Source organism: Nicotiana tabacum, chromosome 7 (genome assembly GCF_000715075.1).
Source record: "Nicotiana tabacum cultivar K326 chromosome 7, ASM71507v2, whole genome shotgun sequence".
NCBI classification, from domain to species: Eukaryota; Viridiplantae; Streptophyta; class Magnoliopsida; order Solanales; family Solanaceae; genus Nicotiana; species Nicotiana tabacum.
Window position 1 is genome coordinate 141794476 of NC_134086.1, and position 144179 is coordinate 141938654.

The 144179-nt window shown below is 38.7% G+C and overlaps 4 protein-coding genes and 1 long non-coding RNA gene across 9 annotated transcripts in view; 2 read left to right on the forward strand and 3 right to left on the reverse strand.

Moving 5' to 3' along the window:
* Window positions 1–8991, forward strand: part of LOC107804752 (uncharacterized) — a 12267-nt gene extending 3276 nt beyond the window's left edge. Inside the window, exons 1-2 of one of the 2 annotated variants that reach the window (XR_001652298.2) lie at window positions 1–6764; window positions 8358–8991. The exon at window positions 1–6764 is cut by the window's left edge and continues 3276 nt beyond it. This is a non-coding gene — a long non-coding RNA (uncharacterized LOC107804752). The remainder of the gene's footprint in view (window positions 6765–8357) is intronic. The other variant, XR_012693578.1, reaches the window with a different exon arrangement.
* Window positions 8992–47882: 38891 nt separating this feature from the next.
* LOC142162338 (uncharacterized) lies at window positions 47883–49590 on the reverse strand. Its single transcript, XM_075218681.1, has 2 exons — window positions 49395–49590; window positions 47883–48262 (listed from the first exon to the last, which is right to left on the reverse strand). The coding sequence occupies exons 1-2, from the start codon at window positions 49588–49590 to the stop codon at window positions 47883–47885; spliced, it is 576 nt and encodes a 191-aa protein (XP_075074782.1).
* Window positions 49591–61875: 12285 nt separating this feature from the next.
* LOC107804751 (SUN domain-containing protein 1-like) lies at window positions 61876–65320 on the reverse strand. Its single transcript, XM_016628681.2, has 2 exons — window positions 64122–65320; window positions 61876–62515 (listed from the first exon to the last, which is right to left on the reverse strand). Exons 1-2 carry the CDS (start codon window positions 65202–65204, stop codon window positions 62219–62221), a joined length of 1380 nt encoding a protein of 459 aa, XP_016484167.1. The 5' UTR covers window positions 65205–65320; the 3' UTR covers window positions 61876–62218.
* Window positions 65321–74761: 9441 nt separating this feature from the next.
* LOC107807895 (uncharacterized) lies at window positions 74762–78633 on the forward strand. Its single transcript, XM_016632348.2, has 4 exons — window positions 74762–75104; window positions 75457–75545; window positions 76923–77036; window positions 78268–78633. The coding sequence occupies exons 1-4, from the start codon at window positions 74906–74908 to the stop codon at window positions 78475–78477; spliced, it is 612 nt and encodes a 203-aa protein (XP_016487834.1). The 5' UTR covers window positions 74762–74905; the 3' UTR covers window positions 78478–78633.
* Window positions 78634–79189: 556 nt separating this feature from the next.
* LOC107807893 (protein argonaute 4A-like) lies at window positions 79190–87772 on the reverse strand. Of its 4 annotated transcripts, XM_016632345.2 has the most exons (25): window positions 87693–87772; window positions 86597–86644; window positions 85967–86024; window positions 84336–84504; window positions 84004–84212; window positions 83686–83907; window positions 83473–83609; window positions 83294–83391; window positions 83120–83217; window positions 82840–83011; window positions 82647–82763; window positions 82463–82570; window positions 82247–82309; window positions 82048–82161; window positions 81789–81957; window positions 81555–81667; window positions 81322–81459; window positions 81078–81208; window positions 80902–80967; window positions 80430–80493; window positions 80234–80345; window positions 80065–80138; window positions 79875–79969; window positions 79756–79787; window positions 79190–79600 (listed from the first exon to the last, which is right to left on the reverse strand). In XM_016632345.2, the coding sequence occupies exons 4-25, from the start codon at window positions 84489–84491 to the stop codon at window positions 79425–79427; spliced, it is 2664 nt and encodes an 887-aa protein (XP_016487831.1). In that variant the 5' UTR covers window positions 84492–84504; window positions 85967–86024; window positions 86597–86644; window positions 87693–87772; the 3' UTR covers window positions 79190–79424. The 4 variants fall into 4 exon arrangements, with proteins under 4 accessions (XP_016487831.1, XP_075073877.1, XP_075073876.1 ...); XM_075217776.1 differs by lacking the exon at window positions 85967–86024 and having other exon boundaries at window positions 87693–87761; XM_075217775.1 differs by lacking the exon at window positions 86597–86644 and having other exon boundaries at window positions 87693–87731.
* Window positions 87773–144179: the final 56407 nt, after the last annotated feature.

A 144179-nucleotide genomic window follows, 5' to 3' on the forward strand; every position in this document is an offset into this window, starting at 1 on the left:
TAACATGTTTTGTTTTGAATTGCAAAGAAAGTTGAAGTGGTCGGTTTGTGGTAAGCTGGAAACACAAGATCCAAGGAAAAATGATAACTGATACCGAAGCTGTTACAAGTGCTCAAAGGACTCAGGGTCAGAGGGTTCAACAAGAGTCTGCTATGGTTGAGAAAAATAGAATACTGAAACAGCAAATGACCGAAATGTGTCAAGTATGGGCCAGTGGTCAAGGACAACCTCGTCATGAGTCACAATTTGCTACACAACAAGAGCAGTACCACTCTCCTGAGTACCACTCGTACTCGTTTGATCTTCCTGCAAACATTGAGAAGCCTGCCCGAAAAATGGTACAGGAAGAAATGACCCAAAGAGTGAAAAGCTTAGAACAATGGTTGAAAAACATGCAAGGGTTGGCAGGTCAAAAGAGTGTTGCCTTCAAGATCTATGCATGTTCCCCGATGTCCACTTGCCGCCTGGTTTCAAGACTCCCAAATTTGAAAAGTATGATGGACATGGAGATCCCATAGCCCACCTGAAAAGGTATTGCAATCAAGTGAGAGGTGTGGGAAGAAATGAAGAATTGTTGATGGCTTATTTTGGGTAAAGCCTTACGGGAGTAACCTCCGAATGGTTTATGGATCGAGACACGTCTCGCTGGTATGTCTGGGATGACATGGCATAGGCCTTTGTCAACGGTTCCAATACAACATCGACATTGACCCAGACCGCATTTCCCTTTCAAACCTGAAGAAGAAACCAAGTGAAAGTTTCAGGGAATATGCCATTAAATGGAGAGAGCAAGCAGCTCGAGTTAAGCCACCCATGGATGACCACGAGCTAATAACTATCTTCCTTCAAGCGCAAGAGCCAGATTATTTTCAAAACATGATGTCCGCAGTTGGCAAATCCTTCTCGGAAGCAATCAAAATGGGAGAAATGGTAGAGAATGGTTTTAAGACAGGCAAAATTATAAGTCAAGCAGTTTTTAAAGCCACAACTCAGGCTATCCGGGTTGAATCTGATAATTTTAGCGACACAAATGAGAAGGTTGAAGAAATCATGATGACATCAAGGTCGAGAAGAGGTCCCAGGAGAACATCTCGAAGGTATGAGCAGCCTCCTCAAGTTTTCCATGACTCCCCTGAGCAGTATTATCCACCTCAGAACCCTCAATACTCTGTCGCTCCACCTCCGTATGTTGTCCAGCCACCAAAACACCCTAGAAGGCGAGCACGAGCACCACGAATTCTCCAACAGCCTCCACAAAATTTTCAAGTGCCCTATAACCTACATCCAAGCTAGAGGTATAAAGGGGAACAAAGGTTGAAAGATAATTTTACACCAATAGGAGAGTCCTATGCAATCTTATTTGAGAATTTAAAGTATTATGACATGATTGCACTTATTCCTCCAAATCATGTGGACCCACGTGCGAGAAGCTTTGACCCTTCTAAAAGGTGTGAATACCATTCCAATGCCCAGGGGCACAATGTTGAAAGCTGTCGGGATTTGAAAAGAGAAATAGAAAGGATGATCCAGGAAAACTTGATTGTGATCCAAGATAGTGACACCCAAAATAGCGTGCAGAATCCTTTACCTGCACATGATGATGCACACTTTGTGGGGATGATGCGTGGTGACAGGGATCATGAGAATCCTCTCGGGAATTTGCTAACTGAAGTTAATGATTTTGAAATTGGAGAAGGCTCTGCTGATTCTGATAAGCAAATTTGTGGCTAAATGTCAAGCTTAGCAATTGAAAAGTCATTTCCTCCTCACTAGGAAGGAATCTTGGTAGTTTGTTTTGATGTTTTTTCTATTATCTGGGTTATTTTAGGGTTGTGATCCAGATTTTATTTGTTTTATGTAGTCAAACACTTCTATCCCTCCATTCGGTTTGTGTGAGTCTTGTCTTTCTGTTCTGTTGCTATTTTCATTTGACGGGTTATTTAGGGTTGTAACTCGGATTTTAGGTTGTTTGTCTTGTTGTTTACTCAATGAAATACAGTTTTTCCTTTTGCGTCATTCCATACTTAGTTCTTTTTCCGCTAGTTTTAATGACATGACATGCATGCGAAATTTTTGGCCAGATCTTAGAAAATTGATTTAAGTTTGAATTGGACAACTAAAAAAAGATACTTTTGAGGATGAATAAAGAGTTGAGATACTTTGTAATTGAGGTCGAGTAAAATTTACCTTCAAATCATTGTGGAGGTCAGGCTTGAGGATGTTTAGTCAACTGAAGTTTGTAGGAAAGTAAGGGATAGAAAGTGTGACACACCAAGAAGACAAACATGTTCATCAATGCTGTGATTGCAAAAAGATACTATGTTTGGCGTTCTCGAGTTTCGGAGGCCCTTTTTCTGCTATCCAAACACTTTATATCCTTCACTACCCCTTTTGAGCCTGTGTTATTTTTCTTTGACTACCCTCTTTTGGAATCAAGTTTAGAGTAAAAAAAAAGCTGGGGCAAACAAAAAGAAAAAAAAGCAAAAAGAATGATGAAATTATAGTTAGGTCAGATGTTTGAACTACGTTAGACCTGATTCCTTTAAAATAAGGATACGTAGGCAGCCTCACGGTTCGGTCCAACCAAATAAGAATTTAGAAAAAAAAAGAAAAAAAATAGGAAAATCCAAAAATCCCCAACATCTGAAACTGGGGCAAAAATTTTATTTCATTTTTGAAAGAGTCAATTCCAAGAGTTGTAAGTCTACAACCCCTCATTTTGAGTTTATTTTGAGCCTTCATGCCGACCTTTCTTTCCAACCCTATCCAAAACCCTTCCAAATAAAGAACTCCTAATATGCCTTCAAGAATGCCAAGAGACGCGTGCAATGAGCAACAGTTGTCACACGACGTAGAACATCGTCGAGTTGCTCACAAAAAGAGGGAAAGAAAAATAAAAAATAAAAATGAGAGAGTCTTATTAGTGAAAACCCTCACGGGCACATTAAGACGATGGTAAGTAGAGATGAATAAATGAGAGGCTTGTTGGTGAAAACCCCCCGGGGCACCACTAGTCGAAAGTGAGTCATGAAGCTGATGCAAAGAATTGGCACGAACAAGCCCGACTTCAAAGCTCATAAGAATGGCAAAAGGGAAGATTGTATTAGTTTGATAGATCAGGCCGTTGAGTCCAAAATACATGTCATGACCATTAAGGCTAGTTATTGGGAAAAAAGAAGAAAACTCTTCCTTATGTCCTTCCGACAACGGGCATTTCTTGTTAATATTATTTCTTTATAGCATTTTGTCCTTCCCTCTGATTCAGTCCTTGTCAAAACAAGCAAGAAAAGATTTCAAATTCTGCTACCAGCTTTCAATTGCACAAAGTAAATTTGGCCAGTACACTCAGTTGTTACTATCAACGTGCCTTGAGGATTCATGCAAAGTCTCCCTCAAAAGACTCTTGTCAGCCTCTTTGGCGTAAGCAAAGATAACTTGTGATTCTCTCTGATAGACAAATTGCTCAAAAGCAAGAAGTCATTCAAGATATCAGAAAAGGTCATCTAAGAAAAGATCTCCAGTTGGGATAATGCTGATTGAGCCAGAAATACAATGGTACCGGGTGTGAAACAATTAGGGTTGATGCAGAGCAAAAGTCTCTTGAAGCCGACTCAAGCTGATTGAGCAGAATCCAAGCTACCCAAGACTCAAGGCCACAAACCGACCACCATTTTCAAAACTGAAATTTTTTTCTTTGTATGAAACAGGAACAAAGAGGTGCAAGGAAAGTGATTCAAAAAGAGAAAAAAAAATGAAAAAAAAAGAAGAAAAAGAAAAGACGAGAAGAGCCGACAAAAGGGAAGTTTCTCAAATCTTTGCCTTTATTTGTCTTGCTATTATGCATAAAATCTTGCCATTGATCTTCACATTTTTCCTCCTAGGATAAAAAGTCCTAGTTTGATGGATTTTCCTCCCAATATAAATCTTAGTCTGATGAATCTTTCTCCTAAGATAGAAAACCTAGTTTGATGAATTTTCTCCTAGGATATAAATCTTAGTCTGATGAATCTTTCTCCTAAGATAACAAAAAGGGAACTTAGTCTGATGAATTTTTCTCCTAAGATAGAAACTTAGTCTGATGAATTTTCTTCTAGGATATAAATCTTAGTCTGATGAATCTTTTTCCTAAGATAACAAAAGGGAACCAAATCTGATGAACTTTCTCCTAGGATATAAATCTTAGTCTGATGAATCTTTCTCCTAAGATAACAAAAAGGGAACTTAGTCTGATGAATTTTCCTCCTAAGATAGAAAACCTAGTCTGATGAATTTTCTCATAGGATATAAATCTTAGTCTGATGAATCTTTCTCCTAAGATAACAAAAGGGAACCTAGTCTGATGAACTTTCTCCTAGGATATAAATCTTAGTCTGATGAATCTTTCTCCTAAGATTAAAAAAAGAAACCTAGTCTGATGAATCTTTATCCTAAGATACCAAAAAAAGAAGTAGAAAAGAGACCTAGTCTGATGAACTTTCTCCTAGGATCAAAATCTTAGTCTGATAAATCTTTCTCCTAAGATAGAAAACCTAGTCCAATGAATTTTCTCCTAGGATAATAATTTTAAAGAAAAGGGAAGTCTGAATTTGAAAGAAGAGGGGTCAATTTTTAGTTATCAATGTCTAGTTTTCTTGAAATCAGGGGCCCCGCCTGGAGAATAGGGTCAGTCTTTACTTTAGTCAAGCTTAGTTTATAGTTTTTCTAGTATATTCTTTAGTTTACTCTTATCATTGCACCAATAGTACAAGTGGTTTACAATTTTGCTAACAACTCACAAATCTTCCTGGTGCAAACTGGGGCAGAAAAAATTTCTTTTGTTTTGTCTGTTTTGTTGTAATCAGGCGCCCACTTGGAGAACAAGGGAAGATAACTCAAGTTTCAAGGAAAAAGCAGTTTCGAAAGAAGACAACTCAAGTTTCAAGGGAAAGCAGTTTCGAAGGAAGGAAACTCGAGTTTCAAGGGAAAGCAGTTTCAAAGGAAGACAGTTCAAGTTTTAGGAAAAAATGGTTCAAGGTGCAAGGGAAAACAGTGTCAAGTAACAAGAGAAGACAGTTCAAGTTCAACAATCAGGCGCCCACCTGGAAAAAAAGAGGGAATTCAATTCAGAATACAATTCGAGTCAGCAACAAAAGAAGCTCGCGTCAAGAATGTGAGTCAGCAGTCCTAGATGATCAACAGAAATTAGTCACAATCCAGAATAAAAAAAAACAAAAAGAAAGACAAGAAGTGAATCCAAATGCAGAAGTTAATGAAAGATGTGAGTTGCTCAAGACATGGCTGAGGTCACAAGCTCTGCATGTCCCGTCTTGATTTGAAAAGCTGAAGAAGATTGAACCAACACCTGTAGCTAACAAGCATCAAGATTCAGATTAGGGTCCGCATGAAGTACCAACCAAGACTCAAGATCAAGCTTCAGAAGACTCATAGATAGGAATCTTGTAACTCATAGCTGATAGGCTTAGTTAATCTTTTTCATTTTTGATTTTGATGTAATAACGAGACTGCGGACCGGATCCTCGACGGAACGGAACCTCGACCGGCTGTCCACCTCGGCATACTCCATCATCGCACTCACTTCAGAACCACACGTGTCCTGATTCCTTTATAGCCAAGGATATGTAGGCAGCTCAGATACCAAAGCTCGGTCACATTCCCCTCTCTCTTAGTTTTAGTCTCTCCAAATAAGGGTCGGGTCAAAAACTTGTCTAGTTGTTCTTTGTTTGAAAATACTTCGTCTTTCCAATCAAAGAGGGGCAGCTGTAGACATGTGAATTTTGACCCTCTCCAAGATTTTTCATATTTTAGCACGTAAATATTTAATTTAGGCCCGATATATCTATTTCAACTCATTTTTACTCTTTTACTTTATTTATTACAAGAAAATGAAAATTACAAAAAATATTTTATTTTATGTACCTTTCATAAAGTAAAAAAAAAATACAAAAATATGTAATAGTTCCATGTTTTAATATAGTTTAGTTTAATTAATTAGAATTTATTTTTTCCCTATATGAGTTGCTCCTCTAAAATCAAAGAAAATAGTTTTTTTTTTCAATTATTTGCCATTTTTGTAGGATTTTATTAATTGTTTGCATTTTGTGCACGTTTAATTTTTATTTTTATATTGAAAAATACCAAAAATAGTTTATTTTAATGGTCAGTCTTATTTTAATAGTTATTTTATTTAAGTAGGACTAATTAATAAGTGAGGTCGTATTTTAGTCCCGTTCGCGAATAAAGAATAAAACTTGGGCTCGAGCAACCCATTTTTAGGCCTAAATTTTGGGCCTAGCCCATAATTCCCAAGCCCATAATCCCTAGGCTCATACCCTTAACCTAACTCCTACCCCTATATAATAGTATCTAACACCTAAAATAAAAGAAAAAAAATTAGATCCGCCGCAGCTCAAACGGCCCCCTTCCTCTCGCTGATTTTCCAATCTGGAACCAGCAGCCTTCACCTCCTTCTTCAACAGCCGAATCTTAAAACCTCCTTAACCCTTTAACCTTCATAAACATCAGCTAAATACTAGCCTAAAATCTAGCCAAAAAGTAGTCAAAATTCAGCGTACATCCATAAAACCTGCCGCAAAAAACATCAGCTCACATGTAAAGCATTCGAGGTTCCGGTGCCGATGCACTTTCATTCGATTTCTGGTGGGATTTTCTCTGTTGGAGTCCATTCGGCTTTGATCTCAGCTGTTGTAATTTCACTGAAATGCTTGCTAATAAAATTTGCTTGAAGAAGTTCGGCTTCTGAAAAGGTCCGGTACTAAATTCCTTGTTCATCATTCAATCTCTGGATTTTATTTTGGTGGCCTTTGATTGTAATATCTATTAATCTTGGTGTTTGTTCTTTACTCTTAAACGAGAATGCCTTTGCTTGGTTTAAAATAGTTACGAGTTCGTTATCGGTGATCTTGTGCAATGTTGGTGCTTTGTGCAATTCTTAGCTATGTGTTCACTGGCTTGACTATTTGATGTTGTACAGATCTGTGAAGTATTATGATTTTTACTGTTGAATCCCATTAATGGAATAGGATGGAACACGTACTGGGATTACAAGCAAAATAATTTGAGCTAATAAGTAGTAGGTGCACTGCATTTGAGGAAACAATTTAATAATGTTAATTCCTTAAGTTTGCAAAAATGTTTGACTACTTTGTTGAACCAGACGCGTAACAATTTAGTTTTGTATAGAGTTTCTTTTGTTTCTAGCTATTCTTTGCATATATTTTGGAACTGTTACCTTAATCACTGGTTGTCCCATTTATTCATTTTGTGTGATTAATTCATGAGTTCAAATTGATATTTGTTAAACAGTGGGATGCGTAGCGGCTGGAATTAATCGGATGCAAAGAAAGTGCATTTGGGTTGTAGTTTTCTTTTAAATATTTATTAGCCCATTAGCCTAACAAAAAGATCATACCATGTTTCCACAATAGTTTCCTATCCTTAATCCATGGTCCTCACTTAATTAATTCTTTAACTCTTTAGAATCGAGGTGTGCCATTAGCTGAATTCTTCATGGCCCTCGCAAACTTGAAAAGGCGTAGTTATTTTAGGTGTGTTAGTTAAATTAATTTCCTCAAACTCGGGTGTGCATTTCATGTGACCCAACTCCAAATCTTAACAACGTTAAATAAAATGTGTCTCAGACCACGAGTGCATTTCATGTGGCGTGGTCCAAAGACGTGTTTTAAATAACGTTGAATCTTCTTTAAAATTAATTAAAAGCGGTTAATAATTTAAAATCATACCATAGGTTATAATTGCACCATAGGCCAAAACATGTATTAAAGTAAGTTAATAGACCAATTATAATAGTTTAAGCGACCGTGATAGAACCACGGAATCTGAGGGTGCCTAACACCTTCCCTCGGGTTATTAGAATTCCTTATTCAGAATTTCTGGTTCGCAGACTTCAAAAGGAAAGTCGAAATTTCCTCGATTTGGGATTTAAAATAAACCGGTGACTTGGGACACCAAATAAACTATCCCAAGTGGCGACTCTGATTAAATAAATAATCTCATTTCGAATAATGTCACTTTAATTGGAAGAACTCCCTTATACCTTTCGGGTGGTAAAAGGAGGTGTGACAAGTGTTTATATGTTGTTTTATAGTTAATAAGTTATTTCTTTATCAATATTATGTTTTGAAATTTTTTTCTACTTCTACTCCAGATTTACAAAAGTTTTCCATCAAGGTTCTAAGTCTAACATGTAGCTCATCCAGGTGTGAAAGGAATTGGAGCGTGTTTGAGCATGTAATAACTACTAAGAAAGATTTAGTATATTGAGATAATTAAATTATATCTCGATTGTCCTAATCTTACTAATTACTTATTATTTGCAGATTCATACAAAAAAGAGGAACAAACTAACCTTGAAGCGTCTCAATGATCTAGTCTTTATTAAGTACAATTGAACATTGAGGCGTTGTTACAACGCTCACAATGTAATTGATCCAATTAGTTTGAAAAACATTTATGATGCTAATGAATGGCTAACTGGAGTTCCGGAAGATCATGCAGATGAAGAAGTATTTGAGGATACTTCTGATTTCACTTGGGGTGATGTTGCGGAGGCGCGTGAAATTGGGGAGAGGTTTATGGTTTGAGGGGGAGTACCTCAACTTCAAGTTCACAAAGGAAGGAAAAACAGGCAGCTACTTTGTCCCTAGTTGATGAAGAAGATGATGAGCAACATAATAATAATAATAGTGGAATACAAGAATTTGACAATCTTGTAGAAGAATAGGATACTCATTTGTGCTTTAAGTGATGCTACTCTTTAGTTTTTTAATTGAAGTATTGAACATTTGCTTACAATTACATGTATTGTCTATGTAGTAGTTATTTTAATTTTTTTAAAATTCCATTTCACTTAAAAAAAGCGAGCGTTTTGCTTCTCGCTTCTCGTGAAATGGGGTTGTCGCTTTTTCTCGCTTCACGCCCTTCACAACACTGCAAAAAACATATTGTCAGATATGTGTATTCTTTTTCATTCACTTAAATTTTTTTCCACTGAATTTTATTTTAGTTAAGGTTTTAATGAGACACATTATCTATTGGATAGATATTCAAGGGGGAGTGTTATAAATAGTATTTTATTAACGGCGACTGCCTATCTTTTGGAGAGATTTTAGAGGTTTTTTATTTTTTGTCTAAGTCACTTTTTCCCTATAAATAAAGGGGTTCTATTCCATTATAATTTATCTCAAATCAATAAGAATTCTCTCCCTAATGTGATACATCTTCTTTCTTTATTGTTTTATTACAATTCAATCTTTTTACAACTTTTATTTGAAAAGCATCCAAGTCACCAACAAATTTTGAATTACAATATTTTACATAAAAGTATTTCCACCAAAAAGAGAAAAACATGTCCAACTTAAACTAGAATTCAAACAATTTCTCTCATTGGCTGATTTATACAATAATGTAACTTTGGACCAGCCATACGAATGCATACATTTATGACCAAAACTATACGGGTCCGGAGTTAACCCGGACAACTCCCAAATTCCCTCTCTTCTCAAAAACCCCCCATTTAAATTGCCCTAATTAAGCCCCCGGAATTAACTAACTCTCCATTCTTCTCCGGCAGTTCACCGGTATAGAAATCCTCGGCCAACTCCCGATGGTTTAATTTCAGTTCCCAGGAGAACCTATTTTCGAGTGGAAAGGTAACACAGCATCGCCGAGAGGTAGATTTATTTCCTATCTCAAGGCAAGGAAGATGATCAAAGGGCTGTATTTCTCACTTGGTTCGGGTTCAGGATGTGAAAGTAGAGTCACCAACCATTCAGTCCATCCCTGTGGTGAATGAGTTTCCCGATGTTTTCCCCGATGAGCTTCTGTGTCTTCCACTAGAACGAGAAATAGAGTTTGTCATTGACCTACTACTACCAGATATTCATCCAATATCTATCCCCCCTATAGAATAGCCTCCGCAAAGCTGAAAGAGTTAAAGGAACAACTAAGGGACTTGTTTGAAAAAGGTTTTATCAGACCTAGTATGTCACCATAGGGAACACCTGTGTTATTTGTAAGAAAGAAAGATTGTTCCTTACGAATGTGTATTGATTATAGGTAACTGAATAAGGTGATGATCAAGAATAAGTAACTGCTCCCGAGAATTGATGATCTATTCGATCAGTTACAAGGTGCCAAGTGTTTTTCAAAGATAGACTTGAGGTCTAGGTACCATCAGGTAAGGGTTAAGGATGAAGATATTCCAAAGACTGCATTCAGGACTAGATATGGACACTATAAGTTTCGGGTTTTGTCATTCGGTCTGACCAATGCCCCAGCATTATTCATGGATTTAATGAACCATGTGTGCAGGCTTTTTTTTTTATCTATTCGTAATTGTATTTATTGACAATATATTGGTATATTCTCGTTCAGAGGCTGAGCATGCATATCATTTGCGTACTTTGCTCGGAATTCTACAAGAAGGGAAATTGTATGCAAAATTTTCTAAATATCAACTCTGGTTGAACTCTGTAGCTTTTGGGCATATTATTTCGGGTAAGGACATTCGAATGGATACATAAAAGACTGAGGCAGTGAAGACTTTTCCTAGACCCATAACACCGATGAAGGTTCATAGTTTTTTCTTTTTTTTGGCAGGTTATTACAAGAAACTTGTAACGGAATTTTCTTCTCTTCTAAGCACCTTTGACCAAAGTGGTATGTGGTGTCTTGCTTGACGTTCCATAATAATATAAGGAAATCTATGGTGCAAGCAGGTTGAAGAAAGGTTGCGAATAAGTATAAATAGATATGTGTAGGTCGCAAGCTAAAGTATGGTAGAACTATAAGGTTCTAGGAAGACAAGAGGAAGGATAAGAAAAGATGAGTGAAAATGTGGCGAGAATGGATAAGTCCTTGGGGTTAAGTGATCGTAGCCTACTCCGCACTACTAAAAAGTAGGAAGAGAGGGTCGCAATAGCTTTTACCCGATTTGTGGGCCGGGATCAATTTCCACTGGGAGCTAGGAATGGAGTCGAGTATCTATTTAGAGTGGAATTATGTATTTGTTCCAAATATCACTTCCAATCATTTTTTATTTTTCTTTAACAAACTACTATTATCAACTACTAATTATAAATGCAACTAGATTATGCTAAACGAGAATTGCTAAAAGTTGTATCTAATGGATAAAAAGGCACAAGGGTAGTGACTTTCACCTAGGTGGCTAATTGATAGGTAATTGCTTCTAAGGCACGATTGACAGGATTGGAGAAATATGCTATAACTGCTGCACGATTTTATCCACTCTCACACCTCTCGGTAGAAAGAGTGATTTTGCCCAATTGACTTTCTCAAAACCAAATGGGTAGGCAAATTTGCTCAAGCAACTAGGGTTCAAGTCGGGTAATTACTCTCTCGAGGTTTAACCCTTTAATTGGGACTATCAATTCTCTTGAGTCCATCCCAATTCCTTGTTGGGTCAATTTTGGAGACTTAGACTCTCTTTCTCATAGCACAAACCAGTGTTTGGAACCACCAATTCATAAATTAAACCATAAAATTAACCCAAATAACAAACACCCATAGTCAATCTAGCCCTAAATCAAAATACTCATCAATTACCCACACTAGGGTTGAGCCACAACCATAGCTAATGGGTTTAGCTACTCATACTTGAAGAGAAGAATAGAGAAATAGATGAAGATAAAGGCAGATTAATTAAACACTAAAGTAAATACAAAGATTCTATCGTTAAAACTAAGTTTAAATGCCCAAATGGCTACAGATGATCTTCTCACGAGCGCAGCTCAGTTCAGAAAATAACTGATAATATCTGATACCCTAAAAATGGAAAAAGGTTCTATTTATACTAAGCTGAAAAAATTGGACAAAAATGCCCCTGCGAGGTCAGTGCGGACCACACAAAATGGTGTGCGGCCGCACTAGGCTCTTGACTCTGCAATTCCAACTCTCTGAACCCAGGCTCCGCGGACCGCGCAGAATGGGTCGCGGTCGCGAAGGCTTCCAATGCGGTCCGCGCAGAATGGACTGCGGACCGCACAAGCTTGAACCCTGGCACTTAACATCTCTCTGAACATTGCTTTTGCGGACCGCATGAAATGGTGGTGCGGTCGTGGTGTCTTCAGTGCGGGCCGCACAATATGTACTGCGGCCACACTGCTTTGATGCCTTCAACTCCAGGTCTCTAAATCTCCCTAGTGCGGACCGCACAAAGTGTACTGCAGTCGCACTAGGCCTATTTGTCTTGAGTTTGTCTTGTCTTTGGTACTTGTGCAAGTTTCACTCCTTTTGAGCTGATCTTTGACATCTTGTCACTTTTTTGATCGAACCTGTAATCAAGCACAACTTATGAGCCTTTTGGGACTATTTTGTATGAATTTATAATCAAAGCGCAAGCAAGAAGGAGCATAAAATGCATCAAAATCCCTAGTTATCAACTCCCCCAAACTTAAGCTTTTGCTTGTCCTCAAGCAAACAAAATAAGACCCACCCCTAAAGGAAAATCCAAGAAATTTTCAACTGTCCTAAAGCAACCTCAACTAGCATCAATTGGGACTAACAATTGCCCTCAATACAAATGAATCATTAACAACATTTAACCTTTGAAAAACCATGGATCAAGTGCGACACAAGAGCATCAAGAGTTGACTCAACACATCAAAGAACTCTCTCAATTACTTTGGTCATTGTGGAACCCAAACTCACACATCCTCAACTCTCCCTAAGCAAACCTCACCTTTTTAGAATATTGGCATACAAACCAAGGTTAATGGAAATTCACTCATCTCTCTCAAGAAAAAGTCACAAGTCTGGCTCTAAGTACCATATGCTTGCCCCTTATGTGAGTATCCACTAATGTAAACTTCATTCAACTCAAGATCATATAGGGCTTTTATGGAGTCATTGTGAAGTCTTTTGGTTCAGGGCAGGGAATGTTTTGATCTAAGTGGGTTCCATTTTCCCTTAAGCACTTCTTTTGATTCATTCGACATACATTCTCTTGACTCTTTGAGTCATCTCACCTCTTTCTAATGGGATAGAGGGACACGTTGTCACTCTTTCTTATGCAATTCAAACCGTTTCTCCTTTTTCAACTTTCCACACCTTTCATTCTTTTGCTTTTCTTGAATCCCTTTTTATTCTTTTTCACATTGAGCATTTTTTTTGTCTTTTGTTTTTCTTTCTTTTTCATTGCCTTTCCTTTTCTTCATTTTTGTGCCTTTTACCACTTTGTTGCCACCCTCGTCTCTCCCCTCAAACTTATACTTTTGCCATGTTCTCAAGGAAAGATATGGTGCCAAGAGAGGGTACCTTTTAGAACGGGTATAGGCTTGTCTCATGGTTCTTGAAAGAAAAAGGTCTAAGGCTCAAAAGGGCTAACTAGGGATCATATCATTGGTAGGATATGGAATTTTCAAGCTATTATTTGGATCAAGGAGGGCCTATGATCACATCTCAAGTCAAAATTCACTTAGGATTTCGCCTCAACAAACATTCGGGGCAAGTTCTAGACCAATGGCTTGGGACTTGGATTTGCAATTCAATTACTCACCACACAAGCTAAAGGATCGCTAAAGACATAAAGTCGGGGGTCCACAACGACCTTAGATACGATTTGAGCACATAATGGTCCCAAAAAACCACTTGATGATTATCGGTCAATACAAGAGTCTCAAGGTCACGACTTTCACCATCCTAACACAACATTTTGTCTTTGACCATGGGATCAAAGGCAAATGTGCTAGGCCCAAGTGAAGCTTTGTTTGAGGTATCCTTAACTATAAAATTCTAAAAACAAAAACAAAAACGGACTCAAACCCTTAAGAAGGTTATCACGCCATCCATCATTGGGAAGAGCCATCCGGTTCACACAACACTCCACCTTTGGAAATAACCGTGGCATTAAGAAAACTAAAGGCTTATTGAAAACATCCAAAACAAAACAAAAGCTACGAACATAAATAAGAAGCTAAAAACGGAAAAAATTTGCGAAAATAGAATGAATATATACAATATGGGATTTGAATATACAACGGGGATGAATATATACAATGATGTAACTTTATATACAGGCCCAAATAAAGATGAAAAATGCGATAAAAGTAACTAAATATCAAATTATATACAGACCAAATGTGAAAATCAAGAAAGCATAAAATGAATCAATATATATAGTCATCGAAAAATGTAGGACGCACCCCCTCAAATAAAAGCCGGCATTGTCCCCAATGCCAACTAGTCCAAATAAGCATAAAAAATAATAGAAAAAGGATATGAAGACTCCCTAAGCCTTGTCGGTCTGCGTAGGATCATGGATGGTCCCTAGGTCCTCTGTGTGCTCGGGAACATCAGACTGGTTCCCGGTGTCCTGCTGCTCAGCTATTGGGACCTGGGCCTGGACCTGGATAGGCTCTGGTTCTGGTACACCCTGTGGCTGACTGGAGGAAGTCTCTACTGGGTTCGCCAACTGGATGATAGCATCATTGGCTCTAGCTGCTAGAATTGGAGGTCATTGTGACTGCTCTGGCAGTGGCTCGGCTGCTAGAACTGGGTCCTCAAACAATAGGTCTAAAGGCAGTTGGTCTGCCTTCAACTTGTCAACATCCGCCCGCAGCTCCTTCACGGACTCCTTGGAGGCCCGTGTCTTTCGCAGCTTCTTATGCTCCTTAGCAAGCTCCTTGAGAGCTTTGCTAAGCAAATCAACTGCCTTTGTGAATGCATCCTGGGTAGTAAGTATTTTCTTTTGGTTCTCAAGAATCTCTTTCAAAGCATCCTCAATGGATTGTGGGACCTGTGCTAGCTGAGGTGCCGACTGAGCTGCAATAGTGGTAGTCAAGGTGGACAACTTGGATGAAGCAGTATACATCCAGTTGTTGATACTCTGAAGAGTCTGACTCTATCGGTGGGCAGTGATAGGATGGGCCCGAGAATATGGGATCTTCGGGCCTGCTAATGTGGAAGGGCCAGGAGGAATGGCTGAAGATGTGGAAGGTCCGGGAGGCATCTCAGCAGAAGTAGAGGCAGGCTCAGCGTGGGCCTCTACCGCAACTGGCTCTTCAAACTGGCCAGTTGAGACATAAGCAGGGGCTTTGTAGTTCTTATCCTTAGGGTTGTCATTCCCCTTCACGTTATACCAAGAGAAGGGGGCTGTCGCCTTGACCTTGATGTCGTATGGCCTCTTGTCCACCTGCAAGTCTCGGAAGTACATAGTAAGGGTGTTGGGAAAGGGATAGTTCCGGTCGCTCTTGGCACCCACTATAGAAATGATCCGGGACATCACATTCCCCACATTGATGGGGTACCCCACCATAGTGGAAGCAACCAAAATAGCCCGGTGGAGAGGAAGTGTCTGGTCATGGGTACTTGGGTTTAACCGGCTGCACACAAATGTCTCCCATCCCCTCGCCTCAAAGTTTAGGGTCCTCCGTAGTATTTTGACCTCAACAGTCAACAACTCCGGAATAGTACCTGGGATTGCCAAGTACTGAGCTAACCATAGACGGACCTCCTCGCCTATCTCCAACTTTGCCATATAAAGAGACTCATCTTCCTCATTAAAACCCAGGTATTCGTTGAGCGACTTCTCGTCAAACAACACCTTGAGGTTCCGAGCCTTGGTCACTTTGGAACCCTTTACGATGTGGGCTACATTACAATAGAACTCTTTGACCAAGTGTTTATTGGTATCCACGCAGTCATCTAAGAAGTGCTCCCAACCCACTCTCGTTCTGAACTGTCTATGCACGTCAGGGTTATGGGGTAAAAGATCTCTGTCAATGAAACTTCGCTCCGGTATCAATTTTCTCACCGGCCACCACTCCTTAAATTTATGGTACGCCACCTGGCTCACGAACCTATCCTCCCAAACTTCAGGTTTTCTAGTTCGGGCAATGCCCCCAACTTGAGGCTCACCACCCTCAACTGCCTCCTCAACCCCTTGCACTTCCTCTTCACCTCCGTATGCACCCTCCCCAGATAATGAAGCTATGGGGGAGGTGGAGAATTCACCACTGCCGGCTGCTGAGCCCTCAGATGACTCAGTAGAAACATGCTCTGGTGCTTGGGCAGTGGGTGATGGTGGAGGAGTGTCATCTGTCAATCTGAAACTTAAGTGGAAATGTGTTGGTACTAAGTCTGAAGAAATATCTTGGGAAGGAACATACTCATTCCCCGACTAATCACAGGCTTTATCAGCTGCTTTAATTGCCTTTCTCATCTTCTTTATGTTTTGACGAGCCTGGGGAGTGAGTTTAACCAATCTTTGCTTCCCTTCTCGGGAGGAATCATCTCTGCCGGGTTGTTTGGAGCCTTTTTCTCTTTGTTTAACCATTATCTGCAAACACAATCATCTTACATTGTTAGTATCAATAGAAGCAGTGAGCAACATTTATGCAAAAAGGATTGCAGACAGAATTGAAAAGTTGCAGCCAGGTTGCAGAAACAGCCTAGTGCGGACCGTATAAAATGGAGTGTGGCCGCACAGGGACCACCGCGGACCGCACAATAATGACCGCGGTCCGCACAGGTATGAGGTTCAGTCTACCCATCCTCTAAATCTTACCAGTGCAGCCCGCACAAAATGGTACCGCAGCCGCATTGGGCCAGTGCAGACCGTACAAAATATAGTGCGGCCGCACTGGGCAAGGGTCTCCTTGACATAAGATCATCAGTGCGGTCCGCACAAAGTGGTACTGCGGACCGCCATAGGGCACTGCGGACTACATAAAAACAATTGCGGTCCGCACAAAGTGGTACTGCGGACCGCACTAGAGCACCGCAGACCGCATAAAAATGACTGCGGTCCGCACAACATGCCCAGAAGTGGCACAGAGTTAGGGTTTATCATAATTGCCTTAAAGTCCAATTTTCCACTAAATTATTGTCCCTAAACGATTTACCCAGTCCATAAAACTACTAAGTCCACAGAAATCAACCTTTAACTAATCTAATCCTAGAGTTGAACTAATTATAGGAGGAAGAAGAAGAAGTATAAGCTACGAAAAGAAAATGAAAATAGAACAAAATTACAAAATTAAACATGGAAGAAATGAGTGTAATGTTACCAGATTATGAGGTGGAGTGAAGTTAATCAATGCTAAGCAAGTTTTCACGATCAATTTCAGGGAGTGAACAGTAATAATATACTCTGAGATTCAATTATGTGAAAAGAGTAAAAAAGGGGTCCCCAGGGTCTATTTATAGAAAAGCCCCTAGGGCCCAGCCTCACCTACCAGTGCGGACCGCACAAAATGGACCGCGGTCCGCACTAGACTGTTATGATCAAGCTTGGCCCAGTATCCCATTGCGGTCCGCACAAAACAGACCGCAGCCTCAGTGGTCCACCGCGGACCGCACAAAGTGTAGTGCGGCCGCAGTGGCAAACTTCAGAGAGGTATCATTTTGGCATTCACCAGTACGGATCGCACAAGTGTAGTGTGGCCACACTGGCAACTTCAGAGACTGAACATTTTCTTCACTATGTCTTGCACTGCATCAACATAATCCTTGCAATATTTCACAACCAGTTAGACCAAAAACCAATCCTAAACTACAAAGAAAATCAAATAAAACAAGAAGAAAAACACTTGGGTTGCCTCCCAGGAAGTGTCTGATTTAACGTCGCCGCACGATGCATGTTACCACCATATCATTTGAGATGAAGGAGCGCCACCACGTGGCTATCATCAAACTTTCCAAGATAATGATTTACCCGGTGCCCATTAACTCTAAAGACTTCACCATTTTTGTTTTTCAAATCAAGAGCACCAAAAGGGGTCACAAACACAACTTCAAACGGTCCACTCTATTTGGATTTGAGCTTTCCCAGAAACAGACGTAACCGGGAGTTGAACAAGAGAACCAAATCACCTACGTTGAACTCCTTTCCGTGAACATATTTTTCATGAAGGTACTTCATCTTGTCCTTATACAAGGACAAACTGGAGTAGGCATGGAATCTGAATTCATCGAGTTCATTGAGTTATTCAACACGAAGATTAGCTGCAACATCCCATTAAAGATTCAACTTCCTCAAAGCCTACATGGCTTTGTGCTCTAACTCAACCGGAAGATGGCATGCTTTCCCAAACACCAATCGATATGGAGACATCCCAATCGGAGTTTTGTAAGTCGTCCAATAAGCCCATTGAGCGTCATCTAACTTCTTCGACCAATCGGTCCTATTTGCATTAACCGCCTTTGACAAGATACTTTTGATTTCTCTGTTGGATACTTCCACTTGACCACTAGCTTGAGGATGATAAGGGGTCGAAACCTTATGATTGACACCTTACTTGGAAAGTAATGTGTCGAAAGCTTTATTGCAAAAATGAGACCCCGCATCACTAATAATCGCACGAGGAGTGCCAAACCTTGTGAAAATGCTCTTTTTAAGAAATTCAACAACACTCCGGGCTTCATTGTTAGGAAAAGCCACGGCTTCAACCCATTTTGAGACATTGTCAACCGCCACAAGAATGTAAGTATTCCCACAAGAGCTAACAAATGGACCCATGAAATTGATGCCCCAAACATCAAAGATATCCACAACAAGAATGGTATTGAGAGGTATCTCATCCCTTTTTGAAATTCCACCCGCTCTTTGGCAATCGTCACACCTCTTCACAAAATCACCCGCGTCTTTGAACAAGGTGGGCCAATAGAATCCACAACTAAGAACTTTTGAGGTGGTCCTCACCCCACCATGATGGACACCATAGGGTGAAGAATGGCAAGCCTCTAAGATACTCAATTGTTCTTCCTTCGGGACACATCTACGAATCACACCATCCGTGCAAATCTTAAACAAGTATGGCTCATCCCAATAGAAATCCAAACTATCTCGCTTGAGCTTCTTCCTTTGGTTAGAAGAGAGCTCACACGGGATTACTCCAGTCACAAGGTAGTTGGCAACATCGGCAAACCATGGCATATCATTCATTGACACCGCAAAGAGTTGCTCGTCGGGAAATGAATCATTGATCTCAAGGCCATCACAAGGCCTCCCCTCCTCCTCCAAACGGGATAAGTGGTCTGCCACTTGGTTCTCACTACCTTTTCGGTCCACAATTTCTAGATCAAATTCTTGAAGTAGTAACACACATCTCACCAATCTTGCCTTGGACTCTTTCTTTATCATCAAATACCTAAGGGCAGCATGATCGGTATGCACTATAACCTTGGCCCCCATAAGATATGGCCAAAATTTTTCCATTGCAAACACGATAGCCAACAACTCTTTCTCAGTGACTGTATAGTTCCTTTGAGCCTCATTCATGGTCTTGCTTGCGTAGTACACCGGATGAAACATCTTATTAACCCTTTGACCCAGAACAACCCCAACCACAACGTCACTTGCGTCACATATGAGCTCGAAAGTCAAGCTCCAATTAAGTGTGGTAATTGTCACACCTCCTTTTTCCGCACCCGCGAGGGTGCAAGAGAGTTTTTACAATTAAAGGACAATCGAGACGGGATTGGTTTATTTATTTCAGAGTCGCCACTTGGGAGATTTAGGGTGTCCCAAGTCACCAATTTTAATCCCGAATCGAGGAAAAGAATGACTCCATATTACAGTCTGCGTACCAGAAATCCGGATAAGGAATTCTGTTAACCCGGGAGAAGGTGTTAGGCATTCCCGAGTTCCGTGGTTCTAGCACGGTCGCTCAACTGTTATATTCGGCTTGATTGTCTGATTTTATACAAATATGAACTTATGTGCAAATTTTATCTTTTAACCGCTTTATTATTATTGTTTTTAAAAGAAATATGAACATCGCTTAAAACACGTCTTTGGACTGCGTTACATGAAATGCACCCACAATCCGGAACACGTTTTATTTGATGTTTTGGGATTTGGATTCGGGTCACATGAAATGCACACCCAGGCTTAAGAAAGTAAAATATTAAACACGCGCCTAAAGAGACTATCGCGTTATTATTTTGGGGAAGACCGTGAAATTCGCTAAACGGTCCTTCCGAATTCTAATTAAACCATACATTTTGTGAGGGCCCCGCAATCTATACGTTTTATTTGGCGAGGCTCGTCTCATTTTTATTTTTACAGGATAAACCTACAATGACTATATTTTCTATTAAGTTCGTCTCTAAACTAAAAGAAAATCTCTTAATTATTTACATGCTGAAAAACGTAACTTATTAGTTATTAGTTTACGGCTAATGCGAATGGAAAATTGCGATCGAGTTTGTACAAAGAAAAACTGCTTTCATTTTATATTCTGTTATTCAATAATACTAGAACATGAGATTGACCATAATATCAAAACAGATTAATTATTCTCCGTAATTTAAACTAACATTATTAGATGAAGAAAGTATACATATGCAACCTCATTATTCATTAATCATTCAACTACATCTTTATACGAAGAAAGAAAAATTATATTCAACCACAAATCTAAACAGGAGGAATTCAACAGGAACAAAGCCTGATTAATATTTCATTTTTTGCTTCAAGCCGAGATTGTACAAATGTGTACCTGGAAACAGCAGTACAAGAACAAAAGAAGGAGAAGTCAGCAGCAGTAATAACACAGCAACAGCAGATTCAGCAACATCGCAAACCAGTACAGTAGGAATAGCAGAAAACCCAGGAGACTATAAACGACTCCAAGTATAGTGAAGAAGTAAAAGGCAGGAAGGTTCTGACTATTTCAGATCTTAAGCGAGGCAATGAAGCAGTAACTATTTTTTTTCAACTTCAAAACTCTCCAAAATGAATTCTGCCCCTGTATATTCAGTGTATACAGAATGTATATCGGGTGTATACTTCTCACTCCGCCCCTCTTTTTTCTTCTCTCTATCTAGTTTTTCCTCTCTTTTTTTCCACCCTTATTCCTAAATTTTCTCTTCTATTTATAGCAAAATTTTCGAAATTTTCAGATTTGTTTTTTATTATTTTATTATTTTTTTAATTAAAAGAAATCCCACTTACAAATTGCTTTTATTTTTTTAGAAAAAGAAATCTCACCTTTATTTACTTTTATTTTTAAAATTCCAACTTTAATTACTTTATCTTATTTAAAATCTCACTTTTTATTTTTTTTTTAAAAGAGAATCTCACTTTATTTAACTTTTCTTTAAAAAATCTTTTCTTTTTCTTTTAAAAATGCTACTTTCAATTACTTTAAATTTTTTAAATTTTCAGATATCTTTATATTTATTTTTTAATTCCAACCTTCTTTTACTTTTAAATTTTTTAAAACTTTTTACTTTTTTTTTTAAATTTTCTACATTCTTTTACTTTTTTTATTTTTTTATTTTTTATTTTTTTAAAATCATTTCCGAAATTACTATATATATACTATATATATATATTTTTTAAAATAAAAATAATAAATAAAATAAAATATTTTCGGATTTTTTTTATATATATAAAAAAACAAAAAATAAAACTATTAATAGTGATAATTCACTTTTTATTTTTTTTTTTATTTTTTTGTTTTGTTTTGTGTTGGACAAAAATGAAGAAGGGGTGTTGGGTTAATGGACTGGGTCGACCCAGTTCGAAATGGACTGGGTCGTAGGGTAGATTGGGCCATTTTTTGGGCCTATAGCTTGAAATTGAAGAAGAGGCCCAATTCCGACTTTCTTTATATTTTCGCTCTCTTTTCTTCTTTTATTTTTCTAAAACTAAATTATAAAAATACTTAAACTATTATTAAGAACTAAATTAAGTTAAAAAGGCGCAAATTAACTCCCAATAACAATTAACGCACAATTAAGTATTAATTAAGCATAAAATTGTATATTTGGACATTAAATGCTAAAAATGCAAACGATGCCTATTTTTGTAATTTTTAATTTTTGTAAAACAATTTTAATTACTAACAATTGTAGAATTAAATCCTACATGCAAAATGCGATATATTTTTGTATTTTTTATTAATTTAGCGAATAAACACGCACAGACAAATACAAATAATTCTTCAAAATATCACAAAATTGCACACCAAAGAAAAATCATTTTATTTTTGAATTTTTTGGGAGTAATTCTCATATAGGGCAAAAATCACGTGCTTACAGCTGCCCCTCTTTGCCCGGAGACACGAAGGGTTTTCGTGCAAAGATAAAGCGAGCGATTTTTTCCCATCCGAGTACTCCGTTGAAGCATTTTTTGAAAAAGATTTGACCGAACCTTTGCTTCAAAGGTTTCCTACATATCCTGGGCTAAACAGGAATCAGGTCAATGTAGTTCGAGAAATTTTGGTAGCTGGGACTACCGTTGGACTGCAATGTTACTGTTGTTGCATGCTATTACTACTGCTTACCGATCTCCTTGTTACACCGTGCTTAAAAAAAACAAGAAGCTAGGCTAGAGTACAATTTGTTTTTGTTGCCTTGCTTCCTTGTCTGCTTGCATTTCTTTCGGTGCTTTACTTCTTTTGACACATGTACTTGAGTTTGTACTGTGACCTCTTGTTGCAACCTTCTGTTTCCCGGTGCCGGGGAATTTTATTGTTTCCTGCTGGGGATTCCTATTGTAACCCTCTGTTTTATTGTCCTCTGACTTGATTTTGAAATGTATGCCTCTGTTATCTGGGCGGGCTCCCAATTTTAATACTTGAAAATTAAAGACTTGAAATGTATGCCTCTGTTATCTGGGCGGGCTCCCAAGTTCAATGCTTGAAAATTAAAGACTGAAATGTATGCCTCTGTTCTATGGGCGGGCTCCCAACTTCAACAACAACTTTAAAAATGAATGTCATTCCTCTCTTCAACCAATACATCGCCATTCTGTTCTTCAGAGGGGGCTCCTGATTTCAACAACTTTAAAAAATAAAATCCTATTCGAGGGCGGATGAACCCGAAATATCCTATTCGAGGGCGAATGAACCCGAAATATCCTATTCGAGGGCGGATGAACCCAAAATATCCTATTCGAGGGCGGATGAACCCAAAATATCCTATTCGAGGGCGAATGAACCCAAAATATCCTATTCGAGGGCGGATGAACCCAAAATATCCTATTCGAGGGCGGATGAACCCAAAATATCCTATTCGAGGGCGGATGAACCCAAAATATCCTATTCGAGGGCGGATGAACCCAAAATATCCTATTCGAGGGCGGATGAACCCAAAATATCCTATTCGAGGGTGGATGAACCCAAAATATCCTATTCGAGGGCGGATGAACCCAAATATCCTCTTCGAGGGCGGATGAACCCAAAATATCCTGTTCGAGGGCGGATGAACCCAAAATATCCTGTTCGAGGGCGGATGAACCCAAATATCCTATTCGAGGGCGGATGAACCCAAATATCCTATTCGAGGGCGGGTGAACCCAAATATCCTATTCGAGGGCGGATGAACCCAAATATCCTATTCGAGGGCGGATGAACCCAAATATCCTATTCGAGGGCGGATGAACCCAAAATATCCTATTCGAGGGCGGATGAACCCAAATATCCTATTCGAGGGCGGATGAACCCAAAATATCCTATTCGAGGGCGGATGAACCCAAAATATCCTATTCGAGGGCGGATGAACCCAAAATATCCTATTCGAGGGCGGATGAACCCAAAATATCCTATTCGAGGGCGGATGAACCCAGAATATCCTATTCGAGGGCGGATGAACCCAAAATATCCTATTCGAGGGCGGATGAACCCAAAATATCCTATTCGAGGGCGGATGAACCCAAAATATCCTATTCGAGGGCGGATGAACCCAAAATATCCTATTCGAGGGAGGATGAACCCAAAATATCCTATTCGAGGGCGGATGAACCCAGAATATCCTATTCGAGGGCGGATGAACCCAAAATATCCTATTCGAGGGCGGATGAACCCAAAATATCCTATTCGAGGGCGGATGAACCCAAAATATCCTATTCGAGGGCGGATGAACCCAAAATATCCTATTCGAGGGCGGATGAACCCAGAATATCCTATTCGAGGGCGGATGAACCCAGAATATCCTATTCGAGGGCGGATGATCCCAAAATATCCTATTCGAGGGCGGATGATCCCATTTTCAACATCTTGGAATTGTCTTACCTCCGACTGTTTTTCTCCAAATCTTGTTGTCTTGCTATCTCTTAAAACTTGAATTGATTTCCTTGTTCTTCTGAGAAAATTTTCGACCATGGCAGAAAATCTTCTGCCCCAGTTTTGATGCTTTTCCTTGTTCTCCAGGTGGACGCCTGACTTCTGATATTTCAACTGTTCTTCCTTGTTCTCCACGTGGACGCCTGACTGCTAATTCAATTCTTCATCCTTGTTCTCCAGATGATTGCTATTTCTTTTCTTCATCCTTGTTCTCCAGGTGGACGCCTGATTGTTGTTTCTTTCATTGCTCTTCCTTGTTCTCCAGGTGGACGCCTGATTTCTGATATTTCATTGCTCTTCCTTGTTCTCCAGGTGGATGCCTGATTACTAATACTTCAACTACTCATCCTTGTTCTCCAGGTGGATGCCTGATTACTGTTTCTTTCATTGCTCTTCCTTGTTCTCCAGGTGGACGCCTGATTTCTGATATTTCATTGCTCTTCCTTGTTCTCCAGGTGGATGCCTGATTACTAATACTTCAACTACTCATCCTTGTTCTCCAGGTGGATGCCTGATTGCTGGGGATAATACCACTGGGGGAGTCTCCTTTCTTTCCTTCCTTCAAATTCAATTTTTTTTCTTTTTTATTTTTTTTTCTTTCTTAACACTGCTGGGGATAAAAGTGTTATCTTCTTGGGATAACGTTGTTGAGGATAACGCTGCTGGGGAATTTTATCCCTTCAAATCGATGCTTCATTCTTCTGGAAGTTGCTGGGGAGGATAATGGCTCTTTGCTTTTCTGAGCACAAATGTCATCTCTTTGTTTTGTCTGCTGGGGATCAACTTCCTCCATTGGAAGCTTATTATGTTGGGGGAAACCCTGGTTCAAAGACCACTTCCTTGGTGCTATCTTTATTCTTCCCCAAATGGGTACCTGATTTCAAGAAAATTAACTGAAAAGAAAATTTTCTGCCCCAGTTTGCATTTTCCCTTATGGTCTTCACTGCCATTCCATTTACCTGTTTCAAACCAAACAAAATTTGTTAGTTTAAAAACCCGTTGGTTGGTTATGATACTCCTACTGGGATGGTTTTTTCCCTTTCTCCCTTCCCCACTCTATGTTGTCCGACCCTCTTGGAACTTGGTCGAAAATCTGTTGGGGATGCTCCTACATCTCGATGATCTGTCGGGGGCCCTCTTGGAATTAGGTCCACAATTTTCTCAACTGTTGTTTTCCTGTTTTTCTCCAACTTCCCCTGGAAATTTGGTCCTATTGGGATCTAGGCCCCTTTCATCATTTGGTCTTGCGACCAACTTCTTTTCTCTTTATCGCCTTATCTTTGGCGTGTCCTATTCGCATTTTGCTTTGCATCATTTTGGCAACTGGTAGTAAGCTCTGAAAATCCTTTTAAAAAACAAACTGCTGGGAAGGTAAGTCTTTTAAACCAAGAAATGAAAAAGTGATGATTTCAAAAAATAGAAAAAAGAAGAAGTCTTTCTGAACAAATGCTAGGGAAAAGGAAAGAAAAGAACTTATCTGAATGATATAACCGATTCCAACGATCATGTCGCGCATTCCGGATTAATCAACCCAGTCTATTTGTATCAATCAACCTTCCAGACGGCCTCATGTTGCTGGGGATAAACAGGCACTCAACTCTTTGCGGATTCTTCCCGCCAATCTTGTTTTGTCGCCTCATAGTGCCCTTCGAGGGGTTTTCACTAATAAGACTCTCTCATTTCTCTCAACTCCTGTCGCCTTATGGTGCCTGTGAAGGTTTTCACCGATAAGACTCTCTCATTTTATTTTATTTTTCAGCTGGGAATTGGAGTGTTGCCGATATGACTCTCTCTGTTGGGGATTCTTTCGGCTATCAATTCAGTTCCAGCTTATGATCTTCTTCTTTGCTGGGGATCAGAGTGTTATTCCCGACTTCCATTTGCATTGACTTAGCACTTCTCAGATACTGATCGGGAGGTCTTTTTTGGACATCAATAGGGATTTTTGTGTATGGCTGAAAGGAGAAGGGGGTATCAAAAGTTCAAAAATAATTTTTAGGGGTAAAATAGTACAACTCTTGGAATCAAACTTTCTTGCCAAAATTACAAGCGCCAACTTCTGCCCCAGTTTTTCTTGCTTGGGGATTTTTATTTTGTCACAATATGTTACCTTATGCACACTATGTTACACTATGACCGAGCCGTGAGGCGCCTACGTATCCTTCTTTGAGGAATCAGGTCAAACGTAGTTCCCATTCCTTTGTTTTTTTTTGACTTTTCTTTGTTCTTATTATCATTACTTTTTTTTCGTTTTCATTACTGATTCCAAAAGAGGGGTATGAAAGAGTAAATAAGGCTCAAAAGGGGAAGCAAAGGTCAAAGTGTTTGGATAGAAGAAAGAATTGCCTCCGTCATTTCATTCTCTGATAAATGCTAAGTACAAACAAACAACAATTATAATTACAAGAAATCATAATATATCTTAACTGCGTCAGAATTGATAGCCATGTCGACGCATTTCCCTTCGATATCTGTTGATCATAAAGCGTCATCGGGCTTGCTCTGTTTAGATTGCGATAATCAACACACACCTCGGATTTTCCGTCGTTTTCTTCTTCTTTTTTTTTCATTGGCACCACATTAGCCCACCAATCAGGATATCGAGCGGCCCGAATAACCTTAGTATTCAGCTGTTTGGTCACTTCTTCCTTAATCTTCCCACTCACGTTGGTTTTGAACTTCCTCAATTTTGCTGGACGGGGGTAATGCCGGGTCAGTGGGCAATTTTTGAACCACTAGATTGGTGCTTAAGCCTGGCATGTCGTCGTATGACCATGCAAAATGTTTTGAATTCAGTAAGTGCTTTGATTAGTTCTTCCCTGATGTTTGGTTCCATGTGGATGCTTATCTTAGCTTCCCTGATGTCATCTGCATCCCCTAGATTGACGGCTTCCGTGTCATTTGAGTTGGGCTCTTTTTTTCAAATTGGCTCAACTCTCTGTTAATTTCTTCGAAGGCTTCATCCTTATCGTATTCCGACTTATCATCACAATCTTGTACTATAAGTTCGAAATCAGATTGATTTTTTTAGACTAGGTTGAAGATCCGTCGTGCATGCCATGTCATTAGAACCAGTAGAGAGAGAACTGTTCAGAAGAGAAAAATAAGAAGAAAAATTAAAACAAAATAAGGAATGAGGAAAAAAAACTTTCACTTTATTAAAATATGGGATAGCAAGGTTTCACACTTTGGCGAGCACAAGAAAGATCTGGATTATAACCCTGGAATAATCCAGACAACAAAAAAGAAAATCAGAGCCCACTACCAAGACTCCCTTCGTATAGGAAGAGGAGTAGCCATTCAATTGTTGATTTTTGCTTTCAACCCTACAAACTGCACATCTGCCTTGTTGGACCCTTTTCCCAACACCATAACTGGCTTGTCATCCACCTTTTCCAACTATACCACCGCTTTCCCACTAGTTAACATTTCTTTTGAACCGACACGGATCATCATCACTGTTTGTGAGGGTTTCTTTAGCTTCCCTCCTTCGTGCATTAGCTCAATCATGTGGGTTTCAAGGTGTGCCGGCAACGGGTTCTGATTAATGTTGGGTGCCTCTGGTGTCTGAACCTCAATCTTGTTGGTGTCAATAAGATTTTGTACTGCATGTTTCAACTTCCAACATTTCTCGGTATCATGACCGAGAGCCCCCGAACAATACTCACAGCTTACCGAGTGGTCCATATTTTTGGGAAAGGGATTTGGCAATCTGCGCTCAACAGGACTCAACAAGCCTAACTGCCTTAATTTGTGGAACACGGCAGTATAGGTTTCCCCTAACTCAGTGAATGTTCTTTGTATTTTTTCATTTCTGAAAGCCTGATTTCCCCGGAAACCTACCCCTGGAGGGTTCTTGTAGGCTCTTGGTGGTGAATAGGTGTTTTGCAGTGGTGTATGTGTGTTCTGGGGAGCCGGTGCGCGCCATTGCGAGCGAACCGGAGGCTGAGTATATGTTTGGGCTTGGTTAATGGAAGAATGGGGCTCTGTAAGGTGGTAGTAGTGTTGGGATGAATTGTGGTGGTAAGTTGATTGGCGAGGTCGTTGTTGATTATAGTAAGGCGGTGAACCTCTGGGTCCCGACCAAATTCCTGAACCAACTACCGCTGCTTCCTCTCTCTTCTTTCTTCCGATTTCTCCTACCCTGCCTTGAATAGCTTGAGTAGCTGCCTTAATTGCTGAATAGCTCATAATTTTATTTGTCTTGAGGCCTTCTTCCACCATACCTCCCATCTTCACTACCTCGTTGAATGATTTCCCTACCGCTGAAACCAAATGGGCATAGTAAGTTGGTTCCAAGGCTTGGAGGAAGTAGTCTACCATTTCACTCTCCTTCATAGGAGGATCCACTCTTGCTGCCTGTTCTCTCCACCGAAAACCATACTCTCTGAAACTTTCATTATGTTTCTTCTCAAATTTTGTCAAAGATAATCTATCTGGGATGATTTCCAGATTGTATTGGAAATGGTATGCGAATGCCTGTGCCAGGTCATCCCAGGTGTACCATCTCCCATGGTCCTGGCGTGTATACCACTCCAAAGCTGATCCGCTTAGACTTTGACTGAAGTAAGCCATCAATAATTCATCCTTTCCCCCAGCTCCTCGCATCTTGCTACAGAAACCCCTTAAGTGGGCTACTGGGTCGCCGTGCCCATTGTATAGGTCAAATTTAGGCATCTTGAAACCAACTGGTAATTGTACATTTGGGAACAAGCACAAATCCTTGTAAGCTACACTGACTTGCCCACCTAATCCCTGCATGTCTCGGAATGATTGTTCTAGACTTTTGACCTTCCTGAACATTTCTTCTTGTTCAGCATTTTTGGCTGGCTTGTCAATTTCGGTTGGGATATCAAAACGAGGAGCAGTTGAATGGATTTCGGAGGCTTTGAGGGTGGGCTCCGGGGGTAATATTGGTTGTCCTGGGCCTGGAATGTAGGCTCACTAGGAGATTTGTGGAATGTAGCCGGGGGAGGTGCTACGAAAACAGGAGTCACATGTGGAGGAAAGTATGAAACTGGTTTTGGAGGTGGAGACTGCGGTGTTTGAGAGGTGGTTCCTCGGTAGTGTTGGTAAATGGGGAAATTTGGGGATAATTCAGTGGTAATATTATCCTGAGTTTGGGTCATTGATGGAGCAGGGTTAGTTGGGTAAGATAGGGGTAACTGCCCTGTAGACCAAGCCTGGTACATTTCAGCCATTTGCTGTTTGAGTTTAAACATCTCTTCTTTCATTTTCCCGACATCCATCTCCTCTAGCTCAATACCTGTGTCAACATCTGGGATAGACATACTTTCGGGTATTCGTCCTTTTGATCTCGTGTGATAATGATAATATGCCAGTATACTCTTTAGAGAAACTAACTGCTTGAATTCTGGAAATGAACAAACTTGTTAGTTTTGAGAATTTAACACATATATAATTACACGTTGAGATGCAATGCTCCTAGACAAATATCCCCTTTCTATTATGCATTTGCTCGACTGCTTGTGTCGTCCCAGTTTTCTTGAAAATTTTATTCACTTATATTTTATTTTATTTTATTATATATATTTTATTGTGGTGGTCGAATCTTATAGAGATTGCCTACGTATCATGCCCCCGCATGAATCAGACCTTGCGTAGTTCGGACCAATAAAAGATAAGCAATACTAATCATTTTTTTTCAATTTTCAAATTGGGTTTCAAAGGTTTAAAAATGACCTACAAACTAGAAAATCAAACGACCCACATATTATAATCAAAAGTTTTACAAACTCCAAAACAAACGGCCAGCTTCCTTTCTCCGTTTGACAAATGCAACCAAACGGTTATTTTTGCAAATGTGGCCCCGTCCAAATTCTGAGGCCGGAGAGGATTATTTTATGACACTTTACACACTTGTCCGTTCTTTTACGAAAATAGCCTTTCGACAACTGAAAGATACTCTGAGGCTATTTCGGCAAGAACGGTTTAAGACGCGGCCGAAGCTGGCTCGGCTTATTATGACAAAATTCAAACGGTATTCACCTGACCGCCGACTATTTATTTTTATTTTTTTTTAAAATTACAATAAAAACCTGGTGTTGCAAACACGGCCTTTCAGCGCCTCGGGGACGAAGATTTTTAAGGCTGTGTGGGTCAACTAGACCAAAATCCTAAACATGACCCAAAAGGTGGTTGTTTATGCAAAGTCGGCCTTCTGGCGTCCCATTAGGAAACATTCGGCTATGTCTTGATAAAACAACGTCACCCGACTTCTTTATGACTCTTAAAATTTGACATATTTTTTTTTGGCTATTTTGTTTTAGCAAAAAGTGGAGGCTGGACACTGCCCGACTTATTTATGAAAAAAAATTAAAATTTTAACATGTTTTTTATTTATTTATTGGTTTTTGGCTATTTTAGCAAAAATGGGGGTTGGACCCGATGAGGGTTGCCTACGTATCTCACATCCGATGAGAATCAAACCCGCGTAGTTCGGGCTAATTAACCGAACTATTTTAAAACAGGATTTTTTTTCTTTTTCAGCAACAAATAACAAAACCACTTTCAAAGCACGACTCTTTTCATTTTCATTTTGAATTTTTCAGAAAAAAATAAATAAAACTATTTTAAAAGTAAGACTCTTTTTCATTGTCATTTTCAGGGGAAGACAAACTATTTTCCTTTTTATATATTTTTTTATATATATTTTTTTTTTAAAAAAAATAAGACAGAACAACGACTTTTTTTCTTTGCTTTTAGTAAAACAAACTAATAAAACATTTTTTTTCATTTTCTCGAAATTTCGGTAGAGGTTTGACAATATTTAGGCATTGAGTTTTTTTTTTCAAAAATAAACAATCAATTCCCTAACCGCTATTTCTTTTTTCATTTCAAAATATTGTTCTTGATATTCAAAAGACAGTCAACACACAAGTCCGAATCAAATAAATGCGCAAGTAGGAGCAAGTAAGATGCATCAGGATGGTCATTTTCATTTTTGGTACACCTGTCCTAGACAGACCCAACCCCTATGTTGAGCCTCCAAAGTCAAATGCACGTGATGAAAACAAACGTTCCTACTAGGGATCCGGCATGTAGCTGAGTTATTCTAAGTGAAAAACCTGAGGCATATGTTCTAACCCTGGCTTACCCAAGTGGACAGCTTGAGCCGAAATGGGGGCAACGTACCGGGAGCACGAAAGTCTGCCCGGCCTAGTTACTTGTCCCAACTTCGTCTTATTTGGTATGACTTCTAACAGAAAGGTGGGCCACGCGCACGTGTACACCATAAATTTAGAAGACTCAGAAAGAAGAAGGGTTTCGTAGCAGTTTTATATACACAATTCAGATAATATTAAAGCGGTAAAAGCATCATTTAGCACATTAAGCATATATCATGTAAAAATCAGATAATAAATAAAGCCAACCATAACAGTTATTTTAAGCTCGAATTCTTGAACCCTGAACCAGTGGTTCTGGGTAAATTCCCCAGTGGAGTCGCCAGAGCTGTCACACCTCCTTTTTCCGCACCCGCGAGGGTGCAAGAGAGTTTTTCCAATTAAAGGACAATCGAGACGGGATTGGTTTATTTATTTCAGAGTCGCCACTTGGGAGATTTAGGGTGTCCCAAGTCACCAATTTTAATCCCGAATCGAGGAAAAGAATGACTCCATATTACAGTCTGCGTACCAGAAATCCGGATAAGGAATTCTGTTAACCCGGGAGAAGGTGTTAGGCATTCCCGAGTTCCGTGGTTCTAGCACGGTCGCTCAACTGTTATATTCGGCTTGATTGTCTGATTTTATACAAATATGAACTTATGTGCAAATTTTATCTTTTAACCGCTTTATTATTATTGTTTTTAAAAGAAATATGAACATCGCTTAAAACACGTCTTTGGACTGCGTTACATGAAATGCACCCACAATCCGGAACACGTTTTATTTGATGTTTTGGGATTTGGATTCGGGTCACATGAAATGCACACCCAGGCTTAAGAAAGTAAAATATTAAACACGCGCCTAAAGAGACTATCGCGTTATTATTTTGGGGAAGACCGTGAAATTCGCTAAACGGTCCTTCCGAATTCTAATTAAACCATACATTTTGTGAGGGCCCCGCAATCTATACGTTTTATTTGGCGAGGCTCGTCTCATTTTTATTTTTACAGGATAAACCTACAATGACTATATTTTCTATTAAGTTCGTCTCTAAACTAAAAGAAAATCTCTTAATTATTTACATGCTGAAAAACGTAACTTATTAGTTATTAGTTTACGGCTAATGCGAATGGAAAATTGCGATCGAGTTTGTACAAAGAAAAACTGCTTTCATTTTATATTCTGTTATTCAATAATACTAGAACATGAGATTGACCATAATATCAAAACAGATTAATTATTCTCCGTAATTTAAACTAACATTATTAGATGAAGAAAGTATACATATGCAACCTCATTATTCATTAATCATTCAACTACATCTTTATACGAAGAAAGAAAAATTATATTCAACCACAAATCTAAACAGGAGGAATTCAACAGGAACAAAGCCTGATTAATATTTCATTTTTTGCTTCAAGCCGAGATTGTACAAATGTGTACCTGGAAACAGCAGTACAAGAACAAAAGAAGGAGAAGTCAGCAGCAGTAATAACACAGCAACAGCAGATTCAGCAACATCGCAAACCAGTACAGTAGGAATAGCAGAAAACCCAGGAGACTATAAACGACTCCAAGTATAGTGAAGAAGTAAAAGGCAGGAAGGTTCTGACTATTTCAGATCTTAAGCGAGGCAATGAAGCAGTAACTATTTTTTTTCAACTTCAAAACTCTCCAAAATGAATTCTGCCCTTGTATATTCAGTGTATACAGAATGTATATCGGGTGTATACTTCTCACTCCGCCCCCTCTTTTTTTCTTCTCTCTATCTAGTTTTTCCTCTCTTTTTTTCCACCCTTCTTCCTAAATTTTCTCTTCTATTTATAGCAAAATTTTCGAAATTTTCAGATTTGTTTTTTATTATTTTATTATTTTTTTAATTAAAAGAAATCCCACTTACAAATTGCTTTTATTTTTTTAGAAAAAGAAATCTCACCTTTATTTACTTTTATTTTTAAAATTCCAACTTTAATTACTTTATCTTATTTAAAATCTCACTTTTTATTTTTTTTTTAAAAGAGAATCTCACTTTATTTAACTTTTCTTTAAAAAATCTTTTCTTTTTCTTTTAAAAATGCTACTTTCAATTACTTTAAATTTTTTAAATTTTCAGATATCTTTATATTTATTTTTTAATTCCAACCTTCTTTTACTTTTAAATTTTTTAAAACTTTTTACTTTTTTTTTAAATTTTCTACATTCTTTTACTTTTTTTTATTTTTTTATTTTTTATTTTTTTAAAATCTTTTAATAAAACAAACTAAAATAAATATATATATATTTTTTAAAATAAAAATAATAAATAAAATAAAATATTTTCGGATTTTTTTATATATATAAAAAAACAAAAAATAAAACTATTAATAGTGATAATTCACTTTTTATTTTTTATTTTTTTTTTGGTTTTGTTTTGTGTTGGACAAAAATGAAGAAGGGGTGTTGGGTTAATGGACTGGGTCGACCCAGTTCGAAATGGACTGGGTCGTAGGGTAGATTGGGCCATTTTTTGGGCCTATAGCTTGAAATTGAAGAAGAGGCCCAATTCCGACTTTCTTTATATTTTCGCTCTCTTTTCTTCTTTTATTTTTCTAAAACTAAATTATAAAAATACTTAAACTATTATTAAGAACTAAATTAAGTTAAAAAGGCGCAAATTAACTCCCAATAACAATTAACGCACAATTAAGTATTAATTAAGCATAAAATTGTATATTTGGACATTAAATGCTAAAAATGCAAACGATGCCTATTTTTGTAATTTTTAATTTTTGTAAAACAATTTTAATTACTAACAATTGTAGAATTAAATCCTACATGCAAAATGCGATATATTTTTGTATTTTTTATTAATTTAGCGAATAAACACGCACAGACAAATACAAATAATTCTTCAAAATATCACAAAATTGCACACCAAAGAAAAATCATTTTATTTTTGAATTTTTTGGGAGTAATTCTCATATAGGGCAAAAATCACGTGCTTACAGTAATGATTGGGTTAGTGGTCAACTTAAGGTTGAGAAGTTCGAATGCTTGCATACATCCCTCATTGAACATAAACTTTGCATACTTTTCTAGCAACTTGCACAAGGGGTTTACCACTTTTGAAAAATCTTTTATAAACCTCCGATAAAAACCCGCATGCCCAAGAAAACTCCTCACCCCTTTGACGGAAATGGGGGGAGGAAGCCTTGAAATCACCTCTATCTTGGGTTTGTCAACTTCAATTCCATGCTTTGAAATTTTGTGACCCAACACTATACCCTCTTCAACCATGAAATGGCATTTTTCCCAATTGAGTACGAGGTTTGTGTCTTCACATCGGGCCAATACTCTATCCAAATTTCTCAAACATTCTTCAAAGAAATCATCAACTATACTGAAATTATCCATGAAGACCTCCAATATATCTTCCACCATGTCGGTGAATATAGCCATGATCTATCAGAAATGGGGTAGACAACCCTGGCATCCAACCATTTGATCACTTCTTTCTTCACCACTTCTTGCATAACCTCGTTCAATCTTCTTTGATGCTCCAAGGAAAGCTTTGCATCAGCCTCTAAGATAATTTTGTGCATACAAAATGCGGGGCTTATTCCCCGAGTATCAGCTAGAATCTATCCAATTGCCCTTTTTCGCTTTTGAAGTACCGCCAAAGTGGCCTCAACCTGCATGTTAGTAAGGCAAGAAGGAAGAATAAGTGGTAAAGTAGAGTTTGAACCCAAGAATTCATACCTAAGGTGTGGAGGAAATGGTTTCAACTCTAACACCGGTGGCTCCTCAATTGATGTCTTTGTTGGTGGAGTTTTCTGGTTTTCAAGATCCAAATACAATTTTCTAGGCTCATAAGAATAAGAGCCCATCCCATGTAAGGAATTCACGCACTCCACTTTACTTGCATCCTCATTGACATCAAGATTTAATAGCACGGCCTCATGAGGATCCTCCACGTTGATCATAGCACTGGTATCATTCACAATCACAACTGTGACAAGGTCTACAAATGAGCACATCTCGGTGCTATTAGGTTGCTTCATAGACTTGCAAACATGGAAAATGACCTTTTCATCTCCCACTCGAAAAGTGATCTCACCCGTTTCAACATTAACCAATGCCTTCCCCGTTGCAAGGAAAGGTCTGCCCAAGATAATAGGAACCTCATAGTCCACTTCAGAATCCAAAATGATAAAGTCGGCCGGCAAAATGAATTTGTCCACCCGGACAAGCACATCATCAATAATGCCCAAAGGTTGCTTCATCGATCGATCCTCCATTTGAAGTCTCATTGAGGTTGTCCTAGGTTGCCCAATACCTAAACGTTTTGAAAACCGAGTAGGGCATTAAATTGATACTAGCTCCTAAGTCATATAGAGCCTTGGCAAAATCCGCACTTCCAATGGTGCAAGGAATGGTGAAAGCACCGAGATCTTCAAGCTTCGGGACCATTGAATGCACTATATCACTAACTTGGTAAGTCATTCTTATAGTTTCATAATCCATAGAACGCTTCTTTGTAATCAAGTCTTTCATGAATTTTGCATAACCCGGCATTTGTTCAAGTGCCTCTACCAAAGGCACATTAATAGATACGCTCTTCATCATGTAAATGAACTTTTTAAACTGATTATCAGTCTTCTACTTCGCGAGCCTTTGAGGATAAGATGGAGGTGGCCTTGGCAAAAGAGCCTTGGCTTTTAGCATAACAGGCTCTGGCATGTCAATTATGTGTTCCCTAGACGGGTTCATATCATTTTGGGTTTCCACCTCGACTTCTTGAATATCAATCCTTACTTCATTGTTCACATTTTCATCAACCACATCTTCAACTACCAAATGGACTTCGTCATCTTGCAACTCAACATCATCATCCACGACTTGTTTTTGCTTAGAGACATTCACATCACCGCCTTTCCCACTTCTTGTTGTGACATCCATAACATGATTGTTCCCACCCTTTGGGTTTACTACCGTATCACTTGGTAGAGAACCCTTCAGGTAAATATTCAATGACTGAGAGATTTGGCCTAATTGCACCTCCAAGTTTCGGATAGAGGTATTGCTGGAGAAGCTAACTGTGCATCAGAATCCACATTCCTCTTCATCATCTGCTCGAACATCATTTCAATTATACCCATATCATTACCAGAAGAACTAGGACCTTGAGAAGGGAAAGGGGGTGGATTGTTCGGTTGTTGGTACATTGGGGGCCTTTGAAAGCCTTGCCCCCAGTTGCCTTGGTTTCCATTGTTGTTCCACCTGCCTTGATTATTGTTGTTGCTCCAATTGTTGTTATTTCCATTCCAATGGCCTTGGTTGTTGTTTTGATTACCGCAATTGTTGTTTTGGTTGTTGTTGTTCCAATTGCCCCCACCTTGTTGTTGATTGCCCCAATTTCCTTGGGGTCGCTATTGTTGGTTTGAAGAGTTGCCTCTATTGCCTTGATAGTTGTTGACATATTGTACCTCTTCACTTTGGTCATCATAACCATCATTTTGACACCCATCATATTCATCAACAAATTGCTCAGAATTTCCTTGATTTTGTTGCCTCCTTTGACTTCTCTTGTTGACAAGCATACTAACACCCTCTATGGCATTCACTTGGCGAGGATTCTGAACTTGTTGTAAATGCGCCTTAGCCAATTGGTTCATAGTAGTAGTAAGCTCAACTATCACTTGCCCATGGTCGTGCAATTCCTTGTGCAAATGGATAACCATAGGGTCACCTTGAGGAACATTTGCTCTACTCTGCCATGCTGAAGAAGTGTCCGCCATTTCATCAAGTACTTCACATACCTCATCATAAGAAAGCTTCATACAATTGCCCCGGGCCAATTGGTTAACAATGCATTGATTTGTAGTATTTATGCCTCGGTAGAAGGTTTGTTGGATCATAGCCTCGGTCATATCATTATTTGGGCACTCATTCACCATCGTTCTATACCGCTCCCAAATCTCATGCAAAGGTTCCGTGGGCTCTTGCTTGAAGGCTAATATTTCATCTTGAAGTGCCGCCATATGACTAGGAGAGAAAAATTTGGCAATAAACTTATCCGCCAACTCATCCCAAGTTATGATGGAATGGTTGGGGAGTCTCTCGAGCCAGTCTAATGCTTTCTCCCGAAGTGAGAAAGGGAAAAGTCTCAATCTCAGCGCATCCTCGGATACATTCGTCTGCTTTCTCCCCCAACATGTATCTATGAACCCCTTGATATGTTTGTAGGCATTTTGATTTGCAGCGCCCATGAAGTACCCACGCTGCTCAAGTAAGGTCAACATCATATTGGTCATCTGAAAGTTGCCCGCCCAGATTCAGGGTGGGACAATAGCACTTGCGTAGCCCTGGTTCAGTAATACTCTGGGAGCCACTCTAGGAGGAACCAAGGGAGGGTCTGGAATATTGTCATTTGGATTAGCATTGGCATTACCGCCTCTCCGTTGACCTTGATGTGCATGAGGCACCTCATCTTGCTCAAGATCATCTACCTCCTCCCCCGCTATCACGTTTACAAGAGGGTCATTAGCGTTGTTTAAAGTCATGTTGGTACCTGAGTAGTGACATAAACAAGTAAGTAACAAAGAAGCAAAGAAGAACAATACACAAACTAACTAAATAGATAGCCAAAACTGTTAGCTCCCCGGCAACAGCGCTAAAAAGTGATTGCAGCCTACTCTGCACTACTAAAAAGTAGGAAGATAGGGTTGTAATAGCTTTTACCCGATTTGTGGGTCGGAATTGATTTCCACAGGGAGCTAGGAATAGAGTCGAGTATCTATTTAGAGTGGAATTGTGTATTTGTTCCAAATATCACTTCCAATCATTTTTAGTTTTTCTTTAACAAACTATTATTATCAACTACTAATTATAAATGCAAATAGATTATTCTAAACAAGAATTTCTAAATGTTGTATCTAATGGATAAAAAGGCATTAGGGTAGTGACTTTCACCTAGGTGGCTAATTGTCGGGTAATTTCTTCTAAGGCACGATTGATATGATTGGAGAAATATGTTATAACCGCTGCACGATTTTACCCACTCTCACACCTCTCGGTAAAAAGAGTAATTTTGCCCAATTGACTTTCTCAAGACCAAATGGGTAGGCAAATTTGCTCAAGCAACTAGGGTTCAAGTCGGGTATTTACTCTCTCGAGGTTTAGCCTTTAATTGGGACTATCAATTCTCTTGAGTCCATCCCAATTCCTTGTTGGGTAAATTTTGGAGACTTAGGCTCTCTTTCTCAAGAAGAGCCAAGTCAACTTAGCACAAACTAGTGTTTGCAACCACCAATTTATAAATTAAACCATAAAATTGACCCAAATAACAAACACTCATAGTCAATCTAGCCCTAAATCACAATACCCATCAATTACCCACACTAGGGTTGATCCACAACCCTAGCTAATGGATTTAGCTACTCATGCTTGAAGAGAAGAACAAATAATTAGATGAAGCTAAAGGCATATTAATTAAAGAATAAAGTAAATACATAGATTTTATCGTTAAAACTAAGTTAATATGCCCAAAATGGCTACAGATGGTCTTATCATGAGCGCAGCTCAGTTCAGAAAATAGTTGATAATATTTGATACCCTAAAAATGGAAAAAGGTTTTATTTATACTAAGCTGGAAAAACTGGACAAAAATGCCCATGCAGGGTCAGTGCGGACCGCACAAAATGGTGTGCGGCCGCACTAGGCTCTTGACTCTGCAATTCCAACTCTCTGAACCCAGTCTCTGCAGACTGTGCAGAATGGACCGCGGCCGCGAAGGCTTCCAATGCGGTCCGCGTAGAATGGACTGCGGACCACACAGGCTTGAACCCTGGCACTTGACATCTCTCTGAACATTGCTTCTGTGGACCACATGAAATGGTGGTGCGGCCGCGGTGTCTTTAGTGTGGGCCGCACAATATCTATTGCAGCCGCACTGCTTTGATGCCTTCAACTCCAGGTCTCTGAATCGCCCTAGTGCGGACCGCACAAAGTGTACTACGGCCGCACTAGACCTGTTTGTCCTGATTTTGTCTTGTCTTTGGTACTTGTGCAAGTTTTACTCCTTTTGATTTGATCTTTGACATCTTGTCACTTTGTTGATCAAACCTGCAATCAAGCACAACTTATGAGTCTTTTGGGACTATTTTGTATATGAATTTATAATCAAAGCGCAAGCAAGAGGAGCATAAAATGCGTCAAAATCCCTAGTTATCATTAAGCTAATGAGAGAGCTGATAGTTTCTCTAAGTTATAGAAGGCTCAGTATGTCCTGAATGAACTCAAAGGAGTCTAAGACTAGTAACATTAGGAATAGATGAAATGTTGCGCTGGTAGTGGAATAAGGGCGTAATTGTGAAGGATAAAGGATGAAATTTGGGCCTCCGAAGAGGGGTATTTCCTGAATTGTAAAAAAATTAGGATACCCATGTAAGTTAACTCAGAAGAGATCTAAGTTTCAATAGACCAATCCTTGCGAACAGAGTTTCCGGGCATTGAAGGACAGATTAACTTCAGCATCGATTCTAACACTTCCAGAAGGGACCGATGGTTATGTTATCTATTGTGATGTTTCAAGTGTGGGATTGGAGCGTGTGTTGATGCAGCTTAGAAAGGTTGTAGCTTATGCTTCTGGACAACTAAGTAAGCACGAGAAGAACTACCCAACCTACAATTTAGATTTAGCTGCGGTGATTCATGCACTAAAGATGTGGAGGCACTAATTGTATGGCATTCATGTTGATATCTATATGGACCATAGTAGCCTCCAGTATATCTTCAAACAAAAGGAATTGAATCTACGTCAAAGGAGATGGTTGGAGCTACTTAAAACTATGACATTGATATTTTATACCATCCGTGGAAGACGAACGTAGTAGCCGACGCCCTCAGCTATAGACCTATGGGTAGCCTACCGTATTTACAACCAGAAAAGAGAGGAATAGCCCATTAGGTTCATCAGCTAGCTAGTCTTGGAGTTCGGTTACTGGACTCAAGTGATATTGGAATTATTTTTCAGGATATGACAACATCCTCTTTAGTAACTGAAGTAAAGGAACGCCAGTACGAGGATCCTGTGTTAGTTCATTATAGGGATACCACCCTTCAGAAGGAGAAGAAGCTATTTGAAATTACAAAAGATGGGATCCTCAGATATCGAGGACGATTATGTGTACCTAATGTTGGAGGGCTGCATCGGCAGGTTATGGGAGAAATTTACTATTCTCGTTATTATATCCATCCAGGGGCAACAAAGATGTATCATGATATCAGGGAAGTGTATTGATAGAACGGAATGAAAAAGGATATAGCAGAGTTTGTTGCTCAGTGTCCTAACTGTCAGAAGGTTAAAATCGAGCATCAGAAACTCGGTGGGTTATTGCAAGCTATGGAGATTCCGACTTGGAAATGGGAAGTAATCAATATGGACTCCATCGTAGGCTTACCTCGTACCCAGCGTAAGTTCGATTCGATATGGGTGTTTTTTGATAGGCTTACAAAGTCAGCCTATTTTCTGCCCATTAGAACTACATATTCCTCATAAGATTATGCGAGGCTTTATATCACGGAGATAGTACGACTGCATGGTGTCCCTATATATATTATCTCGGATAGAGGAGCTCAATTAACAGCTAACTTCTGGAGGTCCTTCCAAAAGGGATTGGGGATTCAAGTAAGTCTTAGTATAACATTTCATCCCCAGACAGACGGACAGGCTGAGCGTACTATTCAGACACAGGAAGAAATGCTACGAGCTTGCGTAATAGACTTCAAAGGTAGCTAGGATGATCATCTGCCGCTTATTGAGTTCACGTATAGTAATAGATACCATTCCAACATTTAGATGGCTCCATACAAAGCTCTTTACGGACAGAAGTGTAGGTCGCCTATAGGATGGTTTGATGTTGGATAATCTGGATTACACGGGCCAGACCTGGTTCAGCAAGCCATAGAAAAAGTAAATCTTATCTGGGATCGACTATTGACAGCTCAGAGTCGTCAGAAGTCATATTCTGACGTGCGGTGATGAGACTTAGAGTTCAGAGTTATTGACTGGGTATTCTTAAAAATGTCGCCTATGAAGGGTGTGATGAGGTTTGGCAAGAAAGGCAAACTTAGCCCACAGTATATTGGGCCTTATAGGATCATTCGGAGAGTGGGACGAGTAGCTTATGAGTTAGAGTTGCCCTCGGAATTGGAGTCTATCAATTCAATTTTTCATGTATCTATGTTACGGAAGTGCATTGGTGATCCACCTAAGTGATGCCTACAAATGATGTACATATTACAAAGAATTTGTCATACGAAGAAATTCTGGTTGCCATTCTAGACCGACAAATCCACAAGCTATGGAATAAGGAGGTAGCCTCCATGAAAGTACTTTGGAGGAACAAGAAGGTGGAATAAATGACTTGGGAGGCCGAGGAAGACATGAAGTCTAAATACCCGGTGTTGTTACAGAGATGATCTTGCCGAAGTTATATAGATCACGGGGAGTTGAACATTCAAGGACAAATGTTTTTAAGGGGGGAAGGATGTTACATCTCGCATTTTCGTACGTTAAAAGTTTTGTCTTCGGTTAACCGATGTGGACTCGGGGATGAGATCATCTTGACGTTAACGTATTTACGTTATTTTTAACATGCGATAAATAAGTGTTATGAAGGATAAAGGGTGCACGGATTAAAGAACATATGGCCACGGTAGTATAATATATAAAGTATGTATGGAGTATTTTTAAAAATAAATAGAATTTTAAGTAATTTGGGGCAATTTTTAAATTATGCGGGTAATTGGTTAATTACCGGGTAACATGACATTATCCGATTAACTAATAAGCGGATAAAACTTAATTAAGTAACTCCAAAAACGTGTCACAATTGCCACAAGGCAAGAATGACTCATAAGTCATCTATGCCATATGGCAACTTATAAGTCAAATTAAAATCCAACTAACAATAAGACTTGAATAAGTCTTGTCTTTATTTCATTCTTAGGTCCAAATAAGATCAGAAACGTTTCCTTCTTAAAAGGATTCAAGAAAACATTAAACACTTGATGTTAGCATAATAAAAGGCCAACCAGTCCATACCCATTATAATATCAAGTCCTACCCAACCGAACACCATATACCTTATCCTTGTTTATTATCAAATTTATCACGGGCCATTATGACGACATCCATATATATAAGTAATAGTATTAAGACTTAACTCACATAATTAATTTAGAAAAAGGTTTATATACACAGGGGTCGACTATGCCGTAGACATATCATACCCAAAACTATATACATGATATCGTCTGCAAAAACCTCTAAGTAGGAATAACCATAATATATACAAGTTGGGATGGGGCTCCCTACATCCTCATAAAACAACCAAACACATTTAGAACCCTGACTTGGTAACATTCCAAGAAGAGGTGAAATCCACTAACCAAAAACTAATACTTGGAGGAAGTCTATAGTAGAGGGTCCTCGCCTCGTCCTATATAAGAACCTCGATCGGACACACTTTGAAGCGGAATCTTCATGTCCTTATCAGTCACCTTCCTCCTCTTGGCCAGACTACTATCTTCTTCCTTTGCGTATCCCATAACATATACCGATGAACCTTGATTGACAGACTCCCAAAACTGTGGACTATCCAGAACCGCAAAAGAGCTGGTATCCATAAATATCTTGACATAGTTTTGAGCCTGAGGGAATCCCGGCTGTGCCAATCCATGCACTACTCCCCTCATACCCTTGTCAACGGGCTGTAAAACTTAGGGTCTTGGTGAGGTCGAAACTCCTCTCACCCCATCTACTACCGGAGTGGTCGAAACAGCTCGAATGGATGACTCATATGGATCCTCCTCTTAATAGAACCCATGATCTATGATGGGTCTGAATCCATAGTATAACTATCTCTCTTTCTAACACCTTCATAGCCTTCTGACCCGTGCTAGCGGCTGTAGTCTTTGGATGCATCGCTGAAAATGTAACACATCGTTAGAAAAATGAATGCTTATATCGCACGATCTAAGATAAGAAGAGAGGATAACATCCTATATATCATGTAGCCTCATGTCTATAAGTGTGGTGCACAACACACCCATAAACAAGACTCTACTAGACACGGTCTGTAGACAACCCTAGGATAGAACTGCTCTGATACCACTTTTGTCCCGACCTAAACCAATGGGTCACGACGGGTACCTGAGTCCTACCTGTCAAACAACCCTAAACATGCGTCTAAGATATGAACCTGAATAACATCTGCTGAATTATGAAAATAACATACGTGAAAGAAACCTGCCATCAAGGCATATGTACGTATACAGGCAGAATACAGTGGGCGAGCCGGCAAGGCTGCTATAGACAACTATACATCCAAAACTGAAAGCCGTCAAGGCCACATACAACCCAACTAGACATACTGTCTACAGACCTCTAATAGAAATATAACTGTACAAAGAAGGAACTGAGCCATGTCATACCCATATACATATATATATATATATATAAACGTATCATACCAAAACAAAAAGCAGCTCCGGATCAAGTGGAGCACGCCAACTCTCGCTGATCAAGAATCCTAAGAAGGGGGACCGTCAGCTTGCCTACCTGCACCTGCGGGCATGAAACGCAGGCCCCGTAAAATAGGGTATCAGTACGAAAAATGTTCTGAGTATGTAAGGCATGAGAATAAGTACATAAAAGACATATGTGAAACATGGAATATAGAAATACCTTTAAATCTGAATAACTCTGTAAATTTTAAAACGCTTATAATATCATGCACATGCGTATAAATGTCGTGCCATGCATAGGTATGGGTGTACATAATATCATCAAGCCACTGAGGGTATCCCATCATATCGTCTCAGCCACTGTGGGAAACATCATCAACATATACCAGCTGATCAGGTGGTGGTGCGTATATAATGCCATAACCTCTTCTCATATCCCATATACATATACATACATATATACGTGCATATAACGCTATTTGAATCATATTTCAGCCACTATGGGCAACATCATCATCATGTACCAACTGATCAGGTGGTGGTGTGTATATAACGCCGTAACCTTTTCTCATATCCCATATACATACGGGACTCGGAGGTATATTTTAGATGATGACTGCTTAACCCTTTATATTTCCATCAAAAAGGTTGTAACCCTAGACCATAAATTATGTTACTTTCACGTGTCTTTCAGGTCTAATATCATCATTTGGCGTGGGCTAGCTTTTTGCCTATCATCTAAAATTGTTAGTATAATTTAACTGTTCAAAAATAAAAATTGTAATTAAGAGATTACTAACCGTGGGTATTTTCTTTCCTTAAAAATAGTACTTCTTCAGATGAACAACATTCCAACTCGAGGGTAGAACTTTGTCATCCATTTTTTCCAGTTCATATGCACCTTTTCCAGCGATACCTCGAACCTTATAAAGTCTTCCCAATTTGGACTCAACTTTCCTGCATTGGCTGCTCTTGTGGATTGAAAAACTTTCTTGAGTACGTATTCCCCAATCTTGAAGTATGTAAGATGAGATTTTCGATTGTAATATCGCTCAATAATTTATTTTTGCACAGCCATCCTTATCAAAGTTGTTTCTCTCCTTTCTTCAAGCAAATCTAGATTTACCCGCATCTCCTCCTCATTTGACTCTTCGGTTGCTTGGGCATATCTCGTACTTGGCTCTCCTATTTCAACTGGAATTAAGACTTCAGCACCGTACACAAGTGAAAATGGTGTCTCTCCCGTACTTATTTTTGATGTTGTTCGGTAAGCCCACAAGACTCCAAGTAACACCCCTGGCCTCTTACCTTTTGACTCCTCTAGTTTTTTCTTCAAGTTATTAATAATAACTTTATTTGTTGATTCAGCTTGTTCATTGTCCACTGGATGATAAGGTGTCGAAGCAATCCTTTTAATTTGCAAATTTCGAAGGAATTCTGTGATTTGTGCACCTATAAACTGTGAGCTATTATCGCACACGATTTCTTTTGGAACTCCAAACCGACATATGATGTTCCGCCAAATGAAGTCTCTGACCTCTTTTTCTCGTACCTGTTTGAAGACACCTGCTTCTACCCACTTAGTAAAATAATCAGTGAGTACTAATAAAAATTGTACCTTGCCTTTGGCTTGTGATAGTGGACCTACGATATCCATCCCCCCACTTCATAAAATGCCACGGTGCAACAAACGGATGTAATAACTCTATTGGTTGATGCATGTTGTTACCATATCTTTGGCACTTGTCACATTTGGCCACAACATTTTCTGCCTCTTCCTCCATTTTTGGCCAGTAATACACTGCTCTGATTAAATTTTTTGACTAAAGACCTTCCTCCGGCGTGATTTCCACAATGTCCTTCATGTACTTATCTCATCACATACTCCATTTGAGAAGGTCCGAGACACCTTGCTAGAGGGCCACCGAACATTTTTTGATATAGATTGCCTTGATCCAAACAGTAACGAGCAGCCTTTCGACGAAGTTCATGAGCCTTTTTCTTATCTTCAAGTAGTATTCCGTACTGCAAAAAATTGACAATCTCGTTTCTCCAATCCCAAGTTAAATTATTGAAATTTACCTCGTTTTTATCTTGGTTGAGTGTCGAATGAAACAAATGTATTACATAAGCATTCTCTTCATTTGTCACTTCTGTAGCGGATGCAAAATTAGCTAACGTGTCTGCTTCGACATTTTCGTCTCTTGGTATCTGCACAATTTTCCAAGTTTGGAATTGTCTAATCAAATCTCGTGATTTTTCCAAATATTGTTGTATCCTCGCCTCTCTAGCTATACAAGTCCCTTGAATTTGATTAACTAAGAGTTGCGAGTCTCTTTTGATTATGACTTGCTATATTCCGAGATCTCATGCCAATTCTAAACCTGCAATCACAACTTTATATTCTGCTTCATTATTAGTAATAGAATGGTATTTTATGGCTTGTCGTATAGTCTCTCCCGCAGGTGGGATTAGGACAATGCCTAAACCCGCTCCTTTTACATTTGAAGAGCCATCGGTAAACAAGGTCCAAGTACCTAGATTAGACCCGTTAAATACATGCAATTCTTTTTCTGCTTCTGTTACCATCCCTTGGCTAAAGTCTGCCACAAAATCTGCTAAAACCTGTGATTTTATTATAGTTCTAGGTTGATATGTGATGTCATATTCACTTAGTTCTATAGCCCATTTGTCTAACCTACCTAATAACTCTTGCTTATACAATATATTACGTAAGGGGTAGGCCGTTACTACAGAGATATGATGACATTGAAAATAAGGTCTTAATTTTTCGGATGTCATAATCAATGCTAGAGCAAGTGTTTCTAAATGAGGATATCTAGTTTATGCATCCAATAAAGACTTTCTAACATAATAAATCGGAGATTGTTTACCTTTGTCCTCTCGAACTAATACGGCACTTACCGCTACTTCTGAAATGGCAAGGTAGATGAGTAGATTTTCTCCGTCCTTTAGTTTAGCCAGCAACAGTGAGTTTGACAAGTATGCTTTTAAATTTTTGAGCGCTTGTTGACATTCTTCAGTCCATTCAAATTGACTTTGCTTTTTCAAAACTGAGAAGAACTTAAAGCTTTTCTACGAAGATTTAGAAATAAATCTTTCCAATGCTGCTATCCTACTTGTTAACCTCTGCACTTCTTTTTTGCTCGTAAGTATATCCGATATTTCTTCAATAGCTTTAACCTACACGGGATTTACTCAATTCCATGATTAGAAACAAGGAATCCTAAGAACTTACCTGACGACACGCCAAATGCACATTTATCGGGATTTAACTTCATATTGAATTTGCGAAGAATCTGAAACGTATCTGATAGATGTTGAATATGATCCCCCGCCTGTTGTGATTTGACTAGCGTATCATCGATATAAACCTCCATGTTTTTCCCAAATGTTCTTAAAACATCTTGGTTACTAACCTCTGGTACGTGGCTCCAACATTCTTTAGGCCGAAAGGCATAACTTTATAACAGTAAGTCCCCATGTCTGTAATAAAGGAAGCTTTTTCCTCATCTGAAGGATCCATTTTTATTTGATTATATCCTGAATAGGCATCTAAAAAACGTAATAGTTCGTGTCCTGCAGTAACATCAATTAATTGATCTATGTGTGGTAATGGAAAAGAATCTTTAGGGAAAGTTTTATTCAAATCAGTATAGTCTACACAAACTCGCCATTTACCATTCTTTTTCGTCACCACTATAGTATTAGCTAGCCAATTAGGATATTTTACCTCGCAAATAGACCCGATTTATAAGAGCTTTTGTACCTCATCCTGAATCACCTAATTCTTGAAGGACCCTTGCTTCTTTTTCTTCTGTTTGACAGGTGGATATGCTGGATCTTCATTCAGCTTATGGGTCATTACCTCCGGTGGTATACCTGTCATATCTTAATGCGACCAAGCAAAGCAATCTGCGTTAGCTTTTAAAAATTCAATTAACTTACTTTTCATCTCCGGGATGAGGTTGGTTCCAATGTAGATTTTTCTGTTCGGCCAATGTACAAACAACACCACCGCTTCCTCGATTATTGTTTTGATATTTTCATTCTCTTTTGGTTCTTGAATAGTATCAGGCCTTGAGTCTACATCCATTTGTCCATCTTCAGTTAAGGTTTGTGTTGTTTGAACCTTAACTGAATTCTGTAATTACTATTTTTCATTTGCAATGTCATTTTTCACGCCTGAATCTGCCACTGAGTTAATGTTTTGGGAAGCCTGTTGATCACCATGGATTTGTCTTATTCCCCATTGCGAAGGGAACTTGATAACCTGATGTAGGGTAGATGGAACAACATACATCTCGTGAATCCGCAGTCTGCCAAGAATTACATTATATGCCATGTCCATATCTATCACTTGAAATTTGGTATCTTTGACTACTCCTTCTGCGAATGTGGCGAGTATTATCTCCCCTTTTGTGCCAATGTCGTAGTTGTCAAAACCAGACAAGGTCCATGTTTTGGGTACCAATTTATCATTGGCTTGCATCTCATTTACCACTCTTAGAAGAATGATATTTACAGAACTACCTAGATCAATCAAAACTCTTTTTACATTAGTATCATGTACAAATAAAGATATTATCAGTGCATTTCAACACGTCATCTACGTCTGCATCATCAAATGTTATATTGTCTTCTTCCAAAACTTGGCGAACTTGCTTCCCGTGGGTGATTGTGATTTTTGACACCTTCTTTGCTGCAGTATATGTTACGCCGTTGACCTCCTCCCCTCTACTTATGATATTAACTGTTCTTTTTGGTGACGAGGGTTTTGGTGGCTCCTGTCTATTCTTCATATATACTTGCTTTCCCATCTCACTGAATAATTTAGTTAAGTAACCTTGTTTTAATAAGTGCTCTACTTCACCTTGTAGTAGTCTGCAATCTGCTGTTTTGTGACCGTGATCGTTGTGAAACTCGCACCAAAAATTGGGGTTCATCCTGTTTGGGTTCGATATCATTTCTTTTGGCTACCACACTTTATCTCTCATGCTTCTTAGAACAGCCACTAACTCGGACGTGCTAACATTAAAACTGTAACCACCAACTTTTACCTTTGAACTTCTGTCGTTGTCTCGCGTGTCTTGCTCCTTTCCGAACCTGGACGATGAACCCGAATCTCTGTCCCTTGATCTGGAATCATACCTTGAGTTTTCTTATTTTGAACGTGAATCCCTTCCTGCTGATCCCATATAAGGTTTGTAAATGTTCTCACCGGACCTTTTTTAAGTTTCTAGCCACCTTGAACTTACCCTATCATCTCTCCGGGACAGAGTGATAGTGTCTCCTTCTATCTGCAGCATCATGTTGTACCTGTTGTAAACATCCTTCCAAGTTGTTGCGGGGAATTCTCATAAGCTTTCTTTGAGTCTCCTCGTGGCTTCTGAGCATTTTTTATTTAAATTACTGGCAAATGCCATAGCCGCCCAATTGTCAAGTACACATGGCAACATCCTTTCACGCTGGAACCTATCTACGAATTCCCTGAGTAACTATGTATCTCTTTGTTTTATTTTGAAAATGTCTTCCATCATTTTTTCAACTTTTTAAGCTCCTGAATGTTCTTTTATAAATGAATCTGCAAGCTCAGCAAAAAAATCAACGACTTTTTTAGATAAAAGAAAATGTCATGTCAGTGCTCCCTTCGTGAGTGTTTCACCAAATTTTTTGACCAATACTGATTCAATATCTTGCTTGGTCAAATCGTTGCCCTTTACACCAATTGTAAATGTAGTTATGTGATCTCGTGGATCAGTTGTCCCATCGTACTTTGGAATATCGGGCATCTTAAACTTTTTTGGAATAGGCAAAGGAGCGACACTTGGCTTCCAAGGTTGTTGAGAATAATTGTCCATATCTACTCCTTTGATTATAGGTGGAACACCAGGTATCTTCTATATGCAATCATTTTTCTCCTTGAGCTGTTTCTACAAAATTAGTACTAAACTTTGTAAATCAGAATTAACTAGGATACCTGACCCTCCATCGCGTGATTCGCTGGGACTTCCTCCGCTGCCTGAATTAGGGAGTCCCGAGCGTGGATTTTCTATGGTTGCGGTATTTTTTGGAGGTGGAGTTGGTGGTATAGTTGGCAACCTACTGACAAAAGCTTGAAGAGCATTGTTGACCTGTTCGGCGATTAATTGCTTCAATTATGCATCGATAGCTTGATCGTCCTCATGTCGGTCATTCATATTCGATATAGATCCGCCAGTAGTCCCTTCTCGAGATTGTCAAGGAGTATTTCGTGGTGAGAGGATTGGAGTTCCATCTCCTTGTTGATTTTGCTGATTCAACTGATGTTGCTAATTTTGTTGGTTTTGTAAGTTTTGTTGGTCGTTATCGTTGACGCTCGACATGATTTTTTGACAGAAGAATGGATTTTCAAAGTAAAAAGATTATCAGATTTCCGTTAACAGAACCAATTTGTTTAACCAAAAAATAGAAATTTCGGTCAAAGCCTATTTTTAGAAGTACTCGGGTTAATAATAATCAAGAAAAGAAATATTTTTGCAGTAATAAAGAAAAAATTGAATATGAAATAGCAAAGTAATAAAGCAAAATTAAATAATTGTATTCAAATAGTAATCAGAACATGTCCATACAAGTAATATTTCCATTCCTTATATAGTCACCTCTAAGTACAACGTCTTTCCCCTTTATGATCAAGTCATTATGAGCATTTAATGACTTTAATGAAACGTTATAATTGGTAATCGTAATTGTTTCGTGAAGATCCTGTAACGTTTATAGTCATTCATGCTCATTAACTGAAGATCAATGAACCTGTCCTTTTTCCTGTCTTGGTACATTCCGCCGGTGCCTCTTCAAATTATTAAAGAGATTCGAGCAATCATCTCTTCTTGTCTCTTAGACGTTTTGCTCGTACCTACTAAAGTTCATGTCTCTTTAAATACTCTTCTCGAGTTGTCATTTTTCTAATGATCCACGTGTCTTTCCATGTTAGCCACATAATTATTCCAAGTGTAATATTTATTTTTTCCAATACAAAAAGGTGAACTAATAATAGTAGTTAAATATATGTAATGGTCGATGTCGCCTAACTAAAAGTGGTTCGTTGTTCAAAGAACACATAAGGTTAATATAATAAGGTCCGCTAGATTCAAGATTTTGAGTTCAGTTCTATAAGGAAAAGATAAATTTTATACGTGATAGTTCTCCTCTAGAGTAGGTATGCACCACCAATGTTGTTTTAACAAAGTGAACAATACTTGAGATTCAATAAGAAATTTTTACCAAATAATCTTAGTTCTACCAAATTGATTGAGGTAAAAAAACATATTGGTAAAACAAAAAAAAAAGTTGATTTGAACCTCAGTCAATCAATGTGAGAACCAAACTTCCAATACTACCTGATAATAATCCTAAGTGCCCTTCTAAATATTCATGAGAAGAAAACACATTAGAAGCATCTTTATGAATGATAAAGATCCAAAAAAAGAAGTGCAAATAGTAACCATGATTACAATCCCAACTTAGCCTTTGTGGTATTAATGTAGGGTATAGTAATGAGTGGCTTCTTTTAAGATTCTTTTAATTACATCATAAAGAGAAAGGGTAAAGGGGTGAAGATGCTACAATAATAGAGTTTGAACCATCGCATCAACTGTAAAAAGGCAAGGATTTCACCAAGTGTGTTAGGCCATTTCCAACCATTGCCTTCATTTTTGTATTGGTCAAAATTTGGCGATTCGGTAATTGTAGATAAACCATGTCATGGACGGGTTCAACCACGGCATTATGATGAGGGGTCATCCTCAGAAAGATCACTGCCAAGGACGAGCAACTGGAGTTACAATTGTAAGGGTAAGATAGGCTTAGAAATGGACACTAGGAATATTCCCTTGGATATTCCTTACATTGTACTTTTTAGGGTTTCTTGGGAATATCCCTTATAAATAGGAAGAGATAGAGAATAAAAGGGGATCTTCACTTTTCATGACAAGAACATTTATGTAAAGAGTTGACAAAGAGGAATATACAATTGTTGTCTTATTCTCTGACTACTTGACTCAACATATATTATCCACTCTTTATTTGTTAGATCCGAGGATTTCTTATCCATCTTCACTTCCCATCCTTCCACATTGCTGTCAGGTGGAAGAATCATCCAAGTCACATAATATTTAGGGTGATAAGTTCCCTCTTATTATATTTATTGTCATTATCTACATTTATTGCATGTTCTTATTATTGTAGCATTCATTGGTAATCATTGAGCTCATATCTGATATTCACCACCCTTAGACATTACCCGAACAGTTGATATCCTTCAACATTAGATCTAGAATTTATTATACTTAACTAAGATTCATCCTCTGCTTTATCATTAATTAGTTTAACAATACTTTTTGGTCAAACAATTTGGCATCATCTGTGGGGAGGTTTTAGTTAAATTTGTAGTTTCTTCCAAATCATAAAAAAGGACAATCGTCTTTTCCTCGTTTGCACGAACTAAAAATGGCATAAAAATGAGGTGCAAGACAGAAAGCAATAGTGGGTGTCACTGCCAACATTTTGAACACCATCAACAAGGATGATAGAGAAGACAATGAGAATGTAATGCCGAGCGCTACACCCAGGCGGAGTGATTTGCCTCCCCCTCATGAGAGTATAACCACTTCATGTGAAAGGGGAGTTTCCACGTCCACAGCTGAGGAAGCACCACCTGCAGTGAAAAAATTACTGGGGGAGTGGCTGACAAGTATTCTAAACAACATACTCGACAAACCCATTCAAAGGGCGAATAGAAACATCGCGTAAGCAGATACCACAGCAACCACCGGCGAACAACCCACTCCTCCAACAGGTAACACTTATACCGCTGTTGATGCAGGTAATGACGCACTTACCTCCATTCTAAAGAAAATGGAAGAAATGGAAAACGAGAACAAAACACTCCATGACCAGATGAAGGAACATTAAGAAAGGGTCGATAAGATATCGGGCGCCCCCAAACTACTACCAAAACGGGATATAGGCCAATTCATCGAACAATCGTACAGAGAAGAGGCATCCCCACATTCCATACCCAAGACCTTTAAAATGTCACCGTACTTGAAAATATATGATGGTACCACAGACCCCGAAGATTACATCATTCATTACGTCACAGCGGTAAAAGGCAACGACCTTTCGAAGGAGCAGGTATCATCAATGTTACTGGAAAAGTTCGGCAAGACCCTAACGGGGGGAGCCTTAACCTGGTATTCATAATTACCGGCACGATCAATAGCAATGTTCGAAGAAATGGCCGACAAGTTCGTCACCGCCCATGCCGGGGCTAAGAAGGCAGAGGCGAGGGTGAATGATATATTCGCCGTTAGGCAATTGCCTGGCGAGGGACTCAGGTACTTCCTCGCCCAATTTAATAGAGTAAGAATGAGCTTACCAAATGTATCAGAAGGGATGGCGGTGGCAGTTTTCCAAAATGGGTTGAACAGGAATGGGTCGAGAGCGACCAGAAAGTTATTAAATAGGCTCATGAAATACCCCCCACCACTTGGGAAGAAATTCACAACGCCTACTACGCCGAGGTGAGAGCAGATGAGGATGACCTTAACGATCCAACCCAACGATTAACATCAGTCCAAACAGAGTCGAGGAAAGACCGTCGTAACGACGGTCGAAGAGATCAGTCAGGTCCCCGCCTCAACCGAGAAAGGCATCAACCCTATGTCAGAACAACCATTCCACTATTTCCTCGACATGCGGAAGGGTTGTCCAGGCCATATACAGGTACTCAGTGAAACGAAAGAGGTATGCCTTCACTCGTATCTGCTCACAATTTTTGTGTTTCCCCTTCAGAAATAGCGTACGCACTAGAGAAGCTTGGCACAAAGGTGAAGTGGCCGCAAAAAATGAAGTCCGACCCAATACCCGAAAGTCGAAAATCCTCTGTGAATTTCACCAAGAGTGGGGTCACAAAATCGAGGGTTGCATAGCCCTACAGCAAGAAGTAGTGAACATGCTAAACCAAGGGCACCTGAGGGAGCTGATGAGCCACCGAGGATGAGCCAACTTCGGCCGCGGTCGACAACAACACCAAGGCCCTCCAAAGCCACCCTCCCCCGCCCGCACCATCCATATGATCATCAGCGGAGGTGATGAAGCAGTAATCAACCACGTGAAGTTTATCACCACAGACAAACTGAAGCGGTCGATCACCCACGAACGGTATGATGACCTCGAAGATAGTCATCTTCGATAAGTTAGATACCCATGGTTTGACATTCCCTCATTTAGATGCTCTTGTCATTACTTTACATATTTCGGATACTGATGTAAAAAGAATAATGGTAGACGGCGGAAGCGGCGTGTGTATTATCCACCCTCGAGTTCTCACGCAAATGAGACTCGAGGACAAGATAGTACCACATTGCATCACACTAACAAGTTTTAACAATGCAGTTGAGTGAACCTCAGGGGAGATAATGCTACCCGTTCTGGCCGGGGGCATCACCCCAGAAACAATGTTCCATGTCATGAACCAGGACACAACTTACAAAGCCATCATAGGGCGACTGTGGATACACATCATGAGAGCTATCCCATCTAGCATGTATCAAGTAATCAAGTTCCCTACTTAATGAGGGATATTCAGCATCCGAGGCGAACAACGCACAACCCAAGAATGTTATTGTATTGCTCACGATTGTACATACGCTCAACAGTTAAAGGGAACAGACTCAAAAGCATAGCAATTTACCAAAGTCGGGGGCCGAACTCGATGCACAGAAATACGTTATCAGGGACCCGACATCGTGGAAGCCACAAGGTCAATGGCAGAAGATCTCGATCCCGTCCAACTGGACAACAACAACAACAACAACAACAACAAAAAGGCTTACATCGGCCATAAACTCTCCGAACCAGGTAAATTTCATAAACTTTTAATTGACAACGCCGATTTGTTTACTTTCTCCATGCAGATATGGCGGGTATCCCGAAAGAGTTGCCACACACAAGTTGAACGTCGATCCACTCTACCCCCAGTACGACAAGTAAGAAAAAAATTCAACGAATGAGGTCGTCAGTGATGAGGTGGATAAGCTACTCACTAATGGTTCCATCCGAGAATCAAAATACCCCCAATGGGTCGCCAATGTAGTTATGGTGAAAAATAAAAATGGGAAGTGGCGGATGTACGTGGATTTCACGGACTTAAACAAGGCCTGCCTGAAAGACTCCTTTTTGTTGCCTCATATTGATCAGCTCATCGATGCAACAATAGGGCACGAGTTGTTGAGCTTCTTGGACGCGTACTCACGTTACAACCAAATCCTTATGGAGGAGGAGGACCAGGAAAAGACTACTTTCATCACTTATCAGGGAACGTAGTGTTACAGAGTCATGCCATTCGGGTTGAAGAACGCAGGGGAAACTTATCAAAGGTTGGTCACCAAGATGTTCAAGGATCAACTCGGCAAAACAATGGAAGTCAATATCGACGACATGTTAATCAAATCAAAAAAGAAGGAAGATCACATCGACCACCTGAAAGAGGCCTTCGGTATACTAAGACAGTACGACATGAAGTTGAACCCTCGAAAAATGTGCCTTCGGAATAACCTCGGACAAGTTCCTCGGCTTCTTGGTATCACAAAGTGGTATCGAGGTCAACCCTGATCAAATCAAAGTCATTGAAGGGATACCTGAAGTATTAACCAGCAAGAAACAGGTGCAAAATCTGACTGGCCATATAGCTGCCCTGTCGAGGTTCATCTCACGGTCCTCTAATAGGTGCCACATATTCTTCAACGTGCTAAAAAGTTACAACGAGCTCCAGTGGAATTCACAATGCATCGAGGCCTTAAGAGGACTAAAGGCATACTTGTCCTCGACCCCGCTACTCACCAAAGCAGAACCTGGCGAGCGCCTCCTAATATACTTGGTCGTATCAGAGGTCACGGTAAGCGCAGTGTTGGTCCGCGAAAATAAAGGTACGCAATCTCCAATCTATTACATTAGCAAAACTATGGTCGACGCCGAAACGAGGTACCCCCACCTCAAAAAATTGGCCTTGGCATTGGTTATAGCTTCATGAAAGCTTAGACCATATTTTCAATGTCATCCCATATCAGTGGTGACGACCTTCCACCTACGGAGCATCCTACATAAATCCGAATTGTCAGGAAGACTGGACAAATGGGCCATAGAATTAAGCGAGCACAATATAACGTATCATCCGCAAATAGAAAGTCACAGATACTCACCGACTTCGTCGCCGATTTCAGTGCCAAAATAATGCCCGAGGTCGAGCAGGAAACTTCCCGTACCTCTCCCGGGCTACCCGACCTATGGGTCCTATACACCGACGGAACATCAAATGTGTTAGGATCTGGACTGGGACTCATACTCGAGGTACCAACAGGCGAAGTTATCCGCTAATCCATATGGTGCCCCGATATGACTAACAATGAGGCCGAGTATGAGGCCATAATTGCAGGACTTAAACTAGCTCTTAAATACGGAGCACGACGAGTCGTCCTCAAGTGCAACTCACAACTAGTTGTCAACCAAGTCGTAGGGGCTTTCCAAATTAAAGAGCAGAGGCTACAAAAGTACCAGGACGAATCCTCCAACAAAACAATACTAAATATCTTGAAGAAAAAGCTTGAGGAAGCCAAAGGACTATGGCCGGAGTTGCTGCCAGAAGTACTATGGGCATATCGCACCACACCAAAAACAAGCACAGGAGAAACACTATATTCACTAGTCTATGGGACTGACTCTATGATACCAGTCGAGGTCGGGGAACCTAGTTTGAGATACTCCAATGAAAGCAGACCAAGCAATGAAGAAAACTGGAAATAAGACCTCGACGAAGCAGAGGAGTGAAGAGACATGGCCTATATAAGAATGATAGCCCAAAAACAGCAAGCGGAACGATACTACAACAAAAAAGCCAAAGTACGGCGACTCAAAGTCACTACGTACTCAAGGCCAAAACACAGGCAAGCAAAGACCCAAGAGAAGGTAAACTAGGAACCAACTGGGACGGGCCAAACAAAATCACGGCAGAAGCAAACAAAGGATCATTCCAAATAGAAACAATGGAAGGAAAGCTACTACAAAACAATTGGAACGTCACCCACCTCAAATACTTCAACTTCTGAAAACGCACGCCCTCAGAGTCGTACTCTTTTTCGTCTCCCGGGTTTTGTCCAATTGGGTTTTCTCGAGAAGGTTTTTAACGAGGAGACGAAGGGGGCATCTTGAAATTAAAGTATGATACACCGCTCCGCCTGCCGACTTCTTCTCCAGGTCGAACGATGAAGGGACTAGGTACATTAGAACTTCTCCAATATCTGTATGGAACAAACAGAAACATGTAATATTCTCCAATGAATGAAAATAAAGCAGCATCTTTGCACAACTCCACCAAGTCGTTCTACACTTTACGATCTAAGATCATTTAAGCCAAAACACTATATACAAGTGGCCGAAAAAGTCAGGGACTTCACCGCATAGCAAACAAAAAGATAACGAGAATCCGGAAATACATAGAAAAAAGGCAATCATTCCATTTCAACTGTTCAAATTACAACATTTTACAAAGGGGTTCGAGAATGCCCTCACAAAAATAGAAAAGCAAAACAAAAACTAAGTACAACAGTTTCACGCCACATCATCCCCATCGGCGTACTCATCATCGTACCAAGGATTAGAGGTGAGTCTATCCGTGGTGTCATCATCCTCATCTCCGCTAGGCATACCAGGGTCGTAACCACAAGCTTCATGGGCTGCACGTGCCTTGACACGGACGCCCTCAAGCTCCGCTTCGGAAACCTTCCCGGCAGCCTTCAAAGATTTGTATACGTCAAGTTGAGCCTCTGCATGAACCCACATATCATACACCTCCTGAGGTACACCGGGATTGGTAGAAGTATAAGATGTGGACGGATGTGACTGCCTTTGCGCCTCCTCGGCCCTCAAGGCAACAACCTGCTCGTTCAACCCAGACAACTCTGCCTCCAAACCCTAGATCCATTCCTCTAATCTCGCCACCTTAAGCGCCGATGCCTCCACCTCATTAGCCCGCTCGGACCTGCAAACACGGAAGGAATCTTCAAGGGCCACTACCTCAGCCATAGCATCCATTCTACCTTTCTTGACAGGACCCAATTTCTCAACCTTGGCACTCAGCTCACCCCGTAGATCGACGGCCTTGGCCTCCCTCTGCTCGAGTTCAGTCGTAAAGGATGGCAACTACGTTTGAAGGTCAACGTTCTCAGCCATCACCCCCTTGCTCACCTCGAGCTCGTCCTCTTTGGCCTTTAGTGCTTCTTCAAGCTCGTTGCACCTACCGATGGCCCGCATAAGTTCATCATCCCTCTCTCTTACCTCTTCATTTTTCTTCGTTAGCTCATCATCTTTCTGTTTAAGCCTGTCACGAAGCGACTGAAATTCGCCATCTTGGCTAGGGAAGTCGACCAACGTTCGGTGCTTAGTACGGTACTCCTTATACTTGGAGGTCATCTTCTTGAAAATGGTCGTCCTCCGCTCCTCCCGCTGGTCACGCTCAATCCCCATGATAAGAGTCTGACAACCAAATAGAGAGGACTCAGCATGGGCAAATTACGCATACAAAACAAATCCTGACATAGAAAATGTAAAGCACTTACTCGCAGAGCCATGCCGGATATGCCCAATGACATATCCGCATGGTTCATCGCCTGCAGCGCCGTGTTCTCAGAAGCCGCGCACAGGGGAGCAAAGGTAGGCACGGCCCGTTCTGAGTTGGCCAAAAGGTCATAGTCCACAGAAATGACTATGTGCCGGTTAGGACCCTCCGTCCTTATCTCCACACGGGTGTCCCTCTCTAGGAAGGCCCGTACCTCCCCGGGGTCGATATCCGAGCCTGAGTCATCGTCTCTCGCGTGGACCGCTCTATCCCCCTCGGCCGCTGATGATGCACCACCTCCCGCAGCCTGTGAAAGCTCTCCGCTACCACGAACCTCAACCCTAGAAGGTCTCCTCTCCATAATGGCACCTGCCATGGAAATGGTCTCTACGTTTGGTATAAACACAGATTTTGCCTTCAAAGCGATGAATTTTTCCGGCTCGACGTCAACAACAACGTCCTTCCCGGTTTCCACTCCTCGCCTTTTCCTCGATGGTGACTCCTCACCGTTAGATGGCTTGTCCACAAGGTGATAGATGGGCTGGGAAGAGATCTTATCCTAAACAACAACAGTTTGAGGGGCGGAATCCCTCATCGGCGGAACTTGAGTACGACTCCCTCGAGCGGACTCATCCAAGGCAAATTGCATCCCAACCGACGCGATAGCTTGGCGGAATGCGGGCACCGGAGCCTTCTTCTTGGAAACTCACCGACATAACACTAAAGGGAGGTCATGTCAAATAGTGATAGTAAATAGCAATAAACTGAAGTAGCAATGACACTTACTGGACGGGATTTTGGGTCCAAAATGCTTGTGGAAGGATGCCCAATCACGAATTCCCATGGTGTGGGGTAACACGCGAGCCACCCAATCTTCAATAACAAAGACGGGAGAAGGTGTACGTCTCTCAGCTAAAAAATGAAGACGACGCGAGTGAGCCGAAAATGAAAGAATGAAAGCAAATAATGGGCGTACGGTACGGTACTTACGATTATAGTTCCATTGCTCGGGAAACCCAGTCGGGTCCGCCACCAGGTGCTCGGTCTTGATGAAGAAGTACTTATGCCAAAACCACCTATTCGTCTTATCATCCATCCTGGCCACCAATCATTTGGTCCCATGATGTCGCAGTATATCAGAGTGCCTCTATAAAAGCTAAGTGAAAATAGATGCAGCAGGTAGCGAAGGTTGACCTCATAGCCGGCCAACTCTGCATACTTCGCCAGCATCAGGAAAACCTTATATAGATAAGGGGAAAGTTGCGCCAGGCAGACATTGTAAAATCGTCAAAACTCCTCCGCTAGCGGGAGGAGAGGAAGAGAATAGCCAATTAAGAACGGATAGACATAGAAGGCACAATATCCGGGTCGATGAACCTCTACGATGTCGCTTCCAACTGGAACAATTTCGACATGAGGAAGGATGCTATATTTAGACCGGAGGTCGGCTACGTGAGGCGGTGTCGTCTCAAAAAGCTTCTGAGCAGGAGCGGGTTCCTTTGGGAAATCGTTTCTAACCAAAGGGTTCTTGGGAACTATCTCCTCCACGGTGGGGAAGCTTTCTTCCTCTTCATCCATGAACTCCTTACCGCCGGGAGGAAGGCCCACCGATAATGGAGTGGCATCGGAAACTTCGTCATGAATATGAGCGGAGTTGGACATATTTCCGTAGCAAAACGTTTGCAATAAAATCTGAAGAAAATACTAACTGGGTAAGAAGTGAGGCATTAAAATGGAGGAAGCTGCAAGAAATTGAAAGCGGAGATCGGAGAAGAAGATCAAAGGGAAGCAATGCACCTGCGAAATGAGAAATGGTGAAAATTTTCAAAAATGAAGCCCCCCTCCATCTATTTATAAGGCTGGTTGGCACCAAAATATCCAAGGGAATATTCCCTACATTGTACTTTTTAGGGTTTCTTGAAAATATCTCTTATAAATAGGAAGAGATAAAAAACAAAAAGGGGTCTTTACTTTTCATGATAAGAACATTTTTGTAAAGAGTTGACAAAGAGGAATATACAACTATTGTCTTGTTCTCTGACTACTTGACTCAACATATATTATTCACTCTCTATTTGTTAGATTCGAGGATTTCTTATCCATCTTCACTTCCCATCCTTCCACGTTGTTGTCAGGTGAAAGAATCATCCAAGTCACTTAATATTTAGGGTGATAAGTTCCCTCTTATTACATTTATTGTTATTGTCTACATTTATTGCATGTTCTTATTATTGTGGCATTCATTGGTAATCATTGAGCTCATATCTGATATTCACCACCCTTAGACATTACCCATACTGTTGATATCCTTCAACATTATATCTAGAATTTATTATACTTAACTAAGATTCATCCTCTCCTTTATCATTAATTAGTTTAACAAAAAGCTCAACACTTTTTGGTCAAACAATTTTCTCCTCCAAAATGGAGTAAAGTTACTCTATTTCTTACTCCAAAAAATAATATTCCATTTTATATTCTTCTCTCTTTTGAATATTATAGTATATTATTATCTTTTATTTAAATTTTGTTTTTTTATTTCTATTAAAGAAATTCTATCTTTTCTCTTTTTTAAATATTCATCACATAAATTTAATATAAAATTATTTTGTACGATAAATTTTAAATAATATAATTTGTAAGCAAATATTATAGATTATATATATTAACGGATAATTCAAATAAAAATGAAGTCATTGAGATATAAGATAATTAAATACACATTACATTATGGTAAAATTTAGATTAAATATTATATAAATATTCAACTTCCACCTCTAGTATGTTCCTTTAAATTATTCATTAATGCATTACGAAGTACAAAATGAGCATCTTTATCCTTAATTCTTTTGTGTTGAGCCAAAAATTGTTCAAATCGCTGATTTTCATCTACTACTATTCCTACCGTTGGAAGTAGACATTCCCAATCATCTTGAATTGGTGCATTAAGATCACGCTCATTCTCGATTTTCCTTTAATGTATTTTCAATTTTCACTTTTTAATTTTAGCAACATCTAATATTTTTATTTGCATTCATTTTTTGAGATGATTATATATTTTTTGTACAATTATAACTTATAATAAAATTAACTTACAATTTTACATAAACTTAATAAATGCACGAAAATTAATTTATCAAAATTATACACCAAAATTAAGACGTAAAATTAATATGATAAAAATATTTCATAAACATAATTAGGTATAAATAAAGAGATTAAAAGAGTTAAATAATAAAAATAATAATAAAATAAGGATGAATAGTAATGGAAGAGATGAATTTGGAGTAACACTATTCATCCTCATTTTGCAGCCACATTTTGGCAAAAAATGACTGCATTTTGGAGAAATGAGGGAGCATTGGAGATGCTCTTAGCCCTCGCCCCATAATGAATGACTCTTATGCCACTAGAATGACTCTAATGCCATGTTTTACAGTAGAAAATGTTGTAATGATTTAGGAAACATACCTTCGCATCTCTAAAAGCAAGATTGTCGAGAAAACAAGTACAAAAATGATGGGGTTTACACGATTGTCATAATCTTTACATCACCATAACAAGGGAATCTCATTTCCCCAAAAAAGAAAAAAGAAAAAAGAAAAAAAGATACAAGGGAATCAAATCATTCAATTTTACAGTTCGGTAGCTGAAAGGAACAAGACATTTTTACACCTAGCCCCAACTCAGTACTGGTCAATGACAGGAGAAGGATCTTAAAATCCATACTTAGCCAAAAGATTACAACTCACACGTCGGATTGAGTTCTACCAGAGACACAAAAGCACTACATTGTTAAGGAGAGGAATGTCAAAATAATTTAAATTATTTTACCATCAAGACTGCATTACCAAAGAGTTTGGTTCACGGCCATGTACCCTCAACCTATAAATGCATGTGTGCGGCATCCCATGGTTGGATGTAAAATCAAACCGGATTGTGTCAATGGCACTAGAGCCTGCAGATTCTAAAACATTGAAAGTCTGAGCATTGCTCTTGTCAAGATCATATATGAACTCCGTCAAAAGGAACATCTTCTCGCTATCAGCTGCTAGATCAGTCTCTTTTTTATCATGAAGCCATCCGGATATCCTGCAGTTCTTCGGAGCACTGGACCTATCGTAAGCAACACTCTGTTCAAAAATATCCAGGAGTTGTTAGTACCTTGGATACCTAAGAAGCATAACAGCAGAGAACCAGAAATCTTTTTTGTGATAAGGTGTGGTGTATGCAGAAGCTCCACCGGTTACCTGTTACCTCCCGCCAACACAAGTACCGAGTAACTCTGCCCACCTAGGCTTAGGTAGATAGGAAGAAATCACCTAGTGTTTGTCCCTTATTGAGTTAAGGCCACATCCTTAGGTGTCGGAGCACAAGAAATCATTCAACATATAGCAAGTTAATGATATAAATTGTTCATCAAGTACACTGCAATACTGCATCATTAAGTGAGCGCTGCAAACTCACTAGCATCAATAGAGTGCTAATCACAGCAGGATAGACACAGTGGGCAGAAAAATCTAAACTTCATGGTGATCATAAATAATCAAAGCTAAAATGTGGGAAAGAGGAGAAGTAATAATACATAGCAAACATGGTGAAACTTTCTTTTTGATAACAAAGAAATCTCCAAGACCTTGCGGTCCATGGTTTGAAACTCGGTGGATAATAGGCCATTAAACTTGTCGCCATGAATTTTTCAATTTAAGAGTGTGAAAAATCATAGTCTGTGAGGCTCAGGGGTTGGGGTTGGGGGGTTGGGAGCATGCAGAATGCTTACAAATATATGCTTCAGTCCAATGGACACAAAACTTGTTCAATGTTTTCATACCATGTCTCATGAAAATTCACTTCCCAAATGTGATAGTTTGTTCACACAGTTTCATCCTACATTAGCCATTAGGACCGTTCACTGAAATATCTCAAAAAAAGTGATTTAAGGTCTACAGCTGCTCAGCAAGGTGAACACGCATGTTACTTCATGCCACACTTTTGCTGATAAATCATTTTCCTAAGACCTTTGGTTAAGATTAGCGCAGGCATTTCAAAATAACACAACCAGACATAAACTTACATATATAAACACATAACTGCACGTATGTACCTATCACAAACATAAGCAAACAACAGTTATGAGGTAGGACGGGCTTGCCGCTTCTAGGTTAAAGATTCTCACCCCCTCAAAAAAAAAACTCACTACGAAAGAGAAGACTCAATAAGGCCTTGCCTGAGCATGCACTTTCTAATTTCGAGTCCTTACCCTTAAGTTGCACGTCAATTGGAGGCTTGAGGCGAACTTATGAAGCATGCAAATTAGTAAGCAACACTAGATGGGATACACTTTCATTCTGATTATAACTGTTAAACTTACTTTTAATTGTACACATTTATATGAAATCTACTTGTGCTTCTTTTGATATTCTCAATTTCCATAACCATATTCAAATATGTTGTCTAGGCACAAAAAGGCTCAATTCATGCTGACCCAACCTAGGCTCAGACCGATCAATTTCAATTGAAATCTGAAAGTCAGGCTCAAATTCAATTGTGCTCATAATGACTAAGATGTCAGAAGCTTCCTAAATTCATGCATTTTGAGTTACTAATCACATAAAAAGTCACATATACTCGTGAAGCTCAGATAAACGCATCATACTAAACAGTCGGCAGTACCATAAGCAGAAAGAAAAAAATGATACAATAGAATCATCACTACTATCCAATGGAAAAAAGTGTTACCTTTGCAACATGTTCCAGGGTGACAGCTTCGGGTATAATGGATGTCCGGAGCCGGATCTGGACAAACCCCCTATCCCCTTTAAGGGGAAAACACTGACCAGGTTCTCCAAAGCTGGGTGTAAGAATCCTCTGAGCATCATTACTAACTGCATTCCGGTTTAACAAACTCCAGACATCACCACCACCAGACTTAGTAATAAATGGCTCTGAATGCTTCACTACGTGACCACCACCCGAAGCCAATGCATAATCCACCCTCCCTAATCCATCAGCAGCATGTTTCTCTATCTCTTTTTCCACTACCTCTCTCGCATATGCCCGAAATTCATCCAAACTCTTATCATCAAATTCCGTGTCACCTTTAGTCTTCCTATACTCCTCAAATAAATTATCCAGCTCGTCCTTGGACACCCAGTCTTTCTCTCTAAATTCACTCATCAACTTCTCCAAATTTTCAGTTCTGCCACTCACTTCCTTCAACTTCAACTCCAATTCCTCCCCTTTCTCAGCCACCTTCACACTCAACTCATCCCTCACACTCCTAATTCCTGAATCGAGTTTTCGATCAATTACTTCGATTTGCACTTGCATCATTTTCGTAGTTTTCTTAACAAACGACTCCATTTCAGCGAATTTTCCCTCAAAATCCCCAGAAATTACAGCGAGACCATCAGAGTCGTTAACATTATTCGAATTCATAACAAGTCTACGGACCATCTGAATTAAACCAACTAAAACAAGCAGCAGCAACAAATTCTTAGTGAATACACTAACCACAGTCAACCACCTAGGCTTAGGCGGTTTCGAGGGTTTCTTTGCTGCTGCTGCTGAGCCGCTAGCACGGCGAGTAGAGGATGTGGGAGCATTTGTATTGGGCAATGGTTTTTTCACCACTTGAATCGCATCTCGGCCGTCGCTTCTGAAGGAAATGTTGGGGGTTGAAATTGGATCGGCCGCGGCGGCAGCAGCGGCGGTCGCTAAGTTGGAATCGGCTAAATCGGAGGGCTGTTTCTTCTCGACGGCTCGGCGACGGGCTGAACCCGAGGCTGGATTGGCTGTGATGGATACTGTGGAAGCTGACATTGTTGCAAAAAATTCTCAAGAAAACCCTAGAAATTGAGAGAGGGAATTTGGAGAGATAATGGAGGGACGTGAAGACTTCAAAGTGGGAGTGAAATTCAAATGAACCGGTTCGATCCTTCTGACTTTTAAAGGCGTCCCTTTAAGTTGAATTTTGACTCGGCTGTTTGAATTGGGGATTAATTTGTTTTTAGTTGGTACATAAGAAACAATGATAACAATAACAACTAACCCAGTAAAATCCTACAAAGTGGAGTTCGGGAAGAGTAATGTGTACGCTGACCTTACCCTTACCCCATAGAACAGAGAATATTTCTGATAGACTCTCGGCTTAGAAAAACAAAAATAAAAAACAAAAAAAGACAATTCATTAGTAACTCCAGTTGGTACATAAGTAAATTAACTAAATAAAATTCTTAAATTCTTTCATAAAGTCACACAAAAGAACTATCCATCTTATTTATGCTTGTGTCCTTCACTCTTCACAGAGTATGCATATGTCTCCCTCCAAATATATTTGATAGTGATCTTGTTTGCTTCTAACAAAGATTACAATCTATAACAATATTTTGTATAGGTTGTTTAGGGATGACAAACGGAACAGGCGGTACGGTTGCGGGTACACTCGCGTAAATCCGCAAAGACTTCAACCCCATAAAGTATAATTTTCTATTTTCAACCCGCCCTGCATTAACTCTTCAAATTTTTGTTTCTTTTTCGGGAGAATTTGATAGTACATTTTTTCTCTTTTCTGCTATTTAGTATTAATTTAAATAGGAGAACTAGCTACAAGTACATCCAATTTTCCTTCTTTATTTAAGCTTAAAGGTATCCTACTTCAAGTAACAAAGAAAATCTTTTCTTCAATGCTTAGTTGGCTACATCACGCTCACAAGAAGAAATGATATGATTAGCATAGTAAAATCTGAACTTGCACATCAAAGTTACTATCCCTCTTAGACTATTATTTTCTACTTTATATTTTATATGGCGATGCATGGTTAGGATATGATAAGAAAGAAGAAAAAAACTTTTGATAACTAGTATCAGAATGTAATTTTTGAACTTATGATTTTAAAATTTTATTGCATTTCTATTATTAGCATGTTATTAAGAGTAAATCGGACGTTTAAAATTTTAAAAAAAAAATATAGTTATAAACGTGTGTTTTTTTAGAACAAATAATTTTTTTTTAATCTTATTAGACCAATAAATCATGGGTTCTCACCTATTATAAGTTTCTTCAATACTTACTTCATTTATAATTGTGTTGTGGACAATGAATTCAAGTTTTATGTTTTTCTTATCACAGCTGCACAGGGGTTCAATTTTAGCTTAGAAGAAGGGCCTTAGCATTTTAAATATTTAAGTTTTTGTTTGAAAAAAAAACTCTTACTCGCAACCTGCCCCGCACCCACACAATCCTATTGCCATCCCTAAGGTTGCTTGAATGAGGAGAATTAATCTCTTAAATTCAGCATAATTTATATATATTTGGTCTTTGCATCTTCTTATACTTTTTTTTTGTTTTGGTTTAATGGATGATTTTTATATATAACTAGTTAAGTGTTTGGGTTGATACATAGAGGGGCAGGCTTGTTTCCCAGGCAAAGTAGGATACTGAGCCAATGTATGAACTATTACTATTGCAGTCCGGTACTTGTCTTGGAAAAATAGTTTATAAGATATCTGCCTAAAAAAATTAATTTGTAAATATCGGAGGAACTATTAGCATAGTTAAGCTACCAAAAAAAATTCCTTGTTGGCTCTTTCTTTTGCCAAAAGATAAGTTACTCCATTATATTCCCTATAGTTGTGCTTGACCCTTATCCTGTTCAGCTTTTGAATAAGCAACATGCACTCGAAAAGAATAGGATCATAAGCACCATTACCAAAGTTTAGCATTCTAATAACCCCCATGGAATCAGTAGCTATTTCTAGTGGGGTGAGGTTCCTCTCCTCTGCAATTTCTAGTTTTTGCATCTTCTTATACTCTATATAATAATGATATTAGTTAATAATACATTGACTATTAATCACTACATAATAATGGATTTATTATTAATTATCATATGAATATTATTGAATTGTAATATTCATAAAATTAGTATGTGAATCAAATTATTCGTTAGTTTATCTTTTGGTTACTTTACTTAACAGCTTGTTTGGATGGTTGTTCCCCATTGTATCGTATTGTTATTCCAAAATAATGTTTGTTTTGATTGTTTTATTAAAATTGATTGTATTGTATTGTTAAATCCATTGTTCCGGAACAAAGAAAATTCCCTTTTTTTGAAACAATCGATTTGGTGTGGTGGGATTGTTTCCTATTTTTCTTTCCAATTATGCCCTAACTTATTACTCCACTCTTATATTTTACACTTTAGCTTTTTTTTGCTATTTTAACTGCAAATCTCCAATCTATGACCTATTTTATTATTTTCCAAAATTTCTGCCTCCAAGTTTAAAGGTGTTTTGCCGCCTTCTGTTTTATTTTTTCTCTCAATTTGCTTTTAACTCAATTCTACTTAGTTGTGCTCCTTTGGTTTGCCTTCTTCTGTCTCGTTCCTTTGTTCTACTTTCTTAAGGTATTTTGTCTTCTTCTGTTTTGTTTCATAGAATTATTTTTATGCATAATTTTTGATAAATTTAATATTTAAACAAATTAAGGATATTTTAGTAAACTTATCAGTTGCAGTACAATATGACACAATCAAACCAAACAGCAAAATATTATTTAACAATAACAAACAATACAATATATCCAAACATTTATTCATAAAACGATACTGTATGGGTCCAAATTTGAACAACCATGACCGTCGACGAGTACGACGAACGGCGAGGCCCTCGTAACCTGACGACCTGCGGAGGACGACCTTAAGACAAACAAAAGATTGTACGACCCTTGTAATACCGGCCCATTAGGGGATACTTGGAATATTCCTTTGAATATTCCTTATCATTTGTCTTTTATAGCTTAAAAGGGTTTCACTCCTTATATATATATAACAACAACCTTGTAAAGGAGCACTGCTTGGCCGATCCATAATACTTATTGTAAATTTGCTTACATAAACGAGTGAGAAGATTTATTGTAAAAGATTGGTTGATCTGGATAGATAAAGAAATCTTACTATCCGTATTCTCCTTATCCATCTTTCGTTCTAGAGATTATTATACTTAGCTAAGATTTACCCCTTCATTTTCTTTGATTGATTTATTCAAAAAGACTTCGTTATCTTTTGAGTCAAACAGATACGATACAATACAATACAATGTATTATAAAACGATGGGGAACAATAATCCAAACAGAGTGTAAGTTCATCTTAATTTAACAGACCAATAAAACATCTCATTGCTACAAAAACGGAACACTTAAATCTCTTATTGTCATGCCATAATAAAAGAGTATTTTAAGTCGTTTTATCTAGTTGGCAAATGAATAGACAACAATAGTTTGATTGAAATATATATACATATATATTTGTGTTGTTCCTTTAATAAATTTAATTTTGATATAAATAGTTTGTACATTGGATATTACATTAGATGATACATTGGATGTTCATGTTGTGAATAACTTAAAGATTAAATCTCCTACTTTATGTCCATCATCTTTACTTTTTATGCCTATAAAAGGCCATATAATTGCAATGGAAAGATACACCAAAGTAAAAGAAGAAAACACTTCTCCCTTCTTTCTATCTCTTTTTATTTACATTTTACTGCATTGCTTTTATTTTATAACATGTTATCAGCATGAAACTCTAATTTTATTCTTAACTCCTGCTAAGTTGAGCCATTTTATTAAGGTATGTATCATTATAATCATTTTATTTATGGCAGTACATATCATATGCTCATTGTTTGCAGATTACTTGTGCGCTTGGGCATCTTAAATAGTTTAAGTGCATTGCATTTATTAAATAACTATTTTCTTCCGTGCTCAACTCTTAGAGGACCTCAAAGTCATCAAACTAGCTATGCACTAATGTCATACTTATAATATTCATGGACTCCCTGGATCAAAACATATCTTTGAGGCATTTTGAAGAACTGTGAGAAATGAATTGACAAGCAATAATTTTATAGTTTAATTACTTTATATTTATTGGAACATATAAATAATGTTAGTCACGTTCAATTCTATTAACACATATATATCAATAATATAAAGTGAAATGAAACGATATGTAATTTCTACTTTATGGCAAGAATAAAATGAAATAGTAGATTGTTAACATAATATAACTCTATTTTCATTCCTTTTACCTTACTCGTGTTGTTTTCATTAATTGTTTATTATTATAATTATTTCTCTAACTTATTCATCTTTTATGATAGTTTTCACTATGTCAAATTTATCAAAACTTGAATTTGTGGCACTTGACATTACCGAGAGGAACTATTTATCATGGGTCCTTGATGCTGAAATTCACCTTGACACTAAAGGTCTTGGAAATACTATTATACAAGGAAATGAAGCATCAAATCAGGATAAAGCGAAAGCCATGATTTTCCTTCGTCATCATCTACATGAAGGGTTAAAAACTGAATATTTAACCGTAAAAGATCCACTTGAATTATGGATTAATTTGAAGGATCGGTATGACCACCTAAAACTTACGGTATTACCGAAAGCTCGGTATGAGTGGATACATTTAAGGTTGCAAGACTTTAAAACCGTAAGTGAGTATAATTCTGTTATCTTTAAAGTAAGTTCTCTATTAAAATTATGTGGAGACACTATCACAGATGAAGACTTATTGGAAAAATATTTTCTACTTTTCACGCTTCAAATGTGGTGCTATATCAACAATACCGTAAAAAAGGTTTTAAGAAATATTCTGAGTTAATCACATGCCTACTTGTGGCAGAGTAGAATAATACTCTATTAATAAAAAATCATGAAACCTGTCCCACTGGGTCAGCTCCATTTCCGGAAGTGAATGTTTTAGTAGCATATGATAAGTTTGAAAGAAAACAAAATAATTACCGTGGTCGTGGACATGGTCGTAAACGTGGACGTGACAGGGGGCGAAACAATTATCGTCATTATAGTGGAAATAAATTGGAGAACAATAAGGGTTCTCAAATTAATCATTCAAAAGATAAAACTAGTATGTGTCACCGATGTGATATGAGAGGTCATTGGGCACGCATTTGTCGTACGCCAGAATATTTTGTCAAACTTTATCAAGCCTCCCTCAGGAAAAAAGAAAATAATGTGGAGGCACACTTGACCTTTCAAAATAATGATGATGAAGCATGTCCCTCAAATAAATATGATTCTAAGGCACATCTTGCATATAAAGATGGTGATTTTGAAGGCCTAACAAATATTACTCATTTAGAAGTTGGAGACTTCTTTGAGGATATTAACTGAAGAACTAATCATCTTAGTGAAGAATGAAGCTATAAAAGTTGTTATTTTTATGTTTGGAACTAGTTTATTTTTCTTGAGTGTATTTTCCTAATGCATCACGTGTTGCTAGTTTCTACATTCCTAATGTATTTCTTAATGTTTTTTTTCTGCTTGTCTTTCATATTTCTTATGATGTATTATTTGTCTTTTTTTATGAAGAATATGAAAATTCCCCAGTCTTCAGTTGGACTCAAGATTAATAAAGATGATATATGTCTTCTGGATAGTGCTACAACACACACTATTTTAAAAGATAAGAGATATTTCTCTTATTTGGTAATGAAAAAAGCGAATGTTAATACAATATCCGGTAGTACAAAATTAATTGAAGGTTCTGGAAGAGCCAATTTATTACTACTAGGAAGAACAAATTTGGCTATTGATGAAGCACTATATTGTAGTAAATCTCAAAGAAACTTATTAAGTTTCAAAGTTATTCGCCAAAATGGCTATCATATTGAGACTACAAATGATGAAAAGATTGAATATCTTTATATTACTACAATAATGTCCGGTAAGAAATATGTGCTTGAAATGTTACCTGCTCTTTCCTCCGGCTTATACTACACAAGTATTAGCAGGATTGAAACACATGCCGTAGTAAACGAGAAGTTTGCTAATCATGATAATTTTATTATTTGGCATGGCCAGTTAGGCCATCCTGGTTCTAATATGATGCGTAAAATAATTGAGAATTCACATGGACATGCAATGAAGAATCAGAAGATTCTTCAATTTAAGGAATTCTCTTATGTTGTATGTTCTCAAGGAAAATTAATTATTAGACCATCAACTATTAAAGTTAGGATGAAATCCCCTGCATTTCTGGAACTTATACACTGTGATATATGTGGGCTCATTCACCCTCCATGTGGACCATTCAAATATTATATGGTTTTGGTAGATGCATCTACAATATGGTCACATGTGTGCTTACTATCAACTCGCAATATGACATTTGCGAGATTATTGGCTCAAATAATAAAGCTAAGAGCACAATTTCCAGATTATGCAATTAAGACAATTCGTCTTGATAATGCTGGTGAGTTTACATCCCAATCCTGTAATGATTATTGTATTTTAACTGGGATAACAATTGAGCATCCGGTTGCTCATGTTCATACACAAAATGGTCTACGAGAATCATTGATCAAACGCCTCCAATTAATTGCTAGACCAATGTTTATGAGAACAAAACTTTTCATTTCAGTATGGGGTCATGCTATTTTGCACGCAGCAGCACTTGTGCGGATAAGGCCCACAAGTTATCATAAAGTCTCCCCATTGTAATTATTTTTTGGTCTGGAGCCAAATATATCCCATCTTAGGATCTTTGGTTGTGCGATATATGTTCCAATTGATCCACCACAACGCACAAAGATGGGTCCTCAAAGAAGGTTGGGGATATATGTTGGATATGAATCTCCTTCTATTATAAAATATCTAGAGTCGATGACTGGAGATTTATTTACGGCAAGATTTTCTGATTGCCATTTTGATGAATCAGTATATCCAACATTAAGGGGAGAAAATAAGCAGCTGAAAAAGAAGATAGATTGGAATGCATTATCACTGTCTCATTTAGATCATCGAATAAGTCAATGTGAACAAGAGGTTCAAAAGATTATTCATTTTACAAAATATTGCAAATCAATTGGCACATGCATTCACTGACCTACCAAGGGTGACTAAGTCACATATTTCAAATGTTAATGCTCCAATTCCAGTTGATATCCCGGCAGGACAATTAATTAAAGCAAATGAGTCTAAGCCATGCTTGAAACGTGGTAGACCAATCGGTTTTAAAGATAAAAATCCTCGAAGAAGAAAAAGAGCAAGTGATCAAAGTGAACATAACACAGAGGTAGTGGCTCAAGAAGAGCCTCAAGACGTAACAAATGATAAGACCTTAGGGGAGGTCCAGGTACCTGAAAATAATGAGAATGAAGGGATATCAATAAGTTACGTGTTAACCGGGAAAAGGTGGAACCGAAATAATATTGTTATCGATAACATTTTTGCTTATAATGTTGCTGTTGAAATAATGCAACAAGGTGAGGATCTTGAACCAAAATCTGTCAATGAATGTAGACAGAGAAATGATTGGCCAAAATGGAAAGACGCTATCCAGGCAGAGTTAACTTTACTTGGAAAACGTGAAGTCTTCGGACCCATAGTTCGAACACCTGAAGGCATAAAGCCAGTAGGGTATAAATGGGTTTTTGTGCGAAAACGAAATGATAAAAATGAAGTCGTTAGATATAAAGCGCGACTTGTGGCACAATGGTTATCCCAAAGGCCTGGAATTGATTATATGGAGACATATTCTCCTATAGTGGATGCTATCACCTTCAGGTATCTCATAAATATGGTAGTGCAAAAACTTGATGTGCATCTAATGGATGTTGTTACAGCCTATTTGTATGGATCATTAGACAACGAAATTTTTATGAAAGTATCTGAGGGATTTAAAGTGCCAAAAGCATATAAAAGTTTTCGAGAAACTTGTTCAATAAAGCTTCAGAAATCTTTATACGGATTGAAACAATCAGGTCGTATGCGGTACAATCGCCTGAGTGAATACCTATTGAAAGAAGGGTACAAGAATGATCCAATTTGTCCTTGTGTCTTTATAAAAAGGTCTGGATCTGAATTTGTTATAATCGCTGTGTATGTTGATGATTTAAATATCATTGGAACTTCTGGGAACTTCCAAAAATAGTAGACTGTTTGAAGAAAGAATTTGAAATGAAAGATCTTGGAAAGACAAAATTTTGCCTTGGTCTACAAATTGAGTATATGAAAGATGGAATATTTGTCCATCAATCAACATACACCGAAAAGATTTTAAAGCGATTCTATATGGATAAAGCACATCTATTGAGTACCTTGATGGTTGCGAGGTCACTTGATATAAAGAAATATCCATTCCGACCTCATGAAAATGATGAAGAGCTTCTTGGTGTCGAAGTACCATATCTTAGTGCAATCGGGGCATTAATGTATCTTGCCAATAATTCCCGACCAAATATAGCTTTCTCAGTAAGCTTATTGGCAAGATTTAGTTCTCCGCCAATACAAAGACACTGGAATGGTATTAAACATATATTCAGATACCTCCAAGGGACCATTGATATGGGTTTATTTTATTCAAATGAATCCAAGCCATCATTGATTGGTTATGCAGATGCAGGATATTTGTCTGATCCACACAAAGGTCGATCTCAGACAGGCTATTTATTTACAAGTGGAGGTACAACCATATCATGGCGTTCGACAAAACAAACTATGGTTGCTACTTCTTCAAATCATGCAGAGATAATAGTCATTCACGAAGCAAGTCGAGAATGCGTTTGGTTGAGATCTATAATTCAACACATTCAGCAAACATGTGGTCTTTCTTCGAAAGAGAATGTTCCAACAATATTGTATGAGGACAATGCTGCATGCATAGCTCAATTGAAAGGAGGATATATCAAAGGAGATAGAACAAAACACATTTCACCGAAATTCTTTTTCGCTCATGATCTTCAGAAGAATGGTGAAATAGATGTACAACAAGTTCGTTCAAGTGATAATTTGGCTGATCTGTTCACTAAAGTATTACCAATCTCAATATTTGAAAAGTTGATATATAAGATTGGAATGCGTCGTCTTCGAGACATTAAGTGATTTTTCATCAGAGGGAGTAACTACTCGGTGCACTCTTTTCCTTAACCAAGGTTTTGTCCCACTAGGTTTTCCTGGTAAGATTTTTAATGAGGCAGCAAACAATGCATATTATAAATAACTATGTACATCCCAATATTTTTTTTTGTAAGTTGTTAATGAGGCACATTATCTTACATGGACATCCAAGGGGAGTGTTATGAATAGTTTGTATATTGGATGCTACATTGAATGCCCATGTTGTGAATAACTTAAAGATTAAATATCATACTTTATGTCCATCATCTTTACTTTTTATGCCTATAAAAGGCCATGTAATTGCAATGGAAAGATACACCAAAAGTGAAAGAAGAAAACACTTCTCCCTCCTTATTTATATTTTACTGCATTGTTTTTATTTTATAACAAATTTTCAATTTTTAGGTTATTAAAAAAACTAAAAAAGGAGTTTGAAAAACCTCTTTTCTCTCTCTTTTGTATACCCAAATTCCTCCAAAATTGGAGCCCTAATTTACTCCGCCAGTAGACACCACCGCCTGCGCGTGTGCTCCCAAAACTTTCTTGGACTGTACTGTGACTGCTCCCACCACCTTTTTTTTGTTCAGAATGGACAACGGCGCCAGCAACGCATCAGCTCAGCTGACGGCTGAGGGGGCCGCACAGTTTCAGGAAGGCATCGGGTTGGTGCTAGGTAGATGGACGGCCCTTCAGATGGCTATCGAGAACGACTGGGGTGGTCGTGGCTCTCGTGAAAAATCCAATCAGCTCAATGTCGACATATTTTCGGCTTTCACAAATTCCAAAGGTAATTCTGCATGTGATTAATGCTCCGTCCGTCTCAATTTATGTGTTTTAGTTTTACTAGGCATGGAATATCCTTTGATCTTGTGGTTTTAAACATGGCATGTCATTTGGAGTTTCATCAAGGATAAAATGGAAATGTTGAAACTTAAAACTTACTAAATATAAAAAGAGGCAACTTTTTGAATCAAACTAAAAAGAGAAGCAACACATCAATTGAAATGGAGGGAGTAACATATTTAAGCTATTCCCAGCTGCTAATATACCTTTGTGTTATTCCCTGTTTATTGTATTTGATTAAAAACTTGGTTTTCTTTTATTGTTTTGTGGGGTCCTCATTGTTTTTCATTATGCAGAAAAAGTATATATGGATGATATAGAAGAGATTCTAGATGAGTTCATGTTATCTCTAAATACTGAAGTCAATGATGGCAGTCTTGAGGAGGTACGGTGCCCACTCCTTGTCCTGTAATCCCTTCATCTCTGTTTGCTGTGTTAAGACAACATAAAATATTCGTGCAAATGATTTTATAGACAATGAAATTGAGCAGTTTTTATGCCTATGTTTGGAAAACTTCAAACAAACTCCTCGTAAGTGCTTTCTTTTTGAAAAGTAAGCACTTCTAATTTTCCAGAAACTTAATCAGGCTTTGAAGTACATCTCATCCGATTTGAGATAATTCAACAAGTATATGCCGTGTGCAAGCTTCTGGTGTGATTCAAGTGTGTAAATTTTCCAGATTGTCCTGGTATTTATATTGTAGCACAAGTCATTAAAAGAAAAAAAATTGGGGTCTCAGTAAAGGTTTTTGTCGTTATCAATCAAATATGTTTACTCTGATGCTATTCTCTCCTTTTGGTTATGCTAAAGGTTATGATATTGCATTTGACTACACTTTCAAACTTAATTCATTTGGTGATTCCGAAGGAGAAGGCTAATTACCATTTCGTGTTCGGCCAAAACAGGAAGCTAGGAGTATGAATTAATTTTTTGGGGAAAAAAAGAATATTACATTAATAGTATACTGATATGAGTTCAATCTGGAATTGATCGCATGACTAGCGTCCTCTTCAGAACCAATCTTTATGGCTGCTCTGGTGCTTTGTTTCATACAACCAAACTGTCCAATTCAATTGGGAGTATCAAGGTGACTTAAGAACCATATCTTAAATTCAGTGCGTTTACCTCATTTAATTGATGAGAAATGAGATAAACGTCCACAGAATATCATGATGTGTTATTTTTACCTGTAATAATAAAGCTTAGAAGACTTGGTAATAACTTGCTACGGATATCTCATGGGAATATATAAATGAATTCTGGGAATCAATTGATAGTTTAGTCCACAACTTGAAGAAGCATGTTTGTGGTTTGCCCTCCCCTTTGTGGTACTCCACCTCCCTACAGGCAGCCATTTCCCAGTTCTCCGTAGTTCTGCTTCTGCCCCATTCTCTCTTTTGTTTTTTTTTATCAGGGATGAGAAGTTATGTCCCATTCTCCTCGCTTCTATCCTCTAACCTTTGTACAATGAGGCATCAAGCGAACCAAAAAGAAGATCAGGAAAGGGACAGGGCCTTTTTCTTTGATATTTTCTAGTTGTTATTGTTGTCTTAAATTTTGACCAAACTGTTGTTCTGTTCCTGCTAGGCAGAAGTACAATTTTAGAATATAACGACTAAAATGGTGATTTACCCTTTCTAAATTATGTTGTTTACAGTGATTGGAGAATTTATTGTTCGTGTAATCATGCATTTGTGTAAGGCTTTGGAGTGAGATCTGATGTATGCTTCCCTAATAATTAATATCGGTGTTTTCTTTCAGGTAGCAGAAAAATTGATGTTTATGCATGAAGAGTGCCTGGAAGGCAATTTCAATTCAATCAAACTGCTAAGAGAAACAAATGTTGGTAGGAAACCTGCTACTTATGTCAGACAAGTAAGCATCCCCTTTGTTATAGGCAGTATATGTTTTTTCCTCTGTGATCGCTAGAAATTTTTTCTCTTGATGGTTGCCTACTACTTCGCTGTATCCTATCATATGCATGAAAAAAGTGATGAAGAAGAACTAGTATGTCGGATGGGTTACTTGTGTGTAAGTAATATAGGCCTTAATTCATATTTATTACAATTGAAGCTTGGGTAATTCAGGTATTGGATAATGTTAACTGTATGAGATGAAGGTAATTATGCACGGTGTACTTTTGCTAATTGTTCTTAGGAAGTAGGAACTTGAGAAGAATGAGAAACCTAATATATTCAACCATTTTATAAGATAACAAGCACAACGCTATATTCCTCAATTTTCCTAGCTGAAATGGTTGGTGGGAGGTGCATGTTACTGGAACGTGCTAGTATATCAATCAATCAATTACTCTTCAATCCCAAATTAGTTAGGTTCCAGTATATGAACTCTTTCTGATAAGTAAGGTAATCATTTTGTTCATCAAGTGTAAAGCAACAGTAGGAAGATGCTGAACGTGTACTGTACAAAAGAGGCAAAAACTCAATTCCTTATCTTATTCCGGATAAGGAGCTGAGAAATTCTAGCTGTGTCTACATCATATACATCAACCTTTTGCACCACAAAGTTAGCAAGTATGAACATCTACATTTAAGGACAATCTCCCTTTTTCGTTCGAGTCTTTGATTTCTTTCACTCATTTTGTCGATATTATATTCTTGATCCAAAAAAATCTTTGGTTTCTTTCACCAGCCAGCAAATACATGTCCATTTTCCTTTGAAGTATCATTGGTTAAGCCAGCGCTGTTGGCAATTAGATGGATTTGAAATGATACATGCTTTAGTCTGTTCATAGTTTGTGTTTGAACTACTTGTTGCATGGAAACATTTCTGTAATATTCTACTTGTTATTTTATTAGTCGAGAGTTTTCCCCTGATGGCCGTGTTCTTGAATTCTATTTAAGTGATTCTTGAGGAATTTTATAAAATATCTTGAACTTCTATTATTTTTAGCAGCCCCAAACCGTTAAATTCCATTCCAGGTTGATGCCTTTGATATATTGACTAATATCACCCCCAAGGGAAAAGTGCCCTAAATTGAAACTGTTGCTCTTGAATTTTGCCCCTGTGATGCATCATTTTTGTAATTGGAGAATGTTGTCCAGTGATAATTTGCTTTGTTGCTTACTTTTGCAAAATTTTCTAGGATGCTAGTGATGACGACAACAGTAGTGATGATGGGAACGAGAACTTGGGTAACAATTCATCAGATATGGCAATTGATTCTGTGGAAACACAATCAAATTTGGGCCAGCCTATGGTAGTTGATGAGCCTGTGGTGAAGCAGCCAGCTGCAGTGGACGAGGACGGGTGGACGAAAGTAGCTACTAGGCGTAACAAAGGTAGAAGGAATTAAAGCACTACTAATCCCCTGGAGTATACAAAAATTTTGTTCCCTAAACCTTAAAATGAAGAAAGCTTGGTATGTTGGTGAACTATTATTTTAATAGTTGTAATTATGGCGATTGTAATGTGGTTTTGCTTCCTCTTGCATTGATGAATTCTCCACCAATTATCATCTAAGCTCGGATACGGTCTTTTTGCTAGTGTAACAATGAAATTTGTAGTTGAGTTAGTGGAGCCTCGTTGATGTTCCTTAATGCCCCTTCCCTGTTTTTGTTGCTGTGGTCTACCAACTGCATCGGAAAAGGGGAAGTAAGGCATCAATACTTAATCTAAATTAAGTAAAAGCAACATTGTTGTAGTCCCTCACTATGTTCTATACAAATAACTATCAACTTAATTTCCAAGCCAATGATATAGTGGTGCTCTTTGTGTTTTGTCTTCCCCTAGTCCAGGTGGACGGACACAAGGATGCACGTAACACGTACAATACCCCTTTAATTATGCGATAAACTTTGTTATAAATGATTATCGAATTTCTCCCTTTTTTTCAATTAATTAAGTGATTTTTCTCGTAAATGACCAAATAATCTACCTTCGTCTTACAACTTGTTATTAGCAGTTGAAAAAACTATACAACATGTGGCTGAAATAACACCAGAGGTGAAACCACACCGAAGGAAAAAGCATGAAGTTAGCAAAGATTATACTTAATAAATACAAGATGCAGCTAATATAACCCTCTCATATGGACGAATGTTTTACCGAAAGGTTTAAACAGCAAAACTAAAGTTCCCTAAAACCTCTCCCTTGTCGATCAGATATACAAAGCAAAGCCAATGCGGTGGCTATAGGGAGACAAAGCACAGTAAGTTCCACTAATACTAATAGTAAGTTCTCCTATTTAATATTACAGAAGTAAAGTTTCCCTACGTTTAGTTTTTTCTCCAAATGGAAGAATTAGCAGAAGAACATAGAACTTCGCACATTCCTGTGAAGCCGAGGCAATGCAAGAACTGGAGCACCGCCAACTGCTGTAAGTCCACCGTGGCTCGACGACGTCTCTGACAGTTCATCAAACTTGATAAACTGTGACATCTGTGCTGCTGCCAAGTGGGCATAACATATAGGTGCGACTGCGCGAAACGTATTAAGAAAAAACAAAATTGTTCATCAGATCAACATTAGGAGTAGTATGGGATGATATTCCATATTTAACACCTTTCAAGCCAGTAAAGAATCATAATTCCTGAAAAAGCAATACTAGTAGAACACAAATGATTTTTCTTACCAACAGAGATGGCTGTAGTACTTCTCTGATACCTGCATTGCAGTAGAAAATATATAAAATCTCTCAAGGAAGGATTTGAACAAGTAACATCTACTCATAGAAATAGATTGTTCACTTACACATATGATAGTGAATGGACCAACTCTTGCATGTCATCAGCTGAAAATCCAATTTCATCATGCAGGACATGGTAGTGAGTCGGCCGTGTTGTTCCCTGAATAGCACAAAGATGACAGAAGCTCATCATAGATTAGAAGCAATTAATATGAATCATAGAGCAGTCTCAAACAAGGACTCTACAAAACTTACAATAGGCCCAGCATGAGCACACATGTAGAAGTCGTTGTTCTTAGGATGGCAAATTGCATTGTCGATCACAGTCCCTGCATAGAAAGATATTTCAAGGAAGTTTATACAGAACGAGTCAATCAAATTATACTCCAGTAATAACACAAACTAGGTAGCTAAAAGCACAAACCAGGAAGAACATTATCAGGTGAGTTGGTCTGGAAAAACTTTGTGTGGTGGTTCTTTTGTGCAACAACGACTGTGAACTTTGGAAACCAATTCTCATCCAGATGATTGCAGGCCTAGAGAATATGGTCGTATTTAGTGATCGGGAAAAGAATAGGTTTCATGGAAAAAACTAAGCTGCAGTTACTGCACATGCAAACCTCGATAATCTGATCGAGCTCAATGTTTATGACTTGGTTGAACTGGGACTCACTCACTCCGTCCCTGTACATTCATGACAGCTTAGTAATTAGCAACTATATAAAATTTTAATGTGCACGAATGAGAAGAAACCAAAAAATATACATCATGTGCTAGTGTGAAGACTATGCTTAAGTTAGATGTTGCATAATCAAATATAGCCCTAAATCAGAAAGCTGGTCTTGAAAGCATAGTGAAGGTACATAAGAATTAAAGCCCTCAGAAGTAATGTCTTCCATTGTTTTTTATATTTTTGCTTCAAGTCTACTTGAGAAGGGGAGAAAAGGTTGTGACGAAATGGGGAACTTGCACAAAATGTTGATATGGAGTTGAAAAATACAACAGTTTCTAGTTTCAGATTCACAGAACTGCATTCGAGTAAACGATTCAAGATTGAATCAGTTCTCTTAACTTGCTTTCTAGAAATTATACCTGAAAATTATGATATGCTCGGGTTTCACTTTGTTAGAACTTGAGTAGAAGTCCACCAGCAGCTCCCTGTATACAGAACAAACTTCTTAAGCAACAAAAAATGGGGGCATTCGATATACTTACATAGCATAGAGAGTACTCTCGTATCAATTACATAGCATTGAGCCAGCAACTACCTGATAAGGCCATCATCTTGAGTATCTGATACTTTTTTGTAAAGAGAGTCTATCATTTCCAGCTTTGGTGACTGAGTACGAACAGCTGCTCGATAGCGCGAAATAAGGGGCCATTGTCTAGAACTGACCACCTGATAATCTCAAATCCATGGAATCAGCACCATATAAGACCTAGAGAGAAGTAAGCAATACAAAATGAGCAACATTATAGCAATACAAAATGAGCAACATTATCTTTGAGTACCGCTGCAATGGATGGAACATCTGCTCGTCCAGGTGAGCCATGAGAGACATCCATTCCGATAATGATTGTGGGGACTTTTGAAATCTGAGGTAGTACAGGGGAAAGCTCCATCGCTAAAAAGGAATTCATACCACCCAGCTGCAAAGAAGCGCCACACATGGAAGTGGTGTTTATTAATCAATCAGGAGTCAGTAAACAGTTGGAGTAAAAACCTTTTGTCAATTCAAACTTGCCTTTGCATTGATTTTCAAGAGCACATTGGTGAGGTACTGATCATTGATCTTTGTAGGAGCAATGCATTGTGTAACAATTCCAAGATCGGATAAATTCCTTCTCTTCCAGGGGCCTTCAATATGGAAAATTACCAGAAAAGAGACTAATAAAAAAGGGATTCCAGTCATTTTTATATAAAACTATAAATGTAAATTTCAGAAGAAACCAAGATTGGTTGGCTCTAAGGCAACAACCATAAAGGTCGGAATTCTTCCTCTCTGGAAGTATGCAGAGAAGGAACTGAGGCGGAGATGGAAGTTTTGATTTCACTGCTTCTAGCATCTTCTCAACTCTCACAGGAGCAGGATTGCGTCTGAACTGCGGATTCTCCTCAAAGATATGATCAAATGGTTTATTGATGGACTACATAGATGATGGAACACGTTAATGAAGCAGAAATATGATTATATATGTGTATATAAACATGCACTCCAGAGTTCCAAAGGTACTCACAATTCCTTTTTGTTGCCCACACCTTTGTAGATCCATACAAAGCTTACGGACATCACAACGGGCAGAGAAGTTCACAACTGCCCAACGCTCAAGTTTGCTCGGTTCAACCAATTGCTGTGTTGGTAAGACTCCAAAATCAAAGGACTAGCATTGATAAGTCACCAGGAGAAAGTAATATTGTTAAGCAAGATACCCATACCTTCTGGTTAAAATTCCACCTTCCATTTCTAGGAAACAAGTCTTGATCTCTGCCTACCTTCAACTGTAGGACAAGAAATAAAAAATGTCCATTCTTGTCGGTCATTGTGTACAAACTCAAATTTTCTAATCTAAAGTGCCAACATGAGAAACTTCTAGCAAATTAAAATGACAAAAGAGCAACAACAGCAGGAAATTGAACATCGATCATGCTCACCTTTGGAGTTGGCAAGATACGACCTTCAACTTGAGTAAACTGATCACTGATCGAAATTCCAGCAGATCCAAGAAGAGGGTCAGCCTTATAGTTGCTGGTCTTCAGAGCCTGCAAGTTTTACATGATAGTGAAATGCATAGCTCGTATGAAATTAGTGCAGGCTACAATTGATTCTAGAGCTTACATCACTCAATGTTCTCATTCTTTCTTGGGGCTTCTGTCGGGATTTTTCTACCAGGGAAGCCCTTTGTAGATTGGACAACGCCTTGGTATAGCGTTGCAGAGACACCAGGTGGCAAAGCTGACAAGAAAGAAAGGAGAACTGTGAGGTCACAAACATTAAAAGCTGCACATATTAGGTGTAAATTGTCTAGTACCTCAAGAGGAATAAAAGTTGGATGTTTGGGTTTCCCAACGTTTATGCAAGGAAAATCTCCAGAATAATTCAAAGGAATATGGCGATGATAAGTGAAATATTCATAAACAGTCAGCTCAACCTCTTTCTCTTCCCCAGCCATACCATTACCACTTTTCTGCTTCAATGTGAAACTGAAACAGAAAACAACTGAGATTAAATCTTTGCGTGCTCTAAAGCAAATCAGTCCACAACATGTGGAGAAAAGAAAAATGGATTTATAATGAAACAAACAAACTGACGTCTGCTCTTTGCAAGGCTTTTCAGTGAGGCCGGTGATTTTGTATTCCCTATTTGAGGGGCTGGCCTTGATCCTCAGACTCTTGAGCATCTTCTTGGCCTGGGATAGAGGAGCAAATATGAAAACTAAAAATGTAACTGCTGCAAGGAAGGAAAAGAGAATGAGTAATAGTTACCTTGGACCAGTCAATTTGGTAAGGATCTCTTGCATTTTGATTTGCCAGAAGGAAGTCTACCACTGGCCCTGGCTTCACTATCATAGTTGTTGATGCATCTGCAAGTTCAAAAATTACTACTATAAGATAATGATTTTGGAGGTGAGAAAATGTAGTGATTTTTCTGGAAAACAATTTACCCATGTTCAATGACAGGCCTCCTTGAGTGGCCCGAAAGCTTGAGTGGAAACCCTTGCATCCTGAAACTCCTCCACCAAGATCAGTGAAGTTTCTTGGCTCATCATGAAAAAAAGATTGTCGCACGATCAGGCAGCCCCTGCAACAAAACAAAAAAACTGAGTTTTAGAAAACCGGAATAAGTTGTCAAGGCAGAGAAAGAAGGAATTCCATACCGTTTGGCAGCATGCTGCCTCAAAACTATGTCAAGCACTCTTACTGCCTCTTGATACTGTTCACAGTCTTGTCCCCGGAGTGCATTTGTAATTGCTTGCATTGGTATTTTTGCAGCATACTTAATTACCACTTTATATGCCTTTGACCGTGGCTGCCTCTTTGACCTTTTTTTATCAGCCTCACCGGGGCTCCCTTCAAGACTTCCACCTAGAGTAGTGCTTCTGTACACATGAAGCAAAAGTAGTTGATACATAAAGTTGGTTTTTAAAAACCAAAATCGTTCATTGTAAAATGCAAAAAGAAATTTAGTACTGCACCTAGAAGAGGAAGAGAGATCCTCCAACACAACAGTAAATTCAAGTTTGTTGTGAGGTAGTGCACCAATTGTAAACAAGCTCTTCTCACCATCATAGGCAAAATCTTTGCCGGCTAGCTCCAATGCATACGTTTGTTGCACCTTGTCCAGAATTTTTCGTCCTATGCCTTTTGCCTCTACAGGATTTCCATCTTCATAATTTAGAGCAACCTGAGGCAATAATAATCAATATTTTTTCAGTTCACTTTGAAATTTAATCAAGTCAAACACAGCATTTCACATTGTACTTTAGCACAATGAAATTGAATGCATTATAAGCAGATGAGAGCTTACACTATAATGGAAGAAGTATCCATCAGAGTTGGTCATCCCTACTTTAAAATGGTTGGTGAGTAGACGAATCTTTTGCCCTTTTGATCCAAACCCTGGTCGAGCCATAGGAACACGGCTTGGTTTTGTTGTTGTAGCTTCACCTTTTGAAGATGCCATTCTAACGACCAACCTAATTCAGTAATTTGTTCAGAGAGAAGTTAAAAAACAAGACTAATGGAATATTAAGTCATAGCTTTATAAATGATGTTTCATCTTTCTGGTGTGAATAAAACAGTAAGATATAATATACCCTGTCAGTTTGTCAAATAAATAATATGATATAATTGTAACATCATGTAATCTTAACAGAACATATCACAACAGGACTAAATTTTCTGTTTGTAGATTCAGACATGCTGCAGTTTGTGGCTATAAAAACATAATCAGACAAAGCTTCAAAAAGTAACAGAATTTGAGAAGAAAGAAAGAAAAGCTCAGCATACAAGTAATGCACAGACACATTGAGGCACATAGATTGACAAAAGAAATGCATGTATTCATTCCACTTAGCCAACTGAAAGATCATGCATGAATCCTAATATAAATGGCCTAGTATGTTGAATGCAAGTTATTAAAACAGAGGGCCTTGATCTGAAATGAAATGGGAATATAGAAGGACATTCAAACATGAGTAACAAACTATTACCTACCAGTAAACCAATGATCACAGAAAAGTACAAAAGTTGTACCCGTTATGGTTGATCATATAAAGATATCCACATTTGGCCAAAGGGTGGCACACAACCAACAAAGTATGAAAACCATATTACAGATATTATCATCTAGCTGTCAGGACATTAACTGCAATAAATCTTAAGCGACGACTATAAAATCTCAATAGAACATGTTACGAATGGTTCTCAGTATTCATTTCCTAGTAAAAAACACAAGAAAAAATAAAGTAATACTCAATATTCTGGTAACATGAAGATTCAGATGAGATACTAACAGCATTCATCTTTCAGAAAAAGGAGAATTAAGGAAAAGATTAAATCACAAAATACAATAAAGCTCCAGAAATTATAAGGGATTTGCAGAAAGAAAAGACTCCATATCAACATGAAGAAGCAACCACATAATTCATAGAACACGTGAAGTCATGCATGCATACAAACATGGTACTTAAAATTTTAAGATCTTATAATGCCTGAATTAATCCCTCTTCAACTAAGATAGCTAATACACAAGAATCAAGATCCACACTCCAGCACATATTACCACAGAGACAAACACAAGCATATATATATACAAGCAAAATACAAATAGTTTAGCAATCTAAACACACGCACATGCTTCCCAAGTACATGCGTGGCAGCAGCCCTCCCCCCCCCCCCCCCAACCCCAAAATATTTTTTTACTTAATTCCTGAAATTCTTTTTTTAGCTTTTCTAATTAGTAAAAAAGGCACCATAGCACTCACATTTTAGTGTACCTAATACATCTTTATTTCCAATGCCACTTCTCTACATAAACAAACTCAAAAATATATCTTCACATGTTCTTCAACAAATGTTACTCCATATAAATTATACATTCAACTCTCTCCTAATAATGATATAATGTCTAGAGAGGTCAAATAAATTAGGATATACCTGAAAGACTTAATTAATGGTGGAACCTCAGAGAGTTGTAAAGTTAGACCTTAGGCTTCTGCAGAAAAATCAATAAACCTTCGAAAATCAGAACATGCCTCTTCACTTTTATGCAAAAAGAACTAAGGACAAATATATATTTTCTAGAGTTGGAATCTTTTTTGCATGATTAGTGAAAGCAACTTTTAATTTAAGCATGACTAAAATAGTAGTATAATTTATACAAAGAAAACAAGTTGGGAGTATTTCTTTTCAGAAGAAAAAGTTGATCTGCATAGCTGGAATATGGCAGTTGCTATAGAAAAAAAAAGAGCAAAGCTTTCTATTTTTGGCAAACAGATTCAGAGCAAGAAGTTGACTAAAAAACATACACATAGGTTACAGTTACACACACACTGAACATGCAGATAGCAGAGACAAACACTGATACAAAAGGCAAAAGTAAAATAAATGTAATGTATATGAATCAAAGCTAGCAAAAAACTAATTCATGAGCATCAATCATACATGCATACCCCAGAAACAGTACATATGCAGAGAGCAAAGAAAATTCAACACAAACAACTACATCCATGTTATACTGTACACACACATATATATATATATAGAAGAGAGAGAGAGAGTAGATACCCCAATTTTTATAATTTAGAGAGTGGTAAAAGCAGACCCCAAGAATCCCTGCAAAAGTTTCCTCTCTTTTGTAAGTAAAGGATAGTACAATATTCTTGTCTTTACTTATATGCAAAATTAAAGTAGTGTACAAATATATATATCTCCTAGCTATAGTATAAGGAGAGGACAACTTTTACGAGTAAATGAGCACAACTTTTACAACTACTACTGCAATAAAGTAATGTAATTAGCAGACAATTAAAAGTTCAAAGAAATCACAGAGACTAGGTATATAACAGCTGTATTAAAGACTAAAGTTTTCCTTTTTTGGCTAACGAATTAAGAGCCAATGGGCAATGGCTCAAGAAAAGATAAACAAGAAAACAAAGAGACTGCCCATTATGACACCTGTTCATTTTCAAAACCCTTTTACCTAAAACGGAAAACGGAACTTCTTCCAATAAGTTACTTTAAAAGGATACATGAACCGACGTTGAACTTCATGAGAAGACGAAGCAACAAACCATCTCATATATAGACTCATACATACATACATACATACATACATACATACATACATACATACATACATACATACATACATATGTACATGCATAAGTGTCATTATTACCCATAAAAACACCCTCCCTCAAAACCCCATTAGCAAGAAACCACAAAAAAACAGAGTGAATAAAACCCTTTTTACCAAAAACGGAAAACGTAGCTTCTTCAATGGCTAACTGTAAAAAGATATATGAAGATACAGATTTTGAAAAGAAAAAGAACATTAGACTTCAGAAGAGAAGACGAAGCAACAAACCATCTCGTAGACTAATATATACATTTATATATACATGCATTAAGGGTCATTACGACCCAGAAAATCTCACAAGCAACAAGTTTTATCCAATAAGACCTACAGAGAGAGCAGAGCAAGAGAAAGAACAAGGGTAATGCACGATACTTTGCAACAAAAAAAAAATGTAAAACCCAAAAATCTTTTCAGTTCAAGATGCAGTAGTCAAGAAAAAAAAGAAAAAGAAACCATTAAGAAAGAACAACGTTAATGCTTACGAAAACATATAGAGAGAGAAGAGCAGAGGATAAACCAAACCTTAAAAAAAAACAGCTATGTTAGAAAGAGAAAGATCGTAGCAAAAAATATGAAAGAGAGGGGGGAGAGTAATAAGGTTATAATATCTATATTACACTGATGTATATAGCGGTGGTGGGGGTGGTAGGGGACTAGGGGGTGGGGTAGCAAAAAGATAGGTACTACTGCAACTGCTAGTAGTATACCGTATTTGTATTTTGAGTGGAGAAACACGTACGGAAGATGGACCACCTACTAATAATATGGGTGTTCTTTTCATGTCTTTCTTGCTACTGCCCTAATTTCACTCCTTATTTGACCTAGCTTAATTTTTTATTATTGTTGTATTTGTATTGGAAATATTTTGTTCATTATATTTTATCACGGAATTGAATTTTCCTTCCGTAATATTACCTGGATATGTGACCGGATATAGAGTTTAAAAAATAAAGGCAGGAATACTTTGGAACTAGTATCCTTAAAGATGCCATAATTTTTTTGTGATTATTAAAACATATCATTAAAGATAAAATAAAAGTTTAAGGTTAAATAAATTTCAAATATAAAAGGGTGTCAAATGCATTTTCATTTGTTTATGATTTTATAAGGTCAGTTTGTTGACCTTTTAATATATAGATTTGGTTAAATTTGTACACATTTTGAAAATTTTAAAAATTTAGTGGTTTGAATAGCTAAGAAAAATACTCTAGTTTCTTTCTCTAGGATTTCATAATGTATCTTTAACTATTTCATTACTAAATTTGAAATTTACAATCATCGCAACCCCTAACCAAAAAAAAAAATAAAAAAAATTAACCAAAATCAGCTTCAGAAAAAGAATATTAATTTGAGGTTAATAAGTACAAATATATATAAATAAAGTTCTTTAATATGTGATGGAACTTTTAGAGACGATAAAACTTCATGGGGTTTCTTCTTGACAGGAAAATATTGTTAGAAAGGACATGACATTAAGCAAATGGATATACAAACAATACCACATTTGGAATAATTTTTTGGAAATCAGACAAGTTGAAGAGTTGGAATAAGTTGCGTAATTTGGAAGACAAATACACATTACCTTCTCTGGCGAGATAATTGGTTAGTGGTATGGGTGTAAAAAGGAAACCGACAAACCACACCAATTCGATAATCCGAGTCAAATCGAGAAAAAAAATCTGACTATGGTGTGGTTTGATTTGGTTTAGTGTTGGGAAAAAAAAACTGACCATAATTGGTTTGGTTTGGTTTTACTAAAGAAAATCAAATCGAAATCAAATCAACCCGACATTACATATATAAATTTTTTAGATATATTTAATATATAAATATAATTATTGTGATGTAATTTATAAATATTTCTTAAAAGATTTCATAATTTTATCTTTTGCGATATTATTTCAAGGTTGGACTTAGAACTTTTGAATGTTCCAATAAGTTTTATAGTCATTAACATTAGTAAATTAAGTAGTGCAAGTAAAAACCCCAACCAAAATCAAATCAATACTAATGCTAACAAAAGATATTCAATTCAATACTACGAACGGGAATGTATTGAATATCTATTTTTTGTTTTGTAATAATTTAGATAAAAATGTATAACCTATTTTTATTTTTCCTTTAGCGTTTAATCATGTAATTAATACTCCCTTATTAGTCTACTTATTTTAGCTTGACTTAGTACTTTTAGATTATGTTTATTTTTATTATGTTTTTTTAATTAACAATATTTATATTACATAATTTTATTGTCTTTATTGTTGGATATTTTAGGGTAATGCCATGACATATCTCATATTTTGTATTATTTTCTTGGAAAATACTTTATATAGTTATATCTTAGTAGGACTAAAGAAATATTTTGAGCACAATTTATATGTTTTGTTCTACGAAGATTTTACCGGAAAAAAAAAACCCGAAAAAAATTCGAATAATCCGAAAACCCAAAAAAACCGAGAGTGAAAAATCTGAGTTTTATTGGTTTGGTTTGGTTTTTAGATTTAATAACCCGACATAGTTGGTTTGGTTTGGTAATTATAAAATGCGAACCAACCCGACCTATGTACACCCCTAGTTAGTGGTAAATGCTTATTTGATGTTTACACAAACAAAATATCAAGGCCCGTTTGATTATAAAAAAAAATATTAGTTTTTTGTTTTGGAATCAGTGCTTGGCCATGAAAATTTTAAATTTCACTTCAAGTTGAATTTCAGAATTTTTTGAAAATTTGAAAAACTCCAAAAATCTGTTTTTCTAATTTTCACTTCAAATCACTCACAAAAATTCAATAACAGTTCCAAAATTGTATTCATGTCCAAACACAACTCTAATTTTCAAATACTATTTCAATTTGAAAAAAAAAAAGAATTTACTTTTTTTTTTTTTTGGAATTTTGCAATTCTTATTTCCAAACAACCACTTAATCTTAACAATTAAATCTAAAGTAAAAATACATATCAAATTAACATAAATTTGTGCATAAAAAACATATATAGTAAATTCGTTCACTTTCATGGATGAGTATGGTCACCTTAGAACCTAGACAATATAATGTATAGCTCCAAATCACTATCAAAATAGTGTAAACAAAAGGTCATACAACTAATCCTTGGGAAGGTTCTTAATTACTTAGTTCCAATTTTGGAACTTTAGGTGGTATATTATCTTCTTCTTTTTTAGATGTGATAATCTATAAATTTTGTAATAGTTTGTTAATGTTAGACTAACTGAGAAAACTATTCTATCTCACACTATTACTCTACAAAGGCTTCAGAAACCTTATTATTTGAGATTATAAGTCAAATTATATACAAAAAGAATGGAGGGAAAATTGAAATTTGCTTAAACAATATTTGGATGATATTTAGTGTCACTGATAGACCAACAATACTTACTTCATTTATATTGTAAATGTCTATTTTGAAAGAAAAACTATTTTTTAACATTTATGGCTTCTTATATCAAATCAAGCGCCATTTTCAGAACAGACATAATTATTTGTATGAACATTTTCTATTTAAACCAAAGTTATAACTTCATCTCCTAATGCTATAAATTTTCACTTTTGCAGGTTGTCACTCAACACATTATTTTACAAAATAAATGCACTTGTACTCCTTCACATGAATTTAGATAAAGTGGTGGTAAAAAGTCAAATTCACAAAATCTGTAAATGGATATATAGCCTCTTAATAATTTTCTGATTTTGTTCATGATAAAAATAATTTAAATAAATTCAGACTCATTAAATGGTTAAATTTTAAAAAAATAAATGCACTTCTTACATTGATATATCAATGATTTAGATTCAAACTTTCATTAGTGTAAGTAAGTAATTCCTTAAACTCCTATATCTACGACGCTCCTTTAATCTACGTTTTTCTTTTGTCTCTTCTCTTGTGCTCCTCTATAATTCCCTTTTCCATTCCTTTCATTTGATATAACACAACTAGTTAATCAGTTTGCGCTTGGTGGATTAGACATACATATGGGAAAAAACTAAATATCCATGTATATAAAAATATTAATGCATAAACACAAAAGTCAAATAAAAAGATTATCTGTTACCTTTCTGTAAAATTATGATGACACAGTTCTCGGTGAACAATCTTTCAATTGAGGAAGACAAAAGTTAACGCAACAGTTTTATAGAGAAAAAAATTATGTAATGTAATTTTTCTCGCCTTCAATTTCCTTCCTACTAAAATCTTGTTCATAAACTACCTTCCTATTAAAATTTGGTCCATATATAATAATGATAATCCTGTAATAAGATTTTGGAAATAATTAAAACATTACAATAGTCACTCTTTAATTAATAATTTGGAAGATAAACTTTTTACTTATAAAATTATTAATTGTAAGTTTTTCTAATATCTTAGTAGAAATACTTCATAAAAAAGATTTTTTTTAAAAAAAAGTAGGATTACTCCCCACTTTAATAATTTGGATTAATCAAGCATATTGGGCTAAGACAGTAATTGGTGGGCTGCTTTAGCACTTCTCATTGGGCCTTGGCCCAATCCATTTCTCAAGAAGTAGGACTTGAACCAGATGTCTGCTTTTACACTTGAAGCTCAACCAATTTTTTCCAAAATATTTAAATTTTAGCCTATAGAGTGCAACTTCACCAACGATGTGCTTTTCTTCAAAATTCCAACGTATAATTTGCTGAACTTCAACTTACGTGCAGAAGCTTTTATTGAAAAATGGCAAGTCAGTAATTTGTTCGCGAAAGTGATAAAGTTTACTCCTTTATTTTTTGTCTAGGCATTTCTTGTAACAAGCAACAATAAGGACTAGAGATTTCCACAAATAAGATCATTACAAGTCGCAATTACTACTTTTATCCTTGTTCAAAGTCAGAGTCTGAAACTGAAATGATGCCTTTTTTGGCACAAAATACGTTTCTACAATTTAAAAAAAAAGTTACATTTCTAATTAAAATGCAATATGATATTGTATTTTACTTTAACAGAAAGTTAGCCGTTAAAGTTAAACACAGTATTATACTGTATTTTATTAAAAAATTAATTTTTTATAGGAAAACGCAGTATTATACTGTGTTTTCCTATAATAAAATATAGGTGGTCCTTCTTCTTCCCCAACTTCACGACAGAAGCCTCCATTTTTAAAAAAACACGCCCGACCACTGTTGGTCCCCCCTGCAAATTAAAAAAAAAAATTCTTGGGCCCCACCCGGCACACAAAAAGTAAAGAGCGTAGGTCTCACATACATCCCAAGCCTTGGATTCCTTCTTTCGGGGTCAAAAATTCGATTTTCCAATATTTCAAAAAACTTAAATCGAGGTATTTCGATTTAGTTTATGTCGCAACTCGTAGAACATATGCATGTTTGTTTTGTTGAATGTGTTTCCACGTTGATTTGTGTTATGTTTGTGTTTAAATTTGTATATTTTATTTACCCGGATTGAATTATTAGCCTTGGGACAAAAAATAGTTAAAACTTGATAAATAATTTTTATTGTTAATGAAATTGTCACAAATATCTTTTACTGTTTTATATGTAATTTCGTGAATGTTATGTTCATATGTTTGTTGTTTTTATTTAGTTTAGATTATTTATTTGCTTAAAGAATGGTGGCCTTTTAACGTAGTAAAATATAGAGTTTTTTAGCGTAGTAAAATATAGAGCCTTATAGCGTAGTAAAATATAGAGTCTTATAGCGTAGTAAAATATAGAGCCTTATAGCGTAGTAAAATATAAAGCCTTTTATGTTGTCAAATTAACTCAAATATCGAGCCTGAAACCCATAGATAATTATGCAGTCTAATTAAATAATTAATTATTTAATTTATTAACTAACAAAATTTTAAACTTATTGAAATTGACACACATAATAATTAAGGATAACTTGGTGTTACCGGGTCTCAAATATCGAGCGTGGAATCCATAGATAATTACTCAGTCCAATTAAATAATTATTTATTTAATTTATTAAACTAACAAAATTCTAAAAATGTTGAAATTGACACACATAATAATTAAGGATAACTTGATGCTACTAGGCCTCAAATATCGAGCCTGGAACCCATAGATAGTTACTCTGTCTAATTAAATAATTAATAATTTAATTTGTTAAACTAACAAAATTTTAAATTTATTGAAATTGATACACATAATAATTAAGGATAGCTTGATGCTACGGGGCCTCAAATATCGAGCTTGGAACCCATAGATAATTACTCAATCCAATTAAATAATTAATTATTTAATTTATTAAACTAACAAAAATTTAAACTTATTGAAATTGACACACATAATAATTAAGGATAGCTTGGTGTTATTGGGCCTCAAATATCGAGTCTGGAACCCATAAATAATTACTCAATCCAATTAAATAATTATTTATTTAATTTATTAAACTAACAAAATTCTAAAAATGTTGAAATTGACACACATAATAATTAAGGATAGCTTGGTGCTACCAGACCTCAAATATCGAGCCTGGAACCCATAGATAATTACTCAATCCAATTATTTAATTTATTAAACTAACAAAATTTTAAACTTATCGAAATTGACACAGATAATAATTACGGATAGCTTGGTGCTACTGGGCCTGAAATATCGAGCCTGGAATCCATAGATAATTACTCAGTCCAATTATAAAAATAATCATTTAATTTATTATAACACAAACACACAATTAATATTGTTTAAATTACAGTAGACGACATGGACTTGCCGCCTGTGCATCCTGGACCAGCCGATGATCAGATATTAGTGTTACAGGGCGACCATAGGTCCTCCTATGTATGGGAGGGACATCTATTGGATCAGACTCTCTGCGCCAGGAGACCGGACGATTTGTGGGACTTTTTGAGGGAGAGACATTTCCATCCCCGCGTAGTCGATCGCCTAGAGGTTACGGGCTTCCTTAGGATTTTTCGGATTGGGCGTATGCAGCTCGATTGGTCTCTCATCACGGCATTGATAGAGCGGTAGTGACCGGAGACGCACACTTTTTACCTGCCCACTGGAGAGGCCACCATCACGCTTGCGGATGTTCAGGTTTTGTATGGGCTGCGTGTAGATGGACTGGTCGTTGCACTGCCCCAGTACATGAGATCTATGGCGCGTCCCAGTATTTGGATTTAATGGGGGCAGTATACTAGTTACAGACCACAGGGTGAGGCTGCACTTAGAGGGGGCAGTCGCGTTTCTATGACAGCTATCAGAGAGCATATGGAGGTATTGCACCCAGACATTACCGGCGAGGCAGAGGCTATCCATATTGAGCGGTACATGAGGTTGGCGCTGTTCCTTCTTCTTGGGGGTGTCTTATTCCCGAACACTTCGGGAAATCTAGTGAGTATGCACTTTCTGCATCATCTACAACAGTTAGAGAGTTACCCCGGTACAGTTGGGGTGCTGCTATTCTAGCATACATGTACAGGAGTATGTGTCGGGCGAGCATGGGCAGCCAGGTGGACATATGTGGTTTTCTGCCGCTTCTACAGGTGACAACATTTTTCAATACTCTGTTCATTACTCCGAATTCTATATGGTCAAAATGACTCTTAAATTTTACGTCAACCTTTTATCTTAGGTTTGGGCCTGGCAGCAGATCCTGTCGTTGCAGCCACCTCTACCACCACTAGAGCCAGGCATAGCACCTCCGTTTCTCCCTCTAGCTACGAGGTGGGTTCTCCGGCGTGGGAGCTACCAAGGGACTGATGCTCATCATAATCTCCCCCTTGTCAGGGATGTGTTAGATATGCTGGTGGCCGGACAGGTAAATATGTACCTAAACTTACTTGTTATAAATTCACTTGTGTTGCACATACTCACTTTTATGTTATTATTTGATAGTTCATCTGGACGCCATACAGTGACGAGTTGCTAGCTCAACTGCCCGATTATTGCTCATTCGACCGACTGCTTTGGAACACTTCCGTCCTGATGATCTTCTTCGATTTGGTTGAGCATCATGCCACAGAGCGTGTGCTTTGCCAGTTTCACCATCCTCAGCCTATACCGGGGGAGCCTGCATGAGTGCCTACGCGGGATGACCGTACCAGGGTAGACGATGAATTTGTAGGATGACTAGAGCAGCAAGTTCATATTTGGGACCAGCAAGAGTACCATATTCTGCCACCACCTTCACATATCCAGGAGGCCACTATTGAGCTGCATACGTCATGGTACCGCCATCACACCCGACTGATGATCGGGAACCCCATTCATGTACTTGGCGATCGGTACCGACCATTCGCCGGAAGGCACGAGGCATTGGTATGTTTTTGTGTCTTATTAATATCTTATATTTGTGAGATAGCGTTATTTAATTAATATTTTAAATGTTGCGTAGGCTATTGGGCATTACATGTTCTAACAGTTGGGACAAGAGATGCAGCAACATGACGACAGTGCTGCAGTCGTTGAGTATGGCCGACGGGTGGAAGAGCTGGCTCGTCGGACCCTGTATCAAGCGAGAGATGGCGTGAGGTTGGATCACGAGGCTGAGTATGCGGCGCCAGAGGAGTACCATCGGGGTAGGGCTATCCCACGAGGCAGGGGTAGGGCACGAGGGAGGGGTGCCCCACGAGGTCGCGGGGGACGGCGAGGAGGTGGTCTCCAACAAGGGGGCGTTGAGTCACCTGTCGACCCGCCTGTTGAGGCACATGATAAGGATCTTGAAGATGAGGATCTTGGAGATGATCAGCCGGGTTATTTCCCTCAGCTAGATGAGCCTTCCAGCAACATGCCATCGTACAACCTTCAGCTATCTCTGCCAGCATCGCAGGTCACCCCGTCAGATACATTGTTGATCACGGGTACATTCGATGGAGATGTAGACTAGTTCTTTTCAGGCCCATCTGCCGCAGCTGAGGATCGACCAACCTGGGACGTGGATGGTAGGCACAGGTTGAGTTATGCCTCATCCTCGGCGGTTGATGCGGATCTACCATAGGCGCATGTATGTTTTTATTACTGTAAAATTTCAATTTGTTTTTTTCCTTAATGATTTGCCATTAATTAATTTTTAATTTTTTTATTAAGGCTTCGTCCCAGCCCATCACGGAGGCCACTGTATGCGCTGATGAGGACACCACGGATTCATATACTCAGGAGGCCGACGAGACCACGGTGAGAAAATATTTTTGACTTAACACATACAATACTAATATACATTTTCACATGCTAAGCTTAGTACTTGTTTTGTAGGTTGCTGACGGCCCGATGGTTTCTTCTACTGATCCTGCCAGCTGTACTGTTGATGCTGCTGCACATCCTCACATAAAGAGGCGACTTGATGATGATGATCCCGATAGTGTACCCGAGCGACAAGGGATGCGACTCGGGCCAGCACTGAAGCACACAGACTGCGGGACTCATTGATTTACTTATGTTTGTACTTTGTGTAAATACTACATTATGTAAATAATGGCAACAATTCTATATTAACAATAATTTTATTTTAACAGTACAACACAAATACAAACATAGCAAACCTAACACAACACAAACAATACAACTAATGAAAACACTTGATAAGGGAAACATAAAGATACACTACTGCGCTCAACACGTACATGCCATTGTTTAGTCACGATCGCCTAGTATTCTCTGCTCCAACCACTTGAGCTGGTCTTCCATATTTTTTTCTCTTCTTCCACTTCCTTGAATTTCGCCTTCAACTCCGCAATTTCTTGCTTGGATTGGCGCTTTCTGTCCCACTGCCCCGTACACACATTATGAAGATGATACAACTTGTCTTTGTAATATTCCTGCTCACATAGTTCATCAATCCATACCTCAAAATTGCATGTAGGTACGTCGGGTTGCCTATAAAACTTGTTCATACACACCCAGTAACGACGTTTAGCTTCTTCCCAACAATCGTACATCATTCTTTTGGAGCCGCAATCACACCTTGGGACATAAAGGGGTTGTTGAGACATTTCTTAAAAAGAAACTTTTGTTTTATGGAAATATTTGCTATAGGTTGTTGTTAAGCTCAGAAAATAACTAGAATGCGGCCGTTATTTATAGGCAAAATTTCACATAAAACGTAATATTATACCACACTTTACATATACACAAAACGTAGTATTATACCACGCTTTACATATTAAATTTTTCTGAAACAAAATAGCTTTTTCACATGGTTTTCAGCTTTTTCATAACGATAAGACAACTCACAAAACGTAGTATTATACAACGCTTTACATATTAAAATTTTCTGCAACAAAACAGCTTTTTCTGCAGTCGTTTCAGCTTTTTTGAGAACGACAAGACAACTCACAAAACGTAGTACTATACCACACTTTGCATATAGTTTTTTTTTTTAATTTTTAGATTGGTCTTCTTTAGTAACACCAATAAGTTGAATATTTGAACAATTCTATGAAGAAAAATTTGAACAATTCTTTAGTAACACTAATAAGTTTATTGTAACAGAATTTGAACAATAATTTTATTTTAACATGACAACACAAACACAAACATAGCAAACCTAAAGATACACATAACAAAAACAAACAATACAACTAATGAAAACACTTGACAAGGGAAACATAAAGATACACTACTACGCTCAACACGTACAAGTCATTGTTTAGTCACGACTGGCTAGTACTCTCTGCTCCAACCACTTGAGTTGGTCTTCCAGCTTTTTTTTCTTCTTCCACCTCCTTGAGTTTCGCCTTCAACTCCTCAATTTCTTGGTTAGATCGGCGCTCTCTTTCCCATTGCCTCGTACACAACTTATGAAGATCATAAATTCTGTCTTTGTAGTATTCCTGCTTACATGATTCATCCATCCATACCTCATAATCACATGTAGGCTCGTCGGGTTGCCTGTCAAACTTGTTCATACACGCCCAGTAGCGGCGTCCACCTTCTTCCCACCAATTATACATACTGCATTTTTTCCGCAATAGCACCTTGGGACATAAAGGGGTTGTTGAGACATTTCTTAAAGAGAAACTTTAGTTTTATGAAAATATTTTCTATTAGTTATTGTTAAGCGCAGAAAATAACTAGAATGCGCCCGTTATTTATAGGCAAGATTTCACCTAAAACATAGTATTATACCACGCTTTACATATTAAAGTTTTTCTGAAACAAAACAGCTTTTTCGCAGTCGTTTCAGCTATTTTCAGAACGACAAGACAACTGATAAAACGTAATATTGTACCACGTTTTACATATTAAAGTTTTTCTGAAATGAAACAGATTTTTCGCAGTCGTTTCAGCTATTTTCAGAACGACAAGACAACTGATAAAATGTAGTATTGTACCACGCTTTACATATTAAAGTTTTTCTGAAACGAAACAGCTTTTTCGTAGTCGTTTCAGCTATTTTCAGAACGACAAGACAACTGATAAAACGTAGTATTGTACCATGCTTTACATATTAAATTTATTTTTTAACATGTATTTTTTTTATTCCATAATCTTGGTCTTCTTTACTAATACCAATAAGTTTAATATTTGAACAACCATATCAAAAGGTCATGTTAAAAAATAAGATGTAACAAGATTGTGGAACATAATTTTATTTGATAGATATTGCAACATACACAAGTACAGACACGTATTACAAAAAAAATACGAAAATAAAAGACTAGGGGTATCCTTGATAGTTGGGTACATTCGACGAACTTGCACTAGGAGCTGGATTACCACCGCCACGCACACCGCCTGAGGGACATTTACGACGGTCGTGTCCTGTTTGCGAGCATATACTACATTTACGCGCATAAACGGTGTCACCAACATCCATTTGGTTCCGTATATGCGTTCTCTTTTGCACTTGCAGCTTGCGCAAATAGTCCTTGTTACACACCATCTTAAAAGGTTCCGGCGGCCAATAATGCTTAGCACCTAATGGCTGCAACTGCCCACTATACGTGTCTACGTATGCAGCAACACTGTATTTCCTATCAATATAGTTGGTTGCCCCTAAACCAACTTGTTGAAAGTATTTTAAGGCGTGTGCGCACGGCATGTGGTAGATGGTCCATTTCCCACATGAACACAACCTTCTGGCTTCATTCACCGTCTGTAGATTATTCCCACGGTGTCGCGGATAGCGGTCTTAACTTCAAAAATACCCCGGTCGTTATTGTACTGTAAAAATGAATGCCAATGTGCTTGCCTCCTATACCTTTCAAATCTTCTCATGGGTATTGACATAAATTGAACACCCCAGTCCATCAATGCCGACGCAGCTCCATGCCTTTCAACTAACCTCTCCGCACTCTATTTGAATGTCATGCGGACCATGGCAGTGACAGGCAATCCACAGGCAGACTTCAACAAGCCGTTGAATGTCTCCGACACATTTGTAGTCAGGGCTCCTCATCGTCTGCCTCCATCAGCATGCAATGTCCACATATGAAGCTCATGTCCCATCAGCCAAGTATAGGCTCGTGGATCTAACTGCCGGATCGCTTCCATACGCCTCATGAATTTGCACTGATGGTGCTCAGTTGCAGCCATCCACATTAACATGCAAGGCCTTGTTAGGATATTTCTTCTAGAAATTGGCCTTCAGGTGCCTCACACAGTAACAGTGGTATGCATAGGGTTCCTGCCATTCAGGCAAGTGCCGTACAGAACTTAAAATACCACCATGTCGATCAGATATTAGACAAATACCTGAACGCTGTTTGACAACATGCTGCTTCAAGTGGTTCAAAAAAACGTCCACGTCTCTTCGCTTTCGTTGGCACAAATGGCAAAAGCTAGTGGAAATATTTGTTCATTGTCATCTACTGGAACTGCAATCAAAAGCTTAATATCATACTTTACATAGATATGAGTACCGTCTATGGAAATTACAGGACGACAATGCACAAAACCATCAATTGCTGGTTTAAATGACCAGAACACATAGTTGAAAATATATTCGGGTCTGTCCGGACTCCGCTCACGCCTCCATTCAACAACAGTCCCGGGGTTAAAGTGTTGCAGTGCAGACATGTACCTGGGCAGAGATGAAAAAGACTTATCCCAGTCGCCATAAATATGTTCAAAGGCACGTTTGCGACCGTGATATGCCTTTCTTTTGGTTATAGTACAACCATATTCCTGGTGAAAGGTTGTAATACACTCTTTAATCTTGAACCTAATGGACACTTCTAAATATGGAATCAAGACAAGAGAAATCAAGTCCACATCCAGGTTGACGTGATTCTCATTGAATGTGTCCATTTCACATCTGTGGGTGCTAATAAATTTACCCACTTTCCACAAACCTGATTTCTTCTTGCTAGCACGCAACATCCAGTGATAACCCATAAAGTCTCTATGACATACAGCCTTGTATACCTCCGTAGTTGACTCTCTTACCGTCATCTCACGACACTCTCTTACACTGTAGATTTTTACACCCCTAATTAGGCGAGCTTTATAGGGGAAATACATGCCCTTTGCCAGCACCGCTGGTCTAGACTCATCCCATATCGCTGACTGAATTTCGTCATCATCCCTTGTGAGGGCATCTACGTCTGACATACTTGGCAAATTATCAAGGTAGGGAATATCCGCTCATGAAATAGCACGTGTGACTCGTACACTCTTGGTCTAGCGGGAGGTGGAGGAGCATGCTCCCTTGTCAGCTCAGGTTCGGCATCCATTTCCTCCTCGTCATCACCCTCATCAGGGAAGGGTGTGTCATCTCCAGACTCATCCGCATTGTTGTCATAATCACTATCATCTTCCTGACTCTGCGCATTTGCCAAATCACGAGTCAGTACGTCGTCTATGGCAACTGTGTGAGGTCAGCAACATCAAGATGCTCATTTTCACTGCACAAAAAGAATAAAATGATAAGCTACCCAATTAGATAAATACGTTACATATAGCTATATCACTTTACTTACAAGTCGTACTGTCTTGACGTTTCATGATGAATATTTTTTTGTTGGTGATGACTCCTGGATAGACCACCGTGGTCCAATACGCCAGAACTACGCATATTACAACTAGGGGCGGGGTCATAAGTTGTCAAATTCATATCCGGATGGTACCCCCTATGAAAAATATGAGTGTTAATAGAAATCCAATTAAAACATAAAATAATCATCGCTAAAGCGTAGAAAATTGAAGTTTACTAGTCGTCTTGTGGATTATATAAAGTCGAAAAATTATTTTATGGCTGCTCATTCGCCGGTGGTGACAAGTTTAAATCAAGGTAAGCTCTTTCATCAGCAATCTGTCCGGCAAAAACTGCTCCAGAATAACCACCCGACGACTGGGGGTTATTCCCACTATGCACGCCCTCATTATTGGGTACGTCTTCAATCTTGACGTACATTTCCAACAATTTTATTACAATAAATTCTCTGTGTTCATCCGAAATCCGCAAAAAATCTCTAAGAGTTTCATCATCTTCGATGTTATACTCAGGATCATAAGCAAACTCATGCGGAGTCACAGAATACAAAAATCTACTGGTTACTTTAAAGTTCACCGAACGTTTCCTCACACTCATTTTTTACGTAACAACGATACCAATTTATCGTACTCCATTGTAAGCGGCAATTTAACATGACACTGTGGAGGTGGGCTATACCTCACAGAGTTATTCTCCAGCACAACCTCACCTCCCCAATATAATGAAACCCTTATTTTTGGCTCTTCAGACATTATAAAAAAAATGATTGATAAGAAGAAGAGAGAAGTATGAACGGAAGTTTGAAAGAAAGTTTTGAATGGATTTTCATAAAATTCAAACGCCTTTAAATAAGGCAAGTCCGAGCTTCGGGTGCAGAATTATTTTTATGTAAAATGCAGTACAATACTACGTTTTATGTATTTGAATTATTGTTATGTCAGTTATACGCAGAACACTTATCGGTGGGCCCAAAAATTAGTATAAAACGCGGTATAATAATACATTTCAGTGTAAAACGCAGTATTATACTACATTTTACACTAAAAAACAAATATTCTCTGCAGTCCTGCAGAACTGTTATTAAGGTGGGCCCAAGTTTTATAGGAAAACGCAGTATAATACCAAATTTTATAGGGAAACACAGTATAATACTGCGTTTTCTTAAACGCAGTATTATAATACGTTTTCCTATAAAAAAATTAATTTTTTAATAAAATGCAGTATAATACTGTGTTTAACTTTAATGACTAACTTTCCATTAAAGTAAAACGTAATATTATACTGCATTTTAGTTAAAAATGTAACTTTTTTTTAAACTGTTAAAAAAACATCATTTCAGTTTCGGACTCTTCAAAGTCATGCCAGTGGCAAGGGTCGGAGCATAACTGTTTAAAGTTATCCCATTTACTCTTATAATATTTATAAAATTTTAAAAAATATGGACAAAATTTAAATACCACGCCTTAAAAGGACAACGGTTGATTGGACAAAATTTAAATAATATTTGACGATATGGGAAAGTTTCACAAATAGAGTTATTTCAGACTGCTAGTTAACTTGTGTCCCGTTTTTAAATTAGGTGAAATTCAAAAAATAGCCAGATTTACAAGTGGTCATTCAAAAATAGCCACAGTTTCAAAAGTAATAGAAATTTAGCCACTTTTTATGTAAAGATAAATCTGAACGAAAACATTGTTCAAAATCCGAAAAATACTCTAGCATAATATACTGGAGTTCCAGTATAATATACTGGTCTAGCATAATATGCTGGAAGTTCATACACAGGTGCACCGAACTCTAGTATATTATGTTGGACCGGTCTTTGTTGCAGCAAAATAGTGGCTATTGTTCAATGAGTTGGCAAACTCTGGTTAATTTTGAATGACCAGTCCGAAAACTGGCTAGCCCGTGCTATTTGCCCGTTTAAATTATTAAAATTTATAAGAGTAGGTTGAGCGAGACATAACTTACAAAAAGTTATGCTAGCGGCGAGGCATAACTTGTTCAAAATTATGCGAGGGGAGGGAGGCATAACTTTGAACAAGCTATTGTACCCCGTACCATCATAACATTGACAAAATATATTGCTTTTTATTATATTTGTAAGAAATTTAAAAATAAGACAAAAATTAAATACTAACAATCAAAGGGGACACCGGGATGCAAATTCTTGGCAATAATAATACCTAGTGAAAAGAAACATGTCTTCTGCTTGGATCCAAGCTACCCAACATAAAAATTCGATATTTTTGATTGAAAAATATAATGTGTGATATTCTCCTTGTATACACACAACTCTTTTCACGCATACCCCATATAAATAGTTGATATTTTGATTGAAAAAAATAATGTATGGCATGTTCTCCTTGTATACATTCCGCTCTTTTAAATATCGACATGTTAATCATGCGACATTACAAAGATTTCACAATTATTTAAATCATAAATTATGTAACTAGAAATGTGTTCACTCATTAATTATTATGGAACTAATAGAAATGTTTTTTTAATTAAACAGCAAATGTATAATTAAGCAAGTTTGATAGAGAATGAGCGAATGACCAGCCGACCCAAGTGATTCGAGAGTGCGCACTAAAGTTAGTAAAGTAGTTCAAAATTGAGTTACGCGCATATAATTTATTTGGATTTTTTCGTTGCTATCCAATATTTGAAACTTATTTACTAAAATTGTCCTAATTTTATATATTATCCGCCTTAAACAAGATTTGCTTACAATTTATATACAATTCATTATTAGTTCTTTAAATTAGGGGATTCAGTTACATTTTTTTTTTCCTTTTTTCCCTCCTCTCCTATTTTCCTATTTTCTGCCGCCTCTTTTTATGTACAATCCATTATTAATGCCTTAATTTAGGGAATTTGGTTACACTCTTTTGAAATATAGTAGGATCATGTGATGTTTCTGTCTATTCGGCTAACCAATTGGCAAGTTGCCATTTGTCTTGAAACATTTTCTAATAAATCAACTGACACCAAATTCGTCGACCAAACCGCTTCTCAACCTGCTTGGCGCCAAGGTTTTACTCGAAAGGCAAGAACATCGAGGAACGAAATATTCAATTGACGACGATGTTTTCTTGACTTTTAAAAATTGGAGAGAAGGGGTCCCTTAAGTATTTGATACAAATTTGATATAACTATAACAATATATAAACTAAAATCAAATTTTATACAACTAATTATATAGTATACAATTTATTTATAACTTATCTACAACTTTTATATATTATTTTTATACAGTTAAATACAACTACAATATCATATAACTTAAATACAATTTTCATACAAATTTTATACAATAAGTCTTTTTGTATGTATTTTGTATATGATTTGTATATATTTTGTAAGTGGTGAGTTCTTCTCCGTCTCTGAAATTCTAATCAAAATTTCCTCTCTTAATGCAATTTTGATACATATCAACAATTTTATGTAAAAAGATAATATTTATAACTTAAATACAAATTCTATACAACGATTTATACATTATACAAGTATTTTTCAGCTTTATATATATATATATATATATATATATATATATATATATATATATATATATATATTACAACAAAATACAACTTAAATATAATTTACATACAATTTAAATATAATTTCGTAAGTATATTGTATATCGTGTGCTCTTCTTCTTCTTCTTCTTTCTTGTTCTTCTTCGAGTTTCAATCTGAAATTCAGCCACAATCAAGTTTAGTCTTTACCAAACATCCTCAAAATTGAGATATAAACTCCAAAGAAGATTTTTAATTGTTTGCAACAACACCCAATCCAAACAAACAATAGATTTTGAAAATCCAAATTCGAGTTTAAAGCTTTGAAGCTTTTTAATGGTGGAGAATCAAACACCTTCAAAATTTATTGATTGACAATTTCAATTCGAACGTCACTTGTGCTATATGAAAGGAAATTGCTAAGTTAAAACTCTATATTGAAACAATTGAAATTCATTGATGAATTCTCTAAAAAAAAGAGAGGATAAAAGGCAGAGAAAAATGAAGGAAGAAAATTGGGGAAAGAACACACACACACAGAGAGAGAGAGCAGGGATGGGAAATAAATATTTCCCTATTCAATTTCTAATATAAAGGGACACTCATTAATACTAATGGTGTGATGACCTTTTTATTTTGAAAGTAAATTATGTGTTCTGAGGCTTTAAAAACCTCTTTTTATCTTACCTCTATTTGCGTGCACCGTCCGGGCACGTTTCCGAAAAGCTTTTATGTGAAAACTAAGTAAAATAAGGAAATTGGCTTTTAAAATTGAATAAAGTTGACTTTGGTCAACATTCTTGGTAAACGGATCCGGACCCGTGATCCGACAGTTTCGTAGGGTCCGTAATAAAATTTGGGACTTGGACATATGCCCGGAATCGAATTCCGAGGTCCCAAGCCCGAGAAATAAATTTTTGAAAGAAATTATTTCACTGAAATTATAAAAGTTTTTAGAAATAAAAAGATGTTTGAAATTGATGGTATCGGGCACGTATTTTGGTTCCGAAGCCCAGTACAGGTCTTATATAATAATTAATTTGAATATGTGAAGTTTGGCAAGAATCAGAGTTCGTTTAGTATAAATCGGACCTTTATTTGAGAAAACTGAAATTTTGATGTTCTTGAATGATTTCATGAATTTGAGGTTTAATTCATAGTTGTTGATGTTATTTTGATGATTTGATCATACGAGCAAGTCCGTATGATGTTTTTAGACTTGCGTGCATGTTTGGTTTGGAGCCCCGAGGGCTCGGGTGAGTTTTGGATAGGCCACAGAGTGAATTTGAACTTAGAGAAATGGCTGTTGCAGGTTCAGCTGTGTTGCAGACTCTGATCTTGCGATTGCGAGGTCAGGCTTCGCAATTGCGAGCCCAACAAGCTTGGCAATTGCGAGGGCTTGATCGCATTTGCGAAGAAAGCCCAGGCCTGCCAGTGTTCGCAATTGCGAACCATCCTTCGCAAATGCGAAGCCATCAGGGGGGAGCCAGTCATTGCAATTGCGACAACTTGTTCGCAATTGCGATGTTAGCAGACAATGCCCCAGTTCGCAAATGTGAGGCCTTGCTCGCATTTGCGAGCTTCGCAATTTTGAAGCTCCTATCGCAATTGCGACATCTGCGACCAGCTAATTGGGACTTAAAACAAAAATTTCTTCATTTTTCAAACTCCCTCAAACCCTAAGCTCTCTTGGGCGATTTTCTAAAGAAAAGTTCTTCTCCAAATCAATTGTAAGTCATTTCTAACTCATTTTCTTCAATCTATAACATCGTTTTACATGATTTCAATTCAAAATCAAGGGTTTTTATGGGAGAAATTGTGTGTTTTGGGTAGAACTTAGAATTTTCAAATTTTGGGGATTTGGACCTCGATTTGAGGTCCGATTTCAAAACAAATTATATATTTGAGTTCGTGGGTGAATGTGTAATCAGGTTTTGGTTTGAACGTCGGGTTTTGACCAAGCAGGTCGGGGGTCGATTTTTGACGTTTTGGGGAAATCATTAGAAAACCTATTTTCATGCATTAGAATTGATTCATCTAGCATTTATTGATATCGTTAAGTAAATTATAACTAGATACAAGCGAATTGGAAGTAGAATCGAGGGGGTAAAGCGATAGTTGAGGCTTGATTGTGTTCGTGGCATTGAGGTAAGTGTTTGGTCTAACCTTAGTTTGAGGGAATATGAGTTGTGTTTTTATTTTCTATATGTTAATTGTTGAGTACGACATATAGGTGTGGTGACGAGTATCTATACATTGATGTCAAGCATGCCCGTGAGTCTTAGACTATAATTGATGTGACTCCGTTTTGTATTGTCCATGCTTAATATGATGATTTATAATGTTGAACAAGGTTTATGGAAGAATTCTTGGTAATTGAACATTGTAGAGCATTGGCTCAAGTTGAGAATTGAGTTGTGAAGTAATTTGTGGAAAAGAGAAGAGGTTTATGATATTGTCTCCCTTGCCGGGATGTTATTGCTTTTGATATTATTTTCCTTGCCGGGATGTTATTACTCATGATATTCTTTCCCTTGTCGGGATATTATTGATATACTATTGTTCCCTTGCCGGAATTCTATTGTGATTTTATTGTTTCCCTTACCCGTATTGCTTTGTGATTGTTGCTTGGGTAAGGAAGAGTGTAAAAGCATGAAGGGTGATGCCGTGCATGATATTGGTGAGTGAGTGTTAATGCACAAAGGGTGATGCCGTGCCGATATTGTAAATGTAAAAGCACGAAGGGTGATGTCGTGCCATGATATGAGTGATAGTGCACGAAGGATAATGTCGTGCCATGATTATGTGAGGTAAAAGCATGAAGGGTGATGCCGTACCGATTGTATTGATTCTTATGGTGAGGACTGTCGTGCCCCCTTTTTTTCCCTCCGCGGAGAGAGGTCCGGGTTTAGACATTCCATGGGGTGTGATAACTCATTTCCTTTTGGGAATTGGGTATTTGAAGAGCCGCCACCTAAAGAGTTATGGTGTGTTAGGGCACCTAGAGTAATTAACTCATGGATTGGTTTGCATTACCAGAGATTTAGGGTAAGGGCTCGAAATAACCTCGAGGGAAGGTATTAGGCACTCCTCTTGGTCCACAACTGTGGGTCGCAACTGAACTTATATTTATAAATTAGTCCATTACAAATAAACAGTTGAATCAAATAGGTTTCAAGTAAAGCATGTTGGATAACTCGAGTAATAAGATATAGATTTTTTGAACAAGTTGTATAAAACAAATTTTTAAAAAAAAGGAATTTTGGAAAAAGAAGGAGCCCTAGGTTGGTTAGCCTATAGGACCACCCCACACAATGTCTGGTAAACACTCATCGATGAGGAGCTACACGTGACATTAGCGCGTAGTTATCATATCCCATATCTACCCTTCCCATCCCCTTAGTGGTCATGCAAAGCGAGTGTTTGGTCAGTGATCTCTATTGCGTGCTGCTACTCGTCCCTTCTTAATGGTCCTAGAGGGATTTAGGACCTCTACCTATAGGTGGTTCTAGACAGACCCCTAAGATTTTAAAGGTGAAAATTCTAAGGCGACAGACAAAACAACTAGGACTTCAACACATAAGATAAAAGGGAGCAAATAGAGGCTCAAAGTATCCTCCTCAAACAAGGCACATAAATAGCATGACTCAAGCACAATTAAGGGCTTTTTATTAAACCGTATCCTAAGGCAGGATATCTAGGTGAATATGCAGAAAACAAGCAACTTATTTTTAGACTCAGAAGTAAGGACCCTAACAGTTGCCTATTGGTTTTTAAAGCATGTTAAGATCAGAAAGACACAAAGTCACAGAAACAGCTTCAGAATCGCAATTTGTTTTTAAAAAAAATGTCCTACAGGCTTGCCTATGCGGAACACTGATAACTACGTCTTATAGTGAAACAAGGCAAGTTTTAGGACGGATTTTTAATACCTATAGGCATGCTGTCTAATGATAAAATGAGGTAGTTTTGAAAGAACTTGTTTCAGGAAATATACCACTTAGTTAAACCAATTCAGAAGTGAACTAAATGTGAACCAGATTGAGTTATTTAAACTAAACTTAAGTGAGATCCATAGGCAAAATTTGATATTGTTCCCTATAGGCATGATATCTAAGTTTAATACTGACTTAAAGACTTGCAGGCATAGAAACATACATAAACACTTGTTATAACAAAATACTGGTTAAATCCTATAGGCATGGCATCTATTTGTTAGGCCTATTTTAAGACCTGCAGACATGATTTCTATTACGGAATTATCTGAAACCTATAGGCATGGTTTCTAACATGGTGAGATAAATGTGACAAGATGTAAAGTCCTATAAGAATGATTTCTACTTGGTAAGGCAATCAGATTAGAATGTAAAGTCCTATAAGCATGATTTCTACTCGTATTACCTCATAAACATGTAGCTACCCTTCCCTTTCACTAATTACCCTAATATTTGTTTACAAGTTATTACAGACCATATGAATAAATTACATAAGTAAAGAAGAAAAGAAGAAGTTATTCTATAGGGAGCCTTCAATTAGGCCCAGGTTTCCAAAGCCTCCAATAGTCTCAAATGCCTCAATTCCATAGACAAAGTCATAGTCTTGGTGCATCAAAGTTCCCTAAGGATCTCAAGGATCTCGGGCAGTGCTTACACCTAGACTCGGTAACCAAAATTGAATAAGTGTAGTGTGGAAAGGTCAGCCTCAGTATGCCAGAGTTTAGAGGGTTCTCAAGAGGATCCCATGGCAGTACACATACCGGAGGGGGCAGAACTTATTGACTTAGGAGTAGAGTGAAAGTGCTTGACACAAATTGAAAAGTTTTAGTGGAAAAACTGTATTAAAAGGAAGTTTGTTTGAAAATAATTTAGTACAAAACAACAGAGACAGTTTGAAAAGAGATTGGAGTAGTGAACAACAATACAACACCTTTAAGATAGGTTCATACACAGCCAGGAGTCACAGAACCAAAACAAGTTCAGTAGTCACAAACAGAGGTCAAGGGATTTGGGGATACATAGAACACTTGATTGTATAACAAGCAAAAGTCTTGGGAATTGGTACAAACATGCTCAGAAATAGCTGACCAGACATAGTCACAGAACCATACATGAAGAACAAACTTACATACTGGGGTGATAGGGATTTGGGGATTCATGGAGCATATGATGGTAAGCACATAACAGGTAAGGATAATTGGTATAGACATGCTCAGAAACAACACAGAGGGGTAATACACTGATCCTAAAGAAGGGATGTACATAACAAACTAATAACATATCAACTACAAGTTTCACAGCAAAACCATAGATAGAAGAAAACTAGAAACAGAATGAACTGAAGCAATAAAAGAATCATATTGTTGTTGGAACTTTGAATTAAGACAAGAACATACCACTAAAGAAGACAGTAAGCAAAGTGAAAGAGCAGGAGAACACAATGGTTAGCCTTGGCTTGAGGCCGACTAACTTAGAGTAGTAGCAAATAGCACAAAAAAAGAGCAGAAAATTTTAAGTGAGAGGGAGAGAGAGAGAGTTTTGAACCAAGAGTGTTCGTCTTGTGTTATTGAAAGAGGGTGAGTATATATAGTTTGAAAACATGTAGCAAATAAGGTAAAAATCAAAGTTCATCAGTAATTGCGGAACTCAGAATCAATCACTCATGAAATCAAGGTAAGTACTCCCTTTAATTAAGGGAACTAACTCAAACAGTAAGAACAAATGATAAATAAGGAAAGAAATCAGCATATAACTAATAAAGAAAGATTCAAATTTAGTAAGTATAGGGTAGACAATTAGGGTTAAGTTCAGAAAACTCCCATTAAGGAAATAGTTCAGTGAGAATAAAGTACCACAACAAACAAGGTAGGTGAATCAGTTAATTTGAACAGACGAGGTAGAAATTTAGGGTTCTTTCAATCAGACCATTAAATAAGGAATCCAGAATCAATCAAGAGGAAGTCATGATTCAGTATTCAGCATATTAATAGAGTAAGAGCAACCAAACATGCAGGTTAAACAATAGCGATAGAAAGAGGCAAGTCTTGAACAATCAAGATGAACATAATCGCATAGAGGTGGTATAAGTTAGGCTAAGAACATATTCAAGGCAAGGTAACCACAAAAACTTAAACAAGAATCGAGTAGTCATGCTAACACACAAAATCAAACAAAGAAAATCTGGAAAAAATTAGGGCTTTTAACATAGGCGAGTTGAAAAAGTAGTAAAATCATAGAATCAGTCGAAATATGCAAGAAATAGAAGTTTAAACATAAAGAATCAATTTAAACAAGGTTTTAGAAGAAGTTCTGAAAACCTTAATTTTAGAAGAAGGTGAAAACAACTTAAAATCGATGATTCTTTTAAAAGAGATTCAAGAACAGTGTAAAACATCAAAGGAACAGACTCAAATTGTTTAAAAATCGTACAGGTCTAGGAGATGTAAGCCAAAATTTGGGTTTCAAAAGAAACCCAAGTAGAGATGAAAGAACCTGTTTAGAAACCCAAAGATCGTAACAAATATAGTGTGATTTTGCTCGAAATCACATCGGAGTAGCTAAGGACAGCCAAACAACAAACCCTAGATACAAGTCAGTGTGTCCCAAGGCCCTTGAAGGCCTCAGAGAAGATGAGCATGACAATAGAGGAGCCATTGGAGGCTTAGGAGTTAAAGAGAGATCACCGGAGAAGACCGGAGAAGAAGGTAGGCGGTTGAAAGGAGCTAGGGTTAGGTTGGGTGGTTGAGATAAGAGAGGAGATGAGAGAATACAGAGGCAGCGGTCTCTGAGTTATGGGCTAGGGTTAGGGGTCGTTTGGGATAAAAAAGGAAGGAATGGATAAGGGCCGTTGATCTAAACGATCAACGACCAAGATTTGACGGGTCCTGGGTCGGTAGGCGGGTTTAGGGTCTGGGTCGGGTAGTTTGGTTAGAAATTGGGTTGGGGCTGGGTTTAATTTAGGCTATAATTGAAATATAAATCTGGTATGTTTTAAATAGCCAATTTTTCCCATTTAATTTATAATAAATAATAAATAATTTTTGGAAAATAATTTTATGTACCAAAATGGTTTAAAATAGGTATTTAACATTTTAAAAATATAGAAGGTCGATTTTACGCATATAAATATAATTATTTATTAAATGGGCTAATTTACAATTATATGCAATTTAGTTTTAAAAATACCAAATGCAATTATAAAAATGCATAAAAAATATTTTAACCATATTTTGGCATAAATATAGAAATTAAATGACTAAATTATTACAACAATAATTTGGGGGATAATTATTGGGGATTTTATGAATAAAAGGGAAGGAAATAAATTAGTTTAAATCCTTAAAATTATGGAAAAAATTTAAAAACCTTGTGCATGCTTATATATGCATATATATGCTATTTTGAAGGTATTTATGCATATATAAAAAATATAGATATATATATATATATATATATATATATATATATTCTATTTTGAAGGTATTTATGCATATATAAAAAATATAGGGAAAAATCGGGTATCAACAGTCGCCTCTCTTTACCCGGGAAGGATGAAAGAGTTTTTAGGTAAAGAAATGATGGTCAATTTTGACCGGACGGGATGCTTTGAAAGACAGAGGCCGAACTACGGTCTTTGAGTTACCTACATATCCCTGGTTTTACAAGAATCAGGTCGTATGTAATTCTGGATTCATCCGTGGAGTATGCCGATGAAATTACTGCAAGAACGAACACACGATGTAGAAACAACTACGATTAGCGGTTAAAGCTAGGGATGGTTAGAGGGAACTGGAGCGAGATTGCTCTTGCTAGGACATCTGGTTACTTGCAAACAAAAGATGCTACAAACATGTATTTGCGAAAAACTAAACATGATGCAAATTCCCTTTGGACCATGATGGTTGTCTTTGGACGGTTAAAGATGACGTCCTTGAACCATGACGTCCGGGCCATGAATTGTTTAATGAAGGATTCGCAGGCCATGAAATATTGTTCTCGGGCCATGAAGATGGTGCCTCCAAACCATGGCGCCTTTGAATAATGATATGCAAATTTGAGAGATCCTCGGGCCATGACATGGTGTCTTCCGGCTATGAGGATGATGCCTTTAGACTATGACGCCTTCGGATAGATTGGCGATATTTTAGCCCATGATATGCAGTGATGATACTAACAAGACAAGGCTTAGTCTTGTGAAATGGAGGGCAGAGCTTAGCCCGACTGGAAAGCAAATATATAGTAAAATAGAGCAATATCTTGGAAAAAGGGACAATGCTTAGTCCTATGCGAATGTGGAGGCAAGGGTTAGACTCATGCAAGTAAGGGAGGCATAGATTAGCTAGCCTCATGCAAGTATGGATGCAAGGATTAGCCTCATGCAGATATGGAGTCAAGGATTAGACTCATGCAAGTAAGAGAGGCAAGGATTAGCCTCATGAAAGTATGGAGGCAAGGATTAGCCTCATGCAAATAGAGAGTCAAGGATTAGACTCATGCAAGTGGGGAGGTAGGGATTAGCCTCATGCAAGTGTGGAGGCAAGGATTAGCCTCATGCAAATGTGGAGTCAGGGATTAGACTCATGCAAATAGGGAGGCAAGGATTAGCCTCATGCAAGTGGGCAGTCAAGGATTAGACTCATGCAAGTAGGGAGGCAAGGATTAGCCTCATGCAAATGTAGAGTCAGGGATTAAACTCATGCAAATAAGAAGGCAAGGATTAGCCTCATGCAGTCATGGAGTTAAGGATTAGACTCATGCAGTCATGGAGTTAAGGATTAGACTCGTGTAAGTAGGGAGGCATGGATTAGCCTCATGCAAGTAGGGAGGCAAGGATTAGCCTCATGCAAATGTGGAGGCAAGGATTAGCCTCATGTAGATAGGGAGTCAAGGATTAGACTCATGCAAGTATGGAGGCAAGGATTAGCCTCATGCAGTGGGGAAGCAGGGATTAGCCTCATATGAATAGGGAGGCAGGGATTAGCCTCATGCAAATAGGGAGGCAAGGATTAGCCTCATCCATGTGGGGAGGCAAGGATTAGCCTCATGTAAATGTGGGGGGATAGGGATTAGTCCCATGCAAAGAGAGAATAATAGGTAAGAGTAGTGTATTTCTTAGCTGGAGATGTATTCTATGTCTGATGGCCTGATAGATAGTGAATTATCTTTGTGTACACATGTTTTGCGAGCGCTATCGTTACGTCAAATGTGCCTGCGTTTCAAGAAAAAATGTAAGTTTTGTGAGGGGAGGTTGGTTGTTGCTTCGTCTGCCGACCTTGCTCTGCTTCGTTCTGAAAGCCTTTCGAGTTCCCCTGGGTGACACCTGACTATTATGGAAATAGAGTTTTCGAAAATATGCAATATTTGAAAAATAGAGTTGTTTTAAAAATGTATTGATATATCAAGTAATTTTGATGAACTAGTGACTGTGCCACATCTCAAAGAGCATTGCAGCTATTTTATAGAATTTTGAGGGTCCTCCTCAAAATTCTGCCCCAGTTTGGTAGATGATCTTTGACTGTTTGTGGATGATGGACCCTGCTGAACCCCCTCCGGAATTTTGAGAATCCTTCTCAAAATTCTGCCCCAGTTCTTAACTAATTACTGACTTCTTGGCATGCGATGGCGCTGGCTGGACTTGCTCCGGAATTTGAGGACCCTCCCCAAAATTCTGCCCCAATTTCTGATTTTAGGGGAAATGAAAATTTTATTATAATATGACCAAACCCATAAGGCTGCCTACGTATCCCCTCTTAAACGGGAATCAGGTCAAGCGTAGTTCAATTACATCGAATGAGGAAATGTAAAGTAATTTAGGCATAGTATCTCTTGACTGCGTCTGAATTGATTGGTTTTGGCCAAACTCCTCCGTCCATTTCTACAAGTATGACTGCTCCTCCTGTTAGTACCCTGTGAACTATGTATGGACCTTGCCAGTTGGGAGAGAATTTTCCTTTGGTTTCATCTTGATGTGGGAAGATTTTCTTCAATACCAGCTGCCCTGGTGCGAACTGTCTTGGTTTGACCCTTTTGTTGAAAGCTTTGGACATTCTGTTCTGATAAAGTTGGCGGTGACACACTACGTTCATTCTCTTTCCATCGATAAAGGACAATTGTTCGTAGCGACTCCTTATCCACTCCGCATCGCTGAGTTCAGCTTCCTGTATGACTCTTAAAGAAGGAATTTCCACCTCGGTTGGGATGACAGCCTCAGTACCATAGACCAACATGTAGGGAGTTGCCCCGATTGACATGTGAATCGTAGTGCGGTATCCTAATAGAGCAAAAGGTAACTTTTCATTCCATTGCTTGTGATTTTCTACCATTTTCCTTAATATCTTTTTAATATTTTTGTTAGCGGCTTGTACGGCTCCATTCATCTGAGGTTTGTAGGCTGTAGAATTCTTGTGCTTGATTTTGAAAGTTTCACACATAGCTTTCATCAGATCACTGTTGAGATTGGCGGCATTATCAATAATAATGGACTTGGGAACTCCAAATTGGCAAACAATATGATCCTTGACAAAATCTGCGACGACTTTCTTGATTACAACTTTGTAAGATGCAGCCTCTACCCATTTTGTGAAGTAATCAATGGCTACCAGAATGAACCTGTGTCCGTTTTAGGCAGTGGGCTCAATCGGACCAATAACATCTATTCCCCAAGCGACAAATGGCCAAGGTGAGCTTGTTGCATTGAGCTCGTTTGGCGACACTTTTATCATATCGACGTGTATTTGACATTGAAAGCATTTGCGGACATACTGAATGCAATCCGTCTCTATGGTCATCCAAAAGTAACCTGCCCTAAGTATCTTCTTGGCCAAGACGAAACCATTCATGTGCGGCCCACAGGTCCCAGCATTTACATCCTCAAGTAGCTTAGAAGCTTCCTTTGCATTGACACATCTTAGCAATCCCAGATCGGGGGTTCTTCTATACAGGTTTCCTCCACTGTGGAAGAAGTGATTGGACAATCTCTGAAGTGTGCATTTCTGAGAGTGGTTTTCATACTCCGAGTATTCTCCTTTTGATAAGTACTCCTTGATGTCATGGAACCAAGGCTTTCCATCGGCTTCTTCCTCGACATGGGCACAATATTCCGGCTGATTATGGATCCTTACCGGAATGGGATCAATGTAGTTCTTGTCTGGATGTTGTATCATAGATTAGAAAGTGGCCAATATGTCAGCAAACTCATTCTGAACTCTGGGCACATGTCGGAATTCTACCTTTGCAATCCTTTTTCTCAATTCCTGCACATGGTGCAGATTTGGCAATATATTGGAATTCTTGGTGGCCTACTCTCCTTGTACGTGGTGCACAAGCAAATCTGAATCACCGATTACCAACAGCTTCTGAATGTTCATGTCAACTGCCATGTTGAGCCCTAGTATGCAGGCTTCATATTCTGCTATAATGTTGGTGCAGGGAAATCTGAGTTTAGCAGATACCGGATAATGCTGACCAATTTATGATACTAAAACTGCTCCAATGCCTATTCTTTTGAAATTTACGGCCCGTCAAAGAACATTCTCTAACCATCATATGCCGGTAATGTCTTCTCCTAAAAATGATACTTCTTCATCAGGAAAATACGTTTTCAAGGGTTCGTATTCTCCTCCCACCGGATTTTCAGCGAGGTGATCTACCAATGCTTGTCCCTTGACCGCTTTTTGAGTGACATAGATGATATCGAACTCGCTTAGTAGTATTTGCCACTTAGCCAACTTCCTAGTAGGTATGAGTTTCTGAAATATATACTTCAGAGGATCCATCCTGGATATAAGGTATGTAGTATAGGCATAGAAGTAATGCCTCAATTTCTGGGCTGTCCAGGTCAAAGCATAGCAAGTGCGTTCAAGCAGAGAGTACTGTGCTTCATAAGGTGTAAAATTCTTACTCAAGTAATATATGGCTTGCTCATTTCTTCCTGTCTCGTCATGTTATCCTAGAACACATCCGAAGGTTCCATCCAACACAGATAGATATAGTAGCAAAGGTCATCCTGGTTCTAGCGGGACCAGAACTGGTGGTGTGGATAGATATTCCTTGATCTTGTCAAAAGCTTTATGACAATCCTCTGTCTAGCTTGTTTCAGCATCTTTCCTTAGCATCTTGAAGATGGGTTCACATATAACTGTGGATTGTGCTATGAAGAGATTGATGTAGTTGAGACGTCCTAGGAAGCTCATCACGTCCTTTCTGCTCTTAGGTGGTGGTAACTCCTGAATAGCCTTGACTTTAGATGGATCCAACTCGATCCCTCGACGACTGACGATGAATCCTAGTAACTTTCTTGCGGGAACCCCGAATGCGCACTTTGCGGGGTTCAATTTCAAATTGTACCTCCTGAGCCTGTCAAAGAACTTTCCCAGGTTCGCTATGTGATCCACGACCCTTTTGGATTTAATAATGACATTGTCCACATATACCTCTATTTCTTTATGGATCATGTCATGGAAGATAGTTGTCATGGCTCTCATGTAAGTGGCCCCCGTATTCTTCAGACCGAATGACATCATCTTGTAACAGTATACACCCCAAGGTGTAATAAAAGCTGTCTTCTCTGCATCTTCTTCATCCATCCAAATCTGGTGATAGCTCGCGAAGAAATCCACAAAGGATTGGAGTTCATGCTTGGCGTAATTGACGATCAAAATGTGTATATTTGACAGTGGGAAGTCGTCCTTGGGACTTGCTCTGTTTAAATCCCGATAGTCAACACATACCCGGACTTTCCCGCCTTTCTTTGGAACTGGCACGATGTTAGCTAACCAGGTTGGATATTCAACCACCCTGAGAAACTTGGCTTTGATCTGCTTGGTAACTTCCTCCTTGATTTTTAGACTCATGTCTGGTTTAAATTTTCTGAGTTTCTGCTTGACTGGCGGACACATGGGATTAGTAGGCAACTTGTGAGCTACTATGGAAGTTCTCAAACCAGTCATGTCATCATATGACCATGCGAAGATGTCCTCATATTCTTTTAGGAAACGAATGTACTCTTCCTTTTCTGTTGGAGACAAGTGAATGCTGATACAGGTCTCTTTGACGGTCTCGGCGTCTCCTAAATCTACTGCTTCTGTTTCGTCTAAGTTGGACTTGGGCTTATTCTCAAAATTTTCAACCTCCCTAACAATTTCCTGAGGTATCTCGTCTTCTTCCGTTGAATCACTGTTCTCATGTTGCGTTGCCTCATTACATGTCACAGTCACTAGTTCATCAAGAAAAGTAATAATAGCGATGTTGAAAGAAAAAGTGTAAAGATAGTAGTGAATAATAAAGAGCAAATGCATTTGATTAAAATTTGAGAAATTGTTCATACAAAGCACAGCTCGATGAATCGGGCATTTATTTTGAAACAAGTAAAGATTAAAATAAAACTACAGGAAATTTTAAATGCCTAAAACGGCTATAGAGGTAAATCCTGCCAAGCTACCTAGGGACTCAGCGGGCCTAGGATGTTGTGGCAGTCCATTGAGAACAGCTCCCTTCGCCACAGTCTAAATAGTGAGGCCTTCTTCCTCCTCCTCTTCAATTATGGCACCGCAGTCTATGTCCTCATCTTCCAAGAACAAATTCTTCAACCCAGCTAGTGCTTCTTCTTCCGCAGTCCCCCATATTATGTCGGCCTGGTGGAAAGCTTGTTCCAAACGGGGCACTAGCTGCTCAAGAGGGTAATATGGTCCACGCCATGAAGACGACCACTCCCTGTACTCTTGCCATATGTACAGGTATCCGAGCCCAGAAATGGTACCATGATTTTTCACCTGTATTGGCTTGGTGATACCATGGAGGTTCTTTCCCAACCCTTTGCTGGGTTCATATCCAGACCATGCTAGTATTCTTTCTATTTTGTTACTCCACCACTTATCCTTCTCGACGGCATTGACCTGTTCAATGTGATGATAGGTTTTGCCTCCTAGCCTTCTTCTATGTCTAATGGTCGGGATGGTTTGACTAGTGTAAATGGGGTTACTCCCATCTCCGTGGATGATCACCTCCTGACGGTTCTATTCGAATTTCACGGCTTGATGTAGTGTGTAAGGCACGACTCCAGCAACATGGATCCATGGTCGGCCCAACATAAGATTGTATGAGGCTGGTATGTCAAGCACTTGGAATTCAAAGTCGAACCAAGTTGGCCCCATCTGCAAGTAAAGGTTGATTTCCCCGATCGTGGCCCTCTGGGACCCACCGAAAGCCTTCACATTCATGCTTCCTACTCGTATCTCGTGGAAACCTTTGTCCAATCTCTTCAGAGTATCCAATGGACAAATATTTAGGCTCGAACCTCCATCAACTAGGACCCTGACAATGAACTTGTCTTCGAATTGCACTGTAATATGCAACGCCCGATTGTGATTCAAACCTTCGGGCGGTATCTCATATTCGTGGAAGATAATCTTATGGCTCTCCAGCACTTGACCGACCATGTTGGACATTTCTCTACCAGTGATGTTATTGGGTACATAACAGGATATATATCTGAGCAGGGACTTTGTTCAGATGGTCAACAACAGAGTATTCCTTTGCCTGTACTTTTCTCCACAGGTCATCTAGCCCAGTATCAATGATAGGCTGCCTAGTAATGGCCTCCTTACTCGAACCTCCCAGGTGTTCAGGTGTATAGACTCTTCCAGTTCTAATCATCCCTTGTGCATCGTCAGATTCCTCTATCTTAGTCTTCCCTTTTCGCCGAGCCTCGGCAACATAATCCTTGGGTATTGCTTTTGAGTTGAATTGGGGTGTGGTTGATACCGTCACAGTGAAAGGTATGGCCACCTCTACTTCAAATGGAGCAGAGGCGGCTGTGGACGGAGCCACTTTTACTTCGAATGGAACTGATGCCTTTACCTCAACATCAATAGGTGCCTGAGTCTGAACCACAATAGGAGTATGTGTGACTGCAACCTTAAAGTCACCGCCTTCTCGAATGAGCCCAGTCGACCCCTCGGGGTCCCATTCTTCATTTGTCTCTATCACATGTACACCATCACCTCTATGATCAGGGAGGGGATTGTTGCGAATATTAGGTACGTCTTCCTTTGCTTGTATGACCTTGTTGTCAATGAGCGTCTAGATCTTATCCTTAAATGTTCAGCACTCAGCAGTGGTGTGCCCTTTCATACTAGAATGGTATGCACAAGTTTTGTTCGGATTGACCCATTGGGATAGATTTTCTAGTGCCACAGCGAGAACAAGAGTGACATAACCTACGGCTTTCAACCTTTCATACAGTTGGTCGAAGGGCTCAGCAATGGCAGTGTATCGTCTGGGTGACTTGCGGTCGAAGTTGGGTCTTGGATAATTTTGGCGAGTTGGTGGTGATTGGAAGTGGGATGGTTGGGAGTTATAGGTGTGATGGACAGTGGCTGGTTGGGAATATCTGGGAGATGAAGGCTGATATGTAGGTGGTGATGCTTGGTATATGGATGGAGGTGTTTGATATGTGGGTGGAGGTGTTTGATATGTGGGTGGAGGTGTTTGATAGGTGGGTAGAGGTGTTGCCCCAACATCTCTCATTTTCGATATGCCACCTGGTTGTAGTGCTTTATTTGTAGCCTACAATGCCTCAAAATTCGTTACCATCCCGCTCTTGATTCCTTCCTCGATCCTTTCCCCGAGCTTGATGATATCAGAGAATTTGTGATTTTTGATGACCATCAATCTCTCATAATATTGTGGATCTTGTGCCATGACAAAGAATTTATTCATCTGTTCTTCGTCTAAAGAGGGCCTGACCTTGGCCTCTTCCGACCTCCAGCGAGTAGCATACTCACGGAAAGTCTCAGCAGGTTTCTTCTTAAGATTCTGAATGTGGAAGACATCCGGTGCATTCTCTGTGTTAAACCTGAATCGGTCCATGAACTCCGACGCCATGCTTACCCAATTAGCCAATTTCTTGGGATTTTAGCTGATATACCAAGACAAAGCGTCCCTAGTAAGACTCCTCATAAAGAGCTTCGTTCGGATCTTTTCATCTTTCCCGACCCCGACAAGCTTATCACAGTAGGTCCTTAGATTAACCATGGGATCACCTGTACCATCGAACATTTCGAACATGGGAGGTTTGTACCCCTCTGGCAGTTCGACATTTGGCTGTATGCACAGATCTTCATAGTTCAAACCTTCTATCCCTCTGTCGCCTTCAACACCTTGAACTCGGCTTGTTGACTTCTTGAGTTCTTCGACCATGTTTTTAATGAGCAGGTCTTTCTTGGAGGATTCTGGTGTATAGGAGATTGGTTGGGTAGAATGAGGTATAGTTTCCACATATATGGGGTTGCTTTGATAGGTGCCAGGAACTTGGGTGTAGTGATGGTCATTGGTGGAGTTTTGGAGATCGAGAATGAGTTGTGTATGTTTGGGGAGTGTGGTAAGTAGTGGTTGGTGGGTATGGAATTGGTTGATGATGATGTTGTGGTGGAGTCGGTATTGGCAGCGGATTGATGTTCAGGGGTGGAGTTGCATATTGATTTGGTGCGGTAGGATTTTGTGGCTATTGGTTTTGTGCGTTCTGAGGAGGTGTTGGGGTTGTTTGTGTTTTGTTGGTGGATATCAGGGACATTGAGGGTAAGTGACAGGTTCACCAAGTTGCGGACCTGCTTAAGTTCTTCTTGCAGTTCTAATATCTTTTGTTCCAGTCTCAAAACCAGGTCATTCGGGGCCGGGGTACTACCGTCTGAAGTCTCTGCGTTCTCAACATTTTCCTTTCGGAATCCATTTAAGTCGTCCATCTTTGTCTTTCCTTTGCCCTTTGTGTTGCTTGGAGGAGGAGGAGGTGGAAGGCCTCTGGATCTGGTATGATATGCTGATAAGGCCAGTATGAGTGAACCAACCTAAGGGGATGGGAATAATCAAAATAAGAAAAAAATAAAAAGGTAATAAGTAAGTGAGGATTTTGAATTATTTGCAGTATTTAAGCACATATTGCGGAAATGTAAATTCATGTCCTACTTTGGGAACCTCGTTGTGCCCGAGGTAGGCCTAGCGACAAATAAATTTGGAGAACTTTTAATGCTAATAAATGCTTCATTTCATAATATAAAAATAGACGAATCCCAAAATGACACTAAGATTATAAAAAAATAAGTCACTACTGGCACTTGGACTTATTACATTTTAGGAAAAAGCAAATAAATCTAGCCTATTTGGTCCCAAAAGGACCTTTCTCAGGTTGAATGCTCTCGTTGATCAAATCCTCCAGTTCGTGCAGATTCATCAGTAAGAATGCCTTTGCCAAATGCCCTCCTCGTTTCCCTCAGCGTTCTGGCAGTCGGTGACTCTCTTCCTCACTTTTCCTTCCAATTCCAACAGGCTGTATTCTAGATATTCCAGTTTCTCGCTGGATTTGGCGGCCCCCTCTTTCCATTCATAGATTTTGTCATCTGATGGAAGATTCCTCCACCAGTCTAACAAGAGTGAGGTTGTGCTAACCATACCAAAGCTGGGCACCTCATTCCTCATTTTCTACAAACAAAAGGTTAGGCCTTACCCCCACTGGACTCAACTATTTATACATTTATGATCAACATATCGGCATTTAGTTCTCCAAATTAATGCACAGAAAGTGGTTGCGTCCGTTGGGATTATGAAAACCCGATGGACTTTGGATAAGTCTTGTCTTAAAGGATCATTATATGGACAACATAACTGATCCGACTAGGTTTGACCATGATGCATGCATAATTTTAACCAGAGTAAGGTTTCTATGAGGTTTTAGACTGGTACCCTCAAGTGAACAACTCGAGGAGGAAGGCACGGAACCATCGACTGCATCTCTGATCGAATGGTTTTACCGCAAATAAGCCTTTTCGTATTTAAGGGTAGTGAATAGGAAAAGCGCAACCACTCATTAAAGCGTTGCTATAGGATTTGATATGCAAGAGTGGAATATGATGCGAAACATGATTTATGCATCAATCAATAATATGTAGTCAAGTATTTTCACGTAGGAAAGATAAATACAACATTTAAATAATTGGAAAATAGTTACAGAAAAAGAAAACAAAGAGACAAGTCAGTTTCATGAATAAAAGAAACATAAATGCTTAAAATAGGCAGTTAAATTCAAATAAGGGAAAAGAGTGCGGGATAAAGCATGCTTGGACTAATTTGTAAAAGATAAGTTCGTTATGGTAAGAGCCTACAAGATATCCCCAGCAGAGTTGCCATATTGTCGTGCCCCCTTTTTTCCCTCCGCGGAGAGAGGTCTGGGTTTCCACATTCCATGGGGTGTGATAACTTATTTCCTTTTGGGAATTGGGTATTTCAATAGTTGCCACCTAACGCGTTATGGTGCATTAGGGCACCTAGAGTAATTAACTCATGGATTGGTTTGCATTACCAGAGATTTAGGGTAAGGGCTCGAAATAAACTTCAGGGGAATGTGTTAGACACCCCTTTTGGTCCACAACTGTGAGTCCCAGCCGAACTTATATTTACAAATTAGTCCATTACAAATAAACAGTTGAATCATATAGGTTGTAAGTAAAGCATGTTCGATAATTCGAGTAATAAGATAAAGTTTTTTTGAACAAGTTGTATAAAACAACGGTCTAAAAAAAGGAATTTTGGAAAAAGGAGGAGTCCTAGGTTGGTTAGCCTATAGGATCACCCCACAATGTCCGGTAGACACTCCTCGATGAGGGACTACACGTGACATTAGCGCATAGTCATCATATCCCATATCTACCCTTCCCATTCCCTTAGTGGTCATGCAAAGCGAGTGTTTGGTTAGCGATCTCTATTGTGTGCTGTTACCTGTCCCTTCTTAATGGCCCTGGAGGGATTTAGGACCTCTACCTATAGGTGTTCTAGACAGACCCCTAAGATTTTAAAGTTGAAAATTCTTAGGCGACATGCAAAACAACTAGGACTTCAACACATAAGATAAAAGGGAGCAAATAGAGGCTCAAAGTTTCCCCCTCAAACAAGGCACATAAATAGCATGACTCAAGCATAATTAAGGGCTTTTTATTAAACCGTATCCTAAGACAGGATATCTAGGTGAATATGCAGAAAACAAGCAACTTATTTTTAGACTTAGAAGTAAGGACCCTAACAGTTTCTATTGGTTTTTAAAGCCTGTTAAGATCAGAAAGACACTAAGTCACAAAAACAACTTCAGAATTGCAAGTTTTAAAAAAAAAACACACTATAGGCTTGCCTACGCGGAACACTGATAACTACGTCTTATAGTGAAATAAGGTGAGTTTTAAGATGGACTTTTAATACCTATAGGCATGCTGTCTAATGATAAAATGAAGCAGTTTTGAAAGAACTTGTTTCAAGAAATATACCACTTAGTTAAACCAATTCATAAGTGAACTAAACGTGAACCGGATTGAGTTATTTAAACTAAACTTAAGCGAGATCCATATGCAAGAATTGATATTGTTCCCTATAGGCATGATATCTAAGTTTAATACTGATTTTAAAGACTTGCAGGCATAGAAAATACATAAACACTTGTTATAACAGAATGCAGGTTAAATTCTATAGGCATGACATCTATTTATTAGGCTGATTTTACGACCTGCAGACATAATTTCTATTACGGAATTATTTGAAACCTATAGGCTTGATTTCTAACATGGTGAGATAAACATGACAAGATGTAAAGTCCTATAAGCATAATTTCTACTTGGTAAGGCAATCCAATTAGAATGTAAAGACCTATAAGCATGATTTCTACTTGGTAAGGCAATCAGATTAGAATGTAAAGTCCTATAAGCATGATTTCTACCCGTATTACCCCATAAACATGTAGCTACCCATCCCTTTCACTAATTACCCCAATATTTGTTTACAAGTTATTATAGGCCATATGAATAAATTACATAAGTAAATAAGAAAAGAAGAAGTTATTCTATAGGGAGCCTTCAATTAGGCCCAGGTTTCCAAAGCCTCCAATAGCCTCAAATGCCTCAGTATGCCAGAGTTCAGAGGGTTCTTAAGAGGATCCCAAGGCAGTACACATACTGGAGGGGGCATAACTTATTGACTTAGGAGTAGAGTGAAAGTGCTTGACAAAAGTTGAAAAGTTTTCGTGGAAAAACTATATTAAAAGGAAGTTTGTTTGAAAATAATTTAGTAAAAAACAACAGAGACAGTTTGAAAAGAGATTGGAGTAGTGAACAATAGTACAACACCTTTAAGACAGGTTCATACACAGCCAGGAGTCACAGAACCAAAACAAGTTCAGTAGTCACAAACAGGGGTCAAGGGATTTGGGGATACATAGAACACTTGATTGTATAACAAGCAAAAGTCTTGGGAATTGGTACAAACATGCTCAGAAATAGCTGACCAGACATAGTCATAGAACCATACATGAAGAACAAACTTACATACAGGGGTGATAGGGATTTGGGGATTCATGGAGCATATAATGGTAAGCACATAACAGGTAGAGATAATTGGTATAGACATGCTCTAAAACAACACAGAGGGGTAATACACTGATCCTAAAGAAGGGATGTACATAACATGCTAATAACATATCAACTACAAGTTTCACAGCAAAACCATAGATAGAAGAAAACTAGAAACAGAATGAACTGAAGCAATAAAAGAATCATATTGTTGTTGGAATTTTGAATTAAAACTAGAACATATCAGTAAAGAAGACAGTAAGCAAAGCGAAAGAGCAGGAAAACACAATGGTTAGCCTTGGCTTGTGGCCGGCTAACTTAGAGTAGTAGCAAATAGCACAAAAAGGGAGTAAAAAGTTTTAAGTGTGTGTGAGAGAGAGATTTTTGAACCAAGAGTGTTCGTCTTGTGTTAATGAAAGAGAGTGAGTATATATAGTTTGAAAGTAGGTAGCAAATAAGGTAAAAATCAAAGTTCATCAGTAATTGCGGAACTCAGAATAAATCAGTCATGAAATCAAGGTAAGTACTCCCTTTAATTAAGAGAATTAACTCAAACGGTAAGAACAACAACAACAACAACAACAACCCAGCAAAATCCCACTACTCGGGTCTGGGGAGGGTAGTGTGTCGGCAGACCTTACCCCTACCCCAAAGGAGTAGAGAGGCTATTTTTGAAAGACCCCCGGCTCAAGAAAACAAAAATACAAAAAGGAGACAATATTAGTATCAACAAAGAAATGGTAAGAACAAGTGATAAAAAAGGAAAAAAAATCAGTGTATAACTAATAAAGAAAGATTCAAATTTAGTAAGTATAGGGTAGACAATTAGGGCTAAGTTCAGAAAACTTCAATTAAGGAAATAGTTCAGTAAGAATAAAGTACCATAGCAAACAAGGTAGGCGAATCAGTTAATTTGAACAGACGAGGTAGAAATTTAGGGTTTAAAGGAAGATCTTTCAGTCAATATAAATAGAGTAAGAGCAACCAAACATTCAGTTAAACAACATCGATAGAAAGAGGAAAGTCTTGAACAATCAAGATGAACATAATCGCATAGAGGTGGTATAAGTTAGGCTAAGAACTCAGTAAGAACATATTCAAGGCAAGGTAACCACAGAAACTTAAACAAAAACCGAGTAGTCATCCTAACACACCGACTCAAACAAAGAAAATCTGGAAAAATTTAGGGCTTTTAACATAGGCGAGTTGAAAAAGTAGTAAAATCATAGAATCAGTCGAAATATGCAAGAAATAGAAGTTTAAACATAAAGAATCAGTTTAAACAAGGTTTTAGAAGAAGTTCCGAAAACCCTAATTTTAGAAGAAGGTGAAAATAACTTAAAATTGATGATTCATGTAAAAGAGATTAAAGAACAATGTAAAACATCAAAGGAACAGACTCAAATCATTAAAAAATCGTACAGATCTAGGAGATGTAAGCAAAAATTTGGGTTTCAAAAGAAACCCAAGTAGAGACGAAAGAACCTGCTTAGAAACCCAATGATCGTAACAAATATAGTGTGATTTTGCTCGAAATCACACCGGAGTAGCCAAGAACAGCCAAACAGCAAACCCTAGATACAAGTCGGCGTGGCCTAGGGCCCTTGAAGGCCTTAGAGAAGATGAGCATGGCAATAGAAGAGCCATTGGAGGCTTAGGAGTTAAAGGGAGATCACCGGAGAAGATTGGAGAAGAAGGTAGGCAGTTGAAAGGAGATAGGGTTAGGTTGGGTGGTTGAGAGAAGAGAGGAGATGAGATAATACAGATACGACAGTATTTGAGTTATGGGCTAGGGTTAAGGGTCATTTGGGATAAAAAAGGAAGGAACAGATAAGGGCCGTTGATCGAAAAGATCAACAGCCAGGATTTGATGGGTCCTGGGTCGGGTAGACGGGTTAGGGTCTGGTTCAGGTAGTTTGGTTAGAAATTGGGCTGGGGTTGGGTTTAATTTAGGCTATAATTGAAATGTAAATCTGGCTATGTTTTAAATAGCTAATTTTCCCCATATAATTTATAATAAATAATAAATAATTTCTGAAAAATAATTTTATGTACCAAAATGGTTTAAAATAGGTATTTAACATTTTAAAAATGTAAAAGGTTGATTTTACGCATATAAATGTAATTATACATTGAATGGGCTAATATTGCAATTATATGCAATTTAGTTTTAAAAATACCAAATGCAATTATAAAAATTCATAAAAAATATTTTAACCATATTTTGGCATAAATATAGAAATTAAATGACTAAATTATCACAACAATAATTTGGGGGATAATTATTAGGGATTTTATGAATAAAAGGGAAGGAAATAAATCAGTTTAGATCCTTAAAATCATGGAAAAAATTATAAAAACCTTGTGCATGCTTATATATATATATATATATGCTATTTTGAAGGTATTTGCATATATAAAAAATATAGGAAAAAATTGGGTATCAACAAGGACGGGAGTAAAAGCACGATGGGTGATGCCATGCACTTATCTTTGTTTTTCTTGTTTTTGCTTAAAGTTGAATTTTGGTGTTTTGTATGTTTCTTTACTGAATTTCGCTTTGTACATGATATTTCCCCGAGCATGTTTCCCCTTCCCATCTTTAACTGCTAGTTTATGTCATTATTACTTGATGTATATGATATAACTACACATGTTTATTTGGTAGTCTTGTCCTAGCATCGTTACTACTTTGCTGAGGTTAGGCTAGTTACTTACCAACACATGGGGTCGGTTGTACTGATACTACACTCTACACTGTGTACAAATCCCGGTGCTTCAGCTTTTGGACCACAGTGAGGTTGCTGCCTTTAGTCCAGTGGCGGAGACCCGAGGTAGTCCTGCAGGCGTCTCCTTCTATCTTTCCATTCTGTTTCTTTTATGTATTTCGGAGACAACTTTGTATTTATCTTTTAGACCACTATTTGTAGTATTCGTAGATAGTCCCTGGCATTGTGACACCAAATTCTGGGTAGAGTTGTATGTTGGATTCCAAACTAGTATATGGTTAAACTATTAGTTTTCGTCTTCCGCATTTCTGTTCATTATAATTATTTCGTTGTTGATCACCTGATATATTGAACTGTTAAAAAGGCTAAGCAAAAAGGTTAATGAATCTATAATACTCGACTTTCCTAGCTTTCATGAGTAGGCGCCATCACGACTCCCAAGGGTGGGAAATTCGGGTCGTGACAAGTTAGTATCAAAACTCTAGGTTGCTTAGGTCTCACAATTCACGGACAAGCTTAATAGAGTTTGAGAGATTGGTATGGACACGTCTGTATTTATTCCCCAGAGGATCAAAGTTAGGAAAAACTTCACATCTATTATTTCCTGTCATGCGACTTGGTTTCTCAATGCTAATTGAACTTCCACTCTGTTCTTTCGCAGATGGCGAGAACACATATCGCTTCATCAGCTGACCAGTAACCTGAGCCCCTAGTAGAAGCTCCTGCGAGGGGTAGAGGTTGAGGCAGTGCCAAGGCCCGAGGTAGAGGCAGAGATCAACCCAGAGCTCGAGCAGCAGCACCAGCGGCGGATCCTCAGGTTGAGTTTGACGATGAGGTTCCAACCCAGACAGTTCCAGCAGGACCAACTCTGGTCCCAGAGGGGTTCATCGCTACCCCGGTACTTCAGGATGCTCTGGTCCATCTAGTGGGCCTTATGGAGAGTGTCGCCTAGGCAAGCTTGATTCCTGTGGCACCAGCTATCTCTTACGCTAGAGAAGGAGCCTAGACTCCTGCTACCCGCACTCCGGAGTAGATGGCTCCCCAGTTTCAAACTCCAGCAGCTCAGCCAGTTGGGGTAGTTCAGCTTGGTGTTGTGGCACAGACCGGTGAGGGGTCAGCTATGTCTGCTGATGCCTTGTGGAGATTGGACAGGTTCACCAAGCTTTTCACTACTACTTTTGGTGGTACATCTTCTGAGGATCACCAGGATTATTTGGACAGCTGTCTTGAGGTTCTACAGAGCATGGGGATAGTGGAGACCAATGGGGTTGACTTTGTTGCTTTTCGTTTGTTTGGATCCGCCAAGACTTGGTGGAGAGATTATTATTTGGCTAGACCAGCTAGGTCACCGGCTTTGACTTGGGATCAGTTCTCTCAGCTATTTCTGGAGAAGTTTCTTCCTATCACTCAGAGGAAGAACTATCGGAGGCAGTTTGAGCGTCTCCAACAAGGTTCTATAACTGTTACTCAGTACGAGACCAGATTTATTGACTTGGCCCGTCAAGCTCTTCTTATAATTCCCATTGAGAGAGAGAGAGAGAGAGAGTGAGGAGTTTCATTGAGGGACTCGTTTAGCCTATTCGATTGTAGATGGCTAAGGAGATAGGGAGCTGTAAGCACGTGATTTTTGCTTCACGGACGATCACTCCCAAAGAAAATAAAAATAGGGACAAATGACTTCGCTGTACAATTTTTCGATTTTTCCGTGACATGTATTGTTTGTGGGTCTATCCATTTCGCATTTAGTCATTATCAAACATAATACAAAAAATATATATATATGTGTCATTAAAAGAAAATGCAAAAAAATATATATGTGCATCGTCCGTTCTAGGTTGTGATTTAACTTACTTAAATATTTTAATTTGGTGTGATAATTATGTTGAAGTGCTACATTGTTGTTGTTTTAATTTCATTTGTTTTATTATTTATTTTGTTATTTTGTTATTTTTTTTTAAAAAAAAATTAGAAAACAAAAAGAAAAGAGTTGAAAATTAGTTTGGGCCCAAAAATGAAACAAAAAAAACAGGCCCAAACTAAGCACTCAAGTCCAGTCCAAATCAGGCCTGCCCAGGCTCATCCCAAAACGGCATCGTATAAGGCATCTGATCTGAGCCGTTCAACCACACTAATCCAACGGTCCACCTCAGCACCCGTAACCCGACCTGTTTAGCCGGTCCAACCCAACCCACCACTTAAACCCAAACGACCCCGTTTTAATATCAAACGACCGCGTCTCACCCCTCACCATCAGATCCAAGCCGTTGTGATCATCTGATCTAACGGCTCAGATCCAATCCCCTACTCCGTATATAAACCCTCTATCACACCCCACGCCCCCTATCCGAACCCCCCTTCACTCGTCTCCTTCCCCAAGCTTTGAACCCCCAAACCCTAGTAGCCGCCCTGATATCCCATTCACCAGAACCCGGCGGCACGAACGCCGGTGACCACCCCCTTCACACCCCTGAAACATCCAACCACCCTGAGCACGAATCCACTAACCGTGTACCTCGAATCACCTCCCATCGTCTCGAATCTGGATTTGAAGATTCGAGAAAAAACTCGATCTATACCAAACCTCACCATCTTCATACCAGACACTCCCCTGACCCCCCTCGTGACCAAACCAGGTGTGGTTTGGTCCGAATCTACCCACAACTTCTAAAAAACCAGATCTGAAAATCCAGACCCTAGAACATATGAACCTGGGAAATCCGGCCGGTCTTGACAGGGGTTTGAGGTCTAATAGACCTTAATCAAGGTGTTCTCATGTGAGAACACCCTGATTAAAGTTTGTTCGGCCTCAAGGGTTCAAAGTTGAGTCAGATTTGGGTCATTTTGATTTCAAACTTTTTCGGTAAGTTTTCCTTTCCCTTTGTTTTAGTTCTAATTAAGTTGTCAGCATGTTTCGTTGTGTTTGTTTGTTATTTTGGTATTTTTCATTCGAATTTCTTCCATCTCTGTCAAAGGCTTTTTATTTGGTCAGTTGATTTTCTGTGTGTTCTGAATGTATTCTGTGGTATACATGATCGTCAATTAGATTATTCGTCAAATGAGTTAATTCATATAGGCTCCCAGTAATTGAACAAAAGTTGTCTGATGCCCTTTAGGTCCCTGTATGTATTTGTTTATATGAACGATTGATTGTTACCTGTTATAATTAGTATAGTCGACTCGATAAACATCGTCGATTAGTTCTCTATAACTAATGGATCAAATGAGCTAATAATTTCACATGACTAAATGAACCATGTCACTGACTGAATGCTCGACATTGCCTGAAATTAGCCTATAAACTGCATTACAAAACAACTGAAAGATTCAGTCTAGGGCAGCTTCGATTTTAAATTTTTCAAAAGTTCAAAATGATTGCAGAGGGTCAAGACAGTAATAACCAGGGATTAACATGGGTAATTTGGATGTTTAAAAAGAACAAAAATGATTAGTTTAAATGAGCTGACAAGTAGGGTACTAATTTGGGATTAAACTAATGCCAATGGGGAACAAGACACAAGAGTATGAGGTTTAAAATAAATACTAAAATGAGCCCATAACTCTGGATTAAAGAATAAGCCAGGCGTGGGGAACAAATGGCTGGCATCAAAAAGATGCTTAGGCATGGGATTTTAGAGGTGTGGGCAGTCTGCAAATTGGGAGAATCCAGGCAATCAAACTGCACTGGTTGTTTGGCTTATAAATAGGCCATTTCAGAACTTAAAAGGGGTTGGAAAATTTAGTCTTGAGAGAGGTCTTGTGAGTTTGAAGAAAACTGAAAAATATAAGGAAATTTCCAGAAACACTATAACCAAACACTGTCTGAAAACTACAAAAGAATTCACATTGGTCAAGCTGTCTTGGCCAAGTTCTGTTTGTTTGCCCTGGTGGAGCTGCTTGTGATTGTTGAACTGCTGGTGTTGCTGCATTGAATACTCTGTTATTTCTGTTGCTTCACTACTCTTTTCTGGGATTGTTTGTTTGGGGCTCGACCATCTGTTGGTTCTCTTTGTTCTGGAAACTGTTGCTGTTTGTCTGTGGACTGTGGAGAACATTTGTGGTTGTTGGTTTGCTGCTATGTTGTTGCTGTTTGGTTGTTGTTGCTGTTGCTTATTGCATACTACTCAACTGATTACTCTCCTTCTTCCTTTCCTTTCCTTACCAGGTACACGATTAATACCACCAATGTAATTTGAAAGTTTGAGCATGAATGCAAAAGAGAAGGCCTGCAGATTGTTTTTATATATACATGGACTGTTGTATTAAATGTCATGTAGTATATAATAGTTACATTTTCATTTGGACAATAGAAGTAGCCTACATGCTTAGTATATCAATGTAGGTTAGTGAATGCTAGTTCATATATGTATGATGTTAGATGAAAATATTCCCATTGCAATAAGTTGTATCTTAGACTTAGTTTGATTGTGTAGTATATTCTCTAATGTAGGCCAAGTATGAAAACTATCCACTATTAGTTAAGTTCTTTCCCTTCTGTCAAATTGTCGCATATAAATTGATAAACTCATTTTTAGAACAAAGAACCAGTTCAGGGCCTCAACCTCATGAAGGTCGAGCCCAGATCGAAACAGACCAAGCAGGCCCGTATCGGATAAACAGTGGCCCAAGTCTGGCCCATCTCGCATGAGCTAGGTTTGGGCCCATAATGTTCGATTAGTTGTCCATGGGCGTAATCACGTTTTTTTTTATTATTCTGTAAAAGAATTTTGAATCCTACTATAAATAAGCCTGCAAGCATGTAATTAACTAGGGCTATCTACTGCTTTCAATTAGTAGAGACAAACACGACAAGAAACGTAGTTGCTATAGGATATCCTTTTAAAATAAGGACGAGATGAGCCTCGACAAAAATAAAGAAAAAAAAACGCACAAGTTGCGGGGCCCTCGTTAAATGTATATATATATTGAAGCACTCAGTCCCTAAGGTGGGTCGTTTAGCAAATCTCACGACCTCCCGGAATAATAACGCGATAGCCTCTTTAAGCGCGTATTTAATAATTTCACCTTCTTAAATTCGGGTGCGCATTTACGTGACCCAAATCCAATTCTCGGCGGATTCGAAATGTATTTCTAATCACGGGCACATTGATTGTGACGTGGCTCGAGATGCATGTCCATGACGTCGCAAATTCCTTTTAAAAATTGAACGAGACGAGCCTCGACAAAAAAAAATGTATAAGCTGCGGGGCCCTCTGAATGCATATATATTAAAATACATAGAATTCGGGACAGGCCGCTTAGTAAATTTTACGTCCTTCCCCAAAATAACAATACGTTTAGTCGTTTTATGCACGTATTTAATAATTGCATCTTCCTAAACTCGGGTGCACGTTTATGTGACCCAAATCTAAATCTCAACGGAGTCAAAATGTGTCGACGATCACGGGTACATTGATTGTAACGCGGTCTGAGAAACATTTTCACAACGTTGCAATCCTTGATAAAAATAATAGTAAATGATCAAAGCGGTTAAAAGATAAAAATTGCACATTGGTTCATAATTGTATAAAATCAGATAATCAAGCCAAATATAACAGTTGAGCGACCGTGCTAGAACCACGGAACTCGGGAATGCCTAACACCTTCTCCCGGGTTAACAGAATTCCTTATCCGGATTTTTGGTATGCAGACTGTAATATAGAGTCATTCTTTTCCTCGATCCGGGATTAAAATTGGTGACTTGGGACACCCTAAATCTCCCAAGTGGAGACTCTGAAATAAATAAACTAATCCCGTTTCGATTGTCCTTTAATTGGAAAAAACTCCCGTGCGCCCTCACGGGTGCGTAAAAAGGAGGTGTGACAGCTCTGACGACTCTGCTGGGGATAATCACCCAGAACCACTGGTTCATGGTTAAGAATTCGAGCTTAGAATAATTGTTATTATTTGGCTTTATTTATTATCTGATTTTTACATGTTTGAGCCTAATGTGCTAAATGCTGCTTTTACCGCTTTGATATTATTTGAACTGTATATAAATTGTGCCGAAACCTTTCTCTTCTTACCTCCGGGGATGTGCTTACTGGTTGAGACTCCCTATTCTGTTAGTGTCATACCCTGAATAAAAGAGGCTCGGAAAGTTTCTAAGCCGGCTGGCCTTTTGGTTCCCGGAAAGGAGCTCCTTCCTCAGCTCGAGTTGTCCGCTCGGGTACACTGTCTAGAACACCGACCCAGCTTTTTGAACATAGAATAACGTGACTTCATGCCGGATTCCTAGTAGGAACGCTTATTTGCATCACGTTGCATTTGACTCAGGGGACTCAACACAGGGGTTGGGTCCGTCTAGGACTAGCGACCTGATATGAAAAGGCCATCCTGATTCATCCTATTTGTTTTCCGTGCATTTATTTGTCTCGTACCCGCATGCTGACCGGTGTTTGAATATTATGAATTTTGTGAAATTGAAAAAAAGGGAAATAACGGTTAAGGAATTGATTGTTTATTTTTGAAAAAAAAACCAATACCCAAATACTGTCAAAACTCTGCCGAAATTTTGAGAAAATGAAAAAAAAAACGTCTTATTAGTTTGTTTTATTAAAAGCAAAGGAAAAATAGAAAAATCGTTGTTCTGTTTTGTTTTTCAGAAAATATAGAAATATATAGTTTGTCTTGTTATAAAAATATGGTTTTAAAAAAAAGTCTTATTTTAAAATGGTTTTTTTTATGAAAATTCAAAAAATAATAATAATAAAAAAGAGTCTTTCATTATTTGTCACAAATATATACATGTATATATATATATATATATATATATCCAAATTTTTTATTTCCAAAAAATATATATATGTCTTTATTTGTTGCAAAAATATTTGTCTTGCCAAAAAGTTTAGAAAAGTTTTTAGACTCCCAATTTTCAAAAACAAAAAAAAATCCAAAAATATTTTCCATTATTAACTTCTTTAGAAAGTCTTTTAATTATTTTTTTTAAAAAAAATGTATAATAAGAAGAAAAAATCCGAAAATATTTTGATTCTTCTTTCAAAATTGAAAAGAAAATGCAAAATTCAAAAAAAAAACATTTTAGAAGCATTTCTTTTATTAAAGGGAAAATTCCAAAAAATATATTCTTCTTTTCTTTAGAATAAAAAATAATGTAAATGAAAATTCAAAAAATATATCTTAGAAGTGTTTCTTTTAAAAAGAAAATCAATCAAAAATCAAAAATATACTTCCTTTCTTCTTTTAAAGTAGTTCTTTCACAAATTCAGAAAAAAAAGTTAGTTCATCTACTTATTCTTGATTACCCGAACTACGCGGGTTTGATTCTCACCGGGTGTGAGATACGTAGGCAACCCTCATCGGGTCCAACCCCACCTTTTTGCTAAAAAACCAAAAACAAATAAAAAAAAGAAAAAAATGTCAAAGATTTTTAAAGATTTTTAATTTTGTCGTAAATAAGTCTAGCGATGTAACTTCCCCCTTTTACAACAACAAAAAAAAAATAGCAAAAACAAATATGTCAAATTTTAATTGTCATAAAGAAGTCGGGTGCCACTGTTTTATCAAGACATAGCCGAATGTTCCCGAAAGGGACGCCGGAAGGCTGACTTTGCATAAACAGCCACCTTTGGGTCATTTTTAAGACTTGGTCCAGTCGACCCACATAGCCTTAAAAATCTTCATCCCCGAGGCATTGAAAGGCCGTGTTTGCAATGTTGAATTTTCTATTTTTGAAAAATGATAAAAGAGTCATAAACAAGTCCGGGTGATGCCGCTTATGTCAAAAATAGCCAAATGTTCCCGAAAGGAACTCCGGAAGGCTGCCTTGGTGCAGACGGCCACCTCGTTTTTTTCTCACACAACCTTAAAAATCTTCGTTCATGAAGTGCTGAGAGGTCGTGTTCAGAAATCCTTTTGAGAAATTCACATATTTTTGTTTTTATCAGAATAAGTTTCGTTTGTTAAAATTTTATTAATAAATGTGCAGAATGAGCATGACTCCAAATGAACCCTTTTCAATCATGAATAAAATCCCCCTCCAATTGCGGCTCTGGTGGAATGATTTAGGCAAAGAAGGGCATGACGAAATCAAGAAGTATCTGAAAGGCCTCACGAGTTTGTTGGATATCAGGCCACGAGGAGATATCATAAGGGCACTAGTCCCCCACTGGGATCCTGCGCACAATGTCTTCCATTTCTCGGACTTTGAACTTACCCCAACTTTAGAAGAAATAGCAGGGTATATCGGCAGCGCTGCGACTCCTTTGAGGCACAAATATCTGATTGCTCCAAGAACTGTAGCAATACACCGGTTTCTGGACTCCTTAAAGATAGTCAAAACAATTCATAACCCTGACTTGGCGAAAGGTTTTTGCAGCATGAGTTTCATATATCAAAGATATGGTCACATAAGAGGATTCGACAAGCCAGAAAACCAGTTGTGCAGCAAAAGTAATCGTCAAAAGTGGGAAGAACATAGACGGATTGCTTTCATGATAACTTTCTTAGGACTCTTAGTATTCCCAAGAAAAGACGGGAATATTGACACAAAGATAGCAGGGGTCGTCAGTACGTTGCTCACACAGAGAGATAGTACGTTGGCGCCTATGATAGTATCTGATATGTTCCGGGCTCTCACGTCTTGCAAAGCCGGAGGAAGCTTTTTCGAGGGTTGCAATTTGTTGTTGCAAATGTGGATGATCGAACACCTATGTCACCGAGCCCAGTTTCTGAGCCATGGATCCGCTGAAAAGACCTGCATAGAGGAGTTCTATACCAGAGTTAATGAGACCTACCTACCTGAAGGAGTCACAGCATGGACCTCATATTTCCGTACCCTCGACGCCAGTCAAATACAGTGGGCGCTAGGATGGTTACCGATCGACGAAGTCATATACATGTCAGCCGCCAGGCCTCATTTTCTCTTAATGGGACTTAAGAGCATTCAACCATACGCGCCGCATCGGGTTTTAAGGCAACTTGGGAGGTGTCAGATAGTGCCGAAAGACGAGGATCTAAGAACCCAGGTGATTGAGATCAGTCCCGACGGCCAGTTTCCTGAAGCAAGGGTTCGCCAAATTTGGAGCCAATGTCAATACTTAGAAGCAAATACTTGTGTAATGAATCGGGCAAAAGGGGAAGTTTCGCCCGGGTATCAGGCCTGGTACAAAGGGGAGACATCATCTGGAAGGCCGACCAAAAGACCTCACCTGCAAGAATTTGCCAAATCTTCACAAGAGCAGTGGGGCTGGTTGGCCAAAGAGCGGGAATATCTTGCCGAAACAGGCAAACTGAAGCAACAAGTTCAGGATATGAGGTTTGAATGCCAATTACAGTCTGCTGCCCACAAGGGAGAAAAGAACAGATTAATCAGAGAAGGCGAGATCCTCAAAGCTCGGATCCGGAGGATGAAAAAGGAGGCTGAAAACCAGCTGAGAAGCCGGGCGGATAAAAGATTGATAGCGGGGTTAAAGGATCAGGTTGCGGAATGCCAAGAAGATTTGGAAAGAGCCAAGGCTAGCACAGCAAGATTGCGGACCAAGTGGGCAAAGGGTACAATGGCCCGGAGGCAGCGCCTGCAACAAGTCATAAGGGATTATGAACTGAGCATCGGGACATTAAGGGAAACGAATTCCACTCTTCAAGAGCGGATCTTCAAGCAAACACGAGATGCCCAAGCCGACAGAAGGCGATGTTACGATGCAATGACCAGAATGGAAAGACAAATGGAGATGTTCCAGGATCAACTTGCCAACAATGCGCAAACACTAGGATTGAAGAACCGACAGATAAGGCAGTTGTTCACAGAAAGGGACCACATTCGAGGAAGGATCGACGAGATTGGGCATTACATCTACATGAGATGCCTGGCATGCGAGCAAATGCCTCGGAAGACCCTCCTTGCTTCCATCATGGGTTGCGTCCACCGAATCATGAATGAGTTGAAAAGCCTGCAGAGGGACCTCACACCAAGGGCCGCGGAAAGGCCGAATGATGCCTCGCGGGCCCCTAAGTTGGAAAATTAATCTTCGGTTGAGTCCTATTTATTTGGCTTTGTTGCTTTTCCATATGTTGTTTTCTTTTCTTTTAGTCAGAACGGGTTAAGAACTGTGGAGTCTGTACTATTGCTATTCCTTGTTTGAAGTAATTTGTAATAGCAAAATTTTGAGAATGAATTTAATGATTTCACAAGAATTTTGTGTTTCTTTACTTTAAGGCAGAACTACGCCTGGTCTGATTCGCGCGGGGACGTGATACGTAGGCAATCCCCATAAGATTCGACCGATTTTAATAAAGAAAGAAAAGAAAATATAAAAATAAAATAAATAAAAAAAAAAGAAAGAAAAAAAAAACAAGAAAAGGGGATAAAACCGGGATGACGCATGTTGTTTAAAGCAAAGCATGTAGAAACGGTTAACTGCCTAGGAGCATTGCATCCTCTATGTGTTATGATCAAATCTGTTAAACTCTAACGCTAACAAAGTTTGTTGTTGTCTGAATCCAGACAAGTTAGTTGTTAAAGAACTCTGGCAACACACTCCTACCAAACCAGATCCAAAGGACCGATAGCAACAAGCATGACTACTTCAGAGAATAGCAATGAGGAAGAAAGGCCGATGAGCCAGTTGTTAAAAGAAGCAATGGAAAAGATTGAAAGGATGGGACTAGAGATGAATGCAATGCAGCTAGCCATAGCCAAAACACAAAAGAGCCCTGAAACACTGGGACACATGCCAGAATACCCTCACTCCAGCCCTTCCACAAGCCGCCCAAATCCCATTTATCATCAAGAAAGAAGCCCTCATGATTCCCAAGAACCTCTCCCAACACCCAATATTCTCCTTTTTGTGGGACCAACATCAGCCCCTTTGCAAAGAACGACCAGTGAGCCATTGTTTCAGGCTCACGATACACAATACTATCCCCCCGAGCCTACGTTTCATGCTCCCGAGCCACAGGCTTACAATCCACATTTGGAAGTGCCGGCGGAGATTGAGAAGCCGGTCAAGGCCCCTGAACAGGATGAGGTATTGAGAAAGTTCAAAAGCCTGGAACAGTCCTTCAGGAACTTACACGGGCTGGGCAACCAAGTCAGCGTAGCATACAAAGATCTGTGCCCTTTCCCAGACGTCCAACTCCCGGCTGGTTTCAAGATGCCTAAGTTTGATTTATATGAAGGGCACGGTGATCCCATGGCACATTTGCGGGGATTCTGTAGCAAGATGAGAGGGGCAGGCGGCAAGGATGAGCTGCTGATAGCTTATTTCGGCCAAAGTCTGAGCGGATCTGCACTAGAATGGTATACCAGGCAGGATTCCAGTAGGTGGTATACTTGGGATGATCTGGCCCAGGCTTTCGCAGGTCATTTCCAGTACAATCTCGAGATAGTCCCTGACCGTCTCACATTATTAAGAACTGGGAAGAAACCCGGGGAAAGTTTCCGCGAGTTCGGGTTCCGCTGGAGAGAACAAGCAGCTAGAGTCGATCCTCCCATGAGATAGGGAGAGATGGTGGATTATTTCTTGCAAACATTGGATCCAACCTACTTTGGTCACTTGGTGACAACGGTTGGAAAATCTTTCAACGAGGTAGTCAAGATAGGGGTCATGATAGAAGAAGGTCTGAGGTCTGACAAAATCTTAAACTATTCAGCACTCAAGGCCACAACCCAGGCTATTCAAAGCGGCACGGGAGGTGCGCTGAGAAGAAAGAAAGAAGAGGTTGCCACGATCGAGGCAGGCAGTTGGTCCAGGGCTAGCAGGCCGCACTACAACCAACCCAGACCTCACAGGTCAAACTACCCATACAACCCACCACAAAATTTCTATCCACCTCGAGAACCACATTGTTCCATACACCAGGCCCAAGCATACACTCAGCCTCCGGTTCGCCCACAATGGCGCGCGCCGGCTCCCCAGAACATATATGCACCACCACAAAACACCTACCCTCCACCGAGGGCGTATAAAAACCCTTCAGGGGCAGGCTTTCGGGGAAATCCAGATGCTAGGAATGACAGGTTGCGGAAGCAGAGAACTTTCACGGAGTTGGGAGAAACCTACACCGCTTTGTTCCACAAGCTGAGGCAATTGGGTTTGGTTAGTCCTGTCCAGACTCGAGAACCAAATCCCCCACCTTAGAATTTGGATCGATCAATAAGTTGTGAATACTTCTCAGGGATGCTCGGGCATGACACCGAGAAGTGTTGGAAGTTAAGGCATGCCATACAGGATCTTATCGACGCCAATAAGATCGAGGTTCAGACACCGGAAGCTCCTAACATCAACCAAAACCCACTGCCAGCGCACCACAAGACTCATATGATTGAGTTGGTGTATGAGGGAGGAGAATTGAGAAAACCCTCACAAACAGTGATGATGATCCAAGCCGTCCAAAAAGAAGTCTCAACCAGTAGGGGAACGAGGGTACAGTCACAGGGAGAAAGCGTCAAGCCAGTAGTGATATTGGGAAAGAGCCCGTCCGCCATGACAAGCAAACCTGAGCCAAACAAGTTGGTATTATCAGGGGTTCCGCCCGCACCTGCTGTTGTGTTGAAGGGGGCATATAGAGAACTGGTCACCATAAAGCCGGTAGTCCAGCTGCCAATGATTGATAGCAAGGCTGTTCCTTGGAAATATGAAAAGGCGGTGGTGATGTACAAAGGAAAACAGGTAGAAGAAGTTAGTTGTGAAGCGCAAGGACTGACTCGATCAGGTCGATATTTTGCTCTGGTGGAGCTAAGAAGAACCAACCCAGTTGCAACCAAGAAACCTGTGTCCGAAGAAGAGGCTGAGGAGTTCCTGAGGAAGATGAAAGTGCAGGACTACTCCGTGGTCGAACAGCTGAGAAAAACACCGGCCCAGATCTCGTTGCTGTCATTACTGATCCATTCTGAGGAGCATCGACGGGCTTTGATGAAGATATTGAACGAAGCTCATGTACCCAATGAGATTTCTGTAAACCACCTGGAAACCATTGCAAGCAAGATTTTCGAGGTGAACAGGGTAACATTCTCAGATGATGACCTGCCAATGGAAGGTACGGAGCATAATAAAGCTTTGTACCTAGCTGTCAAATGTGAAGACTCGGTGGTAACTCGAGTACTGGTGGATAACGGCTCAAGTGCCAATATTTTTCCCACTATCTACCCTGAATCAACTAAAGATCGACCACGGAAGGATCCACAAGAACAGTATCTGTGTCCGAGAGTTCGACGGAAACAGAACAACCACTGTGGGGGATGTTGTACTTGAACTGACCATCGGTCCAGTCCTGTTTACCATGGAATTCCAGGTGTTAGATGCCACAGTATCTTACAACCTGCTGTTAGGACGACCATGGATTCATGCAGCCAAAGCGGTGCCCTCCACCCTACATCAGATGGTGAAGTTCGAGTGGGAAAGACAAGAGGTCGTGTTACACGGCGAGGACACAACGTGCACCATGGGCGAAGCCATTGTACCTTTCATAGAGACCGCTGATGACAAAGGTCCTTGGGTCTACCAGATTTTCGATACAGGGTCGGCCAACAAAATTTCTGAAGGAGAAATCATCCCGCACCCTAGGGTAGCTGCCGCAACAGTCATGATGGTCTCGGAAATGCTGGGTAATGGATTCGTGCCGGGAAGGGGCCTGGAAATCAAGCTTCAGGGGATTGTCCAACCTGTCACCTTACCTAAAAATCTGGAAACTTTCGGATTGGGGTTCAAACCAACTGCAGCAGATAGGAAGCAAGCGCGAAAAATGAGGAAGAGGGTTTGGTTTTTGCCTAAACCAGTGCCACGTCTCTCAAGGTCTTTTGCCAAAGCAAGTGCCAAGGGGTCACCGGTCCCAAAGATTCTAGGACCTTTGATCGGTATAAATGAGGACCTGAATCAGAGTTTTGAGAGGCTATTCGCGGATGTCAGTATGGTGGAAGCTGGAGAAGGTTCCAGCAGAGCAGAGATACAGTTTGTGGGGCCTGAGGCCAAAACCAACAATTGGACTGTTACTCCTCTTCCGGTCCGAGGGGAGTCTTGGTAGTAGGCTTTGATTTATGTTTTGTTTGGATTATTCCAGGGTGTAATCCAAATTTTACGTTTGTCTTGTAAAAGTGTGAACCCTTTTATCCCGCAAGTTTAATAAAGTTCTCTCTTTTTGTCCTATTTTAATTTTTGTTTTGTTTTTCTTTCTGAACAGTTCTCTTTTTACTGGTTCTAATGACATGGCATGCACAACGGATCTTCGACCTAGTCTAATAAATCAATCTGAATCCGACTCAATGATGCAAGAGGTCGTTTGTGACGATGAATCTGAATGTGACGAAGGTGAAGCCTTCGAAGAGATAAACCAAGAACTGTGCCAATTTGAAGAGAAACCCAAGCCTAACCTAAATGACACTGAGGCTGTGAATCTAGGAGATGCTGACAACGTCCAAGAGACCAAAATTAGCATCCACATTGGGCCGAATGTCGGGGAAGAATTGGTAAAAACTCTCGTGGAATTCAAAGATGTTTTTGCATGGTCATATGATGATATGCCTGGATTAAACACCAATTTAGTGGTTCACAAATTGCCCACTGACCCGGCATACCCTCCCGTCAAGCAAAAACTAAGGAAATTTAAAACAGAGATGAGTGTAAAGATCAAAGAAGAAGTGATTAAGCAGTTGCAAGCGAAGGTCATTCGGGTCGCTCGATATCCCGAGTGGTTGGCCAATGTGGCACCAGTCCCAAAGAAGGATGGAAAAATCAGGGTGTGTGTCGACTACCGCAACCTCAACAAAGCAAGTCCCAAGGACAATTTTCCATTGCCCAACATCCATATCTTGATCGATAATTGCGCTGGGCGCGAGATCGGATCCTTTGTAGATTGCTATGCGGGTTATCATCAGATCCTAATGGACGAGGAGGATGCGGAAAAGACAACGTTTATTACGCCATAGGGAACCTACTGCTATCGGGTAATGCCATTCGGGTTAAAGAACGCCGGGGCAACGTACATGCGATCAATGACTGCTGTGTTTCATGACATGATACACAAAGAAATCGAGGTGTACGTCGATGATGTGATCATCAAATCTTGGCGTCGAGAGGACCATGTAGCAGACCTAAGGAGATTTTTCCAAAGACTCCGGAGGTATGATATCAAGCTTAACCCGGCCAAATGCGCATTCGGGGTTCCATCAGGAAAGCTGCTAGGATTCATTGTCAGTCGACGGGGGATTGAGTTAGACCCATCCAAAATTGAATCCATCAGAGATTTGCCACCGCCAAGGAACAAAACAGAGGTAATGAGTTTGCTGGGTAGACTTAATTACATCAGCAGGTTCATCGCTCAACTCACCGCAACTTGTGAGCCCATATTCCGGCTGCTGAGAAAGGATGCTGCGGTAGGTTGGACGACAGAGTGTTAGGAGGCCTTCGACCAAATCAAAGGGTATCTGTCTAATCCACCCGTATTGGTCCCGCCTAAGCCTGGGAAGCCCTTAATTCTTTACCTGACGGTCTTGGAAAATTCATTTGGTTGTGTACTGGGGCAACATGATGACACAGGAAGGAAGGAGCAGGCCATCTACTATCTTAGCAAGAAATTCACAGTACATGAGGTCAAGTACACTCAACTCGAGAAAACATGTTGCGCCCTAACTTGGGTAGCTCAGAAGTTGAAACACTACCTGTCCTCGTATACTGCTTATCTCATATCCCGTTTGGACCCGTTGAAGTATATCTTTCAGAAACCTATGCCCACGGGAAGGTTGGCAAAATGGCAAATTCTGCTCACAGAGTTTGATATCGTCTATGTAACGAGGACGGCCATGAAAGCCCAGGCGCTGGCAGACCATTTGGCAGAGAATCCCGTTGATGAAAAATACGAGCCCTTAAGAACGTATTTTCCTGACGAAGAGGTAATGCATACAAATGAGTTGGAATTACCTGAGGAACCGGGTTGGAAGCTTTTCTTCGATGGAGCTGCAAACGCGAAAGGGGTTGGAATAGGAGCAGTACTCATTTCTGAAACAGGACGACATTATCCTGTTACGGCTCAACTACGCTTCTATTGCACCAACAATATGGCCGAGTATGAGGCTTGCATTCTGGGTCTGCGCTTGGCTGCTGACATGGATGTCCAAGACGTCTTGGTCTTGGGAGACTCGGACCTCTTGGTACATCAAATTCAGGGTGAATGGGAAACACGAGATCTAAAGCTCATACCATACCGACAATGCTTGCATGATCTGAGCAAACGATTTCAATCGGTGAAGTTCAAACATATCCCGAGAATTCACAATGAGGTTGCGGACGCCTTGGCCACCTTAGCATCAATGCTGCGCTACCTTGACAAAATGTATGTTGATCCTCTGCACATCCAGGTCCGTGATCAGCATGCTTATTGCAACGCTGTAGAAGAGGAACCGGATGGCGAGCCCTGGTTTCATGATATCAAGGAGTATCTCAAAATGGGGATATATCCAGAACATGCCTCTGGAGACCAAAAAAGAGCCCTTCGGCATTTGTCGAATGGTTTCTTCCTCAGCGGAAGAGTATTGTACAAAAGAACCCCGGATTTG

What these genes read in the sequence shown, in the direction of transcription:
- LOC142162338 (XM_075218681.1), bottom strand. Translation starts at nt 49,590, where the DNA reads ATGGACAATTATTCTCAACAACCTTGGAAGCCAAGTGTCGCTCCTTTG. An exon ending in AGTATTGGTCAAAAAATTTG is followed by an intron (nt 48,263 to 49,394) that starts GTGAAACACTCA and finishes TGATTGATCTAG; the next exon opens with GTAGTTCTGTAAATATCATT.
- LOC107804751 (XM_016628681.2), bottom strand. Translation starts at nt 65,204, where the DNA reads ATGTCAGCTTCCACAGTATCCATCACAGCCAATCCAGCCTCGGGTTCA. An exon ending in CCCTGGAACATGTTGCAAAG is followed by an intron (nt 62,516 to 64,121) that starts GTAACACTTTTT and finishes ATTTTTGAACAG; the next exon opens with AGTGTTGCTTACGATAGGTC.
- LOC107807893 (XM_016632345.2), bottom strand. Translation starts at nt 84,491, where the DNA reads ATGGCATCTTCAAAAGGTGAAGCTACAACAACAAAACCAAGCCGTGTT. An exon ending in CAAGATGATGGCCTTATCAG is followed by an intron (nt 80,968 to 81,077) that starts GTAGTTGCTGGC and finishes TTCTGTATACAG; the next exon opens with GGAGCTGCTGGTGGACTTCT. An exon ending in TACTACAGCCATCTCTGTTG is followed by an intron (nt 79,601 to 79,755) that starts GTAAGAAAAATC and finishes CGTTTCGCGCAG; the next exon opens with TCGCACCTATATGTTATGCC.
- LOC107807895 (XM_016632348.2), top strand. Translation starts at nt 74,906, where the DNA reads ATGGACAACGGCGCCAGCAACGCATCAGCTCAGCTGACGGCTGAGGGG. An exon ending in GGCTTTCACAAATTCCAAAG is followed by an intron (nt 75,105 to 75,456) that starts GTAATTCTGCAT and finishes TTCATTATGCAG; the next exon opens with AAAAAGTATATATGGATGAT. An exon ending in CTGCTACTTATGTCAGACAA is followed by an intron (nt 77,037 to 78,267) that starts GTAAGCATCCCC and finishes AAAATTTTCTAG; the next exon opens with GATGCTAGTGATGACGACAA.